This window comes from Bos javanicus, chromosome 25, assembly GCF_032452875.1.
Source record: "Bos javanicus breed banteng chromosome 25, ARS-OSU_banteng_1.0, whole genome shotgun sequence".
Taxonomy (NCBI): domain Eukaryota; kingdom Metazoa; phylum Chordata; class Mammalia; order Artiodactyla; family Bovidae; genus Bos; species Bos javanicus.
The window spans coordinates 41,842,577-41,960,378 of NC_083892.1; the positions used below are offsets into that span (position 1 = coordinate 41,842,577).

General features: G+C 56.4%; 3 protein-coding genes across 21 annotated transcripts; 1 reads left to right on the forward strand and 2 right to left on the reverse strand.

Moving 5' to 3' along the window:
• The first annotated feature begins 4,481 nt into the window (after positions 1-4,481).
• On the forward strand, positions 4,482-39,690 carry ADAP1 (ArfGAP with dual PH domains 1). 4 transcript variants are annotated; one of them, XM_061402415.1, is made up of 11 exons: positions 4,482-4,777; positions 20,900-21,030; positions 27,441-27,532; positions 29,455-29,537; positions 34,050-34,162; positions 34,661-34,807; positions 36,641-36,724; positions 36,993-37,055; positions 37,388-37,459; positions 37,639-37,867; positions 37,948-39,690. In XM_061402415.1, exons 1-11 carry the CDS (start codon positions 4,666-4,668, stop codon positions 37,974-37,976), a joined length of 1,155 nt encoding a protein of 384 aa, XP_061258399.1. In that variant the 5' UTR covers positions 4,482-4,665; the 3' UTR covers positions 37,977-39,690. The 4 variants fall into 4 exon arrangements, with proteins under 4 accessions (XP_061258399.1, XP_061258400.1, XP_061258401.1 ...); XM_061402416.1 differs by lacking the exon at positions 4,482-4,777 and adding an exon at positions 4,985-5,244; XM_061402417.1 differs by lacking the exon at positions 4,482-4,777 and adding an exon at positions 5,027-5,244 and having other exon boundaries at positions 37,391-37,459.
• Positions 39,592-53,143, reverse strand: GET4 (guided entry of tail-anchored proteins factor 4). Its single transcript, XM_061402410.1, has 9 exons — positions 52,413-53,143; positions 48,742-48,820; positions 48,452-48,533; positions 47,967-48,116; positions 46,306-46,444; positions 44,996-45,136; positions 44,738-44,813; positions 44,457-44,529; positions 39,592-40,217 (listed from the first exon to the last, which is right to left on the reverse strand). Exons 1-9 carry the CDS (start codon positions 53,141-53,143, stop codon positions 40,132-40,134), a joined length of 1,557 nt encoding a protein of 518 aa, XP_061258394.1. The 3' UTR covers positions 39,592-40,131.
• A 28-nt stretch (positions 53,144-53,171) lies between these two features.
• SUN1 (Sad1 and UNC84 domain containing 1) lies at positions 53,172-100,339 on the reverse strand. Of its 16 annotated transcripts, none has more exons than XM_061402390.1 (24): positions 100,252-100,339; positions 90,910-91,046; positions 86,670-86,766; positions 83,053-83,202; positions 81,401-81,585; positions 78,466-78,492; positions 78,184-78,360; positions 72,191-72,376; positions 71,658-71,741; positions 71,324-71,470; positions 70,140-70,238; positions 69,535-69,628; positions 68,615-68,673; positions 68,318-68,463; positions 67,396-67,572; positions 66,627-66,713; positions 65,548-65,591; positions 63,346-63,481; positions 61,400-61,654; positions 60,778-60,862; positions 58,320-58,435; positions 57,058-57,225; positions 55,278-55,370; positions 53,172-54,924 (listed from the first exon to the last, which is right to left on the reverse strand). In XM_061402390.1, exons 3-24 carry the CDS (start codon positions 86,744-86,746, stop codon positions 54,811-54,813), a joined length of 2,706 nt encoding a protein of 901 aa, XP_061258374.1. In that variant the 5' UTR covers positions 86,747-86,766; positions 90,910-91,046; positions 100,252-100,339; the 3' UTR covers positions 53,172-54,810. The 16 variants fall into 16 exon arrangements, with proteins under 16 accessions (XP_061258374.1, XP_061258375.1, XP_061258382.1 ...); XM_061402391.1 differs by lacking the exon at positions 100,252-100,339 and adding an exon at positions 97,559-99,835; XM_061402398.1 differs by lacking the exon at positions 86,670-86,766.
• Between the last annotated feature and the right edge of the window lie 17,463 nt (positions 100,340-117,802).

The window sequence follows — 117,802 nt, forward strand, 5'->3', positions numbered from 1 at the left end:
GGGGCGGGGCAAGAAGCTCCTTGGGGAGGGCGTGTGGGAGGCTGAGGGCCGGACAGGGTGGGGCACAGACGCACAGACCCTCCTGGGGAAGGCCAGGACCCCTCACACCCCGCCTGTCCCCCTGTCCGCGGCCTGACTTGTCCTGTCCCTGCATGTCAGCCCAGGACCTGGCCCTGCCATGTGCGCAGCCTGCAGGGTCCGGTGAGCTGAGGGCTGCGTGCACACGGCTGAGGACTCCCACCGCCTCGCCCTGCAGGTGGGACAGGGTCCCTCATGCTCAGTCCACTGACAGGCCTGCGGCCTGGTCCTGCAGAGAAGCCTCAGGCGGCCGGTGAGCAGGGCCTCGCAGCCTCGGCTCCCCACCCCTGAGGACTGCTGACCTGTCCATTCCGCCAGCCTGGTGGCTCAGCACGGGCTGGAAGCGACAGGTCAGAGGCCTTGGGAGCACCCTGGCACGCCGTGGGCGTCAAGACCGCCTGCTCTCACCGACCATTGCGGTTCGTCCGGGCGGTAGCGCTGTAACGCTGCTCTCGTTTCAGCGGCCGAGTCCTGCTCCCCTGTATCCACGCCTCCGCCGACGGACAGTGGTTGCCCTGCTTTGGCTCCTGTAAGGAGCGCTGCTTTGAACGTTCAGGTACACGTTTCTGAGCGTATGCGCTTTCTGTCTCAGGGGCGTACTTGGTGGAGTGGGTGATGCTCTGTTTATGGGTCCGTGCTGGTGCAGCCGTCCCGCGTCTCCCGACAGCCGTGATGCTGGGTACGTGCATGTCTGTGTGTCTTCCTGGGAGAACGTACTGCTCGGGTTCTCTTCCCACTGGCTTGTCAGAGGTCTTTGTGAGTTGAGTCACGCTAATTTGTGAACTTTAAGTCCCTGGCTGGATGTCAGTGCTCAGAGAGCCGGGGACATCACCGCAGCTGCAGCCCACTCCCCAGCCTGCACCCGGGCCTCAGCCCAGGTCCTCCAGGAGCACCGGGGGTCCTGAAGACACGTCCTCCTGCTACATGCTGGTTCCCTTCAGGATACCAGGCAGAAACTCTTTTTAAATGTCCCCACACCCACTGAACGAGCCCTGGAGCTCTACCCCCATGGAGACCCCACCCCCCCATCCCCTCTGGGGACCCCCCCCCCCGACCCCCTGGGTTTCTAGGCCAGTGCCGCTCGTAGATGGAGATGCAGTCCTGGTCCTGGGACCGTCCCCGCCGACCCTGGCTGTGGTGCGGGGAGGGGTGCACACCCTGTGCACTGAGGGTCGCCTTACTTTGGGGTGTCGCTGTGTTTCCTTTGCTGGGGTGGGGCTGGAGACTGAGGCTTAGGCTCAGGAATTACACAGGGTGAGGGCTTTAAAACAGGAACTGTGCCAGCCACACCGGAAGCCGCCACTCATAGCCAGGCGTGTCAGCCATGTCTCTGTGCGTCTCCCACATTCTGGGAGGTGCTTGCTTCCTCAGCCCCCGGAGTCCCCGTGGGGACCTTGCCCTCAGCTGCCACCCAGTCCTCAATGGAGGACTGACTCCGACCCTCCGGCTCATCCACTCCTGGGAACCCCCGTGGGGTTCCCGGCTCAGGTGTGGCTCAGAGCAGGCTGGCCGGGGATGGAGGGTACAGGGAGGAACGCCCCACGGGCCCCCCCAGGCCCAGGAGGGTTTGGGCTGAGCCAGCTGCTGGCTGGGTTCCTGCCCTGCTCCGGTCTTGCCCAACGCCAGCCCGGAACCTTGTGGTTGCTCAGCCCCAGCCACGACGTGGCCGGGAAAGGCTGGAGGGCAGTGCCTGCTTTCCCTCCCTGACGCACCCCAAACCCAGGTCTTAGGCAAGGGTGCTGGTGGGGGTGGTGGACACGGCCTGGGGCTCTCCGTTTTCTCCCCTTGGTAGACAGGTCCCCGCTGCTCAGGGCTCTGCACAGAACAGGCATGCCGAGGGTGCTGTCGAGGGCCCGGCTGCCCGGCAGGCCCCCTCTGGGTGCCCTGCCCCACCCAGGCCGGAGTGCCAACCCCTCTGCCCTGCAGAAGTCCCTCAGGAGTCTGGGCACTGCTGCCAGGAGCTGGTGGCCAGCATCCCGTGGGGCGCCCACTTCAGCCCCGGCGCCGCCTCCTGGCAGCCATGTTTCCCTGCCTGCACCCGTCGCTCTACAGCTCCTGGGGCTCGGGCCCCGCCTCTCCGGCCCACCGCCCTGCGGCCCCTGGGGCTCGGGCCCCGCCTCTCGGGCCCGACCCTCCCTGCCCTCCACCCCATCCTCGTGACTTTCCCCCCTCCTGTCCGGCCCCCCTCTGCCCAGCCCTGCTGGGGGGCCCGCCGTGGACTCCATCGACTGCCCCAGACTCTGTCTCCAGCCCTCAGGAGGACCCCTCCCTGGGTCTCCCGGGCGCTTTGGCGCCCTCCCCAATCCTCAAAGCCATCCTCAAGCTACAAGGCTCTGAGTCCCTGGCGTTTTCCTGTCTGTGTGTCCCCCAGTCACCCTCATGTGCCCCTTCCCCCAAAGCAGACTGTGGTCACTCCCCTCGCTCCCGTCCACTCAGCACAGGGGCCCCCCCAGGGCCCCACCAGGACCCTGGGCGCTGGCCTCCGGCCCCTCCGACAACCCCAGGATCCTGGGCGCTGGCCTCCGGCCCCTCCGACAACCCCAGGACCCTGGGCGCTGGCCTCCGGCCCCTCCGACAACCCCAGGACCCTGGGCGCTGGCCTCCGGCCCCTCCGACAACCCCAGGACCCTGGGCGCTGGCCTCCGGCCCCTCTGACAACCCCAGGATCCTGGGTGCTGGCCTCCAGCTCCTCTGACACCCCCCTGGAGCCTGGGCAAGGGCCTGTTGGGCATGGCCCGCCCGGGGCTGTGTGTGCCGTGCGTCCTGGGAGCCCCACACCAGCCCATTGCACCCTGTGCTTCCCTTCGGCCTGGGAGCCCAGTCAGGGGCTGCAGAACTCCGTCCTGCCTGTCTCTTTAAGGATCTCACATCCCGACCTCTGTCCTTGAATCCACCTCCCTGGACCATGTCCTCACCCCCATAGTGAGATGGGACGACAGAGAAGGTGCCCGCCTGCTCCTCTCCTGCTCTTGCTCCGAGCCCCTCTGGCTTCCTGCCCCCACCCATCCCTCCTCGACCCTCAGCAACCCTATCGCTGGAGTGGGGGGCTCGGCTTTTTTGTCCCCCAGCTGTGTGTTCATCCCAGTCTTTCCACTTAGAAGCCACGTGTGGCCTTGGGTGTGACCGAACAGCTCCATGCCCCTGTTTTCAGAATCTGTAAAATGGGGATTAAATAGGAAGGGGTTTGACCTAATGCCTGATGTAGGATGGAGAAGGCAATGGCACCCTACTCCAGCACTCTTGCCTGGAAAATCCCATGGACGGAGGAGTCTGAGGGCTACAGTCCATGGGGTCGCTAAGAGTCCGACGTGACTGAGCGACTTCCCTTTCACTTTTCACTTTCATTCATTGGAGAAGGAAATGGCAACCCACGCCAGTGTTCTTGCCTGGAGAATCCCAGGGACAGGGGAGCCTGGTGGGCTGCCGTCTGTGGGGTCGCACAGAGTCGGACACGACTGAAGCGACTTAGCAGCAGCAGCTGATGTACGGTAAGTGTCAGTGAAAGTCACTCAGTTGTGTCCGACTCTGTGACCACACCGACTGTAGCCCACCAGGCTCCTCTGTCCAAGGGATTCTCCAGGCCAGAATACTGGAGTGGGTTGCTGTTCCCTTTTCCAGGAGGTCTTCCCAACCCAGGGATTGAACTGGGGTCTCCTGCGCTGCAGGCGGACGCTTTACCATCTGAGCCCCAGTCAGTGAGGAAGTTGCTATTGTGACTGAGGCCAGTTTGTCTTCATGAAGCGCCGTCCCTCACTCTGCTCTGTGGCAGATACTGACCCTGGCATGGGGACCCCGAGATGAGGACACCAGCCGTCCCTCCTGGAAGGGCGCCATCTGATGGGGGAGACAGGGGCCAGTCCAAGCACACGGTGATGCGGGACCTGTGGTTTAGAGACTCGTGCCCAAGTGGGCTCCCGTGTCCTGCCCGGGAGACCCTCAGGGCTCTGGAAGCATTGTGCCCCAGAGGTGGCCAGAGCAGGCCTCGGTGGGCAGTGCCCACGCTGCCTCCGTGGGGGGCGAGGTGGCAGGTCCGCCCCCCGGCCAGCGGCCCTTCCCCTTGTCCTGGAGGTGCTCTCCTGGTTGTGGGACTCCAGCACAGCATCCAGCTGAGACCCTGGCAGGTGGAACGCACCCGCAGCGCCGGCCTCCCCGCGGACTGACCGGCCGAGGACCGTTCTGGGAGAATGCTGGCAGTTGTTGACAATGGTTGGCTCAGTCGCTGGGGTCGGGGGTGGTGGGGAGGCTGTGGTGTTTGCTGTTTGTTTATAACCAGCTGCATCGCTGCATTCATAATTTAAGAAGAAAACGGAAAGAATCTGAACAAACAGGGACCCGTCCCCTCCCCTCCCCCACGCTGTCCTGGCATCTGGGTGCTGGCTTCCTGACTCAGAAGGCTTTATCCAGAGCACCCTTCTCCCCCAACACCCCGCCCCGCCTGTCCCCGCTGGGTGCAGAGCGGGGCCCTTCTGTGGCCTGAGCGCCCACCGCACTGGGGCTTGTCACCGGCCGGCCTCTCCTCTGAGGACAGGGAGGTGGTCCTCAAAGCTGCGCACGCACCCCTTCCAGCAAGCATTCCCTGCTTGCCCGATGGGCCTGGCCCGCTGCCCCTGGGGGCACAGTAGGTGTCCAGGCGCTGTCAGGGCGATTAACCAGGAATGGTCCCACTCCCACCGTGGCTGCTGGCGTCTTGCCCGGGCAGGTGCGCCCGCTGCACGGGGATAGGGTGGGCGGCGGCCCGCAGACCGCCCCTGCGGGTCCCTGGGCGGGTCCCGGGAGCGCGGGCTGGGGCGTCGGGCCGGCGCGGGAGGAGGCCGTTCGCCCGCCCTTCCGCCCGCGCCGCTGGGGGCCGCCCGCGGGCCGCGCCGGCCAGAGCGCGCCGTGCGCCCCGGGCCCCGCGCCGGCACACGCTCGGCGGCCGCGGCGGCGAGGAGAGCGGCGGCGGCGGCGGGGCCGGGCGGGCGGCAGGAATGCGGAACCGGCGCGCGGGCTGAGCCGCCCAGGATGGCGCAGGGGCGGCGGCAGCGGGCGGCCTGCGTGGGGCCCTAGTGCGGCGGAGCGGGCGCTCCCCACCCGGCGTCGCGGCCATGGCCAAGGAGCGGCGGAAGGCCGTGCTCGAGCTGCTGCAGCGGCCGGGGAACGCGCGCTGCGCCGACTGCGGCGCCCCGGGTAGGTGCGGGCCGGCTGGGCGCGCCGGGGTGCTGTGGGCCCGCGTGGGTGCGGGCCGGGGCGGCTGCGGCCGGGGCCGGGTGCCGGCCTGGATGCCAGCCCCGGGCCAGGGAGGGGTGTTGCGGCGCCCGCAGGGCTGGGGGGCGCGGGCCGCGGAGCCTGGCTCCCGCTCGGGTGGGGCGCGGGCCCGGATCCCGCCAGCCCCCGGCCCCCGGCTCTGTCGCCGCCTCCCCTCCCCCAGGCTGCGTGTCTTGTCACCCGCCGGCAGCCGCCGCCTTGCGAAACCTGGGGCTCCGCAAAGAAAGAGGAAATCGCGCCGGGAGACGGGCGGCAGGGAGGGGATGGGTGAGCGGGGCCGAGGCTCCTCCGCGGGGATGGAGGGTCCGCTGGCGCCCCCACCTGCGGTGACGTCATGGCCCCTGTCTGCAGCCGCCCTCCGGCCCTGCGCTGGGAGCGGGGGAGGAAGCACCTGCCACGGCCACGTGGACCCGCTGGGAAAGGGGTCGCGGGGCCCCCTCCCCCACAAACCTCGCTGCCCTGGCAGGTGGCCAGTTCAGGTGGGGCCCTGGGCAGGTGCTGTCTCCCAGCGGGCATCTCCTGGACTTCGCTCCTGGGTGGTGCCTGCTCTGGGGTGATTTCCTCGTCGCCGGAACCCTGGGGCTAGTGTTCAGGGATTGGCAGGAAGAGAAAAGGCTTTGCTCTCAGGCCCCGGGGACCCTGCTAGTGAGCTGGTCGCCCCTGGCTGGTCGTGGCTGCAGTGGGGGTGGGGCAGGAACAGCCAGGGCGGCCCCCGGCCTGCAGGGAGACACTGGGTGCTCCCTGGGGCGCCTAGCCTGAGCCCCTCAGAGCAAACTGAACAGCGTGTAGTGGCTGAGCCCCTAGAGAGGGAAGGTGGGGACTCTGGACATCGGCCAAACAGGAACCACTGGCGTCCCTCAGAGCAAGCCCAACAGCGTGGAGTGGCTGATCCCCCAGAGAGGGAGGTGGGGACACGGACTCTGGACATCGGCCAAACAGGACCCACTGCCCGGCTCTTGGCCACTGCTCGCCCAGTGGGCTGGGAGGGGTCTCTTCCCTCCTGCCCCCTCCAGGTGCCGGGAATCTGCTGGGAGAGGCCGTGCTGGGCTGGAGCGGCCCCGAGGGGAAGCAGTGGCAGGCTTCTCTGGAGGTAGGCGGGCTGAGGGCCTTCCCCACGGCCTCCCTCCGAGCCAGCTGCCCAGGGCCTGCGGCTGTGCGCTGAGGCTGCATAGCCACTGCCTGCTGCTGCTGCCCTCCTGGCCACCCCACCTCTCTCTCCTGGGTCTGTGTTTCCACTTGTCAGGAGCGTGAGCCATGCCAGGGAGTGGTCTGGGGAGGAAGGCAGCCCGCACCGTCTCCTTCCAGGCCTGGTCTGAGGGGCCGGGCCACGGGGCCAGCCTGCCCAGAGGAGATTCTTGGGACATCGAGCCTCCCTGGCAGGAGGGAGAAGGGGCCTCCTTTGCATAGTGGTCTTACAGCCGCTGCGCCCGCCCACCCACTCTGTCAGGGGCACTCTGCCCCCGCCCCACGGGCATAGGCACTCGGGAGGGCCGGTGCCCAGCGTTGGGCCACACCTCTGCCCTCCAGACTCGATCCAGGACCTCAGATCCTCACCTCGTCTGTTCGGCAGCCTGAGGAGCAGCCAGGACGTGGGCCCCGGTTTTACAGCTGGGGACACCAGGGCCTGGAGACCTGGAGCTGACTCAGTGGCGTGGGCCTCAGGGGGCACTGCTGTCCGGGTGCCCGGCCCCCTGGCCTGTGTCACGCCTGCCGTGTCTCTGCTGCAGCCCCACGGCTCTGTCCATGGTTGGGGCCGCCCTGGGGGGCTGCTGTGGCCTCCTGTCCCCACTGCGGCCAGCTGGCCGACTGGAGCCCTTCCTGGCTTTGAAGGGGGCCCAGAGGAGGACAGCGCCCTGGAGTGGCTGGTGCTCCTGCTTGTCTCTGCCGCAGCCCACCCAGAGCGGCGCCTCGGGGCTGGGGGTCCCCAGGGCCTTGGCCCCCCAACCGCCAGGCTGTGGGGATAGATTTGGGCAGGTCGCCACGCGAGGGCTGCTGGCAGGGAGGCCGTCTGGGGGTGGTTGCAGCCCCCAGACCCTCCAGTTGTCTGCCCCAGAGTGGGCGCCGCTGCCCTTGAACACAGGGCCTGGTCTGAGGCTCCTGGAGGCGCTTCTCACTGCAGGCCTGTGTGGGGGGCCTCCGTCCCAGAGGCAGGGGGTGCTGCACTTCTTTCCTCCGGGTCACCCGCCTCGTTGGTCACCTGCCAGGTGACTGCCTGGCCTCCCATAGGCAGGAAGGGCGAGGCCTCCACGCGTTCCCTGGGCTGAGGTGTGGGTGGTCCTCCTGTGGGGCTTTGATGCCTGTCACCTGGACCACCAGGTGAAACCAGTTTTGACTGGTGAGGTCTGGGCTTGTCAAGGAGCGCTTTCTGGGAGTGCGGTGCGACGTGGAGACCCTCCTGCTAGGGGCCCGGGGCTGGGGGCCGGGCCTCACTGCTCAGCCGGGACTGGGGTGTCTGCCTGCCAGACCTCAGAACAGGAGGTCCGTGCTCCACCCCAGGGGGCTTCAAGGCAGAGGTGACTTTTCAGACGTTGCTGTGAAGCGGGGCAGGAGCGCCCAGGCTGGGAGGGGCTCTGCAATGTGGCTTAATTTGGGAGAGGGTCCCCTGAGAGCATGGCGGGCAGGGGGCTGCTGAGAAGTGGGCTGGGCAGATGGTCCCTGCTCCCTGGAGGCGCAGCCCGCTTGGGCTTTAGGTCGCTATTTTTTTCATCGTGGTGAAATACACATAAAAGCCACGCTTTCCACTCTGTGCAGTCGCCGCTCAGCGGCGTTAAGTGCATCCGCGTTGTGGGGCAGCCGTCACCACCATCCGTCTCTCAGTGCGTCTTGTGAGCTCTTTGCATCTTGCAGAACAGAGACCTGTCCAGGTAAACACTGCCTCCCTCCTCTCCCCAGCCCACAGCCTTCCCTTGCTGTCTGTGGACTCGACCCAGATGAGTAGGATCACACAGGATCCGTCCTCCTGCGTCTGGTGTATTTCACTGAACACAGCATCCTCAGCGCTCACCCTGTTGTGTCTGGAGGCACGGTTTCCCGCCTCCTTTAAACAGTTGACACGTCACTGGCTGCGACGTCACATTAGTCTCAGGTATAAGCACAGCGATGCGGTGCTCGTGCATGCCAGGAAATGGGCGCCACAGGAAGTCTAGTTAGCACCCCTCATGCAGGGTCTCTTCCTCATGACGAGGACTTTTAAGATCTGCTCTCTCAGCAGCTTGCAGGTGTCCGCAGGCCTCGTTGACTGTAACTGGAAGCTGGTGCTTTCTGACCCCTCTTCACGCAGCCCCACCTCTGACAACCTGTTCTCTCTCTCTGTGAGTGTGGGGCTTGGGGTTTTGCTTTTTAGGTTGCGCATGTTAATACAACATTTGTCTTTCTCTGTCTGGTTTACTTTACTCAGCATAATGCCCTCAGGATCCATCCACGTGGTCACGAGTGGCAAGGTCTCCTTTTTGACGGCTGAGTAGTATCCACGTGTGGCACGTCTCTATCCAGTCATCCATATCTTCGCTGTGGTAGATGGTGCTGTAGTAAACATGGGGATGCAGATATCTTTATGAATGCATTTTCATTTCCCTCAGTAAAATATCTAGAGATGAAGTTACTAGATTGTAAGGAAGCCCTATGTCTAACTTTCTGAGGAGCCTCCGCCCTGCTTTCTGCCTGCTGCTGCTGCTACTGCTGCCAAGTCACTTCAGTCGTGTCCGACTCCGTGCGACCCCACAGATGGCAGCCCACCAGGCTCCGCCATCCCTGGGATTCTCCAGGCGAGAACACTGGAGTGGGGTGCCATCGCCTTCTCCGGCTTTCTGCCTGTGGTGCCGCCCAGATGTGCCCTTACACCCACTGCCGCCTTGCATCCTCATCTTCGCAGGCTTGTTATTTCCCGTCTTTTTCTTGATGGCTCTTCTCACAGGTGTGAGCTGACACCTCGCTGTGGAGTTCACCCGCGCTTCCCTGGTGCTTAGTGCTGTGAGCGTCTCCACACACCATGGCATCTGCACGTCTTTGGAACAGCGTCTCCTCAGAGGCTTTGCCCACTTTTTAACTGAAGTGTTGAGTCTTTTGTTGTTGGCTTGCTATCACATGAGTTCTGTGTGTATTTTGGATGTATTTAGACCCACTGTTAGGTACATGATTTACCAATATCTTCTCCCACGGATTGCCTCTCGACTCTGTTGACGGTCTTGCTGTGTATTTTCTCCCACGGATTGCCTCTCGACTCTGTTGACGGTCTTGCCCTGCAGGAGCCTTTAGCCCCACTGGTTTATTTTTGCTTTCCTGCCTTTGCTTTCGGTGTCAGACCCCAGACTCATCGCCAGGACCGGCGTCAGGGAGCTCGCTGCCTGCGCTCCTCTAGGAGCCCTGTGGCTCCAGGCCTTGCACTCACGTCTTCAGTCCATTCTGAGTTGATTTCGTAAGACAGTGGTCCCCGTTCATTCTTTTGCACGTGGATGTCCAGTTTTCCGGTTTACTGAAAACACCTCTGATTTCCTTTGTACAGTCTTGGTTCCTTTGTTGTAAATTAATTGACCACATAGATGTGGGCTGATTTCTAAGCTCTCTGTTCTGTTCCATTGATGTGTATGTCTGTTTTTATGCTAATACTATCCTTTTTTGCTCCTCTCTTGATTACGATGGCTTTGTAACAGTTGAAACCAGGAACTGTGATGCCTCCAGCTTTGTTCCTCTTTCTCAAGTGTGCTTTGGCTGTTTGGACTTCGAGGTTCATAAACATGTTAGGATGGTTTGTTTTGTGGTGCCATTGGAGTTTTGACAGGGGTTTCTGTAGATACCTCCTCTGACACTGTGGATGGCTTTGGGGAGTGTGGACGTTCTAACGTCAGCCCTCCCCGTGCTGAGCGCGGCGCGGCTCCATCCGCCGGTGGCTCCATCCGCCGGTGGCTCCATCCGCCGGTGGCTCCATCCGCCGGTGGCTCCATCCGCCGGTGGCTCCATCCGCCGGTGGCTCCATCCGCCGGTGGCTCCATCCGCCGGTGGCTCCATCCGCCGGTGGCTCCATCCGCCGGTGGCTCCATCCGCCGGTGGCTCCATCCGCCGGTGGCTCCTGTCTGGCGTCAGTGTCTTGCAGCTCTCAGTGTGCATGGCTTTCGCCTCCTTGCCTAAATCTGTCCCTAGGTGTTTTACTCTCTTTGATACAGTTGTAAACGTGCTGTTATCTTACTTTCTCCCTCTGATGTTCTTACTTGCTTTGTTTTTGGCTGTGCTGGGTGCTTGTTGCCGCCTGGGCTTTTCTCTAGTTGTGGCGAGCGGGCTCTGTGTCCAGTGGCCGAGTGTGGGCTTCTCGTTGCACCGGTTTCTCTTGCTGCAGAGCAGGCTCCGGGGCACTTGGGCCTCAGCGGCGGCGGCTCCTGGGCTCTAGAGCACAGGCTCAGGGGCTGTGGCACAGGCTGGTCCCTGCGTGGCGCGCGGGGTCTTCCCGGCTCAGGGGCTGTGGCGCAGGCTGGTCCCTGCGTGGCGCGCGGGGTCTCTCGGGTCACGGCTCGCACTTGTTTCCCTGTGTTGGCAGGTGGAGTCTGTACCGCTGAGCCACCGGGGAAGCCTCTAATTGTGTGTGTGTGTTGTTGTTGTTGTTTTAGTATAAAGAAACACAACGAATTGTTGTATATCGATTTGTATCCTGCAACTTTTCTGAACTCATGTGATAGTTCTAGCAGTCTCTCCATGGAGTCTTAGTCTTCCACGTCTTATGTATTGTCATCTGCAAACAACAACAGTTTTACTTCTTCCTTTCTTGTTTGGGTACCATTTATTTATTTTTCTCGCCTGTTTGCACTGGCTAAGGGTGCCAATACTTTGTTGGAAAACAGTGGCAAGACTGGGCACCCTCGCCTCGTCCCTGGTCGTAGAGGACAAGCTCTCAGCCTTCGCTGTTGGCTATGACGTCAGCGGAGGCTCGTCACGGCCTTTGCTATGTTGGCGTGCACGCCCTCTGTACTCACTTTGTTGAGAGCTTTTATCATAAATGGATATTGAATCTTGTCAAATGCATTTTCTACACCTGTTGAGATGATCATGATTTTTATTCATTTGGTGTATCACATTGATTCTTTTGCTTCCCTGGTGGCTCAGTTGGTAAAGAATCTGCCTGCAGTGCAGGACACAGAGGAGACTCGTGTTTGATCCCTGGGTGAGGAAGATCCCCGGAGGATGAAATGGCTACCAACTCCAGTATTCTTGACTGGAAAACCCCATGGACACAGGAGCCTGGCGGGCTACAGTCCATGGGGTCTCAAAGTCAGATGAGACTCAGTGACTGACCCACCGTTGATTGGTTTGGGAGTATTGAACCGTCTTTGCATCCCTTGTGAGAGCTGGACCATAAAGAAAGCTGAGCGCTGAAGAACTGATGCTTTTGAACTGTGGTGTTGGAGAAGACTCTTGAGAGTCCCTTGGACTGCAAGGAGATCCAACCAGTCCATCCTAAAGGACATCAGTCCTGAATATTCATTGGAAGGACTGATGCTGAAGCTGAAACTTCAATGCTTTGGCCACCTGATGCGAAGAGCTGACTCACTGGAAAAGACCCTGATGCTGGGAAAGGTTGAAGGCAGGAGGAGAAGGGGATGACAGAGGATGAGATGGTTGGATGGCATCACCTATGCGATGGACATGAGTTTTAGCAAGCTCTGGGAGTTGGTGATGGACAGGGAAGCCTGGCGTGTTGCAGTCCATGAGGTCACAAAAAGTCAGACACAGCTGAGTGACTGAACTGAACTTGCATCCCTAGAATAAATCTCAACTGATGATGGTATATGATCCTTCTAATGCATTGTTTAGTTTGATAACAGTTGTTGAGGATTTTGTATCAGGGATATTGGCCTGTGATTTCCTTTTTGTGTATCTTTGTATAGAAAACCAGGTATCTTTACGTGATTTTGGTATCAGGGTAATGCTTGCCTTGTACAGTGAGTTTCAAAGTGTTCCCTCCTGTTTCTGGAGGAGTTTGAGAAGGACTGGTATTAGTTATTTTTTCAGTGTTTGGAAGAATTCACCAGTGAGGCTGTCTGTCTTGCACTTTGGGTTGTTGGGAGGTTTTTGATTATGAGCTCAGTATCCTCACTAGTTATTGGCCTGTTCAGATTTCCTGTTTCTTCATGATTCAGTCTTGGCAGGCTGCATGTTTCTAGGAAATAATCAGTTTCTTCCAAGTCGTCCAATTTCTTGATTTCTAGTCTCATGCCACTGTGGTTAGAAAAGACGCTGGACGCGATCTCAGCCTTCTCAGATTGGCCTTGTTTTCTGGCCTAACGTGCGGCTGACCCTGGGGAATGCCCGTGTGTACCGGGAGGACGTGCTCCGTGTGGCTTCTGGACGGAACTTCCTACGTGTGTCCACAGCCTCAGGTGTTGGCCAAAGCCGGAGTTTCCTGACTGGTTTTCTGTCTGGATAATCTAACCACTGGTGAACATGGGGTTTAACGTCCCCCCTCTTACTGTGTTGCTGTCTTTTTTGCCCTTTATGTCTGTTAACATTTGCTTTACATTTTTGGGTGTTGCTACGTTGGGTACCTCAGTTCAGTTCGGTTGCTCAGTCGTGTCCGACTCTGTGCGACCCCATGGACTGCAGCACGCCAGGCCTCCCTGCCCATCACCAGCTCCCAGAGCTTGCTCAGACTCATGTCCATCGAGTCGGTGATGCCATCCAGCCATCTCCTTTGGGGGCCTAAATATTTGTAAATATTTGCATCGTCTTGTCGGGTTGACCTCTTTATGTGACGCCCTTCTTTGTCTCTTACTGCAGTGTTTGTCTCAAAGTCTTTTTTTCCTGAGTATTTTTTCCTAAGCACTTTCTTTAGATTTCCATCTCCTTCCCTCTTAAGGTCAAATCATACTCCATTGTACGGATGGACATTTGCTTGTGCGTTCTTCTATCGACGGACACTTAGGCTGTTCCCGCGTTCCGGCTGTTGTGGACAAAGCTGTGGTCAACGTGGGTGAGCAGACGTCTCGGGAGTCTGCTTTCGGTTCTTCTGGATTCACTCAGAAGTGGCCTTGCTGGGTCACGTGGTTCGTTCTTCTCGCCCTCTTTTGAGTAATCTCGTGCCGCTTTCCAGAGTGGCTGTGCCGCTTTCTGTGCCCACCAGCCGCGCACGTGGGTTTGAGTGTCTCCCCGTCCCCGCCGTCTCTCGTTTTGGTTTGGGGGCAGCAGTCACCCTCCTGGGTGTGAGGTGCTGTCTCACTGTAGTCCTGATTTGCATGTTCTTAATCATGCATCACGCTGAGGATCTTTTCATGTGCTGCCTGGCCATTTATATATCTTCTTTGGAGAAATGTCTTTTTAAATCCTTTGCCCACTTAGAAATTGGATTGTTGTTTTTTCGTTGTTGTTGAGTTTGGGGAGTTCTCTATATATTCTGGACATTAATCCCTTATCAGATATATTATTTGCAAATATTTTCTGTGTTTCTGTGGTTTGGCTTTTTACTTGGTAGATAGTATATTTTGATGCACAAAATTTAAAAATATTTTTGTGAGGGAATTCCATGGCAGGCCAGTGGTTAGGACTGAGCGCTCTCACTGCTGAGGCCAGGGTCCAGGCCCCAGTCAGGGAACTAGGATTCCACAAAGCCGTATGGATGACCAGAAAAAAGCTTTTCTAATTTTCGTGAAATCCAGTTTGCTTATTTTTTTCTTTTCTTGCGTTTGTCCTTCGGTGTTATATCCAAGAAAGCATTTTCAAACCCAGTGTCATGAAGGTGGCCTCCCGTGTTTTCTTCTCAGAGCTTTGTTATTCCGGCCTCACATTTAGGTCCCTGATGGGTTTTGAGTTGATTTTCGCGTGTGGTGTGCGTCAGGGTCTGGGTCTAATCTGCACGGGATAGCCGACGTTCCAGCACTGTTTCTTGGACAGACAGTTTTTCCCATTGATCTTGGCACCTTTGTCAAAAAATGATTTGACCGTATATGTGAGGGCTTATTTCTGGGCTCTCTATTCTGTTGGTCTCTGCCTATTTTTATGCCAGTATGTTTTGATTATGATTTGATTACTGTGGCTTTGGAGGTCCCTTCAGATTGCATATGAATTTTAGGATGGGTTTTTCTATTTCTGCAAAAAAAATATTTTTGGAATTTTGGTAAATATCGCATTGACTTTTTAGATTGTTTTGGGTAATGTTGGCATTTTAACAACATGAAGTTTCCAATCCATGGACATATGATGTGTTTCCTTTTATTTATTTCTTCTTTAAATTCTTTCAGGACTGTTACGTTGTACAAGTCTTTCTCCTCCTCGGTTAAGAAAATTCTTAAGTACTCTATTCTTTTTGATGCAAATGTAAGTGGCATTACTTTTGTAGTTTCCTTTTAAAGTTGTTATATGTGTATCTATATAGCGTGTGTGTGTATATGTGCAAATGTGTGTGTACATTCAGTTGATTTCTTGCGTGTGAACTTTGAATCCTTTGCTTAACTCATTTCCTAGTCTTTGTGGCTTTTCAGTGGGGTCTGTCTATCTCCCTTTGTATAAGGCCACTCCGTTGGCGAATGAGGTGGCTCCACTTTCACTTCTTCCTTTCCAGCTTGGATGACTCTCACTTCTTTTTCTTGCCTGATGCCTCTGGCCTGAGCTCCCAGCGCTCTGCTGAGCATGCTGCTGCAGTTCCCACTCTGGTTTCTTTGTGCGTCTCGTGTGTTTTGTGGAACACCAGCCCTTTGAATCTAATAACACGGAGACTCTGGGGTGGGTAGCCACTGCTGTGCTCAGAGCTAAAGCTGAGTGGAGCCGATGCCATTGATGTGCAGACCGCCCCTTGAAGCTGTGAGGCTTCCGCAGGCTCTGGAGTGCAGGACCAGTTCTGTCGTCCGAATCTGCCAGCACCATGGTTCTCCAGGTGGAGAGACTCCGGGTACTCCCTGCCCCACCAGCTTCCTAGAATCTTGTCCAGGATGGGCCCTCCACGACGGCTGTCCAGGACAGCGTGTAGGCCTGGAGGTGGCCAGCAGGGTGCCAGCCTCGCCTGGCCCACGGCAGCCCCACCCAGAGCCAGGGGCTGGCTGCGGCTGACCTTGGATCCGCCCCACAGCTGGCGCTGCCCTGCCCATGTGTGAATGTTGGGGTGCCTTGCCCTGCGCCTCGCTTGAGCTCTGCGCTCTCATGGGGGTGGTAGGTGGGCAGGTGGCCCTGTGCAGAGGCCACATGGGCCGCGGGTGCGGCGGCCCCTCCTTCCTGGAGGTCAGGGAAGATGCCGGCCACTGGGATGTGGAGGATGAGCTTTCGGACTGTTGGAGGCCATGTCGAGGCTGCTGCCGGGAGCGGGCGGCGGCTCTGGGGACAGCGGGGGAGCTTGGGGTCACCTCAGCTAAGGGCCGGCCTGGGGTGGGTTCAGTGGGAAGCGGCCTGAGCCGTGTTGAGGGGCCCGGGGGAGGGGAGCTGGAGGACACTGTGAGCCCTGGGCATGCCTCATGGGGACCCAGCCAGCAGAGCATTCGAGGGGCCACGGGGAAGGGGGCCCCTCTGTTATGGAGGGGCAACTCGGGGTCACCAGTTGGTGGGGCCCGGGACGGTGGGAGCTGCCCTGTGGAGGGAGCAGGGCCCCCCCCGCTGTGACCAGGATCCCCAGAGGAGGCAGCGGTGGAGGCACTTCAGTCGTGGGGGGGCAGCTCTGATGGAGGGCCGGATGCCCCCGCCTGTGTGCGGCCCCAGGATAACCAGCGTGCCTTTTGGGGCTGGGCTTCCCCTGCCCGTGGGCCCCCTGGCACAGGCCTTGGTGAGAGTGGGCGGCATTGGGCAATGGGGGGCCGTGGAGCCTTGGCCAGGCGGTGGTCAGCACAGGGCCCCCAGGTGGGGGTGAGCGGCCTCAGTGACGGGAGCGTGTGGGTGCAGCTGGGCCTGGGGCGCTCACTGGGGGAGGCTGTTGCTGCGGTGTGACCTGCGGACAGGTGGTACCGTGGCTGCCAGGGTCCCCTGGTCACGGGGGCGCAGCTCCTCTGGAAGCAGGAACCCGCCGGGCCCCGCGAGCCTCGCTTGTTGCCGGGGGAAGCAGAGAGGCCGTGTGTCCAGCGCCAGCACGTGGTCTCGGAGGTGCCCGCGGTACAGGAGGGCCTCCGCGGGGCGGGGTGGCAGGCGCGGAGGGTCCCGGCCGGGGAAGCTGGTGGAGGCAGGCCACTGCGGAGTGAGTGGTGGGGAGGGGCCGTCAAAGCCTGGAGACGCTGGGAAGCCTGAGGAGCTGGGTGTGCCGGCAGCTCGGGTGTGGGCAGAAGGGCCGGGAGGGGCTGCGGGAAGAGGGGGAGCCGTCCGTGCGCTGGGGACGCGGGCGGCGAGCGGGCGCTGGGCATGCTGGCAGCAGACTGGACTGGAGACGCCCGGCACTCATGGAGGTTCTGGAGCAGAGAGGGCAGGGCGGGGCGGCAGAACGGCCGAAGCTGCTTCCCTGTTCGCTCTCCTTCACCTTTGCTGCGGCGACACTCACGTGAGGCAGAGCTGACCATGGAAAGAGAATTCACGGCCTTTAGAACGTTCCCTGGTTGCGTGACCACCGCCTGCGTTGAGCTCAGATCTTAGGGCCAAGAGGCCAGATGAGAAGCTGGAGGGCCCCTGGTGGGGTGTGCGTAGCCTGCGGGGGACTGTGGGCAGGGGACCCGCGGCGGTGCCTGGTCCAGGGAGGCCAGGGTCTCAGAGGGCACGTGGAGGTGCTTCTGGGAGGCGAGGAGGCCCTCGGGCTCGAGAGGGGCTCTGACCACTGGGTCTGGCCGCTGCTGGGAGCGATCCGAGAGAGAAGGCAGTGGGGCCCGGCGGGGAGGCCATGCCAGGCCCGGGCGCTTGCCTCTCCGGGGACTGGGCGGGAGGAGAGAACGTGTGGCCACAGACAGGCACTGAGTGCCCGCTGTGTGCAGCGCCATCTTTAGTGATGGAGCACCACCCCCCAGAGCTCGGGCTCCAGCGGGAGGTGAGGGTGGACACCCCAGTGGTGCTGGATGCGTGGGGGGCAGCTCAGCAGGGGGCGCCTGCGATGGGCGTGGGCACTGGGCCCCGAGGCCAGCGCCCATCCCCCGCCTTGGTGCCCCTTGGGCCTCTGCCCAGAGCTCAGCCCTCCCCGCTGCAGCCTGCAGCCTTGCCGGGCCCCCCAGCGGGCTCAGCAAGGGGCACACCTGCTCCTCCCGCCTCAGCCCCAGGACATGTCTCACCTGCCCTGGAAGAGCCAGGAAGCTGAGTCACGCGGAGTGTCCTAGGAGAAGGCAGGGCAGGTGGGGCAGCTGGGGGGCAGGAGAGGCGGGTGCGGAGTTGGCGGCCTGGGGCAGAGTCTGCCTGGCCCACGGGTCTGGTCACCCCCGTGCAGGAGCCCCGAGAAGTGTGGGGCAGCCCTGACCCCTCTGCCACGGGGCCCTGCGCTCCGCCAACGCTGGCTGTGCCCTTGGCCAGAGCTGCTGACCCACGGCCTCTGCTGGGGACACAGGTCCTGTCGGCTGAGTCCAGGCCGTTGGGAAGGGGGTCCCCACGTTCTGGGTGCACAGAGGGGCAGGGCCGGGGCGTGCCCCCCAGAGTAAAGCCGGGCCCAGCGTGGGGCCCTCTCCCGCCCCGCGCCCTCCGCCCTGGGGCCCTGGGCTCAGGGTGAGGCTCTCGCAGACGTGCACACCCCAGCTCCCGCGCCTCTCCTGGTGCTGGCGTGGGGACGCCTGACCGGCTCTCCTGCTCGGTGCCCTCCACCTGGGGCCCTGGGGGCACAAATGGCCCCCGGGAGCCAAAGGTCTCCCCTCCCCCAACCGCCCCTGCCCCCCGCCTGGGGCTTTTGGCCACAGGGTGGGCATCGAGCCCCCCCAGGAGACTGTGCTGAGAAGCTGCTTCCAGGAGGAGGGAAGGGCTGGGCGAGTGACTTGCTGATCTGCTGAAGCACAGACGCCCAGACGGACCGGAAGTGGTCATCAGTTATCCCCAGAGGGGCTGCAGGGTGCCGGCTCCCCTGAATAGCCTCACACCCGTCAGCCCCACTTCCTGTTCTTGTGGCTTTGGAGGGCTGGGGCAGTCACTCTTCTGACCCCTGAGGCCTTAGACTGCTGTTCAGTCACCCCCAGAATGCTCCCCCCAGGTCTGAACCCTTCTTTAAATCACTTGATTGGAGCGCCTTCCCGGGCCCTCCAGGGACGCCCTGCTGCCGCCTGGAGGATTTGAAGCCTTTTGCAGGGCAGAGGGCAGACAGGCATGCACCCGGCCAGCGGCTGACTCGAGTGCCCATGCTGCGGGCCCCGGGGCAGGGGTGGCCGGTGCCTCTTCGCCCAGAAGTGGGGGCACACGGAGGGGCACTCCCGCAGGCAGACTGTGTGCTCCACAGGCTGCAGTGTGGAGGCTGCCGGCCGAGACGCCCCTGCCTCCAACTTACTCGAAACCATCTCCCTGCCCCGGCGCTGCCCAGGCAGGAGGAGGCAGGAGCCATCTGCTCCCGAGATGAGGACAGGCTTCCTCGCAGCCTGGCCGCTGGGCAGGGGCCCCTGTGGACGCCAGCTAGTGTAGCCTCCTGGCACCCGCCCGCTCTGAACCAGGAAGGTGTTTCTGGGAGACCTGGGCCAGCTGCCCACTGCTGTGTGACCTCAGACCCTGCTTACAGCTCCCTGGGCTTTGTTCCCTCGTCCTGTGTAGCTGGTTTGACTGCGGGGCTGCAGCCTGGCAACGTGGCCAGTCGTGGCCAGTGAGGGTGAGGAGGCTGCGGACCCCAGGACCCCAGCGGCTGGCTCTGCATCCCGAGCGGGTGTGAGAGTCTGGGGGAGGCCGGAACGCGCCTGCGGGTGCTCCTCCAGGCCCGGCCACTGGATGCCCATCCGGGAGGACGCAGGAGCCGCCGGCCCTTCAGGCCCGACCTTCCTGCTTCTCTGCTGGGACGGGGCTGGGGCTGTCGACACACGGGCAGCACCTTTCTTGGGTGTGATAGAGGGTAAAGGGAGCCCTTTTGCGTGTGGAAGAAGTGGCCACCGTCACCCCGAAAGGCCGTCACCCCGAAAGGCTCTGGGGCGGGTGTGATGGAGCTGCAGGGCCGTGAGTTCTGCTGGGCCGGGTCCCAGAGGGAGGCCAGGGCGGGTGCCCAGGAGGGAGCTGTGGCCCTCGCCCTGCCCTGTGCCCAGGCCCCCACCTCGTCCCCGCCCCGGTGCACGAGGGTTCCTTCTCAGAGGACGTGGGCTCCCCACGAGGGCCCCGGTGCGCCTCGCCCGCGGGCCTGCTGGCCTCCATCCCAGCTTCCTCATTTCCTGCAGGGGCTGCGCTTTGGCACAGAGGGCGTGCTCCTGGAAGGGTGGGGGGCACGGTGGCCATGCAGGGTGGGCCGGGCGCTGGGTGCAGCCTGCTCAGGGCCCTGGGCAGGCGCTTTCCTGGGTCCTTGGCAGCAGCTGGGTGAGGCTCGCGGGGAGCGCTTCTGCAGATAGGTGTTCTCTGAGGTCCTACAAGCCTATGGAGAGCAGTCACCGGCAGGGCCCTTCTGTCCAGGAGCCTCGGCTCTGGCGGGCGTCTGGGGCTCCCTGATACGCAGTGCCCCTCCCACTGCTCCCGGGAGGCTCAGAGCCAGGACCCGGGCGTTCTGCTCCCTCCCCAAGCCCGCCGTGTCTGGTCCCAGGGTCCCCATGCACCGAGGGGCCCAGGACCTCGGAAGCCTGGTCTTGTCCGTGGGCAGGCTCTTGCCGCCAGAGCACCTTCCCAGGTCATGGTGGGGGCCGTGGGGTGGGACGTGTCCCTGACGCCCCCTCCCAGCGCCCGTTGGGGGCCAGCGGGTGGTCACAGAGGCCTGGGGGGCACAGCTGAGCGGGGCCTGGTAGCCCAGGGGCCATGCCCGGGGCGCCACCCTCTGGCTGGAGAAGCCCCTGGGGTTCCACCCAGAGAACTGACGTGATGTCTGTGGGCCCTGCAGTCAGAGGTGCAGCCGGGGGATGTGGGCAGCGGCCAGGAAGCTGGGGGTGGACAGCGGGTGTGGGGAGGATGGGGCCCTGCTCATAGCCCTTCCGAGCTGGCTGAGGCCTCGGGTCCAGGCTGCCCCCGCGCCGGCTCTGCTTGGGACCCGCCGATGTGCAGGGGAGGCCAGGGCGCGGCTCCTGGTGGCCTCAGAGAGCCAGACCCTGTCCTTGGGCCGGGCACTCCCCCCGCCAGCCTGTTGCCCCAGATGCAGCAGGAGCCTCTTCCCACAGCCACTGTCCTATCAGTGGCCAGAGGCCCTTATTAGGGGTCAGGGTTTGGCTGCGCCCCAGCCCCCCAGCCCCCAGTGGAGAGTCTGCAGAGGCCAGGTTGAGGTCCCTCGTGGAGACACGGCAGTCTTCCTCCTGAAGCTTGTCTGTTCCGTGTGCCACCTGCGCTGAGAGTCTGGGGCGGAGCCCCGGCTCCCGGCTTCCAGTCTCTCCCCTGAGGCCCTCGGGGGAGCTAGCGTGACGGGGGGTTCCTGGGACAACGGGGGGCTGTTCCTTTGTGTGGGTGGCCGGGACCCCTGCTTGGGGCCCTCAGACCCCGTGAACTTGGTGTCCCGTCCTCCTCCCATCGCTCCAGTGAGGAAATGAAGCCCAGGAAGGAGGGTGGGCGTGCAGGCCTGTGGGCCGTGGTCCAGCGCCCCAGTCTCGGGGAGACCCCCCTGACATCTGGCCTTGTCTTGCAGATCCTGACTGGGCCTCATACACCCTGGGGGTGTTCATCTGTCTGAGCTGCTCTGGGATTCACCGGAACATCCCCCATGTCAGCAAGGTCAAGTCCGTGCGCCTGGACACCTGGGAGGATGTGCAAGTGGAGGTATGGCTGGCCGGGTGCCGGGGCGGGGGGTGCCCGCTGCCACGGCGGCCTCAGACCCAGCCGGGTGCCGGGGGGGGCCTGCCCGCTGCCACGGCGGCCTCAGACCCAGCTGGGTGCCAGGGGGGCCTGCCCACTGCCATGGCGGGCCTGCCTACTGTCACGGCGGCCTCAGACCCAGCCGGCTGCCTGGGGGGCCTGCCCGCAGCCACGGCGGCCTCAGACCCAGCCCGCAGCCTGGCCCGGGCAGGCCCCTACCTGCCTGGTGCCCTGGGAACCCACATAGGCCCTTGTTGTCAGGGTTTCATGGGTAACTTACACAGAGTTGCAGAAGGTGACAGAAGTCAAGCCCTTCACCTGCTGTCCACCCACAGAGTCCCGGGCCCACCCCGGCCTCCGTGCCAACTCAGAGTCCGCAGGTACCCTAGCCAGGCCGCCCAGTGCACACGGACACACCGCATGGCTGGCAGCACCCCCACCCCAGACCGGAGGGCGAGGCCGCATTGACACAAGCCCGCAGCACGTGCACCTCGTGAGGAGGGAGGGGCAGGGAGGCCCCAGAGAGGCTGGGCCGCGCTGGGCTGGGGGTGAGGAGTGAGCGGGGTCCGGGATGAGGGGCTCCAGCCCCTTCTGCTCTCTGCTCCTCCGCTCCTGTCGCGACCTCGAGGGGCCGGCAGGGCTGGGCCTGCAGGGCGCTGGACCCCCGCCCCGAGTCCTGGGCCAGCCCGGCCCGGGAGGCCCAGGGTGTGGAGAGCCGGGCACAGGGCCCTGGTCTGTGCGTCTCGTTTCATGGTTTTCCCTGAACTTTATTTCTCTATAGCACATGCTTTAAAGAAGCTTTACTGAAACACGACTCGCACGCCGCACAGCTGCTCTTTTAAGTGCACTTCAGCCGAGCTGTCCCGTCGTCAGCTCTAGAGCTTTCCCACCACTTCAGGTGGAACCCGGCCCTCCGCTCCACCCGTCCCGGGCCTGAGCCCCCGCCCGCGTGCTTCCCCCTTGTGAGGCCGGTGACACCCACCGTGCGGCCGGGCCGGTCGTGGGGGCGTGCACAGCTCTGGGAGTGGGGAGCCCTGCCGAGGCTCGCTGCGGGGGTGTCCTTCCCAGACAACGCCTGGGCCACCGGGGCAGCGAGGCGGCCTCCGTTCCTGGAGGGGACGTCGGAAGGCTCTGACTGTAACTCCAGGATTCTGCCAGGCTTCCCCTCCTGGCCACGCCGCAGGCCCTTCCCTGCCCTTCCTCACCTTGGGGGCCGTTGCAGAACCGGGTGTGACCTCCAGGCTCTGGGCTGGCCCCCTGCTGTCACTGGCGTGGGCTGCTTCCTTTGTCGGGGTTTCACAGAGGCGGGTTCGCGGCCCTCAGAGACAGTGAAGACGTTTCTCGCAGGTTGTCCTGACTTTGCTCGTGGCGGTTTTCACGGTGGAAACTTTCCGATTTTGAAGTGATCAAGTTTATCAGCCTTGCCTTTGTGGTTTCAGGGTTTACTGCACACCGAGATAGGCCTGCGTTGCCCTCAGTTATTTTTACTCGGAGCAGCCTGATCTTTGCTGCTCACACACTGCGCCCCTCGCCCTTCTAGTCTACGGTTTGGTGGCTTTCGTGAATTCTCAGGGCTGTGTGACCACCGCCATGATCTAATTTGAGAAGGTTTTCATATCCTCAAATGAGCCCGCACCCACTGGGGCCCCTGCCGGCCCCCGTCCCGGGCCCGCCGAGAGAGGGGCCCTGCCTCCCCGCGGCGGGCCTGTCTGCTCTGGGTGCTTCGTGTCGGTGGCTTCACCGTGTGGTTCCAGGCTCCCTCCCTCTTCTCGCTGAGCATTGAATTCTAGACTCATCCCTGCTGTCGGGGTGTCAGCACTTGACTTGTCACCGCGAGGTCACGCGGTCGCGTCGGGGCCACAGCTTGTCCGCCCCTCACCAGCTGCAGGCCTGGCTCGTCTTGTTTTCCCAGGCCTCGGGGTGACCGCCTGACGTCTGAGGGTCGGCGGGCTCTGCCCACCACAGCGCCCCAGCCCGCCGGCAGCACGCGAGAACTGCAGCCCCATCGCAGCTCGGTCTGGCCTCAGCCCTCCTCGGGCGTGCGGGCGTCTCCTCTCGGTGTCGGCCCCACCTCCCCGGGGATCCGTGACACTGAGCGCTGCTCATGTGCTTCCTGGCCATCTGTGCCATCTGTGCATCTTCTTTGGAGCAATGTTCATTCAGATCCTTTGCCCACTTTAAAAACAGATTGTCTTTTGATTACCGAGTCAGGAGATGTGATCACTAAGCGCTTTAGATTCTGGACACAAAACCCTGCGAACAGATTTAGTGTTTGCAAGTAATTCTTCTCGTTCTGTGGGTTGTGTTTTAACTTTCATGTTGAAATGGTATTTTTAAAATGAAAAAGTATGGTTTATATTTTTAAGGAGCTATCTATAATTTTTTAAATCATTGAGGGGCGATGCATATAAAATCCATTTTAAAGTGAGCACGGTGGGACATATATATGCTGGAATATTACTTGGCCCTAAAATAGAATAAAAGAACGCCACTTACAGCTACATTGACGAACCTAGAGGTTATCCTACCAAGCAAAGTAAGTCAGACAAAGACGAATGCCATATGATACCGCTTACAGGCGGAATCTACAATACGACACAAATGAATCTCTATGAAACCGAGAGGAGCTCACGGGCGTGGAGGACAGGCTGTGGCTGCCAGGAGGGAGTGGGCTGGGGAAGGGGTGGGGGTCCGGGGTCGGCACGTGCACTCTAGTGCCGCAGAGTGTTAAGCACCGTCCTGCCGTGCCGCTCGGGGGCTCTGCTCAACGGCAGAGTGCAGATGCAGGCACGTCTGTGCCTTACCACTGCGTCAGAAAGCAGTGCAGTGCTGTAGATCACCTGGACTTCAATAAAGTGAATTTTTAAAAAGTGAATAATCCGGAGGCAGGAACGTGCAGTGGGGAAAGGAGAGTCTCTTCTATGAAAGGTGCTGGGAGAACTGGGCGGCCCACACCGCGGGTCACACCGTGTACAAAAAGTGAGTCAAAATGAATCAAAGACCTAAATGTTTAAGACCCCAAACCATACAGCCCAAACCGTTCACAAGCTCTTGGCCGTCAGTCTCAGCAATATCGTTCTGGGTCTGCCTCCTCAGGCAGGCTACAAGAGCAAAGATAAACAGATGGGACCGCAGCAAATGAAAACGCTTTTGCACAAAAAGAAAACTATCAACAAAGTGAAAAGCCCACCTACTGAATGGTAGCGATGTTTGTAGATGATGCGTGTGTTAAGGGCTATTGCACAAAATGTACAGGGAACTCATACAACTCAGTATCAAAAAGAAAAAACAGAAAGTGTCCAGTTAGAAACGGGCGGAGGACCTGGACAGACGCGTCTCTAAGGACACACGGCTCGTCACCAGGTGCGTGAAAAGACGCTCAGTGCCAGCGTAGAAACGCTGATCCAAAAATCAAAACAAAAAAAAGAAACGCTGATCCAGACCGTGCTGAGGCGCCCCCTCACGGTGCCAGGAGTGGCCTTTGTTAAGAGTCTGCGGATAACGGGGGCTCGCCTGGCGGCCCAGCAGTTAAGACCCCATGCTTCCAGGGCAGGGGCCGTGGGTTCCATCCCCGGTAGGGGAACTACTGAGATCCCACGTGCCACGTGGCCAAGAAAAAAAGATTCTATAAATAACAAATGTGGAGAAAAGAGCGCCTTCTGCACTGCTGGTGGGAATGTGAACTGGTGCAGCCGCTGTGGAGAACGGCGTGGAGTTTCCTCAGAAAATGAAAAAGACACCCACCTACCTTATGATCCAGCAGCCCCACCAGGATGAGGGCTCCCCTGGTGGCTCAGGCGGCAAAGAACACACCCACAGCGCTTCATTCCTGGGTCGGGAAGATTCCCTGCAGAAGGGAACGGCTGCCCACTCCACTGTGGCTGGAGAATTCCATGGACAGAGCAGCCTGGTGGGTACAATCCCACTAGAACATTTTTAATCAAAAGGATATATGTACTCACGTGTTCCCTGCAGCATGAGTTATAATAGCCAAGATGTGGGAGCGTCTACAGGTGACTTGATAAGGAAGATGTGTATTTATACCATGGAATATTCCTAAGCCAGAAGAGTGGCATTTTACAATCTGCAACAACAGGGGTGGGCCTGGAGGGTCTTATGCTAAGAGAAACCTGTCAGACACGGGAAGACGAGTCTGATCTCACTCCCCTGTGGAATCTGAAAAAGACTCCGACTGACAGGCACGGGGACAGGCAGGTGGTTGCCGGAGGGCAGGGCTGGGGGAACAGGAGACTGAGGCGCCGATTCCACCCTAGGACAGATAAGTCACGGGCTGAACGGCAGCGCACGGTCCCCAGCCCCGTAACCGGCGTCCCACGACCCGAACAAGAACACCAGGTCTCATGCCTGAAACCAGCTCTGTACGTCAGCCTCCCAGCTGCGAAAAGCAGAGAAAGCACGTCTACAATCCAGTTCAGCCGTCGCCTCCAGCTGCCAGCACATCTGTCGTCCTCAGCTCGGGGAGCCCCTTCCTGAGACCCCAGGGCGGCTCTCCTGTCTGGATTCGCCCGTCCGGGACATTCCACAGCAACGCGGCCCTCGGCTGTCTCAGGACCTGGGACGGCTGCTTCTCAGGAGCCTCGTGTTTTTAAGGCTGAATACCCCTTTTCCCTTTCCTGATGGGGTCCTTAGAAGCACAGGAGTCTTAAGTTCCGGTGAACTTCTGTTGATTTTTTTTTTTTTTGTTCCTTGTGGTTTTGCTGTCGCCTCTAAGAAACCTTGGGCTTATCTGATAGCTTTAAGAAGCCTGAGAGAAACCTAAGGGCTTCCCTGGCGGCTCAGCTGGTAAAGAATCGCCTGCGATGCAGGAGACCTGGGCTCGATCCCTGGGTTGGGACGATGCCCTGGAGAAGGGAAAGGCTACCCACTCCAGTATTTTGGCTTGGAGAATTCCACGGACTGTATGGTCCACGGGGTCGCACAGAGTTGGACGTGAGAGCGACTTGGCACACTAAGAAACCATTCCCAACCCCAAATCCTGAAGATTTCCTTCCATATTTCCCTTGAGTCATGTTTTAAATCACCCTGTGATTTTCATCCATCTTTTTTAGCTGTTCCGCGTGGTCTACAGGGTCTTAGTTCCCCAACTAGGGATCAAACTGCCCCCTCCACTGGAAGCTGGACTGCCAGGGAATTCCCTTCGTCTACTATTTTGATTGCTTAACTTTGGAAATTCAGCCTCTCATGAAGTTGGAGTTTTGTTTTGCTGAAAGGCATACCCCCTCTTCTCCAACGGTTTCCAGTTTCTCATTGGTTATCAACCCCCATCGATCTGAGACGTTACCACTTCTGTGTACCAGCTCGTCCTGCTAAACCTGTTGATACTGGACATCAGATCCCGTTGGATCTGCTTCTGGACCTGTGAGGTTTTCTTGTTGGCACGGTTTGACTCGGTAGCTTTATAATAGGCTTTAATGTCTGCTAGGAAGCATCTTCCTTCTCACAATTTTCTTCTGCTTGTTAGCTTTAAAGTGAACTTTAGAATCATTCTAGCTCTTGAAAATTCTATTCCTGGTTTTCTTTTTTGAGAATTGCTAAAAGTAGATCAACATAAGGAGACGGCGTGCTTTCTGTCTCCCTCACCCAGAGCTGGCGTGTCTGTTCAGCGTCTGCTCTGCTCCCGGGGGCGCTCGGAGGCTTCTCTGTGGAGCCTGAGGGCCCTCACCCCGCTGGCCCTCAGCGATGACGTCCGGCTGCTGTCCTCAGCCAGCCTTGGACCAGGCGGGAGCTCTGTGCGGAGAAGCCTCTGCTTTGAGGACCCCACGTTGGTCCCAGCCTTCGCTGAAGGGCCTCATCGTTTTGTGGCTCTTGCCGGTCATCCTGTGCACCCTTGGCTGGACGGTCCTCGGTGCCCTGACTGAGAGGGTGGGCTTGGAGCCCCGGGGACCTGTGCCTCCCCTGGCCCTTGAGGCCCTGCGGGAAGCCCCCCGCACCAACACCAAGGGCTTCCCCTCCGGCTCACCCAGCTCACTCCACCTCAGGGCCTTCGCTCGTGCTATTTCCGTGCCCAGACTCCCCGCACACCGGCTGCTCCAAAGACCCCCGTCGCCCCCACCCCACAGGGCACCCTGTCTGCATCCCGCAGGCTCGTTCTCTGCTTGCAGTGCCCTGCCTGGTCTCTGCAGCCTGGCCGCCTCACAGGACGTGGGCTTCCGGGCCGGTCTGGCCTCTGTGCCCCGGGACCCGTGGGATCAGATGTGGGGCGGGGGCGGGGCCTCCCACCTGAGGGGCCCTTTCTGGGGGGCCGGGGCCCCACCGCCCGCGGGGAAGGGCAGTGCCCAGCTCCCCCACCCCGTGGCCAGCCCCCCTGCCCCAGGTCAGCTGTGGCTCGGGGCCTGACACCGTCTCTCTTGCAGTTCATGGCCTCCCGTGGGAACGCCATCGCCAGAGCCACGTTCGAGTCCAGAGTGCCCCCCTTCTACTACCGGCCCTCGGCCTCCGACTGCCCGTGAGTACACAGGGGCCCATCCGCGCCGCTGCTCCGCGCCGGCCCGTGTCCGGGAGCCCTATCCAGGTGCCTCCCGCTTCATTTTGGTTCCTGGCGTGGTGGCGGTGGCGGGCAGGGTGGGGACAGCTGGCCTGGGCTCCCGGGCGGTACAGGTCCCCGCGGGAACCTCAGCCTGGGTCCAGGGGTCCTTGTGGCGCCCCCGGCCGTCTGGAGGGCTTGCTGGGCGGCCGCTCCTGCATGCGGCCCACCTGCCTCGGTGCCCAGGACATGGACACGGGGAGGGTCAGGGGCATGACCCCACACCATCCTAGTCACCAACCTCTCTGAGCCTCAGGTTCCCTGTCTGCCCACCCCGTGGGCACTCCTGGGCTCCACTGGGTTCCGAAAGGTTCCGGAGGTCAGGGGAGGTGCTTGGGGTGAGGTTGGGACCCCAGCCCCTGGGGGAGGCCCCCATGTCGGGCTCTGCACCAGCTTGGAGAGGAAGGCCCTGTGACGAGGCTCCTCCTGGGCTGTCCCTCTCTTGGGATGGACGGCAGGGCCGCAGCCTGCCCTCAGCCCAGGCCCCCGCGTCCGGCCCCACCCCTGGGCGGCACCTCCTCCTTGGTGCTCAGTGCTGTCGCCCCGACTCACTTGGTGAACCCCACACCCCAGGGACCCTGCCCGCGACACCGGGACCCGGGCTGCATGCAGGGCTCATGTGTTCCTAGCTCTGCGCGATGAGGGCTGGGAGATGAGGGGCTGCTGGCTGCCACAGCGGGCTTGGGAGCGGTGACCCACCTGAGGCGGGTGTTCAGCTCCACCAGTTCAGACCCCGCTTGACAGGTGGGGAGCCGGGGGCTGACCTCACTCTGCACACCGTGTCCAGCCCTTCAAGCCCTCGTGGGCAGGGCCCCTTGCTCTGCCCCGCCCCTCCTGGCGCCCCCGACCCGGCCGCTCTGCCCGGCTGTGAATCTGCAGGTCAGCAGCTCTCCTGCGGTCAGCCCACCTGCACGCATGGCTGCGTCCCCACTGAGCTGGCGCCACAGACAGACTCCCACGGGCCTGGTCCCTGCAAGGTGCACCGGCAGGGCCGTGTGGTCAAGGCCTCTTGGCTGACCTGGCGGCCCCAGCGGGAGGGTGCTCTGAATCCCAGTGGGCCCCACTTTCGGGAAACCTCTACTGGGTGCAGGCTCACAGGAGCCGAGCCCACTGCATTCCCCAGACTCAGGTGCTTGGGTCTGCCGGGAGGGATGGGGTCCTGGGAGAGGCCCCTCACTGGGCTGGTATCAACAAGGGAACCTGACCAGGCAGCCATGAGACCAGGAGGGTATGGGGGCTGACAGCTGAGCTCACCATGGAGGCCACGCAGCAGTGGAGGGAGTGTGGATGCCCATGTGCCCTGTGGAGTGCCGTGCAGGGGTGCACAGGGCGTGTGAATGCCCGTGTTTGGTGTGGAGTGCACCTCCAGCTATATCCACTTAGTGGAGGGGCTGCAGCAGCCTCCCACAGGCAAAGGCTCTGGGGTGCCGTTGGGATGAAATAGGTGGTGAGTCAGGAGGCCAGAGTCTGGCCCGAGTGGGGTCTCTGGACCCGGGGCCCTCCCCGCCCCCTGCCGTCTGGGGAAAGGGAGAATCAAGTCCCAGGGAGGCGGTCAGTTGTAGCAGCAGGCCCGTGACCCAGAGCGGCCGGGGACCCAGCTCCCTTCCCGTGTCCCTGGTGCCTGACCTCGGGTTTGGGGGAGGTCAGGCCAGCACCCCGTTTGGCCTCTGTTGGAAGCTGGCCCCTCCTGCTTCCCATGTGAGTGGGGCGGGCTGGGACCCCTGCTCCTGGCAGCCGTGGCCTGGGGTGCCCCCCTCAGTGGGTGAGCCTGGCCCGCCTGCTTGTCAGAAGTTCACCTGGGCAGCTCTGGCCAGTGTCGCCCAGCACGTGCCCTCTCTTCTCAGACTCCTGCGGGAGCAGTGGATCCGGGCCAAGTATGAGCGGCAGGAGTTCGCCCACCCCGAGCGGCAGGAGCCCTACTCTGCAGGTGAGGCTGCCCGCAGCTGGGCGTCCGCCCCCGCCCCCCGCCCCCACCCCCCAGAGCTGGAGCAGGGCCCCAAGGAACCTGGGCGGCCGCTTCAGTGTCTGGGCCCGTGTCCGTCCACCGGCCCTCAACACCGGCTGGCTGACCTGGCCGCAAGGGCCCTACAGCTGCTCACAGCTCCGCCCTGAACCTGCCCGAGGGTGGGGCTGCCCAGGGCCCTCTGGGGGCTGTGCCTGTGCCCCCACAGGGCGGGTGGGGCTTTCCGCAGGGGTGTGGACAGGCCTGGGGCCCAGGTGGGCCTGGAGAGGGTGGGCCAGGCCCCGGGGGCTTGGTCAGCAAGGGGCTTCTGCTGCTTTGACGGGGGCCTGGCCCCCACACAGTCTGTCGGGCGAGGGGCTCTGTGTGCGCCCCGCTCCTGCCTGGCAGGCCCTTGCAGGACTGGCTTGTGGCCTTCACTCAGCTGCCCGAGAGCCTCGAGCTCGTGGGCGCAGCTCCCTGTTCAGCCCCAGGACTCACACTCTTCCTGTCTGAGGCCCCGGGACGCTCACCCCACAGCCCGTCTCCCGTCTCCCAGGTACAAACCCCTCAGGGGTCTGGAATGTGTGGCGTGTGGCCTCGGTTCAGAGGCAGAGGCAGGGTGTCGTCTGTTCCTGCATCAGGACCTCTGGCTGTGAGGGTGCAGCCCAGCGGGCGTCAGGCAGACAGGAGGGTGGGCTCGCAGTGGCGCTGGCTCCAGGCCCAGCCTGACCCCAGAGCTCAGTCAGCGGTCAGTGCCCTGAGGACGCGGCCCGTTTCCCCTGGTTCCGCCTCGGGTGGCAGCAGCCCCCCAGAGGAGGCTTCCCTGCGGCAGCTCCAGACTTCCCGCCTGGGCTGGGAACACCCTCGCCTCCCACTTCCCCCGGCTGCCAGGAGGCGCGCTGGGCACGGTGTGGGCCTCGTAGGGGACAGCTCCCACCAGGCATCAGCTCCTCTGCGGGAGGCCACCCCCTTTTCTCCGAGCACTCGGCCCCGAGTAGGGAGGCCCTGGCCTTGGCTGCGTCTCTGCCCCCGGGCTCAGGGCAGTGAGCCCTGGCCAGGGTTTCTTCTCTTTTCTTCAAAGCCAGCACCCCCCAGAGTGTAAATGCCACCGCCTCGAGCCCTGAGAATCCAAGCCTGTGGTCCCCCAGCCCCCTCGCCCAGTGGAGCTCTGGGTGCCCTGAGATTCTCAGAAGTGTCCCGGGGGTGCAGGACCCCATGGGAGCCCTCTGCAAGCCCCCTTGGGGCAAAGCCCCCTCAGGGTACCATGGGGAGGTGCCCAGCACTGCCCTGAGTGTGGCCCTGAGTAGCCTGTCTTGTGGTCACGGTAGGGCTTCCCTTTCCCAGCCTGCCTCCCCAGGTATCCCGGGGAGAGAGTGGTGGCTAAGGACACCCAGGGCACGGCTCCCCACAGCTGCCCACCTGGCTGGCCGGAGACCCTGAGACTGGAGCCCTGCCCGCACTGTGCCGCATGGAGGGGGCTAGGCCCGAAGCCCCCAGTGTCCTGCCCCCTGGCCCCCACCCACACCTCCCCGTGCCCCTGTCTCTCCCCAGCCCTCGCCTCCCTGCAGTCCAGAGCGGTGGAGCAGCTGCCCCGGCCGGTTGTCTTCCTCAAGGTGCAGCCCCCTGCGAGGAGCGCCGGGGTTCCCAGGGGCCTCTCCCACGCACGGGGGGCCGACACACCCATGGCCGCCAGGAAGGGGGCCCGCGGCCCGGAGGGAGGGCGCACGGGCTGAGCCGGGCAACCTGAGCAGCTGCGTGGGCAGCGTGTGGGGTCTGCAGCGGGTGGATGCCGCACATTCCAGGATCCAGGGACCCGAGCGCGAGGTGGGGTGGGCATCATCCCGCCCAGAAGCCACCATGGACAAGGTGCCCGTGAGGACAGAGGCACAGGGGTGACTTCCCGGGTCACGGTTGGCATTCCCTGGGACGCTGACGTGCCCCTGTCAGGCAGGGACCCCAGCATGAGGCCGCGGCCGTGGGCAGGACCGCAGGCGCCAGCCCGGCTCGATGGCTCTGCTGTGGCGGCAGGCGAGGCAGTAGGTGCCCCCATGCTGCCCTTGGCCAAGGTCCGGGTGTGGGAGGCACTTGCCCTGAGATAATGTGGCAGAGATACGGGGTGCCTGGGCCAGGCCGTGCCTCCCGCTGCCCACAGGCCCCTCGGCCAGCTGACCCCAGGTCCCGGCTGCTCCTGGCTCTGTCCCCAGACCGTCCCCGCCTGCACCGAGCCTCAAAGGCCGCCTTTCACAGGCAACAGGGCCCCTGTTGTCCCGAGGGCCGCCTGTCACAGCATGCCCGGAGTCACAGGTCCAGCCCCTCGGAGACCGAGGCCCCAGGGCCGCGGGGACGTGTGTGTTGAGCTCGACGAGAGGCTGCACGGTGCTTGTCCCCTCGGGGGACGGTCAGCCGGGGAGCTGGCTCCCGTGTGTCATCCCTGGGGTGGGCAGCACTGGAGCCCAGAGCCCCTGCCCGCATCCTGGCTGCTCCGCGCAGGGCTTGCTGAGCAGAGGTGGCTGCTGAGCGGGGGGCAGCCCGGCTCCTCCAGTGGCCCTGCGTGGGGCACGCAGCTGGCACTCAGTAAATGCTGAGTGAACCCTGTGGCCTCTGCCCTGGCACTGGCCAGCTTTTTGGGAGCAGACGGTCATGCCGCACGCAGCCGGGGCCCTAGTGTGGGCTGGGAGTGGGTGCTGCTCGGGGCCCCTGGGCTGGGCCTACTGGTGGGCGGGTGGCCGGGGGCCCGGCTTGGAGCCCAGGGCGTGCTGGGTGGCGGTGCCCGTGGCAGGGCCTGGGCTGCTGCGTCCTGCGTCACGGGGCAGGGGTGCAGAGAGAGCGTGGCTTGGCCGCGGGCTTCAAACTGTGGCCTGAGAGCCACCCATGACCCGGGGGCATCGGAGGCTGGCGAGTGCCCACCCGGAAACACCGTGGCCACGCCACACACCCGAAACCAGGCCTCCTGGCGGCTCGCTGCTGGGCCTGGGGGCCCGTCCCGTTGGGCTGGCCGCGGCGGGTCAGCGGGGTTGGGGTGGCCGGCTGGAGCTCCAGCGGGGCCGCAGCAGGGATGCCCCAGCCCAGGCCGGCCGAGGTGCTGCTGCCCCCTGGTGGCCTGGCCAGCAGCTGCACGCTCGCTGGCCAGCGGCCTCGGACAGGACTCCTGCCGGCCTCAGCCGCATCCTCGGCAGAGGGGTGACCACAGGACGGTCCTGGGGACCCGTGTAGGGCCACGAGACCGCTGAGTGCGTGTTTGGCTGGCCGTGTCTCGTGTGGACAGGGTGCTGGCTGGGACCATCCTCGCAGAAGAGCTGTTCCTCGGGCGCTGCTCTCTGTAGCTGACTCAGGGTCGGGGAGGCCGGCAAGGGGGAGCCTCGCCCTGGCGGAGCGCTCGTTTAGTCAGCACACGTGCCAGGCTTGAGCTGGGGGCGTGGTGGTGGCCCTGTCCTCCGGCACACACGGGGCACCGGTGCTGTGTGCAGGGCACGGGGCTGGGCCTGTCCCAGGCTCCAAGGCAGCAGGGGCTCTCTGAGTCGTGGGGGGTGGGCGGGGGCCCCACCTGGCCTGTCGCACTGCAGACTGAGAGGGCCAGCGGCCCCGATGCCAGGAGGCCGCCTTTTTATAGATGTCTGGAGCGCAGAGAAACGCCCCGTGTCTGTGGTGTCCAGGGCGGGCGGCGGGCAGGGAGCTGGAGGCTCTGGGGTCAGCACCTCGCAACGGTGTCCCGACTGGGACAGCTGCAGCCTGCGGTCATGGCCAGCAGAGGGCAGCACCGGGCACGGCCGGCTCAGAGGGCCAGCTGGGGGCCGTGCCCTGTGACACTCACATGGGGGCCCAGTTCTGACCTGTGACGCTCACATGGGGGCCGTGACCTGAGACACCCACACGGGGGCCCGGCCCTGACCTGTGACACCCACACGGGGGCCCGGCCCTGACCTGTGACACCCACACGGGGGCCCGGCCCTGACCTGTGACACCCACACGGGGGCCCGGCCCTGACCTGTGACACCCACACGGGGGCCCGGCCCTGACCTGTGACACCCACACGGGGGCCCGGCCCTGACCTGTGACACCCACACGGGGGCCCAGAACAGGCAAAGGGGAAAGAAAGGGCGAGAGGGCTCGGGGCGGACGCGGCCCCAGTTGTCCGTCTCCCCCGCCGGCCGCTGTGGCCCTGACCGCAGTCTGTACCTCGGAGCCACATGACAGAGCCCGGGCCCGGAGGTCAGGGCCGGCTCCCCGGGTCTTGGCCGAGGCCGTCGTGGCGTCGTGTGTCCGAACTCGCCTCTCACCCCGCCCCGTCTCTCTGGGCCCGTGGTGCTCTCGCGTCTGGGTGTTTGGCCACCGCCAGGCCCAGGCCCGCAGAACCCGTGGGTGCCACGTGCCTCCCGCCCACCCAGCAAAAGGAAGAGGGCGGCCCGGGGTCCAGAGACACTCGGGAGCCCCCCGGACAGGAGTACGAACACCCGGTCCCCTCGTTGGGGCGGCTGTCCAACCATGCCCTCCCCCCAGGCTACCGAGAAGGCTTTCTCTGGAAACGCGGCCGGGACAACGGGCAGTTCCTAAGCCGGAAGTTCGTGCTGACGGAGCGTGAGGGGGCCCTGAAGTACTTCAACAGGAGTGATGTGAGTGGGTTCAGGGGCCAGCCCCCCACCTAGGCCTGGCACTGTGGTGCCACACCGCCAGCTGCCCCGCACTCTCCTGGGAAACACTGCCCCCGTGGGGATCCTCCGCCCGCCGCTGGTCACAGCCACTCCCTCTGGTGTGGGTGATGCTGGGGGCACTCCTAGGCCCTCGAGGGACAGGGGACTGGCACCCTGCAGGCACGTCAGGGGGACCCTGGGCAGTGTGTGGAGGGGCTGGCCGGCCCTGCCCGATGGCACCGGGGCATCTGCAGCCCCACGACAAGGAGAGGGGAGAGGTCAGGTTGGCAGGGTGGGGAGCAGGAAGGGGGCACCCGGCCTAGCGTGGGGTGGACCACAGGGCCCACCCTCGCAGCTCCTGGGAAGCCCAGCCCAGAAAGTGTAGGTAACTTGCTCAGAGCCACAGGGCACCCAAGTGTGGGGCCAGCACGCAGAGCCCGCCATGCCTGCCTAATGCTGAGGCCTGGCCCTGCTCCCCAGGCCAAGGAGCCCAAGGCCGTCATGAAGATCGAGCACCTGAACGCAACTTTCCAGCCGGCCAAGATCGGCCACCCGCACGGCCTGCAGGTCACCTACCTGAAAGACAACAGCACTCGCAACATCTTCGTCTACCACGAGGACGGGAAGGTGGGCGCACAGCTGAGCAGTGGGGCCGGACCACCCGCACTGGCCGAGGAGAGCCTGTCCGGCCGCCGGACCACCAGCGTGGCTGCCCTGGGAGCTGGCTGGGCCCCGTGGGAGAGGGGACCTAGGAGCCCCAGGGAGAGGAGGGGTGGCAGCTGGCGGAGCCCTGCCCCAGGGCGGGCATCTGCGTCCCCACCTGGCGAGGCTGGGCCTCCGAGCAGACCCCCAGGCCTGGCCTCCGTGCGTCTCTCTGGCGTGATCTCCATGCGCCCGGCCGTTGTGTGGATTGTACACAGCACACAGTCTTTTGACGCTCAGTATTTTAAAATAACCACGTTTCCCTTCAGCCGCGTGTGCCTTTGGGGTCATAGTCAGGAAGTCGCTGCCGAGTCGTGCCGTGGCCCCGTGTTCTTGTAAACTTTACTGTCGGGGACTCACGTCTCAGTCCTTGATTCGTCTGTGGTTGAGTAAGGGTCCAGCCTCATTCTCTGGCGTGTGGACATTCATTTTCCCAGCAGTTGGTTTAAAAGACTGTCTTCTCCCAACGGCCGGTCTTGATACTGTTCCAGAAACCAGTGAACACGCGAGTTCGTTCCTGGGTTCCCTGTTTTAGCCCATCCTGGGTTTCATGTTTTTGTCTTTTAATTTTACTGAACTGTAGTTGCCTTACAGTGTGGGTGTCTTCGGACTCGGTCACGCACAGCTCTTTCTCACATTCCCGTCCGCTACGGGCTGTCACCGGGTGCGGGATAGGCTCCCTGAGCTGCACAGACCTGCCCTTACCTTCCTGCAGGCTCGTCTGCCGGCTCACCCTTCCCACCCCCTCCTCGGCAACCGCGGGTCTGTTCTCTGCGAGGCTCTGTTTCCTGAAAGCTCGTTTCTGCCGTGTTTAGATCCCACGTGTTAAGTGACTTCGAACGTGTTTGTCTTTCCTTAGTTACTCTCTGGGTGCAGCCATATTGCTGAGATGGCGTTCATTTCGTTCTAAAACGGCTGATCGTGTGTGTACAAATCTTCACCCACTCATCTGCCCGTGGACACACAGGCTGCCTGTGTGTCTCCAGACGAGTCTGTCTGAGTCGGTTTCCTCTCTGCTCCCAGGAGCAGGCTCGTATGTTTTTGAGGCCCTTCCACACTGCTGTCCACATGTCCAGTTTACGCCCACATGGGTGATGGAGCCCCTGCCCCAGCCTCTGCAGCAGGTTACCTGTAACTGCCCAGCGTCGGCCGTCCTGACTGTGCGAGGCGGCGCCCCGCTCCAGTTTTGACGTGCATTTCTCTGATCGCTGGTGATGCTGACCATCTTTCCATGTGCCTCTTGGCCACCTGTATGTTTTCTTTAGAGAAATGTCTGTCTAGGTCTTCTGCCCGTTTTTTGACTGGGCTGTTTTTCTGTCACTGAGTTATATGAGTTGTCCGTAGATGTTGGGGAACTAAGCCCTCATCGGTTGCCTTGTTCGGACATTTCCTCCCCGCCTGCGGGCTGTCTCTTCATTTTGTTCAGTTTCCTTTGGAGTTTGATTAGGTCCCACTGTTTCTTTTATCTCAAGTGCCTTGGGAGACTGACCTAAGAATACTGGTGTAGCTGGTGAGAGCAGGCTGTGCGTGGGTCCATAACAGACGCGCCTCCTTGGGCCAACGTCCGGTCATAAAAACAGCCGCGTCTGAGGAAAGGCCCGGAGCAGCGGGGCTGAGGGGCAGCCCGGCCGCAGCCCACCGCCCAGGCCTGCTCCGGGGGCCGTCCACGGGCACCCACGCTGGCCCGAGGGCCGCAGGCGGGCGGGGCTGGGGGGCGTGGCGGCCCTGGCGCGGCCCTCACCCAGCCTCTGCCCCCAGGAGATGGTGGACTGGTTCAACGCGCTGCGCGCCGCCCGCTTCCACTACCTGCAGGTGGCCTTCCCGGGCGCCAGCAACGCCGACGTGAGTGGCTGTGCTCCCTGTGACCCCGGGCGGGACGTGTGCCCTCGGCCGGGATGGGTGGCTGGGGGCTGACCGAGGGCCACGCGGCCCCCAGAGACCCTGGCCGCCAAGTGGCCTGAAGTCCCTGGAGACCACGGGGTTTTGTTCCTGGGGGTCTCAGCGTCACTGTGGAGGGGGAAGGAAGGCGGGGGGGGGGGGGGTGGTGCGGGGCGGGGTGAGTGGGCAGGCGGGGAGGCCCCCAGGCCCACACCACGTGGTTCTGCCCCAGCTGGTGCCGAAGCTGTCCAGGAACTACCTTCAGGAGGGCTACATGGAGAAGACGGGGCCCAAGGTGGGTCTGACCCAGCGCCCTGGACGCCTGGGCCTCACAGCGAGGCCCCATCCTCGCCACCCGGGGCTGGGCGGAACACAGTGGGGGTTAAGTGCCGGCAACCCCACCGTGTGTTTCGTGAGCGTGGGCTCCACTGACCGCGCTCCTGGGGAGTTGGGTCCGGTCTGGTCGGCTGCGAGCCCTGCCTTACGCCCCTGTGCACCCGGGGTCCCCGCTGCGGGGCGGGGCGGGCAGGCATGGGGCCCAGACTCCAGGACCAGGTGGCACACCCGGGGAGGCGCGGCCTCGGGCCGACCTGTGCCCTCACCCCGACCTGTGCCCTCACCCCCCAGCAGACAGAAGGCTTCCGCAAGCGCTGGTTTACCATGGACGACCGCAGGCTCATGTACTTCAAGGACCCGCTGGTAAGGCTGGACGCGCCCCAGGCCCCTGAGGTGTGGCTGTGCTCTCCCACCACTGCAAGGCAGGCGGGCTCAGGTGGTCTGCTGGGTGAGCTAGGGGGCGGGCCGGGCTGGGGGCTGCACGCAGCTGAGTGACTCAGGCAGGAGCAGCCGCCCCGTGCAGCACCCCGGTGCCCCCCCAGGACGCCTTCGCCCGCGGGGAAGTCTTCATCGGCAGCAGAGAGAGCGGCTACACGGTGCTGGATGGGCTCCCACCATCCACCCAGGGCCACCACTGGCCACACGGGATCACCATTGTCACGCCAGAGCGCCGGTTTCTGCTGGCCTGCGAGACGGAGTCGGAGCAGCGGGCGTGGATGGAGGCGCTCCGGAAGGTGGTGGACAGGCCCATGCTGCCCCAGGAGTACGCAGGTGAGGCGGGTGGGCCGGCCGAGGGGGAAGCCTGGCGGCCCCACGTGGCCGTGACCCTGCGGGGCCCTGTCCTTTTGCAGTGGAAGCCCACTTCAAGCACAAGCCCTAGCACGAGAAGGTCCCGGAGGCCCGAGGACTCTGGACTGCCCAGACGTGGCTGCAGGAGGCCGCGGCTAACGGGGCCTGAGCTTCAGCCACGAGCACCCGTGTCTCTGGAACCCCTTTGTGGGCTGGCCCACCCCCCATGGGACACCCACAGCCCCCCCACTGACCTCTGCCCGCCAGACCCCCGTTCCTCTAAGGACCAGCCCCAAGCTGCCACTGCCCACCTGAGCGGGAACCCCCCCACCGCCAGGCAGCTGGGCTGTGGGGACAGAGCCGGCCTGCATGCCCCTTCCCAACACGTATTTATTGAAACCCACCGTGTCTGTCCTGGGGGCCTGGGGGCCAGAGCGGCAGCCGTGGACCCCACCCATCCTCAGTGAGCTGACCCACATGGATGCGTGGGTCTGGGGGGTTGGGCCCCCAAGGCAGGAGCCCCAGGGCCTCGGGCCTCAGGCCTGGCTGCCCCTGGGCGCCTGCCACGCCGGCTCAGGACTCCGCGCTGACCGTGACCCCCCGGTCTCTGCCTGCCCTGTCTCTGACCCCTCGGAGGATGGAGCCTGGGCCGAGCTCACATCTGCAGCCCAGCATGATGCCGGACAGTGGTAACCGCCCCAAGCCTCCCTGTGTGCCCGGGCTGGGGGGGCAGGGCCGTGGTGGAGCAGGACGTGTGTGGGGGTCACCGGCAGGTCATCTGGGTGCTGTCCTCTGTGGCCACATGCTCCCAGGGCACCTGGACCAGCTGCTGGGACCGAGAGGAGGGCACCGGGCCTTGGCCTGGCCTGTGGGCCCACAGTGGGCCCTCCTGTGAGCCGGCCTGCCCTTGCACCTGCGCGAGCACCCACAGTGCAGACTCGTCACAAACCTGGACCCTGGGTAGGGGCTGCAGGGTCCAGCAGGCAGCACAAAGCCCCCTTCACCGGGGCCACTGCCAGGGCTCGCCAAGTCAGGGGTCACCAAGATGGCTGGGCAAGGCGAGGACCGCTGTGAGGTCACCCAGGGCCAGAGCTCTGTCTCCCCAGACCTCCGGCGGCTCCTCCAGTCCTGGTCCCGGGGAGCCCAGGTCCTCAACTTCAGAGCAGGCAGGAGGGCTCGCCCAGGGTCCCCAGATCTTCCTGACCATGCAGGGCTGCCCAGGACTCAGCCTCGGGCCCTGGGTTGTGGCAGCCTGCTCTGTCGGTGTGGGCTCTGCACACCTGTGTCTGTGTGTGTGCACGCCCATGTGCTCTGCCAGAAAGCTCTAGAAAAGAACAGCTGCATGACCAGCCAGCAGGGAGACTCTCTCAGAAAAAGCAGAACCCACGAGGCGGTGCGGAGTCAGAGGCACCCAGCCCGCGTGCAGGCATCACAGCATCTCCTGCTCGGATGAGACCAGGGCTCAGGGCACCCAGCCCCACCGGCCGCTCACCTGTCCGCAGATTTAAGTACAACACTGTTTATACCTAAAACCATGACACTCTCCCAACGCTGGCCACTTGGTGCCACCCACCAAGGACACACTCCAGACAGAGCTGGAAAAACACTGGTCCCAGCGCCCGCGGGCCTCACGGGGCATCCAGGCCGCTTCTCCCCACCCACACCCGGCCCCAGGAGCTCCCTCAGAAAGGACCACTGCTGCTGAGCCCAGTATAAAGGATTTATTTAAACTCAACAATGAACACAAACCTTCCTTTAAATTCCATTTTTACAGTAAATAAAATTGTGTACTGCGTTCCTTCCCATGCATGATCAGCGGGTATTAATCTACAACTCTTATTATAATTGTGAAAAAATAAAGTGTTTCCCCTTTTGTAACCGTCCCGGGCATCTGGTGCAGCGTCGGTGAGGCACAGGCCTGCTCGTCCCGGGCCGCTCACCTGCATAAACCCGAGCCGTCAGGTCACGGCCTCCATCACCGGCGATGGTAACGCCGCCCCATGAAGGTGGGGGTCCCGCAGCCTCCTGACGAGAGCCGTTCTGGTGGCCGGGCGCCCGGCTGCCCAGCTGTCCCCGGGACACGGTGGCCGGGCCCCCCGCCCCACCGAGCCCTCCCCAAGCAAACCAGACACGAGGGCCGGGAGGAGGCGCCGCAGGGCCTGCGCTTTATTGGGGTCATCAAGGTACACGGCCTGGCCTGGGCCCCCGCGCGCCCCGGCCCCGCTGAATCTGCGGCTCCGCGGGCGTCAGTCGAGCTCGATGGGGCTGCTGTCGTCCTGGCTGTCCTCGCCCTCCTGCTCCGAGGAGCCCATGAGGCTGCTCAGGAGGTTCCCTGGAAGGGGCGCGCGCCGTCAGCCCTGGCCCTGCCCCGAGGCCCCGCCCCTCGCCCTCCTCCCGCCCGCCCGGGGGCCTGCGGGCCCCGCCCGGCCACCAGCACAGGCCCGGAGGCACCAGGGACCCAGCGGCGGCTCGCTCAGGTCGCCTCTCCAGTGCCGCAGGGGTAAAGGGGACGACGGCCCTAAAGCCACAGGCAGCGACCAACCGCTGTCAGCTGTGGGCCTTGCTGGGCCAGACGCTTCTTTTCACCTAGTTTTTACCCAAAGAACCACTCCTCCGTTGATACAGGCACAAAGTTTATCAAGTGCCCGAACCCAACCCACAAAGGGAACAAGAAAGGGCGTGTGGTGCCCCTGGGGTGCGCCCGCCCCACGGCGCACTCTCGGACCCAGGACAGGTTCTGCGGGAAAGCTGGGCTGCCGACGAGGCCGAGGCGAGGGAGGGCTGGACGCGGCCCCCGCGACAAGGGGCCATGGTGAGAGCCCAGAGAAGGGGAGCAGCCCTCACCCCGTCACTGACACGCCACACAGACTCCACCTACAGGTCAAGTCCAACCTGTATCTAAGGGGAAACAGCCTCTCAAATGATCTGGGAGACCGGAGAGCTTTCCCCGTGGCAGCCCCGTTTGACGACGCTCACCCCAGCCTCCCTGCAGAGCCCCATGGGGCAGGCTCGCCTGCGGTGGCCTATCGGGCAGGGGGCGTGCCGAGGGACTCGCTCTCCCGGGCCTGCGGCCCTGAGGCCCACAGCAGCTCCAGAGCAAAGGACAGGGGCTGTGGGCTCATGGAGAAGTAAGTGACGGCCTGTCTGTGAAGTTCCCCCAAGGAAGCTAAGACAGGCTGCCTGGCCTGCATGTCCCCCGGGGACAGTGGCGGGGCCAGCACATCTGGACTCTGTAAGACACGCTGTATCTACTTAAAAGTAAACCTAGAGCGTTAGCGATGTCAAAACCCAGGTCTGAGTGCAGGACTCTGCTGGCCCCTGCCCTGCTGGAGGGCAGGTCAACCAGGACTCGGGAGTCGAGACAGAGGCAGCAGGACGGCGGGGCAGGACAGGGAGAGGCCTGGCCCCGAGAGGCAGCGTCCGGGCCTGCACCCGCCAGCGCCAAAGACACACACTCCCTACACGCTCCAGGCTCCAGCAGAGGGAGTCCCAGAACCTCACAGCTTCACTGGTCAAACCGCTGAACTACGAGCACCCGTCCGTCAAATGCCAGAGCCAGAAAGACACTACAATGAAAGGAAACTACGAACCAACGTCCTTTATGAGCAGCGATGCAAAACCCCCACAAAACACTAGCAAACCAAGTTCAGCAGCGTGGTGAGACTCAGGCACCACGGCCAAGTGGGGTCTGCTCCTGGGACGCAAGGGTGGCTCAACATGTGACAGTCAGTCAGCGTGACACAGCACGACAGACAGAGGAAACCGACCAATGACCATCAGCTGACACAGAGAAAGCGCTTCACAAAGTCAACACTCCTGAAAACACTAAGAAAGGAAACCATCTCACACCGCGACGTGGTAACAGCCATGTATGAACCCACAGCAAACATCACAGCAGTGACACTCAGAGCTCCTGCCCCGAAACCCAAGGACTGCTCCCACCACTGCTCCCAACTCGGCATGGTGCGCCCTGAACGGCTTGCACTGCGTGTGCTCACACTGAAGCCCCACCCGACCTGCAGCAGGCGGAACCCACGCATGGTGGGCCAGCTCTAAATTACACACCAGCTTTCGACTGCTCAGGGAATCAGCGCCCCCTCTCCACACTGTTCAAGGGTCAACTGAACGTGAAGTTCTAGCCAGAGCAATTAGGCAAGAAAATAAAAGGAATTACAAATTGAAAAGAAGTAAAATTATCTGTCTGCAAGTGGTATGATTTTACATGTAAAAATTTCCAAAGAGTATAAAATAAACAAAAACAATTCTATTTACAACAGCATCAAAAAGAATAAAACAGTTAACTAGCTGAACCAAGGAGGTGAAAGATTTCACAATGAAAAGTGTGAAACGTTTCTGAAAGACACATAAGTGAAGACATGTCCCATGTTCCTAGATAAAAAGACTCAATACTGTTAAAATGTCAATACTGCCTACAACTGGCAACAGACTGAATGAAATCTCAAATCCCCAAAATATTTTTTTGTGGAAATAAAAAACCCATCCTAAATTTCACATGGACTCAAACAGCCAAAACAATCTACTTTCAAGGGACTCAAATACCCAGAACAATCTTGAACAAAACTAAAGTCTCACACTTTTTCATTTAAAAACTTGCTATAAAGCTACAGTCATCAAGACTGGGCTTCCCAGGTGGTGCTAGTGGTAAAGAACCCGCTTGCCAGTGCAGGAGACCCAGGTTTGATCCCTGGGTCAGGAAGATCCCCTGGAGAAGGAAATGGCAACCCACCCCAGTGTGCCTGCCTGGAGAATCCCATGGACAGAGGAGCCTGGTGGGCAAGAAACAGTCTACTGGTTTGCAGAGAGGCAGAAAATTTAGTAAGTAAACAAATCAGTGTGGTTCGAACATAAAGACACGCCTCAACCAGTGGAAGAGAGAACCCAGAAAGGAACCCTCAAGTACGTGCTCAAAGATTTTTGACAAGCGGTATACGCCCACTCGATGGGGAAAGGACAGTCCTTCCAGCATGTAGTGTTGGGAAAACTGAACATCCACACACCCAACAACAAAGCCGAATGGTTACATACACAGACCACCACGTAAAAGACCCCTCAAACTGGATCAAGGACCCACACGGAGGCCTCAGCTAACAGAATCCTTACACCACAGGGCAAAAGCTTAGTGACACTGAACTTGGGAGACGACACCAAAGGCACACGCAACAAGGAGAAACAGACGGCGGGATGGAGGCTTAACATCTGCATCAAACGACGCTCCAGGGCTTCACGTCGACGCGGCGGAAACCAGCACGATACTGTAAAGCAGTTATCCTCCAATTAAGAATTTAAAAAAGACGCTCCAGGGGGTAAAATGGTGACGAGGCAGGGGAGGCAAGAACAGGCGGACAGAGGGTTTTCAGGCAGCACGACAGTAACGGTGCGTCCACGTCTCCGCACGCTTGTCCGAACTCACAACAGACACCAGTGACCCTGACGTGCCCTGCTCTGGCGCGGAGGCCCCGTCAGAGCAGGCGCGTCCTGACAGGCGTGCCCGCTGGAGGGGGAGGCTGCGCCGGGGTGGCGGGGGTGCTTGTGTGGAACCCTCCTACCTCCCTCTTAATCTTGCTTGGACATAAAACTGTTTTAAAAAAAAGGTCTTAAAAAAACGCCAACCCACAGAATGGGAGAAGACAGCTGCAAATCACGCATCTCGTGAGGAATCAGTACTCAAAGCCAGGGAACGACATGAACAGACCTTCACCAACGGCCGACAAGCTCGCGGAAGAACCACAAGGTGCTCAGTCACTGAGGAGACGCAGCCGCCCGGCAGCGCAGGCCCGGTGCCCACGCACAGGGCGCCGCTGCCAGCGAACAGCAGCAGGCGCGGGGACGCGGACGCGCAGGTCCCGGCCCCTCAGCCCCGCCGGCGGCCGTGCGGGACGGAGCACCGCCGTGGGAGGAGGGTGTGCGCTCAGCGTCACACCGGCCCAGCAACTCTGCTTCTGGGGTCCCAGGAGCACCGAAAGCAAGACCTCACAGAGATGACTTGCACGCCCACATTCACAGCGGGCCAAGGGGAAGAACCCACGCTCCCACCGACTGGACAGATAAACGAGACGCGGTCCATGCGCGTGACGGGCCACACGTCACCCCAGGGAGGAAGCGAGTCACGGCACCTGCCGCAGCCGGCACCGGACACACCGCGACTGCGCGAGGGCGGCCCCGGGCGGCGTCGGCTCACAGCGCCCGGCAGGACGGGGGGGCTCGGGCTGGGGCCAGAGTCTCGGCGTGGGACGGTGGCCAGGACCAGCCGCCCACCGCAGCCTCACGGCCCCCACGGCACGGCTGCGGCGGGCGACGGCACGCAACGTGCGCTTTCCCACAAAACACACCCGGCTTTGACTCTGCGGCCGACAGGAGCCCAGGGGAGAGTATCCATCGGGGCAACAGGCCCTACAGCTCTGCTCGGGAGGTGGAGAGCTGGGGCCACCGGGCGGGGGCGGGGGGAGATGGGCCAGCAGCCCTCCTGCCAGCGTCGGACATGCTCCAGGCCCTGGACGTGCCCTGTGCTCTGAGCTGCACCCACGGGCCCCCCACCCGTGAGCCCCCTCACCTAGCAAGCCTCCGTAGGATGACGTCTGCTTGGGCGGCACGCCGAAGAAGAGCTGTCCTATCCTGTCGAGGTACTGCGGGGGGCGGGCACTGAGCCGGGGCTGTGCCCGGAAGCTTCTCCCCCCCCCCTCCCCCCAGCTTCTCCCCCCTCCTCCCCTCGCCCCCCAGCTTCTCCCCCTTCTCCCCCCGCCCCCCAGCTTCTCCCCCTCCTCCCCCCAGCTTCTCCCCCTTCTCCCCCCGCCCCCTTCTCCCCACCCCCAGCTCCCCCTCCCCGGCCCGCACCTCGTTGTACATGGGGTCCCGGCGCAGGGACGGCTGGTACTGCTCACACAGAACGGTGAACACGGTGAGCTTCCCCCTGGAACAGGAGAAGCCACCACACTGATGCTACGCGGGACCACGGGCATCGACCACGGGCATCGAAAAAGAAACCACACGCCTCCACACACACTCCCACACGTCTCTACACGTGCCTCTGCACACCTCCAGTGCCTTCACACAACTACACGCCTCCACGCACACACCTCTGCGCACACTCACCCATCTACGGCCAGCAGCAGAAACCAGATGAAGTTGAGCAGGGGCTGCACGAAAGGAGGCCCGCCCTCGATGGACGGGTGCTTCTGCGTGTACGTCGTGAACACCACCGAGGCGCTGCTCTTGTTTTTTAAACAGAGAAACCTGGAAATAAGAACATCAGTCAGTGGGTGCACCCAGCCGCAGGAGGAGCAGACGGGGGCACACGCCCCCGCCCCGCCCACCTAAGGTGCCTGCCAGGCCCAGCGCAGGGAGCTGGGGTTGACAGCGTGGGGACTGACTCCAGAGGGCACCCAGCCAAGGTCAGCAGAGGAGGGAGGGCAGCAGCTCCCTGAGCCCGAGCGCCTGCCTACCCGGCCGGTGAGCACACGGGCTGGATGCCGCCCAGCGCCGGTCTCCTCCCTGTGGAGGACGTGTCTACGGCCAGATTTCAGCGCAGCGTGGGCCCACGACACAGCCAGGTGGGCAGGGAAGGGCGGAGGCCGGAGGGGACATCGGCACCGCGCACAAAGCTGGGGCCAGGGTGCTCCGCACGGTGAACAAGCTCTGTTCTCAGAGTCGCAGGCTCAGCATCAAGTGGTGCTGGTGGGGCTCCAAGGCTCCCTGTCCCCCAGCTCCCAGCTCACGAGATACAGCCCGGCCGAGGCCTGGCCACCACATCTCAGTCCTCTCTGGGAAGGTTAACCTCATTCACAACAGTAGTGTGTCTGCTAGGGGGAGAGGCTGGGCTCCAGTCACCTCACGTGAGCTCCCCGCAGTGCTCACACCCCCAGCAAGTCTGCTATACCACAATGTTCTTAAAATAAATTGTCCAGAAAACACAAAAGAGAAGACTCAACTGGGGCAAAAGAGCAAAGATACAGAGCTGGGTGGGAAGCTGGCTGGTGACACCCCATCACTGTGTCTGGACACACGAAACGTCTGGAAGACAAGCCGCCTTTCAACAAAACCCGTGTCATACGGACACTTCACGTCCCAGGGTGGAGCTGAAAATTCAGTAAATATGTGTGCCACCAAAAGAGTAACTCCCTCCCAACCAGACGTGATGGATAAATGAGAAAACAAAATCGATGGCAACAAAAAAGCAACTTAAAGCATAAAAAGTGCTTCTACTGTCAAGAGAAACATCACAAGTTGACCTGAGAGAGGGCAGGTCTGGAGTCCCCAGAGGTCAGCGGCAAAGTCACGCTTGGGGACGTGAGCCGTGTGTGGGATGCCAAGTGACTTCAGACCTGTCCTTGCGTGAGGTTCGGCCAGAGGCCGGCCCGGGACCCGGGGAGACCACACACGAGGGGGGGACGGTGGGTACCTACTGGAGGACGGCCTGGGCCACGAACATGTCCACCTCGCTGCGGAAGCCGCGGGCCGTGGAGTACTCCACCAGCATGTTGGCGCAGCCCTCGCCGTCACTCGAGTGCAGGAAGTGGTACCGCGACTCGCAGTAGTTCTGTTCTGCGGACAGAGCGCGGGGGAGCGGCCATGAGCGCGCTGTGCGCACAGGGCCCCGTCCCGCCAGCACACTCCACCTGGGCGGTGGACCCAGTGGAGGCCAGACTGTCCCCTGCACCGTGGGGACAGCTGGGAACGAGTCAGGGAGGCAGAACCCGAGGCCCCCGGGAGCGCAGCACGCGGGATGGAGCCCAGGGGCCCTCTGCCCACGCCTGCCATCCTGACGAGGACGCAGGACCGGACGCGGGCTCTTTGGGGACCAGCCGTCCTCTGCTGCTCAGCTCTTCTGAGCCTCTGACGCTACACTGGCTACTACCCTCTGGGTGGGTAACCCCAGTCCCAACCTGCCCAGTTTCAGTAGAGGACTGGAGCTGTGAAGGGGCCCCCTGATACACAGGCCCCCCACTCCCCCAACCCATCTTCCAGCCAATGGCTCCCACCCAGAGCCACTCAGCTCCTACCCGACTCTGGGATGTCTGACGCTCCTGTCTACCGTCACAGCTGGGGGTGCTGATGGCACCCAACCCCAACCCCAGACCACCCAGCAGCTAGCGCTGGCGGGACGCCCAGGGTCAGTGGCACAGAGGCCGAGACCCAGCTACAGGGCAGGGACCCTAGGTCCTACTCACGCGCCACACTGGGCCCCCTCCTCCAGAGGAGGCTCCACGGCTTCCAGGTAAGCCTTCTCCACCTTCCAGCAATTCCCCAGCCCAGTGCAGCCCCAGGTCACAGCCAGCTCCTGGCCACCTCCAACACAGAGCTAGTTCCAGGGTCTCCTCAGTCTCCTCTCCTCCCAACCCCAAGAGGTTTCACAGCCTCCAGGTGAGAGGAGAAACCTGGCAAGTCTCCAGGGCCCTCCAGCCCCGGGCAGGCAGCTGCACAAGACCTCAGGGGGCCAGGGCTCCTACTGCCCTCGCACAGGACGTTGGCCCCGCCACACCGCCCCCCGGAGGCTGCCCATCGCAGGGGGGCCTGCAAACACCCCTGAGCACAGCCTCCCATGTGCGCAGGGTCCTGCCAACCTCACCCACCGTCTGTGCCTGAGACCCTTCAAATGCCCAGATCTTCAACTTCAAACCTTTAATACACGCGTACCAGAGCTACACAGCTCCTAACCTCAGCAAGGCCTCTGCACGGGCGCCGGCCGCACAAACCGGGCTCCGCAGACCCGGGCAGGCCGGGCACGCAGGCGGACGAGGCAGTGCAGAGGGGCCTGCGGGCCCAGCCAACCCGCGGGCACAGCCCGGCCCGCGTGTCCAGAGCAAAGTGGCCTCTAGCCGAAGTCTTCTGAACCGCCACAGGCGGGGGCGGACAAGGCCGCCCGTCGGTGCGGTGCGACAGCCCCTGCCCGCGGCCGCCACGCGTCCACCCGGCCCCGAGGACTGCCGCTGTGTTCACGGGTCAGCGACGCCCCGCCCGCGGTTGCCCGTTTAGAAGAGAGCGGTGGGTGCGGACGAGCCGGCGGGGGCGGCGGATGCAGAGCCCAAGGCCCGCGGCCTCACGGCCGCCACCCAAGCACGCCTACCTTTCCACAGGGTGAGGGCCAGCAGCTGGTGGAGCCGGGGGTGGCCCAGCTTCCCTGACCCGCCGCTGGACCACTTGAGGGCTCGGGACACGAACGCCACTCGCTCCGGGGAGTTGGGGTCCATCAGGCTGAACAGCTTGGCCAGACTTTCTGCAAACGACAGCACACAGGCCTGAGCCGCAGGCACGCGCGCCGCTTCGGCTCTGTACCGGGCGTCTCAAAGAAGTGAAAACCCGCCACTTCCGGGTGCAAAAGCGAAGCAGCGCAGGCACGGTGGTGGGGCCCTGGGGCTGCCCGCCCTCACCAGGCGCCTCCCCAGCGGGGCCCGCGAGCCGCGCCGGCAGGCGGGAAACGGGCGCCGGATACGCTGCGCCCTCCGCGGGGCCCGTGCAGGCGTGAGTTTATGAGCACTTGAACGCGCGCGTGCAGATGTGCGTGCGTGCCTGCGCGCGCGCGCGTGCGCGGTAGGGCTCGCGCCGCCTCACCCAGCAGCTCGTCGGCCACCTCGACCTCCGCCTTCTCCAGCGACTCCAGGACGAGCATGGACAGGTCAGCGGCGCTGTTTTGCTGTGAAACGTTAGGGAGGCTGGTCAGTGGGAAGGGAGGCTCCTGCCAGTTTTCAGAAGGCGGGAAGGCTGGCCGGTGGCTCTGGCTGCCAGTTAAAAACCAGTGACCGACCGCACCTAAGAAACAGTTCCGAGCACCGAGGCGGGACACGGGCACGCTAGGGCCGCCCTCCAGACCTCCCCCTGGACGCGCCGCGCTGACGGCTCACCTGGCCGTGGCTGAAGAACAGCAGGGCCCCGGAGCACATGAGTTCGCGGGCCTCGGCGTGCTTGCTCTGGGCCATGTACCTGCGGGAGAGAGGGCGGGGCCGTCAGGTCCCACCACACAGGCCCGCTAAGCTCGGCCACCCCGCACCCCCGTCTGGTGACAGCGTGCGGGCACCCTCTCCGACCACAGCAGCGCCTCCCTGGAGCAGGGCAGGGGGCTCAGCAGAGGGACCAGAGAGGGGCTGGGGGCCACTTCCGGCTTCACGCACACGTCTGACCGTGGCAAAAGGCAGGGAGAACCTGCCCAGGGCCACGCGTCGGGGCCGATGGGCTGCTAGGCCGTCCCCTCCACCCTGAGTGCTTTCCACCAGGAACGCATCTCACTGGGGACAGGAGTTGGGAAAAGCTGGCTTCCCAACTGCAGACGGACAGGAACCTGATGGGCAACGAGGTGCACACAGAACAGAAAGGACGCTTCCTCCACAACCAGCGAGACAGAGATCCGGGGCGGCAGGGTGGCCCACCCGGGGCCTGAGCCGAGCACAGGACACCAGGTCCACTGGCCACGTGTTCCTCTCAGGGACAAACAGGCAGGAAACCCGCCCAGCCGGTCAGACCTGTGTCCCAGCCCACACAAGCCGAGTCAGAGATGTGAGAGGTGTGCGGCCAGCAGGCACGCAGGAGAGGAGACACGGGAGCCCGGCTGCCCTCCGGCTCAGGCCGGGACCAACCACGGAAAAGGGCTTTTATGCACCTGGCTCGGGAGCAGCAGCCTCAGCCTCAGCGCACAGGGTGGGACCAGGAAGAGAAACCCACAGCCGGAGAAGCACCCAGGGCACCTGCGGGTGTGGGCCGGGCATGGACACGACACAGGGCTTCTGGAAAAACAGGCCCTTGCACAGCCATGGCACAGACGGTCACACAGTGGGCTCTGCTTCAGGGACACGACAGGCTCCGGATCCTCCCCCTGAAGCGCATCTAGAGATAAGCACCTAAAAAGCCAGGGAGGGACGGGAGGCCCGAGAGGCAGACAGGCAGCTCCGGTTTCCAGTGACCACAGCCACACAGTCCTGGGCTGCCCTGCCCGCGGGAGAACAGCCAGCCCCTTGGGTCTGGAGCCGCCTGCTGCTGGAAACCCCACAGCAGTGACAGGTGCCCCAAAGCCTGACGTGCTTTCTGGACGCCGCAGAGGGACGTGCCTGACCCCCTCCTGTCCCGGCAGAGAGAAGGCTGAAGAGACAAAGGAGCGCCCGTGGCACCTGGGACAGAGCTCGGCCTTCCTTGGAACCAGCAGCTCCTGCCCTCCTTGTGCAGCACACACCCTGTAAATCCAACCCAATTCCTCTCCCTCTCCTCAAGCTGCTGGGGACACAGTGTAAGTGAATTAAAATAGCACAGATTGGTGCATTTATCCAACAGGTGAATGGATAAGACGTGGCCCACCCATACAACGGAATACCGCCCAAAAATAATTAATTAGTGACACGTGTAGGGGTGAATCTTCAAATGATCATGCTAAGGAAATTTGAAAAGTCAGATAAAAAGAGTACATACTATATAATGCTACTTACATAAAATTCCAGAGAATGCAAACCCATGTTTTATAACAGAAATCAGTGGATGCCTGGGGGCAAGGGGTGAAAAATTCATTATAAAGGCAGAAGAGAAAGCTTTGGGGCATGAGGGGTATTTTCAGTACTTTGGTGATAATTTCTTGGGTGAATACATATATCAAAACCCATCAAATTGTACATGTATGTAAATGCTTAAAAGCACTTATAAAAAGACATTAGAAGAGTGAAGCTGACTTCTTTGGAAGCTGCCAGCCACGCAGAGCTCTAAGCCAGGACTGCAACTGCAGGTCTGAGCATGGATGGCACCCTGCAAGCCGACTCAGCTGGGCCCTCTGGATGCCCACTAACGCCACCCTGCTTGGGTCCACAGCTGACCATTCATTTCTCAGGAGTCCTGAACACGTGTAGGAGCCCTCAAAGACCAAAGAGGAAGCCAAGACTTGGAGAAGACGTTCAGCAAGTTGTCCTGGGTTACAGGTCACTGAGCAGAGGGGAAATGTGAATCCGAGTCAAGGCAGGGCTGGTGGTCACCACAAAGCAAACTCTAGGCACAGGGAGGCCTCTTCAAAGCTAATCAACAATCACGTTCCTGGTATAGCAGTGACTGGAGAACTGGCTCAAAACAAGGAACGCTGTATTTATTTTTGGGACGATCCAGTTTTGCTGATTAATCACTGGGGCAAATATTTATATACAAATCCCTGAGAACAGCAAGCACCTGGCAAATCTCAAGCGCTACAAAGCTCCCATCCTACAGATCTGATTGGCTGAGCTCCGGGCAGAAGGCTCCGCGTTACAGACTTTAAACCTGCTTACACCTTTGGCTCATCCCCTGAAGGACAATTAACTCCCTCCTACCTGGTCCTCTGGGCCACCGAGCCCAAACACGACCTGAGGCAGGCACACTCGCACTGCGTCCCAACCAACCTACAACCAAAACAAAAAGTACTACCAGAGTTTCCAAGACACTGATTCAACTTGCTGTTAAAAGAAAAAATTTATATCTAGGCCTAAATGGTGTAAGGCAGACCTGACTGCCCATAAACATCACAGCAAAATATTTGCCATCCTGCGACAGTTTAGGAAAAAAAAAAAAAACAAACATTCCGCAGAACAGATTAAATCCTCTAAAATTATCTTTAAATGCTAACAAATGGCCCAAATGTTTTCTGGCAAGAAACCTGAAGGCTGATTGCATTTGTGTAATATACAGGAATGCCTGACACACGCAGGAACAACTAAGAAATCACAGCGGTAGCTGTAGTGACAGCAGAAACGGTGAGACACGCTGCAGTCCAGAATAAAACCGAGCTAAGCAGCGCACGGACAGCTCCTGAGGCCACACTAAAACCGACATCGTATTTAATCCAATACATCCGAGCGGCGCTTCACCGTGCGATCAGCAGTTCCTGAAGTTACCTGACATTTTCTCTGCGCTGAGTTTTTGAAGGCCGAGTTTTTACACTCACAGCCCATCCTGAGGGACTCAGTCCAGAAGCTCAACTGCCGCACGTGGCCAGCGAGCCGCAGTGGCACAACCGGCTTTATGGAAACAGCCGGTTTAGTAACAAGGTGAGCAAGGGCGACACAGCCAGAGGAGAAATATGTTTACAGCCTCGCGGCCGGACCCGGGGGGAGCAGAATCGTGGGACTCGGGGCGAGGGTTTCAAGCTCAACGGCGCTCAGGGCGGGGGAGGGGGAGAGCGGCCGGGCCAGGGTCCGGAACCCGGGCCGTCTGCATCTCGGTCGCGGTTTCGGGTTGGGTGTGGGGTCTCGGCCGGGGCTTTGGGTGGGAGCACGGGTCGGGGGGGTCCAGTCTCGGGCGGGGCTCTGTGCCGGGCTCTGGAATCCGCGGGCCCGGGCCCGGACTGGGGCCCCGGAGGTGGGTGAGGGGCCGCGGCGTCGCTCCCAGGCTGCGGCCCGCCCCCGGCCGCCTCGCCGCCGCCCGCTCCCACCGCCCAGGCGACGGGCAGCGGCGCGGACCAATGGCTGTGCGGGGCGGCGCGGCGCGGCCAATGGGGGGCGGCCGGGGGCGGGGCGCCGGGCTCCGCGGCCGGGCGGAAAGCCCTGGAAGGCGGCGGCCGCGGCGCAGCGACTACCTGAAGAAGAGGGTCCGGTACATCTGGTGCGCCTCGTAGTAGTCGCCCTTCTCGACGCTGGCCCGCAGCTTGCCCTCCACGCGCTGGACGCCGCCGCGGTTGCGGGCACCGTTCCGGGCGCTCTCCTGCTCGGCCATCGCCGCCGCCGCCATCGGGCCGGCGCTCCGCGCAGGGCTGACGCTGTCGCAGGCGCGGTCGGCAGCGCCTCTCGGCTTCCGTCCCGGCGGCCTCCGGATGCCCTCTACGGTGGCCCGCGAGGAGCCGCGCGCTGCCGGGGAGGCGGGGCGCGGGCGGGCACGTGATCGCGGGGCGGGACGCGGGGACGGCGGGGGCCGCGGGCGACGCCGCGGGGCGGGGCGGCGCCACAATGGCGGCGGCCGAAGCGCCGCATGCGCCGTCCGTCCGCGAGTGCGCCGGGAGGGCGCGCCCCGCAGTGACTGCGGCCGCCGAGACACTGAAGCTTTCCGGGGAAGACCGTGCTCCCAGCCCTTCACCGGGGTGCCGGCGGCTCGGAGTCCGGGGACAGCGCTCGACCCCGCCGCTGACCGCTCGCAGGTGGTCCGTGGGAAACGCGGAGACACGTCTGCGCCTAGGGCGCGCGGCGAGGACGCGCACGGCCGCCGCCAGGGGGACGCGCACGGCGTAGGCGCGCACGCGCGGCTGGCTACCCGAAGACCCCGGCCCGAAAGGGTCGGAGGAGGGGGTCGCTCAACGCGCTGTGTCTCCCTCATCGCCCCGGGCAGAGACGAAGCAGGTAGAGAAAAGAAACATACTGTTTATTATTCATTTGAAATGTCACATGCACTTTTAAAAATTAAAAGTCTTTATTTAAACATTTCGGTAGCGTCTTACCAATTTGGTGGCAGCAAAGAAGCTCTACCAAAGACAAGTATGTTGAAAAGCATTTACAAAAATACATTGCACAAAGTCCTGTCTAGCATCTTTAAAAATAAATATTCAAAATATTTCCACCCCATCTCCCAAATTTAGCTTTATATAGGAAATTTTGTTTTATATATTTATCCTGTAATATATGAAACGTGTATACATTTTATCCAACTTAACTGCATAGGCATCAATTTCAATTCTAACAAGAGTGAAAAAAAGGCTAGTTTAAGTAGTTTTGTATATTTGAGGACTGTTGTGCAATATACATAAAACTCTTCAGAAAACCAGTCAGCACCATCATTTTCTTTTTCTGAAAATACATTTATGGTACACCAAAAAACTGTCTTAACCCAATAAAACTTAAATAATTTTTAAGGTAAAACATCTGTAACTTTAAGTGCCTTGCAGATACCTCATTTATAAAGTCTGCTCAGTAAAATAGTCTAAATATTAAATATTAATTATAACCAAAACAAAGAGAATGGCCAAGTCGTAATAAAAGGCAAATCCAACCACAGCCAGTACAAAGTGCTGCTGTAAGAAAAACATCACCAAATGTCCTGGTTTCATGAATTTGCCACACAGGACAATCTCCTTTAATAACCATAAGTGGAATAAAAACATAAGCCTCTGAAAGACAGAGCATGTTAGTGTTCGCTTGTCAGCAAAATTCAAGACAAAACCTGAAAATATCCAAAAGATTGGATTTCTTGGTTCCTATTCATAGTGTGAAGTGAAACTGCAAGGAGAATCCGATGGGATGAGCCCAGTGGAGACCTGAGAACTCTATTTACATGTTTGTATAGATCCAGACCATCCCCTCTCGAATCAGACACACTTCAAACCTGCAACAAAGGGAAACTCTCCAGGGTTCCTGAATGGATGATGGAAAATCCTTCTCAGAGGTGGGAGCACACTAAGCAGGAAACCCCATTTTCATCACTTTTGCACCGGGTGATATTAAAGAACCACTTATGCCAACAGAGGAGCTGCTCACCCTAAAGGCAGGGAGTTCAGCTCTCAGCTTTGGTGACACCGTTCTTCCCTGAAAGACGTGTGCTGGGTTGAACACATATCTGCTCCCAAAGGCCCTTTCAAGGGGCTGGTGAAGGCTGCTGTCAAGGCTTCAAGAACACTCCAAACTTTTAACTTCCTTTGCTTTGTTCCTGATGTCAAGCAAATAGTTTTATGTTCAAAATCAAAGCCCCCCCCCACCCCCCAAAAAACAAGTGTCTGTGTGAACCATACATTCAGATGAATCTCCAGAGGCCACCTGCAGCTGGCAGGTCTCTGAACCCGAGAGCCAGCGTGCAGTGTCTCCCGGGGACGGAGCAGCGAGCTGGGAGCGGCTGGGCAGCACGCATCATCACTCCACCCCGTGTCCTGCCGGTGGTCGGCGTGTGTATTTCAGGGGTGACTTAATGCTGTACTCTGCCTGAGTCCATGAAGGATTCCAGTGTTCCAGGCGGTCTAGTATATACAAAATGTACAAGAACAGTGAGTCATCTCTTTACTCAACAGGCTCTCCATGAACTCTGAACCGGTAAAGACATGTGTATTCAGGATGGCCCCAGTTAGAAAAAATCCGAAGTTCAACTATTTGGAAAGCTCTTTCCGGTTTTTTCTGTAATTGAGAGGAAAAGAAAAAAATCACACATTTCATATTAATACGCCCAAGCCCTACCACTTCCCCAGCTATGAGACTTGAGATTAAGTAGCCAAGTTGGAGATTAAAGCTTTTAACATGAAATACATCATCACAGGACACAAAGTTCAGGTCATCACGTATGACACACTCATGCAGAACAAGTTACACACTAAAAAGGCTCACTCAGGAACAGAGAAGCTAGGAAGCTCGGGTCCACTTGTCAGAGGCCGGCCCTCACGCCCCGTGGGCAGTTCTTTAAGTATCTGTGGGTCCCGAGGCTGGGACTGTGGCAAGGGAGCCCGGAATGTGCAGGACACACAAGGTCTTACCGGGGCCACGAACATCTGGAGTGATTCCCCTTCCTGATCGTAGGTGAACCGTCCCAGGAGCTGCCCTTCTTCCTGATACTCGTTTTCTAACCCCTGAAACAGAACCATCTAGTCACTAAATAAAGGGAAAAGACAATGTGGTAATGGGGTGGGGTGGGGGCTGGGGATGATGCTTCCATTAAAGCAGGGACAAGGCCCTCCCAGGAAGGCCTGCTGTGTGCTGGGCATTTTGTTATGAGCTTCTCACAGACCACAAAGCCTGTGAAGCAGGCAGTATTTTCCCGTTATATAGATCAGGAAAACTTAGGCTGGGAGAGGGCAAGCCGACCAGGCAGCAGACCACACTCGACACCCACATGGCCCACTGTTACCCTCCATGCTCCAAAGTGGAACCCCAGGGCACCTGATGAGCATGGGAAAGGAGAGAAGGCCAGCAGAGTGAGGTCGACTCACTGCCAGAAAGAGGACGGTGGGTGCCAGGGGCTGAGGGGCGGGAGCCGGTGTCTGTGGAGACCGTCTCCGTTTGGGAAGATGAGGGAGCTCTGGAGAGGGCGGTGGTGAAGGCTTTCCACAGGATGAATGTGCCTAATACCCTGAACTGCACACTCAGAGATGGTTAAGATGCCAAGTTTACGTTCTGTGTATTTTACCGCAATAAAAAAGTAACCAGTAGGAAACAAGTGACTATTAGATGTCTGTTTCATAAAAGAGAAAAGGACTTTCTAGGTGTAAAAATGCCATGGAAGAAATTACAGGTGATAAGCAGGTGTGACTAAATATGGAATTAAGACTGGACAGTAGGAAGTGTATCTGTAACAGAACAACTCAGGATCAATGTTTTCATATTAAAAAGCTAAAATATTCATAAGGAAACCAAGATACCCAAAGATAAATGAATAAAGACAAAACTAAACTCTACAAAAAAGGAAACATGCATGTGCAATACAGTCATGAAGATTAAAATAAGAACCACCGGGTTAGCGCAAATTTAAAAAAAAGACTTAGAAAGGGAGCCGAGACGAGGGATGCCTCACGCTGACAACACGCGCGGTCCGGTGAGTCGAAGGCCCCTTGTGCCCCCGAAACATCACGCTGCCCTAGTGTCCTTCTGGGGAGTCACTGAAGAAGGAAGACCACTGTGGGGAGGCGGGCACACGGATGGGCACTCTGGGGAAGCGGCCCAGTGCGCAGTGGCAGGAAGTGATGCTCCAGCGTGTCCAGGCGTCAGACGCTGCTAAAACGCGCACACTGACGCTAGCTCACGGACAAATTCTTAGGGTCGATTCGCCTTTTTAGGGCAGGAAGTGAAATTTTATGAATGGTGTTGCCTCGAACTGTGCATTTTTTTTTGCCAAGCTACGCAGCTTATGGGATCTTAGTTCCCAACTGGGGCCTGGGCCTGGCAGTGGAGGCACAGCCTCCCGCTGGACGGCGGGGAGTGCCCTCAGCTGTGGTGCTCAGGGGAAGCGCCAGTGTTCACGGTGGCGTCTGGGGCGCGGGGACCCGGGTGTCCTTTCCCCAGCACCCTCACCGTGTCCTCACCGCAGTCAGAACACAATGCACAGCTGAGCGACGAGAGGCGAGTCCTCCCGCAGCCTCCCTCCCTGGAAAAGTCTGGGAACGTCTCCCTCCACGTTTACTGGATACTCAGAGGTCAGCGGGCAGAGGGAAGGACCAAGGGGCGACGCCGGTAGTGTACTCGCGTCACAGCCTTCTCGGGGCTCAGTCTGGGAGATTCCCAGAGGGCTGAGACGGGGTCTCGGGGTTCGGGTGCACTCACGTAAACCGCAAAGTCCTTGGGGGCGCTGGTGATGCTGCCCGTGGGCGACAGAGTCTTTGGTATGTGCTCCAGGGTGAAGGCGGTCGGGCGGATCGTCATTGACAGCCTCACCACCAGGTACCCCTGGGAGCCTCTGAACGCCCAGCAGTTCCCTGGGTAGATGTCAGGCTGCGGAGAGGCAACACTCATACTTAATGCTGAGCAAGCTCCTGCCACTTGAAACAGGAGCGGTGAGAGAACACGGGCTAATACTGAAAAAACAAACCACGCAATGTTTGCTGGTAAGAAGTGGTCATGAGTAAGATCAGAAATAGGAAGTGAGGAAAGGCATCTGTGACTTCACCCCGAAGGGCCACGTGTGCAGCACGAGGTGAGCGCCTGGTCAGGTGAGCCCGTGGGAATGGGCGGCACACGGCACTGTGAGCGCCTCGGATGCAGGGAGAGACCCTGTTCCCAGAGCAACGAGAAAACCACAATTCAAGCGACACCTGTCACCACCTCTCACCTCGCAGACAGATTATAATCTCCACCAGACAAAACCCGCTCTATGTGCTGGGGGTGCACGCCCCGCATGCCGAGCCCAGAGCAGCAGGATGCAGCCCCTGGCATTTGCGGAGCGCGCATGCAGCCACACTCTGGCTGAACGGGGAGCCCACGTTCACGCCCTGTGTGTGGACACAGCCCCAGACAACAGAGGTGGAGCACTCCCTGCGAGAGAGGGCTTGTACTGCGGTGGAGGACCCTGCAGCCCTCGCCCGGGACCACCTCCCACCCACCCCAGCACCCCGTGTGCATCTCCGCCTCTCCAAGCGCACCAGCCGCCCACCCTGCGCCTGGGGCTCCGGGTCCCCGGCAGGGTCCTTTCTACCTGCAGAGAGGCCAGGCTCCCCAGGGGCAAGCCAGGCTGTGCCCTCTCAGACAGGCCTGGGTCTGAGCCGTAGGGGACACCCCCGAGAGACCGTAAAGCCCAGCACAGGACGGCATGGGCAGCCTCGCCTGCGGCAAGTCCAGAAACAAGCAGAGCCAGCAGAGGCATCAGAAATCGCCTCTGCGTGAGCGGGGGTGATGGGGACCGTGAGGTGTGGGACTCTGCTCCTGGGTCTGGGGCTGCTGCATGAGGCACACCCTGGACTGTGGACTCGGGACTTGCACGCTCCAGCCTGCAGCTCTGTGGCAGCAGAACACACACACCCCCAGACAGTCACAGCGGCACCACCTGCTCAAGGCCAGGACATGCACGCGTGGCCCGGACGCCTGCTCACCTGGATGGCCACGCGGGGCGACTGGGAGAAGTACCAGAGCGGCACGCCGAACAGGCTGATGAGTGCGGTCTTGGTCTCGTACGTCTCGGAGCAGCGGGTACTCAAGACGCTCCCCCCTGCAGCAGAGCACAGACGCGACTCAGCGCCTCATCCTACTGTTTCGGAAGCAGCATCACTCCCACCTCAGGGGTCTGTTTGTAATGTTCTAAAAATTCTCACGTTTCTAGTCATGTAAATAATCTTACATGAAAATCAGCTCCAATCTTACTTTTTTAATATTTACTTGACTGATGGGGTCTAGTTGCAGCACTGGGGAGGTTCACTCTCGGCTGTGCTTGGCCCTCTAGCTGTGGCGTGCAGGCTCCAGAGCACAGGCTTAGTGGCTGCAGTGCTCAGGCTTACCTGCTCTGCAGCGCGTGGGATCGTCCCAGACGAGGGATCGAACTGTGTCCCCTGCACTGCAAGGTGAATTGTTAACTACTGGACCACCAGGGAAGCCCCTCCATTCTTAATTTTACTTTTTCCAAATTCAGAGTCAACAGTTGAGAAATGTTTTAGGACACACAGTCCTACTGCCAAGAAGACACCGGGCTCCCCGCCTGCCACGATGGGGGCGGTGACTCAATGGATTTTTGTTCTCATTTTAAAATAAAGAATAATGAATCTAACCAGGCATCAGCGTTACCTGACAGGGGAGTTTTCAGATGGCCTACCTATTGCTGGGGTAATGGGAAGTGTCTGCCAACAGGACAGGATTTCTATTTGGAAATAAACAAAAATGCTCTGGAAGCAGATAGTGGTAACTGTTAAAACATGGGAAGTGTGCTAAAAGCCACCCAACTGTACACTTGAAAATGGTGAAGTCTGTTATACGAATTATATCTCAATAATTATAATAAAAAGTGTTAAAAAAAAAAAAAGTCCAATTTTCCTCTCAGTAGGACATGGGATAGGATGTTGGTGCCAAAGCAGGTCAAAACAAGTTGGTGTGGGAAGAAACATCAACTAAAATAAACTAAAAAGAACACAAGTACGTGATTAATAAATCCAAGCAGTCCCGAGCTGTCTGTCCGCTAGGAGCCAGTGGCGCCTCCGCCGGATGCACACCACCACCCCGGGGACACCAGCAGACATAGCCCCGGCCCCTCTCGGGGCTCCTCACCTAATGGGAGAAGCGTGCATGGGACAGAATTTTAAACAAGAAAATAACGTGATTTTGATCTAGCTGATCAGCCGGTCCAAACTTCTGAATTCTTTTTAAAATATCTTATTCTCCGTCTAAAAAAGTGTCTCCTTAAATACAGTGACTCAGTTTTTTCACTTAGGAAGAGCCAATAAATGCTTTGTTCAGTACCAGAACGTTCAGTTCAGCCTTCTCGGGATGAGGAGAATTCTGAATCGATGGCATACCAACCTGTGAGGACTTACACCTCTGAGAAAACATGGCAACTACTGGTCCCATCGAACTGGTAAAAATCATGTGATGTCTCTGAGTTGTCAAAGTTTCCTCAGAAACCACTGAATTTCAGAACACAAAACTACAATCACTTAAAATATTCTAAAACAGTCATTCTAAACACCAGCCGCACAGCAAGCAGCTTTTGGACGCCTCCAGCAGGAGCAACAGCCCACGAGGGTGAGTGAGGGGAGGCCCCCGGCCCCACCAGCGCCCTGCCAGCTGCCCTCAGCCCTCCCGCAGGTGCTCACACGGTTACTGGCGCGTGCCAAGAACCTCTCTTCCTCCGAGAGACCCTAAACGTTCAGAAAACCAAGATTTTCTCCAACGCGTCTGCTGCCAAACGCTCCCTGAACTGACGTGACGCCACTCCCGTTTTCACACGCATCCCCTGTGACCCCGGGTGCTGTCCTGGAGGTCACCGAGGGCTGGCGACAAAGGTCCATGGGCTCGCCGCCTCGCTGAACCACAGGCTGGCCCTTCCAGTGCACCTGGCCCGGGGCCACGTCCACGCAGCACCTCCGACAGGCCTTCCTGAGAAGCCGGAACGGTGCCCGTCCTTTCTACCCACCAGCTGTGGCTTCTGGCATGGTAATGGCCATTCTTCCGTCATCTGTCTCCCCCTGGAGAGGAGGTTCCGGGGGGCAAGGACTGTCCGATTCACTGCTGTGTCCCTGACGCCCCCAACGGGCCTGCACGTGGCTGACAGGGAGCACTACTGTCCCGGGACAGTTTGAAAGATACTCTACAGTCAGTGGACTTCTATACTTTAAAAAACCCACACACTTTACAACACACAAGACTGTAAGTGAATAACCAGTAGTTCTGGGGTTCTGCTGCCGCGTGTCATCTGGCCGCGCACCCCCACAGCCCGCGCTCCGGGGGAGCTGGCCCATCTCCAGCAGACCCCAGGGGTGCGCCTGGAGTGCCACCCCCCCTCAGGCCGTCGCGCACTCTCTCATGCCCCCATCCCTGCTCTTGACGGAGGAATTGGGCACTCACCCCCGGACTCCAGGGCGAAGTCCACCATGCCCGTCTTGTCCTGGGAGTACAGCTTCAGGGCGTTGTTCACGATGACCCGTGCTTGCTGGGCAGAGGCGGCGCCCACAGGAGCAGAGACAAGACTCGCACGTTAGTGAGAGACAGACTTTCAGTGAGCTCTATGTGGGCGCCTCAGCAACGCCAGACTTGAGTCCTGCTTGTGACCGCGGGGACCTTGGCGAGAGGGCCAAAGCCAGACACCCAGGCTCAGACCCGGCACAAAAGGCTCAGAGCCAGAACCCCTGGTGCCATAAAAAGTGGACAAGCAAGGGACAGCATCAGAGACGGCAACTGGGACGGCACTGTGGGGATTTCCGTGTAATTCTAGAAGGGGTGTGGCCACCCAGGTAGACAAAGTCTTTGGGACAACAAGGTTAATAAAGTGTAAAGCGTAATCCTTCCAAGAAGTAGTCTGACAACAGGAAACCTGCCCCCCACACCCGCTTAGAGTTGAGCACTTTCCACACCATCGTCACACCCTTCAGGGACCATGCCCAGGCAACAAGACATCAGCATCTGCTAGCTCAATACCTACATGGGCAGCTTCATCACCATGTGACTTAAACATTCCTCGTCTACTCACCGCTTCTGTTATTCCCGAAATGCCTGCTCCGCTCACAGCAGACACTATAGTTTCGGAGGTCGGCATCTGTCTTGTCACAGAAATGTGGTGCGTGATGTTCCTCAGGATTTGCAGCTCTAAATCTCGTAGCAAAACCTGCACATCATCCTTGCTCACAAACTGAGCAGACAGCTTCTGGAGCAGCCAGTCGACAGAAGAATCGTGCTCATCCCCAGAGAATATGAGTCTGAGAGTCTCTCTGATCTGGACATCCACCTAGAAACATCATTGGTGAGTATCATGTGAATCTATTGTTTTAGATCAATCTTTTCAACTCTTCAATAACCTTAGATACCCAGGAAAGACCACACAGCTGACCAAAACCCATGACAGAAACGCGACACAGTTCTTCCCTTTCATACAAGATTTAAGAACCCTCCAAAGATGCTGGGATACATTCAAGGAGCAGGGACAGAGGTAAGCAAGTCTGGGTGCCCTGGGTGCCCAAAAAGGGGGCTGGAGGGGGCCCCGCCCCAGGTGAGGTGCAGAGACAACAGGGCCCCGTCTTCAAATTCAGCCTGAGAAGCTAACAGTCCCATACACAACTGCAGACGTGACTTTACGCAGGGAGGAAGCATCTGGTGCAGTGTTCCTACAGACACCATGGTGTGCACATGCTCCTCTTCAGGCTCCAGAGAACGAGCTCGGGGCAGAAGCACATGGGAAAGCGCAGCTCCTGTGATGCCGCCAGCCAGCGACCTCCCCATCTGCGCACTCTGGAATGTTCTACCACACGTGTGAGCCGCCACCCCGCCTCAGGGCACTTTAGCACTAACGTCACAACGCTGCTCGTGTGTCCGTGGCCCCTGCGTGGGCTCTTTCACCTCTGCACCCGGGTCCCAAGAGCGGGGCTGCTTGTCTTCAAGACAAGGTCTCTGCGACCCATGACCGTCTCAGGGCCTTCCCCCAGGAGGCTGCAGGCCCCTGTCCCCCAGGCCCCTGCAGGGACGCTCACAACCCCACCGACCTGAGGACCGAGGAGCAGGTGTTCATGCGACTTGCGAGCCCACTCAGGGAGACAGGTCGCCTGCTAGGGTGGGCTGGGTCTATGCTACACTACGCTAAGTCACTTCAGTCGTGTCCGACTCTGTGCGACCCCACAGACGGCAGCCCAACAGGCTCCCCCGTCCCTGGGATTCTCCAGGCAAGAACACTGGAGTGGGTTTCCATTTCCTTCTCCAATGCATGAAAGTGAAAAGGGAAAGTGAAGTCGCTCAGTCGTGTCCGACTCTTAGCGACCCCATGGACTGCAGCCGACCAGGCTCCTCCGTCCATGGGATTTTCCAGGCAAGAGTACTGGAGTGGGGTGCCACTGCCTTCTCCAGGGCTGAGTCTAGTGACTGACTAAACCAAAAACACACTGCTTCAGGGCTCTAACAGTCGTGTTTTACCGCAGCCGCCGTGTGCTCTGCAACAGTACACCGTTACAGTTGTTCACGTATTTATCGGTGTTCATCAGCCTCGGGGCTCCTGGCACCACAGACCGACCTGTCCCCTGCCCGCCCGCCCAGCTCAGCAGAGCCTGTGCCTCTGCAGCATCTGCTCTCACCGCCCGCAGCTCTGCGCGTGGGGCTTCTGCTTCTGTGTGAGCATGGGCGGCCCCAACGCGATGTCCTGACGCACGGATGTGAGGCACGAGCGTCTGCTCTGGGGACAGACAGACAAACTGCCCCCTCCACACAGGCGCGGCCTTGGAGGGAAGGCAGGCCTGGCAACCCACACTTCGTGTCACTGGAGTGGAGGGAACTCGAGGGGAGCTCAGTATTTTAATTATTTCATTTAACATGTTCAGAAAACTTCAAACATAGTAAAATAAAATTTTTAAAGAAAGTTGAAATTAAAAAGACTTAAGGCACCAACTCAGTGTCTCTATTTTCCACAACAAACGTAAAAGCTGAGGCACTTGCCTTCTCACGGATGGCCTCAGCCTTCTCACAGCCGGCCTGCCCACGCTGCCAGCTGGACAAGTCCGCTTTCAGGTGCCCCAGCTCCTGCTCCAGACGCCCAACCAGGGCAGGCAGGCGCTGCTCCTCGCCAGCCCCACTGCAGGGGAAGGAAGGCAGACAGAACCGTCAGGGAGAAGCCCCGTCACAGGGAGGGAGGCTGCCAACTCCCCCTGCCCCCAGCACACGGCAGGTTCAAGTCAAGGGCCCAGGGACTGTTCCCACCTCAGCGTCGGCGCACACGCACGCACACACACACCCCCCACATACACACACCCCCCACAAACACCCCCCCCACACAATCACACACCACACACACACACACCCCCCACACACACAATCACACCCCACACACACACACACACCCACACACAATCACACCCCACACACACACACCCCCACACACACAATCACACCACACACACCCCACACACACACCCCACACACACACACACACACACACCCCACACACACCCCCCCTCACACACACACAATCACACCCCACACACACACCCCACACACAAACAAACACCCCACACACACACACCCCACACACAATCACACCACACACCCCAAACACACACCCCACACACACAATCACACCACACACACACACCCCCCACATACACACACACCACACACATACACACACCACACACAAACACACCACAAACACACCACACCCCCCACACACACACACAATCACACACCACACACACCCCCCCCCACACACACACACCCCACACACACAATCACACCACACACACCACACACACACACACCCCACACACACAATCACACCCCACACACACACACCCCACACACAATCACACCACACACACCCCAAACACACACCCCACACAATCACACCACACACACACACCCCCCACATACACACACACCACACACATACACACACCACACACAAACACACCACACACACACCCCACACACACAATCACACCCCACACACCACACGCACACCACACAAATACACACACCCCACACACACAATCACACCACACACACACACACCCCACACACACTGCCCGGGCAGGGGCGGGACCCACTGGGGGCTGGGCACCTCCTACACACCATTTAATATGTAAACCCTACCCCTATCTCCTTAAAATTCTGAAAGACTTCATAAACTCATAAACGAGGCTATGTTTATTGGTAATCATCATAAAGTCAAGAATGAATTTTTCATGCTACTAGGAGAGAAAACTTAAACTAAAAGCATGGTTTCGGGGTTTTAACAATCCTATTTTAATGCAGCCATTTTATGTTAGGAAATGGTAGTGTTCCATTTATCTTGTTTATAGGCAGGTCCCATTGCATGGAGAATCTCACAAGAGTGCCCTCGGGGGTGAACACTGCAGGGTCTGCACGGTCTGTCAGAGGGGCTTTGACACATAAAGGCCCTGAAGGAGAGTTAAAAGGTCTGCCACTCACACCGTCCTGAGGCCTAAAATCACGACACAGGACCCACAGACACACTGGGGCCAGAGACAGGAAGACTGGAGGTCAGAGCTCCCCACCTGTTCGCTTCCAAGTGAGTTACTGGAGTAACAGAAGGGTAGCAGCAGCGGGGAGAGCCAGGGTGACAAAACCAAGCGTGTGAAAAAGACAGGCAGCTGTGAGGCTCGCAGGCAAGGGAAGCCCCGCACGGCTGAGGGCGTAAACGTGCGCGGGAGAGGCAGCAGGGCGTGAGGACCAAACGCGGTGCCCTCGGAACTGCCGAAAGCCCAGGGCTCAGAGGAGGCCCAGCCGCGCCGCAGCCACAGTGGCTCGGAAGGCAGGTCTCCTCAAGGGGCTGCCGAGCAGGGCCCAGGGCTGTACTGCGGTGCCCCGGGGTGAGCAGAGGCCCCGGCAGGAGGCCCACCACCCCCACGGCCCACGGCCGCTCCTTACCCTGCCTGGGGTGGCCCTCCAAGGCGCGTCCAGGGACGGAGGCTCCCCAGAGCACACAGGGCCCCGCGTCTTTGGTGCTGCGCGGAGGTGGATGGCAACAAGCCTCCCCCAGCCTCCTCCATCCTCAGGTGCCCTGAGAACCTCCCAGGAAGACAGCGGCTGCAGCTGACACAGCCCCCGTGCTGAGACGGTGCGGCCCACGGGACACCGAGGAGCCCAAAGGCGGGAGAGGAATTACGTGAAACGTCCTACCTGGCTGTTCTTAGCTTGGCCTGCTCTAGCTCCTTCTGGATGGCCTAAAACGATCGAGAAACTGTTTAAATACACAAGTTATGCGCCAACTTTCCAGGAAGTCACATACATGACTACATACATGTAAATAGGAACAGACACACATTTATCTGGGATTCTCCCCCTTAATTTAAAGCCCATCCCTGGCTGCTGGCAGGCAGGTGAGGGATGTTTACTTTACTTTTCACAGCAGACTTTAAAAGACACACACTGTCCATTCAGAGGGGCACACAGTTCACCTGGGAGCGGCTTGACAGATTTTCAAACTAAGCAGCTCCCGTAACCAGTACCCAGGCCATGAAGCCAGACTCCGCCAGCCCCAGCGAGTGCCTTAAATGTGGCAGGGCGCGGAGAAGCAGGTGGCAGATTCACACACGAAGCCGTGCCTCATTAACACGGTTTGTTCACAGCCATTCACAGGTCATAACTGGACCGAGGCCCCGCTCCATGGCAGCAGCAACACACGCGTGGGACAGCCACGGGCTCTCCTGCGGGGGCCACGGAAACTTCCAACTGATGAACAAAGTAAACCACCTGCCTCGGACACTGTCTGCGGTGAGCCCCACCCCGAGAACTATGGTCTCCCCTGAAGCAGCAGGGCCACCCCTCTTTCAGCCACCCCCAGGCCTCCCCTCTCTGCCTCCTCGACACCTGAAGAGACCGGACTTCCCCTGGAAAATCCCTCTGCACAGGGTCAGGGTGCTGCTCCTCTCCCTGTCCACACACACCACCCTGCAGAGAGGGGGGACGGCGAGGAGAGCCTGCCCAGCCCACAACTGGCTCAGACCCTTCCCCTCAAAAGACAGCTGGGAGCCCGTGAGCTGGACACACGTGGGAGTCACTAGAGCAAGACCGCAAGCACCCAGGGCTCAGGGCGCAGGCAGAAATACTGCTGTTTAGCCTCAGAGAGGATGGCAGCAGACGCCCTAAGGCAGCACCTCCAAGAGAGGCTGGGGACGTGAACACAGCGACGACGGGTGACTTCTGTCAAGGAAACCGCGCTGCTGGGGCTAAAAGTGAAAGATCAAGTGCATGAATACCTCAGATCTTTCTGTCAGTTCTCCAAGTACATCTTCCAGGCTGGAGATGCGCAATTCATGCTCTTGGTGAAGCGTCACATAGTCAGTCTTGAAAGGGAAAATGAATGAAAAATGGCAGAGAAAATTAAGCACCAAATAAGCCCAAACCTGTCAGCCAGGCCACGCCGTTCCTCCACAGCACAGCCCGCCACAGCACCCCGCAGGGAGGACGTCCTCTCTGGGTCTAAGTTCAGACATCTGAAACCTGCCCTACGGTGGTTTTGAGGAAAACGGACTGACAATTCTTTCTTTGAGAACCAAACAGATGAGACATGAAACATATATATATATAAAAGCTCATGGTTCCATAAGGACTAGTAGCTGCTCTTAACTATCTCATGATCTTGAGATATTTTAAGTAACAGCTTTGAGCAAATTTTCAGTTCAGTGATAGTAAAGTTTCGTGCAACTGTGTTCAATCCACTCATGAAATAAAATGCAGGCCAGGGACAGCCATGTGTCCAGCTGCAGCCTGCGCCCCATCCTGGGCGACACCCACAGGCCTCTCTGCCTGCCCCACCCTGTCCTCAGATGGGGCTTCTCCTCGGGAGTGGCAGGAGCACCACAGCACCGGCCACGGCAGGCCAAGGACCCACTGCCCTCCCTGCAGCGCCCCACCGCAGGGTCCACCTTCTCCCTGTGCCTGAGAACCCCCTGGTGTCACTGTGGAGCCCAGGAGCCCACCAGCACCAGCCCCCTTGAGACGCTGCCCCCGCCCCACACTCCTCACCGGGGGTGACCCCCCTTCACTGCTGCTGTCCGCCCGGTCCACCCGAGCCTGTAGCTTCTGGAGCAAAGCCACCAGCTGTCCCAGCTTTTCATCGTGCCTGTGACACTGTCCCGACAATGTGGCCACCTGCCTCTCCACCTCACTCATCCGATGCCAGTGGAAGGCTTCATCGCCAACCTGGAGAGTAAGAGGTTCCAAAGGAGACAAAAAGACAGGACAAGTCCAGACAGCAAGCAGAGCGCTACAGGAGAACGCCAACTACAACTCACACAGCCCGAAGGAAAAGACAGAAAGACGTTCCTCTTCAGTGAGTTCCTTTACATGGCAGCCTATGGGCGGTTTTTATTTTCTGCTTTATGCTTTCTACATTTTCCAAAGTAATGAAAACTTTTTAAGTGAAAATGAACTAAATGATGAGATGAATTGAAATACACAACTCCAATGAACGTCACAGGCACTGCATTTTCACAAGCGAAGGTTCTGTCCACGCACCTTCCTAACTACACAGAGGAGCCCGTGCTCCCCTGTGTCTGTATCACACTTGGGTAATTCTCAAAGTATTTCAAACTCTCCACCAGCAAAAACATTATATGATTCATTAAGGGCTTAGACGATGGTTAACATTTGTTAACAGTGAAGTATTTTCAGTTAAGGTCTGTACGCTGTTTTTTCAAACGTAATGCTGTCGTACATGTCAAGCACCATAAGGTGAACACGGCTTTCACGTGCACCAGGAAACCAGAAAATCCGCGTGATACTGGAGCTAACACAGTACTTGAGGTGTGCCTGTATGCATTAGTTGAACTGTTTCGGGAACAGGGAAGGAGCCCAGCTGAACTGCCCTGTCGTTTACAAGGAAAGCAGAACTCGCTTGGGAGGACAGACTGGCACTGCCAGGGAAGCGGGTCTCCTGACTGATTACCTGCAGAGGCTGGTTGGGGTGGGAGGCAGCAGGTGTGAGCGTGGTCCCGTGGTCATCCACTCTCTGCACTCTGTGGCTGTGGGTCCAGTTTAACAGAGGCAGGAGTGAAAAGATGTCACCCTGGCCCCACAACAAAACACCTGCAGCTGAAAGCAGAGAAAAAGCACCCGTACACACCTGTGCACACGCTGGTCTTCAAATGGCAGACATTTAAATGCTCTGTTTTTTCACTAATTCACATACATGTGCATGTGTACATACTAGTCATGTAAGATAACAAAGTTAAATTGTACTTACCTAGTAAAAGTAACAGTGGAATGAGCAAGATTAAAAACTTGCAAATATTTCGAAGGCACCTAGGAATGAAAAGATATAACTTGGGAAAAGCGAAAAGCAGGGCTCACCATACTGTCTGCCCTCGCTAGGTAATTTTATACAAAACATACCCCCTGCTCTCATTTTGGAGAAGGCAATGGCACCCCACTCCAGTACTCTTGCCTGGAAAATCCCATGGATGGAGGAGCCTGGTAGGCTGCAGTCCATGGGGTCGCCAGAGTCGCACACGACTGAGCGACTTCACTTTCACTTTTCACTTTCACGCATTGGAGAAGGAAATGGCAACCCAGTCCAGTGTTCTTGCCTGGAGAATCCCAGGGATGGGGAAGCCTGGTGGGCTGCTGTCTATGGGGTCGCACAGAGTCGGACACGACTGAAGTGACTTAGCAGCAGCAGCTCTCATTTTAAATGGGAAGTGCACAGGCCAAGAAGTGCAGCCAGCTTTGTGCACAAGGTCAGTAGGTGCTACAAGAGAGCCTGCCCACGTGGGGCTGTCCTCAGGGCCCACCGGAACAAGCCAACAGGTCATTAACTGCCAACACGCTGGGCTGGGTGCACAGGAGGGCGCTCAGGGGCCGTGGGCACTGGCCCACGGGGGCACCCTGGTGCCAGGGTGAGTGCACCAGAGAGGGAGCCAGGGGCCCGGGCCTAGCCCTGAGCACCCTCCCAGCCGTGTGCTCCAGGACGCGCTGCTCAACCTCCGCACACTGGTCTCCTTGACAACACCTGCCTTTTCCCTTGCACAGGAGTGGCTTGAGCAATCATTTAAGAATATGAAAGCACTTTACAAAATATAAAATGGTTAAGTCAAATGAGATCATGAAATCAGCACAAAATCAGCTCTTTAAAACACCCAGCTGACATGGCATCGGCTTCCTTACCTTGTAAGAAGAAACACATTCAACCAAGAGATCAAAGTCACAAACTGGTACCATCCAATCCCGAGCCACCAGAACACCTCAGACGCTGCCTTCCCTAGAAGAGAAAACACCAAAGGTCCTGTGGAGAGTTTTTACGAAGAGCAAATCCCTAAAGGACCAGTTTTGTGAAGATAGGCCAGAACCACAGGAAATGTGTTAACAGACACTCGAAAGTCTATCAAGATGAAGTCAGGGATGAAGTATATAGGATGATGCTTAGTCACCACAGCAGGAATACCCATAACTCAAACAGGAACATAAATAAGCCACAAAGCAACATGTTGTACACAAGACACAAAAGGGAACACGAAGTCCATGCGCTCGCAAGTACAGCAGAAGCAAGCAGCTGGACTCACACAGAACCCCGAACTCCGAGAAACAAAGACTGCCCATGCAGCTAAAACCACAGGACTGGGGGCATCTCTAACAGAGGGCAGAGCATGCACACGAAGGACAGAAGCACGGGAAGCGCACACGAGACGCCCACTTGGTTAGGTGAGCAGTTCACTGCAGGTGCTCAGCCGCCAAAAGCCCAGAAGCGCTAACACCGAAGGCAAAGTAAGCACCTGGGGCGGCCGTGGCCAAGCAGAGCACCGACAGCAGCGTCCGGGACACACGCCATCCTGCGGCTCCGGCCCTGTGCAGCGCCTGCCCCGAGAGCTGACCTGTGCCGGAGAGGACGAGGCAGGAGAGGCGCCTTCAGACACCAGCCCTGGTCCCGGGGCAGCAGCGGACAGCGCCCGTCTGCACCACACCCGCACCCGCACGTCGGAGCCCACAGCCTCCCCTCAGAACAGCCACTGGCTGGTTAGGCCCAAGCAGGACGCTGACACTGACTCATGAGGCCCCTGCCCCGGGTCGCGACAGTTTTCCCTCCTGCCCACGGACACGCAGGACACAAAACGCAGAGGCTTCTCATCAGCCTGCGGGGCTGGCTGGCAGCTGCCCCGCACACGTGTGCAGTGGCTGCGGGCAGAACGTGTACCAGAAAGGCACTGCAGTCACGTAAAGGAAGTAAACGCCATGCGTGCCAGCAGCTAATAGGCTCTGGGTGAGACAATGGCTACTCAGACACCGGAATGAAAATCTTCCCACACTGGTGAAGAATATCTTGGAATCAAACCAGCAGCCCCACTGGGTGACAGAACAAAACACAACAAACTTTATGCCCAACGTCACACCGTATCTAAGGCAGGAAGCTGCTTGTGAAATCAACTGTTCCCGTTTTTTAAGGTTAACCGTGGAAGTTAAACACTCACACAGCATTTGTGTGTTGACTCCCGAAAATGTTAAGTGATTCCAACTCAGCTGATGTGTAAAGACACATGGTGTTAGAGGCTTATCTTTCTTTTTTAATCTACAGCTTTATGTTTTTTAATTAACAATGAGAGACAAAAATTTTTGAAGTTCAGCTTTTTAAAAAGACTAGCGCCCCTCTGCCAAGAGGCTGGCAGGCACGAGCTGGAAGCACGGCCGTCTCTGCCGCGTGGGCCGCACAGGCTCCGGCCCGGCCCCGAGTCCCGGGTGACAGCGCGCACCCAGGGCCCGGCCTCTTCTCAGTCGCTCAGTTCACCTCGAATGTGCTCCTCTCCACACGCTTCATTTACACTAGATACACTTGCAGAGAAGCTTTTCAAGAATGATAGTCTCCATATTTTAAACCAAAGTTACCACTCTCCCGTCAGTTTCACTGAGCCCTTGCATTTCAAGCACAAAGAAACAGTAAACAAGGAGCACTCGTGACACTAACTCACGACAGAGACGTCAGAGCTACAAGGCAAAAGCGCCAGACAACCTGCGCGGGACAGGGCGAGCCCCAGGGTCCCTGCCAGCCCTCCTGGCCTCGAGCGGGTGCTGACGTGCGTTTCCAGGTGCTTCCTCCCCTTACACTCGTCGCCTGCAGGGGTGGGACAAGCAGTTAATCGGACAGATGGACATACACACCCTGTTGATCTCAATGGTGCGCAGCAACGGCCATTTGAAACGAGCAGGAAACTCAATTCACGCAAAGTCCCAGCCAGTGCCGCCGGTGCTGCCGGCTCCCGGCCTGAGGGCCGCGGGCCCCCACGGCCTGCCATACTTACACAGCGACGCCCCGTTTGCACGGAGGTGGCCATCCTCAGCCAGGCGCACGCTCGCGTCCATCCTCCCACAGTGACTGGAATGAGCTGCAACACAGGCGAGAGGGGCTGAGCCGGACGGGCTCTGCAGGGCGCCAAGGGGCTGAGCCCGACGCGGCGCTGCAGGGCACCGAGGGGCGGGGGGCCGCCTGCCCAGACATGCCCGCCAGCACACACGGTGGGCCTGCTTCGGTCACTCTTGAAACATCATTCTAAATGCTATTCAAGTAATTTTTTTTACTTTAAAAAGGTCATAAGAATAAAAAAATGAGCGTATTAACTTTTTATTTACTGTTTAAATGCTGATCGACATCCAGGAAACACCCAGAACTGCAGAGACAGAGAGGTGCAGAGCAAGGCTGAAAGCAACAGAGAGAGAGAAAGGCCGCACAGGTCAAGGAGAGGGCGTGAGGGAAGCGTCGCGTGGGGAGGAGTGTTTTTTCCACCTTGAAAGTGCTCGATTTGGTGGAAAAAGGAGGAAAAAATTATTTAAATACCTTTTGATTCATGGCTTTCTGACTCATAGCTTTTTGATTCACAACTTTTCAATTTGTAATTTTCTGATGCATAATTGAGCTTCATTAAAACCACTTGGAAAAGTTGCACCAAGAAGGAGGCACAGGACGCCGAGGTGCGCACGGCCAACGACCAGATGCCATCCCCGCAGCCGGCGGCGCGGCCTGCTGAGAGACCATGAGCAGTCACTCTTCCGGCAAGGCAGGGCGACACGCTTCAGCTAAGGAGGGACCCACCTTTTTTTGGCCATGCCATGCAGCTTGTGGGATCTTGGTTCCCCAACCAGGAACTCTCAACCTGGGCAGTGAAGACTCACGGTCTTAACCACTGGACAGCCAGGGCATTCCCTGGAACCCGCTTTTAAGTGGGGCCCTGCTCGGCAGAGCCGCAAACCAGCCGTCCCCGAGGGCACTGGCAGCACCACGCGTGTCTGTCCGGCTGCGGTGAACACGGGCTCTGAGAACACCGCCGCCTTCAGGAGCCAGCAAAGGGCGTCTGCCCCGCCCTCTGGCCCAGCAAGCCCACTGCACTAGCAGCCGCAAGAAGCCCCTCGGAGAGGAGCAGCCCCTCACAGGCGCTCCGACAGCTCATGCAGCAGGGGACGAGACCCTGCCGCGGACACTGAGGCTCCGTGAACCACGGGCGCCTGGTGGAGGGCGCCTGCCCGGCCGTGGCTTCCTTTCCGCAGCACCTAGCACGTCAGGACAGACACTGCAGCCTCCGGAACCTACATCATGCAGGGCGGCGTCTACAAGTCACAGTGGCTAGAAATTTCTATCACTAAAAAAGTTTCTTCACTGAGTGGCACCTGAAGAATGAGGCTCGTTCCTGCTCCGTGACAACCACAGGGCGGCCTGGAGATGGGCCCGCCGGGAGCAGGGAGAAGCAGCCCCATCCATGCACCCCCACTCAGCTCTGTGAGGCCAGGGCACACGCATGAAGCCACGGGGACTGGAGGGATCTGAGCGCGAGTGATTTAGGAGAAATAAGGTCAGAGCTCCAATCCTCTCCCCACATGGCCTGAGTAAAGCAGTAGGCTACTTGTGAAATGGAGGTATGAACCAAAAAAAAAAAAAAACCTGGGACCAGAAACCCCCGTCAGGTCAGCTTTGTGCTCCTCCACTCACATGCCTCTGTGTTTGACACCACAGTGTAAACTTTATACAGAGATTGGTAAAAATAGAAAAAAAATCAATGAGCAGGTTAATCCATGGCCTGTTTCACTGATTATCAAAAATACCAAAATCCATTTTTCATTCATCAATTGGCAACATTTAAAAGAACAAAAATAAGAGACTCCTACTTAGCGAGAGAACATGAATGGGGCCCTCAGCTGGCCACGCGGGAGAGCGGTCCTGGGCAGTCTGCTGGGAGGCCAGTGGGAACAGTCTATGTAGACTGACGCTATACACAACCTGTCTTCAGCGGCGATGAGGGTGATTCAGAAGCTGCCAGCTGCAACAGTTTTTAAGTATATTTAACTGCTGACTTTGTTTCTGCAGAGGACAGGCTCAGTCAGAGCTGCTCCTTCTCAAAGCCGGCCAGCAGCATCTCAGCTGCTCTGCAGAGGCCGAGCCACGCCATCCACTTCAACCTCAGCTGCTCAGGGCCACAGCCCTCCGATCCTGAAGTCACCTGCCCCTCTCCCAGAAGCATAGCCATTCTGTCCTTCCTTCTCTAAAGACTAGGCCTGGTTCAAGAAACAAAGTTCTGCTCAAAGCAATTGAGACAACCGATAAATTTTCAAAGGAATGACTTTCCATCCATTCATCCATCCTTCTTTCCTAGGTTTACACCTGCTACTGGAGAACAGACGCATCGCCTTAGGCAAGAGAAAGAACACAGAAGCCTCAGTTTTCAGTTCCCTGAGTCCTCCTGTGGGGTCAGCCCGGGGGCCAGGCAGGCCTGAGGGGCCAGCGGGCACACAGGAGCAAGTCCTGGCAGAGCGATCTCCACATCTCCAACACCACAGGCTTCTCGCGCAGACACCGATCCTCAGGGCAGAACTGAATCTGCTCATGTGCGCGAGTCTTAGCATCCTGCTCTGTTGAACACTGCTCAATGTCCAAGGAAAGCATGTGCAAGGCTTTTAAGGCCTTTTCGATGGAGCCCAGAAAATCATAGTTTTTCTACAACGCACTCAACCTAAATCAGGTTTCAGACTCAGAAACTGCACGGCTCAGGCAAGACGCACGGCGTGTAACACAGCTGTGCTGCTTCGGGCCTGCCTACCCTGAAGGCTTGTGCACGAACTCACACACACCCAAAGAAAACACAGTTTGTAGAAGTGTACAAACAGCAAAGCCTGAATGTCCACCTCCATGCCAACTAAACAAATTCCGATACAACCATAAATGCAACATTAGGCATCAAAAGAATCTAAGTTCATGGCAGCTACCGTTTAAAATGGAACAGCCTCTAAAACCACCTACTGGAAGCAAAGACAAAACCACTCCATGTCTCCGCAGGAACATGAAAGCGAAACTTAGGCAGTTACACACGCTGAAATGATACTCCAAAATGGTAGACAGTTATGTTCATGTTATGTGACTTTCTTGCTTTTTCCATGATCCAGCGGATGTTGGCAATTTGATCTCTGGTTCCTCTGCCTTTTCTAAAACCAGCTTGAACATCAGGAAGTTCATGGTTCACATATTGCTGAAGCCTGGCTTGGAGAATTTTGAGCATTACTTTACTAGCGTGTGAGATGACTGCAATTGTGGGGTAGTTTGAGCATTCTTTGGCATTGCCTTTCTTTGGGATTGGAATGAAAACTGACCTTTTCCAGTCCTGTGGCCACTGCTGAGTTTTCCAAATTTGCTGGCATATTGAGTGCAGCACTTTCACAGCATCATCTTTCAGGATTTGGAATAGCTCAACTGGAATTCCATCACCTCCACTAGCTTTGTTTGTAGTGATGCTTTCTAAGGCCCACTTGACTTCACATTCCAGGATGTCTGGCTCTAGGTGAGTGATCACACCATTGTGATTATCTTGGTCATGAAGATCTTTTTTGTACAGTTCTTCTGTGCCTTCTTGCCACCTCTTCTTAATATCTTCTGCTTCTGTTAGGTCCATACCATTTCTGTCCTTTATCGACCCCATCTTTGCATGAAATGTTCCCTTGGTATCTCTAATTTTCTTGAAGAGATCTCTAGTCTTTCCCATTCTGTTGTTTTCCTCTATTTCTTTGCATTGATCGCTGAGGAAGGCTTTCTTAACTCTTCTTGCTATTCTTTGGAACTCTGCATTCAGATGCTTATATCTTTCCTTTTCTCCTTTGCTTTTCGCTTCTCTTCCTTTCACAGCTATTTGTAAGGCCTCCCCAGACAGCCATTTTGCTTTTTTGCATTTCTTTTCCATGGGGATGGTCTTGAACCCTGTCTCCTGTACAATGTCACGAACCTCATTCCATAGCTCATCAGGCACTCTATCTATCAGATCTAGGCCCTTAAATCTATTTCTCACTTCCACTGTATAATCATAAGGGATTTGTGAAGAAGCCTGAGCACCGAAGAATTGATGCTTTTGAACTGTGGTGTTGAAGAAGACTCTTGAGAGTCCCTTGGACTGCAAGGAGATCCAACTAGTCCATTCTGAAGGAGATCAGCCCTGGGATTTCTTTGGAAGGAATGATGCTAAAGCTGAAACTCCAGTACTTTGGCCACCTCATGCGAAGAGTTGACACATTGGAAAAAACTCTGATGCTGGAGGGATTGGGGGGCAAGAGGAGAAGGGGACGACAGAGGATGAGATGGCTGGATGCCATCACTGACTCAATTGGACGTGAGTCTGAGTGAACTCCGGGAGCTGGTGATGGACAGGGAGGCCTGGCATGCTGCATTCATGGGGTCACGAAGAGTCGGACACGACTGAGTGACTGATCTGATCTGATCTATGTGACTTTCACCTCCTTAAAACAGCAGGAGATTCAGGGTGAGGGTGAAGGTCCCTCCAGAAGGGATACCAGGCAGGGACCGAGGAGGAACAGGGAGGGGACTGAACTTATCTGCGCTACTTAAAGATTTCCCAATAAGAATGTAAGAAAAAAAAAGAAACTCTTGGGGTGGGGTTAACTTATGATTATTACGCGTATTTTGAGTAAATATGCTCATATGACAGATTCCACACAGTGTGACCTAAACCACACAACAGAGAGAAGGGCCTCCGGGTACAAGTTACAAGTTATGCTAGTTTTCTTCCTTGCACACCTCTCAAGTTTTCAAAAGTTCTTTGATACATGTTTCACTCAAATAATTAGGAACAAATTTTTTTCAAAGGTAGTAAGTTGGCACTGGCTCTACAGAGCACTGTATGATCTAAAACAAGGAGCACAGTAAGAACAGAAGCCCCAAGTATCCGTAACTGGTTTTCTCCCCAAAATACTCAAGACCAACTTAAGCAGGAAGTGGGGTGAGTATCCAGAAGCTCCCTCTGAAGACCCCACCTGTGGCGCAGGGGGCTCAGGCCACCATCCCCAGCTGTCAGGACAAGTGGCTGGCTGCCAGCGACAGAGACGCAGCCAAGGGCGAGCGTCAGACACGACCACAGACAGGCGATGCCGAGGGCAGCATGTGGGGTGACTTTCACCCTAAGGAGGGCGGTGCACTCCACACAGCAACGGCGACCTTCAAATGCAGCCTCAATGCCCGACATGCAGCACATCAAGTGTGAGGCCCGGGCCCCAGCCCCAAGGGACTCCCAAAGGACCAGTGGCTCGGGGGCCAGGCCCAGGCTCTGTCACTCGCCAGCAGGTGTCTGAAGCTGGGTGAACCTGTTTCCTGGTCTGTACGACGGGGGTGATGGTGCTAACATTGACCACGACAAGGGGCACAGCCGTCCCGGGGGGCTGCTCTGAGGGCTGGGGAGGTCACGGTGCAGAGCCCTGGGCAGTGTGAGAGCGCGGGACGCGGGTCTCTGAGGCACCCACACATGACCCCGGGACCAATTCCCTGCCCTTCCCCTCACAGCGTCCCCACTGTTTGGCAGCCCTGACGAGGGCAGGAACACAGCAAATGGCAAAACAGAGCGCCCAGCCACAGGATAAGGTGCGGAAATGGAACTGAGAGTCAGCCTGGGGCCTTTCTCCTTCATGGCGAGACGAGCACAGGGGCGCCGCCCGCCCCCCAGCACTGTCCCCTCCCAACCCTGTCCGCCTGCACGGCGTGTCCCCCAGCCCTGACAAGCAGACCAGCACTCAGATCACACAGACACTGGACCAAGGGGTTGGGAACATGGCAACGCATGTTTCAAGTCAAGGGCTCCCAGCCTCCCACACCTGAAGGCGAAGAGCGATCACAGCGGCTGTGAAGCTGCTGGAGGGGCCCCTCGACCAGGCGGCTCCCAGAGGAGCCTCTGTAGCTGTGTTCTCCGTGGGGACCTGGAAGACGCCGACTCTCTCTGGCCAGGTACTGATCAGAATCGATAAAGCAGGCACACGGGGGCCCAAGGGCCTCCCTTTGCCAGTCAGCAGTGGCCCCGTAAGACCCTCTGCTGTACCTGCTGCCCTCCCAAAAAGGCTGGTGTGCCATGTGCCACCTAGCACTCCCGTGCTCTAGTGGGCTGTCCCCGTGGTCAGGACGGTGACCCACAGAGACCAGAGATGGCCTGCGGCCCGCCGCCTCCTGAGGCACCTGGAGCCTGTGGCCCTTAGGAAGGAAGAGTGCGTCTGCACGGATCGCACAGCCCTGCAGGTCCACTCGGAACAGGGTTTCTCCTGCTTACGCTGAAGTTCAAACGGACCGACTCTCAAAACACTCCTAGGTACGAGACCCACCACATCAAACGCAGGCTGGGAGAGGAGGAGGAGGAACAGAGCTCACTGGTGCATCTCTTAAAGGATAACTTTGAGCTCCAGTCTATGGTAAAACAGTGCAGACCATGAGACCTTAAGACAAGGCTGGTAAGAAGAAAATGAAATAGCTAGTATTTGGACGTGAACTCTTCCCCTCACTTTTAAAAGAGCAAGACTTACGTTTCTGATGCCTGTCCCTGGAGTAGATCCTAGAGACCGGGCCACGGGCTGCAGAGCAGGCGGTGAGCGCGCCCTTGCGCTCCGCGAGGAGGCTGCACTCGCTGCACGTGTAGCCGTTGCTCCCGGCCGCCTCTGCGGCCACCTCGCCGTTTCCCTGAATGGCGGCTTTATTCCCACCTGGAGTTTGCAAAAGAGATGGAACCTGCTTGTTACAATCTGAAGACACCTAACTAAAACCTCCACCCTGAGAAATGTGGGGAAGAAAAAGAGGAAAATAATTACCTTTAAGATCTCCGTCATCGTCAAGACCTAAAAAACACATTTTTTTGCTGTTGAGCCAAAATGATCAAAACAGGACAAGATGCACACAAGCAAAAGTAAAGGTCACCATGGTTCATGAGCGAGCCTCACGGCCTGGTCACGGCCTGGCCAAGACCGACTCCCCACAAGCCCGCACTTAACGCAGCTTCCTGAGGCGCCTGCAGACGGCTGCTCTCCACTCCAGGAGAAAGTGCACCTCTGGGGAAAATGCCTACGCACACTCTGTCTCACACGCTTACACACCCCTCCCTCCTCTTACACACACTCACACCCCCCATCTCACACACACTGACACACGCCCTCACACGCATTTCACACACACCCCCATCTCTCACACACTCACACATCATCTCACACATACCACCCTCCCATCTCACACACATGCGAACACACCCCTCCCTCCTCTCACACACAATCACACACCCATCTCATATGCTCACACACCCTCCATGTTACACTCACACACACCCCATCTCACACAGTCACACACCCCTCATCTCACATGCTCAAAACACCCATCTCACAGTCACACACCCCCGTCTCAGACACATACCCCTGTCTCACATGCTCACACACCGTCTCACAGTCACACCCCCCGTCTCATAATCACATATTCCTGTCTCACAGTCACATATCCCCGTCTCACAGTCACATCCCCTCGTCTCACATGCTCACACCCCCGTCTCACAGTCACGCCCCCCGTCTCACATGCTCACACACACACCCATCTCAGTCACACATCCTCATCTCACATGCTCACACCCCCGTCTCACATGCTCACACACCCCCGTCTCACAGTCACACCCATCTCACATGCTTACACCCCCCATCTCACAGTCACATCTCACAGTCTCACATGCTCACCCCGCCTCACAGTCACACACCCCATCTCACACTTACCCCCATCTCACAGTCACACACCCCCGTCTCACAGTTACACTACCCCGTCTCACATGCTTACACATCTCACAGTCACATATCCCCGTCTCATGCTCACACACCCCGTCTCACAGTTACACTCCTCTCACATGCTCACACCCCCGTCTCAGTCACAAACCCCATCTCACATGCTCACACCCCCGTCTCACAGTCACAAACCCCATCTCACAGTCACACCCCCCGTCTCACAGTCACACCCGTCTCACAGTCACAAACCCCCGTCTCACACATGCTCACACCCCCGTCTCACATGCTCACACACCCCCGTCTCACAGTCACACCTGTCTCACATGCTTACACCCCCCATCTCACAGTCACACTACCCCGTCTCACATGCTCACACCCCCGTCTCACAGTCACAAACCCCATCTCACAGTCACACCCCCCGTCTCACAGTCACACACCCCCGTCTCACAGTCACACCCCCTCGTCTCACATGCTTACAGCCCCCATCTCACAGTCACATATCCCCGTCTCATGCTCACACACACCCCCGTCTCACAGTTACACTCCCCCGTCTCACATGCTCACATCCCCGTCTCAGTCACAAACCCCGTCTCACATGCTCACACGCCCCCGTCTCACAGTCACAACCCCCGTCTCACAGTCACGCCCCCCTCATCTCACATGCTCACACCCCTCGTCTCACAGTCACAACCCCCGTCTCACATGCTCACACACACCCGTCTCACAGTCACACACCCCCCATCTCACAGTCACGTATCCCCGTCTCATGCTCACACACACCCCCGTCTCACAGTCACACACCCTCGTCTCACAGTTACACCCCCCCTTCTCACATGCTCACACCCCCGTCTCACAGTCATGCCCCCCCCGTCTCACAGTCACACCCCCCGTCTCACAGTCATGCCCCGTCTCACATGCTCCCACCGTCCATATCCCCTCTCAGTCAGTCGCCGCCCCCGTCTCACATGCTCACACCCCCCACCCCCGTCTCACATGCTCACACACACCCCCCATCTCACAGTCACACATCCCCATCTCACATGCTCACACCCCCGTCTCACAGTCATGCCCCCCCCGTCTCACAGTCACACCCCCTGTCTCACAGTCATGCCCCCCCCGTCTCACATGCTCACACCCCCCGTCTCACATGCTCACACACACCCCCCATCTCACAGTCACACATCCCCATCTCACATGCTCACACCCCCGTCTCACATGTTCACACACACGACTCACAGTCACACATCCCCATCTCACATGCTCACACACCGACGTCTCACGGTCACGCCCCCCCCCCCACATGCTCACACCGCCCCCACCCCCGTCTCACATGCTCACACGCCCCTGTCTCACATGCTCACACACCCCTGTGAGTGGAGGAGCAGGCACTCGCCTCTCTGCTGCCCAAGTGCTACTCCGCTGGTGAGCAAAACAAAACCAACATGCGCGCGAGGCCTCCCCAGACCAGCACAGGCTATTTTTAGAGCCGATCTGATCTCCACATCTCCTCAAAGGGGCAGCCTGAACGTCAAGGAGACACTGCAGCTCTCGGCCCCCCAAAGCCACGGGCCCTGCGGCCGTTGCATCCTCTGCAGTGAGAACGGGGCGCGCTGCTACCACTCAGGGGATCAGGTCACAGCCACATCGTCTCTGGAGTCGGTCTGTCTTCACCAGGTGCTTTCCGAGGAGTCAGAAACTGCGGCCCAGAACCTGAAACCACGCTGCTGAGTTTACCAGTGACTGCGCGTCAACACCGCACAGAAGTCCCGCATCAGATGGTCATGAGCCTGGCCCGAGCCCTCCATGCCACCTTCTGCAGCAGGACACGCGCTTGGCCAAGGGAGCTGGTTTCCTGGCATTTCCAATCTGATTCAGAGGAAGGCCTCAAACGTTCCCTGGGCTGCCCCCACCAGGAAGGGGCAAAGCGACAAACTGGCCACAACACCCCTTCTTCTCAGGACAACTGGAGACATCACCAGAGACAACTCACCCCAGAAGTGGTCCACTTTGGTCTGCTCACGGATCAGAGACTCATCCAGCACAGGAGGCCGCAGACAGGCCGAGGCCTGCACGGTGCCCGAGCCGCCATGGCTGACAGCCGAGGACAGGACCTTCCTTGAGCTGTGGTGGATGCTAAATGCCGACCTGTGTGCGCTGCTGCGCTGTTTGGTTAGTCTAAGAAAGAAACAGTGAGGAACAAGTCTACAAACTCTGTCTGGCAAATACAAATGATTGCGTTTTACCAACACAAAATCTTTGCCTGACAATGAAGTGTTGTTAAAGTAACATTCTCTTACATCCTTCCTGCTATATAGTAAGACACCTATTCATCTAAAATAGGAACTAAGCTGGGCTCCAATAACTCCTTTGCAAATTGTAAGCACAGGTAGTTTTCAGATTACTTAGGAGCCCATGACCCCTGATAGCTCAGTTGGTAAAGAATCTTCCTGCAATGCAGGAGACCCCAGTTTGATTCTTGGGTCTGGAAGATCCCCTGGAGGAGGGAAAGGCTACCCACTCCAGTATTCTTGGGCTTCCCTTGTGGTTTTGCTGGTAAAGAATCCGTCTGTATGTAATGTGGGAGACCTGGGTTCGATCCCAGGGTTGGGAAGATCCCCTGGAGAAGGGAAGGCTACCCATTCCAGTGTTCTGGCCTGGAGCATTCCATGAACTCTATAGTCCATGGGCTCTCAAAGAGTCGGACACCACTGGGCGACTTTTACTTCGTGACCCAAAAGGGGTTCAAACTTAAAAAACAAGTCACGGCACCACAGGCACATCCTGCAGTTTCTCAGTCACAGTAAAGATGGAGTCGCGTCCAGCGCACCGAGGAGAGGCTGTCACCACATCCTTTCTGCACTGGACTCACTGCGACGATGGACAGGAAGCCCATGAAGACAAGCTCCTTCCCCTGCACTCCAGGGACGGAGCAGAGACAGGAAGGCCCCCCGAACACACACCCCAGGAAACCTGGTCCTGGAGTCCCGGGCACAGAGCAGCAGATTGTCAGAACCAGGGTGCCCAGAGGCACACCAGTGTGAGCCCCGCGTGGCTGCAGGGGGCAGAGTGTGCGAGTGTGTCCTGTGGACGGGGAGGCAGTGCCACAGACGCCCATGCCCAGCCCTGCTGTCAGCCCAGAGGCCCGTCCTCTCTCAGTCAGCAGTCCCACCCCTTGCTCTAACACGAACAACGCCACAGCAGAGCTGCTGCTTTCCTTCATCTCTAAACGGCACAGGGATCGCACACTCCTTGTGCACAAGTAAGCGACAAGCGTCTGGAGCGATCCGAAATCAAGTCAACAAGGTAAAGATCCAAACTCAGGCGTGTGCCTGTCGGTCCACACAGTTTACAGACAGGCTGAAAGCACTGACGACACAGATGCCGCAGGGCCGCGTGACGGGCGGCAGGCCTCCCTCCCCACTGGGAGCCCGCACGCGGACGAGGGGGAACACTGCCCGCAAGCAGGGGTGTCCTCGCCATCTAGACCAACGCCAGACAACCCGCACAGCCCAGCCCTGGTGTCAGCCTGGTCCCCAGCAGAGCTGCAGCCACGTGAGCACCTGTGTGCACGCGCAGTGGTAAACCGCCAGCAGCGAGGGTCTGCAGGCCAGAGCGCGGAGCGCCGGTCCCCATCTCACTCACCTGGCCGCGCCGTCCCCAGCGGGGCCGTCCCCCGCCGCGCGGGCTGTGGTGACCAGGCGCAGGCTGCGGCGGGACATTCTCGGAGAATCAAATACAGGATCCAACTTGTGTTCAGTCTCGAAATCCAGAGCATCAGAAGAATAACTTGAACTAGAAGGAAAAGACCTCGTCAGAGATAAACACCGATTACAGCCCCACTTTGAAAACAAACTAGCAGAACGTGCAAGCTGGTGTGAATTTTTAAAAACAGCCATTAGGACGTGAAGCTTTTCCTACAAAGCAAAAGCAAGCTGGGACCAACTCGGCCCACAGCTGACACGCCCTCCACGGGCTCTGACCGCAGCCCCTGCCTGGGGTTCAGGTCTAGGGCCGGTTCTGCGAAGTGCGAGAGATGCGCTGGTCATTGCACCTCACCATGGCCACGAAGTCAACCCTGTCAGAAGACTACAACCTTTACTGTTAACAGCAGACCCTGCCTGATAATGCAGATATTGAGACAGGGAGCCCAGGAAGCTGCTGAATAATCAAACAGGAGGAGAGGAAAAGCCAGTAAGGAGCCACCAGCGCCACTTTGCTTCTAACTCACCGTTAGGTCCAGAGACGAACGGTACAAAGAAAACCCACTTCCATGTAATTACCTTAAACCAAAGCACAGGTCTTTCTGCGCTGTCAGCAAGCTTCCCAGATCCGGAAACAGGAGTGGAGAACCTGCTCAGTGCCCCGTGGGGGCGGGGGCCCTACAGACAGTCCAGCCACTGGGCAGGACAGTGAGGACTCCACACCTCCAGGAGGTGAGCTCACACCCTGGCAGGAAGGAGGAAGGTGAGGGAGAGGCCACAGCTGCTACTGGGAGCAAAGCCGGGGAAAAGTCAATCGCAGCACAAGGCACAGGGTGGGGCTGCATGAACTTGGGCCCGGGTGCAAACAAAGGCCTCCTGGAAGCTAGAGGGGGACCTGCTCCCCGGAGGCCCTGGGCAGGCCCAGTGGTTAATCTGCAGGAGGTGGAGACTCTGGGGACACCTGGGGGCATGTCCAGAAGGCAGCAGAACAGGCCCAGTCAAGACAGCAGACCCCAGGACCAAGGGTGTGGACATCCGGGAGCATCTGAGTAAAGTAAATGGACTTTACATTTCTGCAATTTACTTTATATTATAAAAATATTTCCAGAAGCGCCCCTGGTGGCTCAGTGGTAAAGAATTTGCCTGCCAATGCAGGAAACATGTTTGGATCCCTGATCCGAAAGATCCCATGTGCCACGGAGCAACTAAGCCCCTGCACCAAACTACTGAGCCTGTGCTCTAGAGCCTGGGAGTCACAACCAGCTGCAACTCCTAAAGCCGTATGCCTTAGAGCCCGTGTTTCACAAGAGAAGCCAGCACAGTGAGAAACTTGCACATCACGACTACAGAGCAGCCCCACCCTCCACAGCTAGAGAAAAGCCCGTGCAGCCACAGAGACCCAGCACAGCCAGGAATAAAGAAATACAATCACAAAAAAATTTTCAGAATCAAGCTCAGCGTAAACTTAGATCTGACACTGTGCTTAGTCGCTCAGTCGTGTCCAACTCTTTGCGACCCCATGGACTGATGCCCACCAGGTTCCTCTGTCCATGGGATTTCCCAGGCAAGAATACTGGATGGAGTAGGTTGCCATTTCCTTCTCCAGGGGATCTTCCCAAACCAGGGATCGAACCCAGGACTCACGCAATGCAGGCAAATTTTTTACCATTTGAGCCACCAGGGAAGCCCACTGGTGAGCTTTAGGTCTGACACTGAAAAATGTTAAACCAACAGAAAATCAGTACAAATAGCTTCAAGTTGCTGTATCTATTTGAGACATCACCTATAACTTAAGGAAAAGGTTCTTAACTTTAGAGGCTGGAGTGGAGGCTACACTAACCCACACTGAATAGAGAGGATGCTAAGCTCAACGTAATCTTAATACAAAATATAGTTATTACTTTTCTTCCAAAATTATTTTACATAATTTTCTTAAATGAAAACTGTGATTATTTCAAGTCAGAATTCACCATGTAGATGTGGACCTACACCCCTCCACCAACTTCCTCTTCCGAGATGTGGGCCTTGACCCCCAGGGCACTGGGGTTTCCATCTGGGCTGGCTGAGGGCCAGATGGCGCCTGCCGCCCATAGAGCTCTTGAGCCTGAGTCTCACACACCCTCCCATGAACGGGTCCTCTCTCAGGCGCTCCTCCTTTGCCGTCCCAGGCTGCGAAGTCACCCTTGCCCCTCCCTCGTCCCCTTCCCCCTGTCAACCACAAGGCCTCCAGTGTCCCTCCCAAACCTCACCCCCTGCCCAGCACTGCCCGAGCCCTGCTCCCATGAACTCTCAGCTGAATGTCTGCCAGGCTCTGCAGAGCACCGTCCCCATTCTCAAGACCCGCACAAACCTGGTCCCACCCCTCCGGGTGGAAAACCCTTTGCTGATACCGCCCCACCAAGAGCCCCACCTCCCAACACACCTCAGCTCACCTGCCTTTCCCACTCCAGTCCTCACCCAGCCCACGGCCCTGCTACAGTGCCCTGACTGAAACAGAGTGCTGCTCTCCCGAGGGGGAGCTCCAGGGAAAGGGATGCTTAAAAACGGACCATGAAAACAGATAAAAGACTATAAAAACAAAATTAAATGAGTTATAAAAATTAAAAATAAATTACCAAGAATTATTTTTATGCTCCACAAATACAGAATAAGGAAGAGCTTTACTTGAGTTGGCCTACTCATTTCGTTCTAAAATACTATGGACTTTCCATAAAAACAGTGCGTTACTATGGAAAAGCATGACACGATCTAAACTTGTGACTAGAAACTCAAGTCATTAACTACCAGGCTTGACTAATGCTGCTACGAAGTATGCTTCTTAAAGTATCTTCCAATTTTAAGTTTCGATCACATTTTTAATTCTTAGAAGACAAGCCATGGTGAAACTGACAGCATCCTCCTTGTGTGCTCTGAGCACCTTGCCGGGATACAAAGGGTTTTCTGTCTGCTAATCAAATCCTCACCAACCTAGGAACATCTGCCCTTTGTCACTGGCCCATAACTTTACCATACTTAAGTTTCATCTCAACCGTCCTTTCTACCTGGTAAACTAGAAAAGCAAAGAGCAAGTCAACACCTCTTAAGACTCAGACTTCCAGTCGCAGCACGAAATCACAATACAAATAAAACCAGGAGACTCAGCACTGCATCTGCCAGAAGCCGTGCTCCAGAAACCGAGGCTTCACCAAGACTCTGCTCAGGGTGCCTCCTCTCAAAGGTAAATCACTTTCCAGGTTACTTCTGTTAACTTTAAACTGCTCAGCCATCAACATAAATCACAAACCCCAACATAACCACACAGATGTGCTCTTGAGACCACAGCCACCTGGGTGGAGGCTAAAACAGTCATTTGCAGTGACGAATCACTGAGTCATCAGAAACGTTTGGTTTTCAAAAAAAACCCTCATAGTTTCCATGTCAGTTTAGCAGTTTTGTAAAACCAGAGCATAACATAAAGTTCACAGACATTTTCACTTTCAATACAAAGCAGCTGGGTCCAAGTATGTAAGAGCCACAGCAGCCCCACGGCATTCAAGACCACGCACGCGTGCAGCTCACCTGAGTGCATACGTGTAGCCAGTGTTCTCAGGCACACACTGGGGAGGAGTGTACATGTGGAGCCGAGAAAAGTCCATGTTCACGGTCTCAAAGCATACTGCAGAGAGTGGGAAAAGCAACACAGGCTGTTAAAGGCTGGGACACACAGAGGAGCCCTGTAGCAACGGACTAAAGCGCTGCCACCAGCACTTTGATCAAACAGGCCAGTGAGAAGTGAAAGCAGGATTGGTTTTTTCCTTTTAAGCAAAGGAGACAAGTTTTCTCATGGCTCCAAGTCCAGGGTGTAGTTCGCTGTCAGACTGAGTTCCCTAAAATGATAAATCTACAAAAGCAAAGGGGAACCCTAGACCGACCGACTGAAAATGAAGAGAATAGAGAGAGTAGCTCAGACCCTCTTCAGAGCGTATTTTTAAAATTCGTGAAGGTGTCAAAACGTTCTCACGCCTTGGGAATAAATTTTTGTTGTTATTAAGTAGAACAGCACTGACTCTTGCTCCATGGTCAAGATCACCCCCATGCATTCCTCGAAAGTGAAGTTTTTAATTATACAAGTGCCTCAGAATCAGAAGACTGCAGGCTGAATAAGAGAGAAGCTACAAGCTCTGGTTACCCTTTTATTTTTCCGCAAAGAAAAACAAAGATTATTTTTAAATTAAAAAGTTTTGAACATATTGTTTTCAAGGCTGTCATCTAGATTTCTTTGAAATGACTCAAATTTTCCTCTGTCTAAAAATACACACTTCAAAAAAAAAAACAAAAAACACTACCACACCCTCACAGGAGTAACATGAATCTTAATCTGCTGCTCAAAAACCAAGGGAAATAAACCTGGACAAAAAAACAATCACGCATAAACAACTGATTTCTATAAACTAAGCCAAAAGTACTTAAATTCACCCCATATTCTTTTAAACAATCCCGGTAGACTTTTAAAAACTACGTTCCCATAGAAACAAACACCACTGTTTACATGTTAAGACTGTCACCGTGACTACTAATTTCGACACTGCCCCGCTCCTACTGGGGACCTGGCTCATCCGCCCAGGCAGCACACGTGCCAGACAAGGACAATTCACTCTATTAATAGACACCTGGAGCTCCCGCTGCAAAGAGCAGTAACTGACGCTGAGCCCACATATGTGTTCAGTACCTGCCGGGCCTCCCTGCGTCCCACCGGCAGCGGAGCTCAGGTTCGGTGCGGGTTCCGCAGGCGGGGCCACACCCAGCGGAGGCTAACAATGGCTCTGCCGGAGATCTGCAAGCAGCAGCTTACCCGGCAACCAGAGGAGCACCAGCAGGGCAGCTGCTCCCAGCCCCAGCTTCCCTCCCCAGGCGGCCTTTCACGTCGCTGTCTACCACCCCCTCAGTACCACCCCATGTTAAAGCTGTTCTCGCTGCTGCTTTTGTTTTAATGACAGTTTTATTTCATCATTTCCAATCCTGTACCTTTATAAAAATTATTTTATTTATTTATGGCTGTGCTGGTCTTCGCTGCTGCAAGGCTTTCCTCCAGTTGCAGTGAGCAGGGGCTACTCTCGCTGCAGTTGGCACAGGCTTCTCACCGCAGCGGCTTCTCTCGCTGTGCGTAGAGCAGGGTCTCGGGCGCCCAGGCCCAGAGCTGAGGCGCGTGGGCATGGTTGCTCCTCGGTGCCGGGATAAGGGCTTGGACCTGTGTTTCCTGCTTTGGCAGGTGGAGTCTCCACCACAGAGCCACCAAGGAAGCCCTGCTGCAGCTGATTTTGACCAACGTCTCTACAACCCGTATTCAACGCATCCTAGAGGACTGAGTATTTGGATCCGTTCACACAAAGTCGTATGCAAAGTTATAAATGACCAAGTGGCAGGTGGCCGAAAGCCAAGTGGCACTGAAGTATCATGACGATGACGTGCAGACATCCGAGCGCCCGGCTGAGACCAGGGCTGGACTCCGACGGGTCTGGGCTTTGACCTGAGCTCTGCCACGAGCTGACTGGCCGCCTGCAACGGCTCCTCATATTCAGGAAGCTGCGAGAGCGGCGGCAGTGCTCCAGGCAAGGCCACTGAAGGGCTGCAAGGAGGGCCAGCCCGTGACTCAGCACAGAAGAGCCTGGGGAGGAGGCCACTCGGAGAACTGATAGCCTTTTTACTTTATGCTATTTGCAATTTATCTATAATACTTTCTAATTTCATTTAATTGAAGTATACTTGATTTACAAGATTTCAGGTACATAGCAAAGTAATTCAGTTATACATACGTACAAACATATATATACTTAAAACACATACACACAAAGTATTTTTCATCCTTTTCCACGATAGGTTATTACACGATATTGAATACAGTCCCCTTTGCTATACAATAGGTCCCTGGTGTCTGCCTAGTACAGCCTTTTTATTTTAAAAAAGTTACATCAACACGTTCTCACATTTTCACCTATCTAAAAGAGAGCTTACTTTCTAATGATAACAGTGTTTCCAAAGCTGCCAGAGGCAAGGACCAGCTGCAAGCTCACCACTCAGCCTGGTTCTTCCGATCGCTGAGACAGAGGAAGCTGAGTGATGCCACCCTTGTCAGCCTTAACAGAGGTCTTCTGCCACAGCTCAGAAAGAAAGGGGACTTCTTGTCTCTGAAATAAAACTCTATCCAAGAACCAAGTGCAGCTACTGGCCATCAGACGAGTTTCCTACCACGAGCAGGATAGGGTTACAGCAGAGTGACCGAGCAAACGTCCTACGGGCGAGAGCACAGACACAGGCTGGGTGCCAGGCCCGGGGAAGGCTTCTGGCTAAACGTTTCATGAGGGGAGCTTCAGACGTAATGGAACGCCCGAGGGTAACACCGTGAGAGCGCTGGTGTGGACACCCACAGCTCTAGGGAGACCAGCCGTGGCCTGGAGGAGAGGCAGGCGGGGGACGGAGGAGAGAGGTCTTGGCCCGAGCCGGTCGGACCTCACGGCCACAAGGGTGGAAGGAACGGGAACCTGTGGTCAGGGCTCTTACTTTTCCCTACTCATTCCGACTTCACTCCTGTAGGCACACAGACTTTGTGTTTAGTACACACACGTAACATCATCTGCAGAACCCAGCCCTGACTAATCAGACCTGCGGCCCAGGGAAATGCCGCCCTGGCTTGACTGCCTCCAGCGCCCAGAAAACCCCTCTCCACGCAGATCCTTCCAAAGCGACAGGTGGGTACAGAAGCCGCACCAAGCTCGACTCAGAAACGCGCTGCAAGGGGTGAGGCGTGCTCCCCTGAGCTCAGTGCGGACGCGTCACGGGGCACAGAGGCTGCTGCTCCTCTGCACACCCAGCTTCTCCTCTGCCACCCCTGCTGCCTCACTCTGCCTCCCTGGACACATCATGATGTGGGTTCACAACACGCTAAAATTAATCTCTAGTTCTTTTCATAAAACACGAACATTAGATAAAATTACAGAATAAAGTAAAGCAAAAGAGAATTAAACGATACATGTAAGGCGATGCCTGACACATGGCAAATACTCAACAAGTAAGCTTTAATTATTTTGTGGAATACAGTTACAAAGTCTGTTTTGTTTTTTAAAGAAGGATTTTTCCCTTTGTCTTCTGAGTTAACAATCCCCGAGATGGAAGAGTCACTCACCCCGGCCTCAGTGAAAGAGAAAGCCCGATGGCAGCTCAGATGGCCACACGGGAGCCAGCAGGCAGGAAGGCCAGCCCAGCCTCAGCTCAGCAGGACCCCCAGCAGCGATCTCCCTGCTGCAAGGCTTGGCGTGTCCCCAGAGCCGCTCAAGGCTCCTCTTACACCATCGCTACTTCAAGCCTGAGTGTAACCTTAGAGTCTTCCCACTTGCAGCAGGGCCTGAAGGTGGCCTCAGCCTGTGACTTGAGGGAGATCAGATTTGCATTTATAATCTGAGCAGTACAGAAAGAGCAAGTGAAATAATGAATTGAAAATGTTTTCATCAGCATCAGAAAATGCTGAAAAGAATTCCAAGTCAACATTTTGCAAATGTGTGTGTTCATGAGGAACAGGCTGCACTGTCCCCACTTCTCTAGTCTCTCAGGCCACACCCTTCTCCCAAAGCTGTCACCACCGGGCTGACCTCTGCACGGCCACGTGTCCTCTGAGCCCCAATTGTGGACACGGGGGGCGCACAGTGGAGCCGGCTCACGCCAGGGCACCTGCAGGCCCAGCAGGCTAGCGTGGGGGGAGGGAGGGGGTGTTCCCTTGAGCTGCCGTCTGAATGGAGGCGGCGGGGGAGGGGGGTGCAGCGCTCACCTCGGCAGATACAGCCCGGAATGGAGAAGGGAGCTCAGGTGTCGCCCTCTGCTCCTGTCCCAACGGCCACACACGTAGGCCAGCCCGCACGGGCAAAAGGAGGTCCTCTGTCTAGACTGCAGACGCTGGTCTCAAACCTAGGAAATCAAACAAGCGTCTTTACCAACATGTAGATCCTAGCGGGGCTTTCAAGTATGAGTTAAGATGCCTCATCGGTGACACTTGGCTTCCCCTGTAATGCTCTCCCCTGGCCCAGGGCACACTGCAATATTTACACCATATGGGAGACATGAAATACAAAGTTCAGTTTTTGTTCTTGAATGTTTTGGTCAAAAGTGAATTTTAGTTCTACCAGGACATATAATTTGAATCTCTACTATTTAGAATATTTGTACTCATCTAATAACAATTTAGAAAACATGCCCGAAAAATATTAAAAATTACAAGTCACATGGTTGAAAATAGACTGAAGCAAATGGCAATACCAAAGAAAGAAAATAAAACTGTTAATAGCCCTGAAATAAATTAGCACAAAATATTTTCTTAAGAAATGCTATCGGTTCTAAAATAAAACTAGAAAAAAATCAAACTGTGAAACTGGTCGGAGCATTTCTTCTCATTATTACAAACTGCAAGCACCATCATCTAGTAGATACTTTTTACTAAACCATGCCTAAGACCATCAGAATGTGCTCCAAAGGCACTGTGTTTATCAAGGTTTCTAAGAACTGATGGGGTTGCTGACCAAGTGGGCTCAGCCCAGAAGTGAGCCCGACGGACACAGGCTGACATGGCTTCCCTGCACAAATCCTCGGGAACAACACAGCTGCCCTGTCAGCCCCCACCGGAGTCCCCTGTGAGCACCGCACCTCGCCCTCAGGAAGCGCGGCCGTCCAAGGGGACGCCGGACGCGCTGGACTGCACCCTCCCCTCTTTGGGCGCAGGCCGTGTCCGAGGCCCTGAGCTGAGCTGAGGCGGAGGCTGCACTGCCCGCCCTGGCCCTCACACCCGCACACGAGGCCCAGCCTCACTCCCAACCCTTCACCACCCAGGGCTTGGCTGTCAGCGTGCACCTGGGCAATCCGGTGCTTCTTTATCACATGCCTTGTACAGAAGAATTTTAAAACTAAAATTCAGAGGTACCCTTTAAAAATTAGTACTATAGTGATTAAAAAAAAAATCAGTACTGTATCTTATTGGTGATTTTGGCCTCACCGCAGGGCATGTGGGATCTTGGTTCCCTGACCAGGGACTGAACTCGCGCCCCCTGCAGTGGGCTTAACCACTGACTGCCTGGGAAGCCCTGAGTACTCTGCTGCTAAGTCGCTTCAGTCGTGTCCGACCCTGTGCGACCCCACAGACGGCAGCCCACCAGGCTCCCCCATCTCTGGGATTCTCCAAGCAAGAACACTGGAGTGGGTTGCCATTTCCTTCTCCAATGCATGAAAGTGAAAAGTGAAAGGGAAGTTGCTCAGTCATGTCCAACTCTTCGAGACTCCAAGGACTGCAGCCCACCAGGCTCCTCCGTCCATGGGATTCTCCAGGCAAGAGTACTAGAGTGGGGTGCCATTGCCTTCTTCCCAAGAGTACTCTACTTGAACATAATCACTTTGCTCAGATTTAATCCTGTTAAAACTCCTAACACAGAGACTAAAAATATTAGTTATATTTCCCTACAGATTAGAAATAAACATAAACTGGCTTAGACATTATTGTTTTCCAAATATCATGTTCAATGTAATTACTTCCATAACATAATAAACAGGAATTGGCATTACCTACCTGTTTTCATTTTAAGGAGGCAAAACACTGCTAGTTTATGGAAAACTATGGTTTATACTAGAATACTTAAAAAATGATCTCGCTATTTAAAACAGCGAATCAGAAACAAATGAGTATAACCTAAAAATATGTGAAAGACCTTCACAGAACATTGTATGTTTTATATATATACTTGAATGTATTTTTAAAACTTCAAGAAAAATACTACACTAAATTTAATTGTAAATTACAGAGAATGAGACTACCCTGCCTGGGACTGTTCACGTTTTCTTTTAAAAGAATAGGTAGATAATATACGTATAACAGAATCACTTTGCTGTACACCTGAAACACAACACTGTTAATCAACTAAATTCCAGTACAAAATAAAAAGGTTTTAAAAAATAAATAAGGAGTAGGTTTTGGTCTTACAACTTAAACAATTAACCCAGTAACTATTATTTTCAAAAAGAAAAAGAAGGCTGGTCTCCATCTGTGAAGCGGTGTGAGGCGGCCAGACCTGGGGTTCTCGCTCAGTGGTGGGAGCCTGGCCCCCGCCCTGCAGCAGGCCTCGGCCCGTCACCACCCCACCTGCCCAGCGCCATCTGGCTGGAGGGTGGGAGCACCCAACAGGAGTCGGGTATTACCAGCAGCAACTCTGTACTGACAGCTTCCAGCCAAGATCTGAGGTTTCTTTTTTCAGAAATGATGAAATAGGAAAAGAGGCAGGCTAGATAGCTTTGTTTACATAATAGCGGAGTTTTCGGGGAAATGACTCCTCCTATGTGAAGATGCATTATCACCTGCTTCCATCTCCCAGTGATATGCACTCGATGGTTTTAATAAAGCCTGTGCTTCCTCTCACAGGGAGATCTGCCTCAGTGTTTCAGCAAAGGCAGCTCACTTTCTGCCCGTTACTGTAAAGGGTTTTTCTTCTTAGAAGACAGAAAACATGACCCCACAGTTCTCAGACCCAGACTGCACTGACTTTCCTTCCAGCGGTGCGGTCAGAAGAGATGTGCCCGGCACCTCCCCCGGAAAGAGTTCGGTGACAGCGAGTGACGGAGGGCCTTCCGGGACAATGCCGGGTGGTGATCCGGGGCCCCCACACCCCATGGGGCTCCTCGGGACACCAGAGGCCACTCTGGCAGGCGAAAGCCCTCTGTCTCATCCTGCAGGCGGCTTGTCTCTTTCTCCCCGTTGCACAGGAGTTAGGTGGCATGCCTGGGCTGGCCCCGTCTGTTGCTGAACAGACGTGTGTGATCGGCCCAGGCTCAGCCCTCCCCTGGAAGGCCTTCCTAACCCAGAGCCCGGGACAGGCTGTCATGGGTTCTGCTGCCCACGCAGATCTGACCTCCGCACTTTCCGCCATTTTTAACTCATCTAGTCCATCTGTTGCTTCTTTGTATACCTGAGGGAGGCATCTGATTCTACTTCTGCACGTCACCCACTGAATTCAAGGGGAGCAACCACCGCCCGCCTGGAACAGCGGTACCCTCCCTTGGGCCAGTCCTCCACCCCCCGACCATCTCTCGCTGGCTTCCTGGGAGCGAGCACCCCTAATTTCCCCCTAAGCAGTCTTGCCTTCTCAAGCCAGAAAACTGCCAGAATGGTCCCAAAAGAGATTCAACCATCTCCCTCCCTTCAGATCCCATGGCTTCCCAGCACCTACAAACGAGACCCCTGTCCAGGGCTCCATCTCCCACCACCCACATCACAGCTTCACTGAGAGCCTGGTCCCAGGTAGCCCTCTCCCTCTGCTCCGTTTACATACAGCTCCAGTGCCCTTCTCTTGTCTGGGATGCCCTCCTGATCCTGATTCCCACTCCCTTGGTCTCCTGCCACCCCAACTGCTCCCGGCTAACTTCTATGCACCCTCAGGCTATAGCGGAAAGACCACCTCCAGGAAGCATCCAAATTATGTGCCAATTTTAGAGCTCCCTGGTGTTTAACCATATAGGAGAAATATGCTGTTGATTAATGAGTCTTTTTCTCCAACTAGACCGTGAACTCTCTGAGGGTAGGAGCTAACCCTGACTCGTAGAACCAAGAATATCACACAGGTGCCTAGAGACACGGGAGAAGTCGTTGCTACCACACTGCTTTGCCTTTAACCTGAAAACACTCCTTGTTCCCCTCATCCCTCTCTCGGCTCCCTCCTACCCCGTGTTGGATGAACTCCTAAAGAGCAGTGCGGCTCCACACATCTGGTCCCCACACTCCTTCTCCTCATTAACCTGAAGCACTTCGTGTGTTTCCTCATTTAATCAGAACTGAGGCGTCTGCTGCTTCATTTCCAACTATAACTGGGAACAGCCAGAAACAATAATCACAGGATTTTACTGCTACTATAAAGGTAAACACTCGATCCACACCATTTCGAGATCACCCTTTTTAATGCTCTGTCCTCCTGCATGTGAAGTACCGGGCTAAAAGTGAGCATTCACCAGTACTAAAAGGGTTTGTAGCATAAACAGCAAGTAAAGAAACCTTTAAATAGATGTTTTTCATATTTTAGATAAGGCTCCCATCTTCCAATAATATTAAAGATCAAACAAAGAAAATAGAATGACTAAGAGCAAAGCAACTGGGCAAAGCACTCTTTTGTTTTGAAGCCGTGTGCGCCCTGGGGAACCCCTCACGCCACCGGGGAGCCACTGATCTGCGCTTAATTACTCTCACACGACTCAAGTCTCGCCCCTGCAGCTTTACTCTGCACAAATATCTAAAACCATCTGTCACATGGTTCTTAGTCCCTAAACTAAAATTCAGTCAATAACGGTTCATGGAGTGCCCCTCTACCAGTAAATGAAAAGCAAAGCACTCAACTAACAACTAGGACTACAGATACAATTCAAACTGCAAAACTGACCGATGAATCACACAGGCCACTTAACAGAGCAGTAAATTACAGCACTGATTATAACAAACAGCAGGTTATAAACAGCAACACTGTGGTCTATACTTTGTCTATCCTAAATTTATTTTGGCCCAAAGGAAGTAAAGTTTCAAATGGAGCCAGTCTAGTCTCTTCTATCTGGACATCGAGTGGGCTAAGCTGTCCAAAATAGCAACGAGTTCCAAACTTAGGAAAAAAGGGAGGAAGCAAACACAGGTGTTTTCAGTCAAGAAGATAATACTGCAGCCCTCCTGCAGGAACCACAGAGCACAACTACTCTCCGCAATATTCACAGGAACATCACATGTGCTCGACTGGAATTACTGTTTCGTTCCCACTGCCCTGCAAACCCCAATGTGGGTGCTCAAATTTCGGGTGTGTTCAGGACCTCTTAGCTTGAGTCAACAGTGGGCCCCATGAAACACCCTGCAGTTGTCCGGGTTCTCACCTCCCCTTGAAATATAGAGGTACGGACAGGTGTTGCAGTGCTGAAGCTGGCTTCATCCTGTCACTACTGCTACCAAAAGTGCCTGGCATTTACTGAACAGGAGGAAAAACAATAGCAAGAAACTTGGAAACTAGAAAACAGATGGATGAATGAAAACTCATGCAGGCCAGAAACAGCGAAACCATAAGCTTCAATGAGGAACACTGAGAAATAGCCCAGTTTTCATCATGGAACCCTAAAAGTCTGAAGATGGTGACACCTGTAAACACTTGGAAGTAAGGACGTAGAGCGGAATCAAATTCAGGACGAACCAAACAATGAAAGTCCGCTTAAGAAGCAATTAGGCAAAACCACGTGATCATCTCAACTGGAGCAGGAAAAGCATCTGTCAAAATCCAACAGTTCTTCGTGACAAAAACATTGAACAAACTAGGAAAAGAGAACTTCCTCTATCTGACAAAGGGATTTGGCAATGGCACCCCACTCCAGTACTCTTGCCTGGAAAATCCCATGGATGGAGGAGCCTGGTGGGCTGCAGTCCATGGGGTCGCTAAGAGTTGGACACGACTAAGCGACTTCACTTTCACTTTTCACTTCCACACATTGGAGAAGGAAATGGCAACCCACTCCAGTGTTCTTGCCTGGAGAATCCCAGGGACGGGGAGCCTGGTGGGCTGCCGTGTATGGGGTCACGACAGAGTCGGACACGACTGAAGCGACTTAGCAGCAGCAGCACAGCTAACACCACACTCTACGGTGAAAGGCTGAAAACTTCCCCCTAAAATCAGAAACAAAACAAGGACACCATTTTTGCACTGCTATTCAAGATTGTACTGGATCTAGCCAGAGCAATTAGGCAAGAAAAAGAATAGATGGCATCCAAATTAGAAAGCAAAAGTAAAACTGCCTCTATTCACAGGTGGCATTATAAAAAATTTTAAAGAATTCACAAGTCTATTAAAACTAGTAAACTGAGAGAAGTTAAAGTTGCACAATACAAGATCAAGACACAAAAATAAGTTATATTTCTATTTACTAGAAATATACAATATTAACAATCTAAAAATGAATAAACAATGAATAAAAATGAACAAATAATCTAAAAATGAAATTAAGAAAACAACTGCTCTTAAAGTAGCAACAAAAAGAGTAACAAATTTAGTCAGAGGTTGTGAGTTTGTTCCTCACCTGGAGCACCAAAAAAAAACGAACAACAAACAGTAACAAACTTAGTTGAGTAAGTTTAAAAAAGTATAAGACCGGCACACTGAAAATGATAAAACACTGCTGAAAGAAATGAAAGACACAAATGAACAGAAAGAGAGCCCCACTCAGGCGCCAGAAGACAATGGTGTTAGCCAGACAATACCCCCCTGAGCAAGAACAGACTCAGTGTGCTCCCAAAATCGCAAAGGCTTTTTTTGTAAATGGTAAAGCTTATATTTAAATTCATATGAATTGCAATGAATCCCAAACAGCCAAAAGCAATGCTGAAAAAGAACAAATTTGGAGGACTCACATTTTCCAATTCCAAAACTTACCTCAAAGCGTGTGTTCCCGTCACGACGACAGAACGTAAACTAACAGGACGGAAGTAACAGCCCAGAGACAAAGCCCACATTTATGTCAACTGATGTGCCACGGGGCTGCCAGCTAGTCAACAGGGAAAGGGCAGTCTCTTCAACAGGTGGTGTTGGGACATCTGGACATCTGCAAGCAAAGCTGGACCCTTACCTCACCCCATATACAAAAACTGACTCAGAATGCATTAAAGGCCTACATTTCAGAGCTAAAACTAGACACGCTTAGATTAAAAACATAGAGGTTTGCCTCCACGACCTTGGATTTGTCAAGTCTCTCAGATAAGACACCAAAAGCGTGAGCAACAGAAGAGAAAATCAATGCGGCTTCATCACAAGTAAAATCCTTGTGCATCAAAGGACACCGTCAACAGAGTGGAGAGGCAACCCAAAGGATGCAAGAGAGTATACGCAAATCATGTATCTGAAAGGGTCTAGCATTCAGGAGATGTAAAGAACTCTTACAACTCAAAAAGGCAAATAAGCCAACTACAAAATGGACAAAGGACTACAATGGACACTTCCCGAAAGAAGACATATAAATGGCCAACAAATACATAAAAAGATGATCATCATCAGTTACTATGGAAACGCAAATCAAAATCAAACTGACACACCACCTCACAAGTACTAGGATGGCCATAATAAAACAATGCAAAATGGAAAAAAAGTGTTGCAGAGGATGTAGAGAAATTGGAACCCTTGCACAATGTTGGTGGGAATGTAAAATGGTGCAGCTACTGTGGAAAATAGTTTGGTGGTTCCTCTACAAATTAAATACAGTTACCATGTGACCCAGCAATTCCACTCCCAGTTACTGATATACACCCCAAAAATGAAAACAGGTGCTCAAACAAAAATTTGTAGACAAATGTTCATACCAACATTATTCATAATGGACAAAAAGTGGAAACAACTCAAATGCCCACTAACAGATGAATGGATAAGCAAATTGATATATTTGTACAATGGAATATTATTCAGTTGCAAAGAGGAATCCAAGTTCTGACGCACTCTACAACGTGGATAAACCTCAGAAACATTCTGCTAAGTGAAAGAAGTCAACACACAAGGTCGCATACTGTAATAATCCATTTGTATTAAAAAAAAAAAAAAAAAGTCCAGAGCAGACACATTCACAGAAACAGAAAAAAACCTTAGCTGCTGCCAGAGGCCACCTAGTGGGTACCGGGCTTCCATCTGGGATGATAAAAAAGGTCTACAACCAGACAGGGGTGATGGCTGCACAACACTGCGAACCAACAACGCGAGGTGTTGTACAGGTTAAAGCGGAAATTTTATGACGTGTATTTTTTACAACTTAAAAAAAAAAAAAAGCAGTTAGCTACTCGGCATGGATCGCCTTCCTGCCTCCCCCCAGAAAAGACTGGAGCATAAAACCAAGGGCTCGCTAGACCAGCAAGTAAAGGGCAGTCGAGTTCTAGAATGCCTTCCTGAAACGGGGGATAAGAGAGCATTTCCTCTCTAATTTGTAAAGCCCACAGCCATGGTCTTCCACTCTTAAAATGAGGCAGGAGATTGGGAAGCCCTTCTCTGGACCTCTAGAAAGTCCAATCAAAGGGCCCAAGGGCAGCGACATTGGGTATGGCTCAAGGAAACCCAACCCGCCCTCTCAGCCAGCAGTGACAGGACCAGAGCAGGTGCACGGGGCTCCCCGAGGGCTGGGCAGGGTCCCACTCTCAGATGCCCTCATGTTGCAGGACAGGAGGACGCAAGCAAGCCAACACTTAGGCCATGGACGGAGAATGAGACGCCAGGGCATTCAGAAACACGACACAAAATTTTAGAGGAAAAAACAGTTAACGACCAAACCTCCGGGAAATGTAAAATCTGATGACCAAAACAAAACGCTCAACAAATAAGTCAGGACATTAACGAAATCTAGAAAGTCAAACAAGACATCGGTGGAAAATAGGAGAGATAAAGATGACCAATCAAGAGGTCCAATGCCCCAACACAGTAGCATTTCCAAACAAACACACAGGGGGAAAAAAAGAAAAGAAAAAAAAGAGGGAAGAAAACTATCAAAGCAAATAAATCGAGCAAATTAAATTCTCCAGAACTTCCCAGTCACCCCGCGTTTTAGACTTAAAGGCACTCTGAAGGGTCCGAAGAAAAGGACGAAAACAGCAGGAGCGCTCACGTTTCGGAGCCGCGAGGGCGGGGCGAGGGGACGCGCCGGGCACGGAGGACCCGGCGCGGCGCCGGGCACCAGGCCCGGCCCGCCCGACGTCGGCCCCCGCCTGCAGCGGCGGGCACGCGCGACCCCGGGCCGGAGCGGCGAGCCGGGCGTGCGAGCCGGAGGCGGGCGGGGGGCGGGCGCCGAGCGGGCGCGGGGCGCTGAAGAGGCGCCGGGTGAGGCGCGGGGCGCCCGGGGCGGCAGAGGGGACGCGGCCAGAGGGCGAGCGGCCTGGGGGCGGCCCCGAAGAGGGTCCGGCGGCGCCGCGCACGGCCCGCGCGCGGGGACCGCCGCCTGAGGAGGGGGCGCGGGGTCCGCGGGGCTGACGGGAGGCCGCGGCCGTTGGCGACCCCGCCGGGGCCCGCGGCCGCTCCTGCCCCCGCCGCCCGGAGGGGCGCCTGGGCCCCGGCCCCACCGCGCCGGCCCTCCCGCCCCGAGCCCCGCCACAGCTCACCTGACTCGCGCCGCGCTCGCCGTCGCCGCCGCCGCCGCCGCCGCCGCCTGAGGCCTTGTCTGCACCGCCCAGGCCCGGGAGACCGTACCCTGCCAGCCAATCGCTCGCCGCGCCGGGGAGAAACGCAGAAGCCCACCAATCGCGGGCGCGCCTCTGGAAGCTCCTCGGCCAATGCAGAGGCGGCCTCCCTAGGGGCCCACCCAATCGACACCGGAGGCCGAGCCGCGGGCGGGGAGGTGGGCGGGCCCCCAGGGCGGCGCGCGCGGGGACGGGGCGGGGCGAGAGGGCTCCGAGGTGGCGCGCAGGTCTTCGTGCCGAGCGGGACCTCGGGCGCGGGAGTCGTCCGTGTGGGCTCCGAGCAGCCGGGCCGCCCTCCCTGCGACCCGCACCCCCGCGCCGCGTGGCTGTCTCCGCGCCCCCGGCCCCGACACCCCGTACCCGTGCGGCCTCCGAGCTCCGCCCGCGTCCCTAGGCGTCGCAGGTGCGCTCCTCCGAGGCGGGCGGTGGCGGAACCGGGCTCTCAGGCCGCTGCCCCTGGGCCTGCGGAGCACACGTGCGCCTTCCTAGCCTGCAGGCTTCTCCACCCACGGATAACAACAGGCCACTCTCCGGTGGAGTTTTTCGGTGTCTGAACCCGACCTTTTATTATCTCTTTGCGTTTCAGAACCGATTTGCCAGGTAGATAAAGAAGCTGTTACTATCCTACTTTACAAAAGAGGAAACGCGGCTCCAGCAGGTTAGCGGGTGAGGGTGAGAAGACTTTGCCAAATTGCCCTCTCACGAAAAGACTTCCAGCGCGGCAAAGAAAAAACCAGTTGCGAGGGCTATTTAATGAGAACGTATTTATTACAGTGATAGCAGTGGACTAATGCAGTGTTCGCTGGCCGTCCGTGTGGGGTTTACTAACAGAAAAGATGGCCTTTTGCTTCTCTTGTTTTACTAACTCAGCACAGGGGCTGTGACTTTAGGTGAGGTCGCAGGAAGTCACATCCCCGGTATAAATTTTACAGATGCCTTTTTATAAGCAGGTTAGGTGGTCAGTAGGAGCAGTGCTGAGAGAGGAGAGAAGGTTGTGTTTTTTGTGTTTTGTTTTGAGTGTCGCCTGGGAGGGCCGAGCCGGAGTGGGGTGTAAAGCAGGGGGAGGAGTGGATTGAGGAGAATTAAGTATCTGGATTAAGTCTAGGCCTGCCAGTTGTCCACAGTAGCTACCAGCCACATGTAATTACTATCACTGGAGATGTGGCTAGTTGAAATTGAGGTGAGCTGTGCATTGTATAAAACACACAGAATTTTGAAGACTGAAGTATGAAAAAGAAGGTAAAATATCTCATTTAAAAATATTGCTGATTTGTCAAGTTGTGATATTTTGGATTTTGCTGTTTAGTCGCTTAGTCGAGTCTGACTCTTTGTGACCCCACAGACTGTAGGCTACCAGGCTCCTCTGTCCATGAGATTCTCCAGGCAAGAGTACTGGAGTGGATTGCTATTTCCTTCTCCAGGGAATCTTCCTGACACAGGGATTAAACCCTTGTCTCCAGCTTGGCAGGTGGATTCTTTACCACTGAGCCACCAGGGAAACCCAATATTCTGGATATGTTGGTTAAATAAAACATCTGTTGTTCAGTCACTCGGTCGTGTCCAACTCTTTGGGACCCCAGGGACTGTAGCGCACCAGGCTTCCCTGTCCTTCATTATCTCCTGGAGTTTTCTCAAACTCATGTCCATTGAGTCAATGATACTATCCAGCCGTCTCATTCTCTGTCATAATATCAAATTAATTCCATCTGTTGCTCTTGAGTTTTCAGCGCAGCTTCTAGAAGATGCGAGGTTTCACAGGTGGCACGCGTGGTGTCCCTGGCGGACACCGGTGCAGACGGCGGGGCACTACTGGATAAGGATTCCACGTGGAAGGCAGGCCACAGCGTCCGTCTTTTTCCTCCCGATAATTACAAAACCACCGAGGCCAATTTACAAGAAGAAAAAATATTTCACCAGCAACAACAGACAGGGAAGGATGCAAACCCACATGCCATAAGGCCAAAGGAGGGGAAGAGGTGCTGGTGGGGCTCTGTGGAACCCCCAGTACCTAATGAAAGGGAGCTCGCAAAATCCTGAGGGTCCTGACAGGTAAGCCACCACCCGCCAGGTCAGAGGGAGAGAGTAGAAGGCCCTGCTTCCCATCCTGGGCCCCGCCCCTACCGCCCTCAGCCTCATGCTCACCAGGCAGACCTCCAGGCTGGGGAGCGGGGAGCGCAGCATAGGGGTGGGGGACAGGAAAATGTTCCCAGCTGAAAACAACGGAAACACTCCACAGTGAAAGAGAAAACAGGCGGCCCCTGAGGGCAGAAGCAGCGCTGACAGCCCCCACCTCAGGCCCCAGCGATGGGGGAACGCAGGACTCCGCTCCTTTCTCCTCCACCTGGTGGAGGTGGGCTGTGGAACCAGGGACAGATCCCTGGTGGAAGGAGGTCGAAACCGGGGACAGAGCCCCTGGTGCCAACTCAGGCACACGCCTCGAGGTCTTCCCTGGAGGGACTGTGTCCCCCCGGCGGCTTCTCTAGTTTGTTTTGGCTGGTGGCTATCAGCCTGTGGGTGTGAGGGAGTCCACCTTGCACCGCAGCTGCCCTGCGCCCTTCAGCGCAGCTGCAGAGGCCTGTAGAGCACCCAGCCCTGCTCCTCGGAGCCGAGGCCCACGCTGGAGCAGGCTTCTCCGCGGGCACTGTCGGGGGCCGTGGGAGTCCTCCGCTCTCGCTGTGCTGGCCTTGTCCCCCCGCTTTCCACTTTCCTCTGCAGGCCTCTTCCTCCAAGAAGTCTTCCCTGCTCACCCCACCCACCTGTGTCTCCAGTGTGTCCACCTAAACAGCTTCTGGAGTGCTTCCTCCCAGTCTCCCTTCTCCTTGGGATTGCATTAATTTAACGTGTTTTCTGCATGCCTACTGTGTGTCCCATACTTAGTAGGGGCTGGGATCCACCACTGAAAATCAAATTTGCTGCCCACCTGACCCCTATATTCCAGGAGGAAGAGCCATGTGTAACACGTGTGTTTGAGCATGTGTCTTATGCTCACAGAGCAAGAATTCACAATTCAGAAAAGCAGAGGAACCAGAGATCAAATTGCCAACATCCACTAGATTATCAAAAAAGCAAGAAATTTCCAGAAAAACAACTATTTCTGCTTTATTGATTATGCCAAAGCCTTTGACTGTGTGGATCATAACAAAATGTGGAAAATTCTTCAATAGACGGGAATACCAGACTACCTTACCTGCCTCCTGAGAAATCTGTCTGCAGGTCAGGACACAACAGTTAGAACTGGACATGGAGCAACAGACGGGTTCCAAATCGGGAAAGGAGTACGTCAAGGCTGTGTATTGTCACCCTGCTTATTTAACTTATATGCAGAGTACATCATGTGAAATGCCGGGCTGGATGAAGCACAAGCTGGAATCAAGATTGCCGCGGGAAATATCAATAACCTCAGATATGCAGATGACACCACCCTTATGGCAGAAAGTGAAGAAGAACTAAAGAGCCTCTTGATGAAAGAGGAGAGTGAAAAAGTTGGCTTAAAGCTCAACATTCAGAAAACTAAGATCATGGCATCTGGTCCCATCACTTCATGGCAAATAGATGAGGAATCAGTGGAAACAGTGTCAGACTTTATTTTTTGGGGCTCCAAAATCATTGAAGATAGTAACTGTAGCCATGACATTAAAAGACGCTTGCTCCTTGGAAGAAAAGCTATGACCAACCTAGACAGCATATTAAAAAGCAGAGACATTACTTTGCCTACAAAGGTCCATCTAGTCCTGGAAAAGCTATGGTTTTTCCAGTGGTCATGTATGGATGTGAGAGTTGGACTGTGAAGAAAGCTGAGCACCAAAGAATTGATGCTTTTGAACTGTGGTGTTGGAGAAGACTCTTGAGAGTCCCTTGGACTCCAAGGAGATCCAACCAGTCCATCCTAAAGGAAATCGGTTCTGAATATTGACTGGAAGGACTGATGCTGAAGCTGAAACTCCAATACTTTGGCCACCTGATGCGAAGAAGTGACTCCTTTGATGCTGCAAAAGATTGAAGGAAGGAGGAGAAGGGGATGACAGAGGATGAGATGGTTGAGTGGCATCACTGACTCAAGGGACATGAGCTTGAGCACGCTCCGGGAGTTGGTGATGGACAGGGAGGCCTGGCGTGCTGCAGTCCATGGGGTCGCAGATTTGGACACGACTGAGTGACTGAACTGAACTGAAAAAAGCAAAACGGGTGGAAACACTGGTTTCTAGATGGGGAGCGGGGATGCTTCAGTCAGTGTGAGAGGATCACAGTGAGGGAAGCTGACCTGGAACCTTTATTCATTTTCATTTTTGGCCGTGTTGGGTCTTCGTTTCTCTGAGGGCTTCTCATTGTGGTGGCTCCCCTTGCTGCAGAGTGCAGGCTCTGAGGAGCATGGACTTCAGGGGTTGCAGCGTCTGGCTCCAGAGCAGAGGCTCCGTGGTTGTGGCGCTCGGGCTCGGTTGCTTGGGGGAGCTTCCTGGATCAGGGGTTGAACTCGTGTCTCCTGCATTCTTTAGCACTAAGCCACCAGGGAAGGTCCTGATGTCTTATAGTCAGATTAAGGGAGGGAAGAAACAGCTCCAAAAACAAAGCCAGTTCAGAAAACAGTGCTCACAGTGTCATATCTGTGCAGAGACCAGGGTGTGAAAGGTGCTCAGGAAATGATACACTGTAACTGAAAAAGGCAGCTTCTCTGATTTCATGTGTGTGTAGACACACACAGGGCACAGAAAACTGTTGCCAGTGATTCTATCCAAGTAGGGGCATCGTAGATTGTTTTCCTTTTCTTGCTTGAGTTTACCTGTATTTTGCACAAAATACTGGGAAATTTTTAGAAATTTTAAAACTTTCTAAATGTTAACATTTCTAAATGTTAAACCATGGAAAAAGTACAGACTTGTACTTTTCCAGTTGAGCTCTTCCAAATCCTGAAAGGTGATGCTGTGAAAGTGCTGCACTCAGTATGCCAGCAAATTTGGAAAACTCAGCAGTGGCCACAGGACTGGAAAAGGTCAGTTTTCATTCCAATCCCAAAGAAAGGCAATGCCAAAGAATGCTCAAACTACCCCACAATTGCACTCATCTCACACGCTAGTAAAGTAATGCTCAAAATTCTCCAAGCCAGGCTTCAGCAATATGTGAACTGTGAACTTCCTGATGTTCAAGCTGGTTTTAGAAAAGGCAGAGGAACCAGAGATCAAATTGCCAACATCCGCTGGATCATGGAAAAAGCAAGAGAGTTCCAGAAGAACATCTATTTCTGCTTTATGGACTGTGTCAAAGCCTTTGACTGTGTGCATCACAATAAACTATGGAAAATTCTGAAAGAGATGGGAATACCAGACCACCTGATCTGCCTCTTGAGAAATCTGTATGCAGGTCAGGAAGCAAGTTAGAACTGGACATGGAACAACAGACTGGTTCCAAATAGGAAAAGGAGTTCGTCAAGGCTGTATATTGTCACCCTGTTTATTTAACTTACATGCAGAGTACATCATGAGAAACTCTGGACTGGAAGAAACACAAGCTGGAATCAAGATTGCCAGGAGAAATATCAATCACCTCAGATATGCAGATGACACCACCCTTATGGCAGAAAGTGAAGAGGAACTAAAAAGCCTCTTGATGAAAGTGAAAGTGGAGAGTGGAAAAGTTGGCTTAAAGCTCAACATTCAGAAAACGAAGATCATGGCATCTGGTCCCACCACTTCATGGCAAATAGATGGGGAAACAGTGGAAACAGTGTCAGACTTTTATTTTTTGGGGCTCCAAGATCACTGCAGATGGTGACTGCAGCCATGAAATTAAAAGATGCTTACTCCTTGGAAGGAAAGTTATGACCAACCTAGATAGCATATTCAAAAGCGGAGACATCACTTTGCCAACAAAGGTCCGTCTAGTCAAGGCTATGGTTTTTCCTGTGGTCATGTATGGATGTGAGAGTTGGACTGTGAAGAAGGCTGAGCGCCAAAAGAATTGATGTTTTTGAACTGTGGTGTTGGAGAAGACTCTTTGAGAGTCCCTTGGACTGCAAGGAGATCCAACCAGTCCATTCTGAAGATCAGCCCTGGGATTTCTTTGGAAGGAATGATGCTAAAGCTGAAACTCCAGTACTTTGGCCACCTCATGCAGAGAGTTGACTCATTCGAAAAGACTCTGATGCTGGGAGGGATTGGGGGCAGGAGGAGAAGGGGACGACAGAGGATGAGATGGTTGGATGGTATCACCGACTCGATGGATGTGAGTCTGGGTGAACTCCGAGAGTTGGTGATGGACAGGGAGGCCTGGTGTGCTGCGATTCATGGGGTTGCAAAGATCTGATCTGATCTGATCTGTACTGTAGGATAATGACTCCATCCTAAATTAACAACTATGAATATCTTTCTATCCTTCCTCATTGAAATTTTATTTTTAAAGAAAAAATTTTAAAAGAAATAAAACTAGATTCCAGATGAGTGACAACCCAAATGAGAAGGAGCACTAAGACATTGAAAGAAGAGACTGAAGGAAGCTGTTTTCCCAGGGTGGGGCAGCGTTTCTCAAACCTCCAAAGCACAGACCTTATGGCGAAACATTGATGGGTCTGACTCCATCAAAGTGAAAGACGTCTGTTCAGCAAAAGATACCGCGAACAAGTCAGCGGACAGATAACAGGTCAGAAGATATCTCCTGTCTTTAAAACAGACCAGGAGTTGTGACTGATTAGAATATTCAAGAACCTCCTGCAACTCAGCAAAGGAAAGAGAAAGGCAAGAGGGAAATGGCCGAGAGTGGGAGCAGGCAATCCACAGAGACAGGAGCGTCAGCGCATGACAGGGACACCGAGAGCTGCTGCGGCCCATTAGTAGCCAGCGAAAGGCAAACGCAGGCAACTCCACACCACGCTACCCTCACCACACTGGCAGCAGTCAGACTGGACAGCAGCGAGCACGTGCGGGCCTGTGGAGGGTCCCTGGAGCAGTCAGGGTCCCAGAGACAGGAAGGAGGAGGTTGGGCACCGGGGACTGACGGAGGGGGTGGGGTTAGTATTTAATGGAGACAGGGTCTCTGGGAAGGCGAGAAAGTTCTGGAGACAGACGGTGGTGATGGTTTACACAACAGTGTGAATATTCTAGACACCTCTGAACTGGACACGGAGAAGCGGTTGAGATGGCAAATGTTACGTGAACTTTAGTATAATTTTGTGGCATCTGGAAAGCTACTTCCCATGGAAGAAATCCTCCCATTGATTATAGAATTCACCTGCTTGGGGGCTTCAACCTGTCTCGAGGGGGAAGGGCAGCTTGAAAATAGGGCCCCGGGAAGCCGAGGGGCAAGAATGTAGGCCACTCCAAGTGTGGGCACAGGCATCAGGTGTCCAGGCATCCAGGCTTGGGTGACCAGGCATGAAGGTCCTGGGAGATTTCAGCTTCCCGGGGGTCTCTCCTGCGCCCTCTGCAGCCCCCAGCCCCCTTTCTACCCCTGTACCTGGCCTCGAAACCACTAGCCTGCCCTCTTTTTCTAAAATTTCGTCATTTCAAAAATGTATAAATGGTATCCTACGGTGAGTCGTTGGCTTTTTAAGCCCAGCAAAATTCCCTGGAGATTGACCCCCGATCATGTGTTTATCAGTATCTGTATCCTTTTTAATGTAGAAGAGGCTGCAAACGCAGCAGGGCTAATTGATGGGCGAAAACGTGAGTCCTGTCCTGGTAAGCAGGAGGGCTTCCCTCCACCTGTCCTTCCCTAACAACATTTCTCTGGACTCGACTCTGCGGACGCCCTTCGTTCTTGTGGCAGGAAAACACACAGACGAACATACACCGCACGCTGAGCAGCAGCGCTGTTCTGAAGCCATGACACCCCGACTCCAGCCTCACTCGCGTGATGCCGCCGCCCCTGTAGCACCAGGGTCAGGACTTGTGGAGGGCTGTTCCCAGTCTCAGAAAGCGCCCACCTGCCTGGTAGCTGCAGGCATGTGCTGGTGACTGGCTGTTTAGCGTCAGGCCCTTTGCATCTGTGCATTTATCACACATGCTCCTGTGTCTACATGTCCATTCTTGAACGCCCGAAGCGCACTGGAAGCCATGGCAGGTGAGCCTCTCCTCCTCGGGGACTGAGATGGGGAGTCACAGCAGGAGTCTTGAGTTCTGTTGTCATACAGTGTCTGTTCCTGGGTCACTGTCACGAGCTGCAAGGAGCGTCGCGCAGCCAGCTGCAGCCAGTCCATCCGCTTGTGGCCTCTTCAGAGGCCCTTCAAAGGCTGGAGAGAAGCACATAAAGCTCTGTCTTCGGGCAGGCTGTCTCTCCGGTCTCATCCCTGATGAATTTCCAGACCAGAGGCAGGCACTCCTCCGTCAGCTCTGAGGGAGAAGCTTTGACAGCAGACCAGCATGTGAATGTCTTTTCTCTGAATGCAACAAGGACAGGTTTCTTGTGGGGACTTTCTTAAGAGGCTTCTGCTTCCATTTCTGTAAAGTCAGAAATCTTGTTACTGCACGTTCTGAGGAAAGTGAAAGGTGACCCAACCTTCCTTGTGAAAAGCCCAGTATCAGGTAAGCAGGGCTCACCTTTATTTGCAGGGTTGTGTACACGGGCTCAGAGGACATTTAGCAGCTAAGTTCTGTTCATTTCCTTGGTAAGATCACTGACTGATGGAGTTTGCCAGAATCCACCTTTGCACTAGCAACAAACACGCAGACGGAAAGCACAGTTGGGTTCGTCTGTGGACCAGATCTCAACGGTCTCGTTAAACTCTTCCCAGACATCAAGAGGACGATCTGGGGCTTCCCTGGTGGTCCAGTGGTTAAGAATCTGCCTTCCGATGCAGGGGATGCCGGGGATGCCGGTTTGACCCCTGGTCAGGGAACTAGGACCCCATGTGCCACGGGGCAGCTAGAGAGATGCCCGAGCACCACAATGGAGAGCCTGCCCAGCGCTCCTAAGACCCGATGCAGACAAAAAGAAAGGAGTAAATAAAAATTCAGAATTAGAAAATAAAAAATAATTAAAATAGGGCTTCCCTGGTGACCTAGTGGTTAAGAACCTGCCTTACAATGCAAGGGACACTGGTTCGATCCCTGGCCTGGAAAGATCCACATGCCACAGAGCAATTAAGCCCGTGTAGCCCAGGGATGGAGCCCATGTGGCTAGAGCCCGTCTCCACCACAAGAGAAGCCTCTGCAATGAGAAATTCACGCACTACAACAGCTCCACTTGACAGAACCAGAGAGCCTGTGCAGCAATGCAGACCTACCACAGCCAAAAATAATAAATCTTAAAAAAAAAAAAAAAAGATTTGAAACTCCTTACTTCCAATCAAAGTAGCTAAGAGCTGAAAGAACAGTCTTTTTGGTCCCAAATTGTGCGGGTCTTAGGCAGCCCGTGGAAAGTCTCCTTGGGGTGAGAGGTGAACGGTCAGCTCTCCTCTGTCAGGGCAGGAGGCACATTTCTTAGCATAGTCTTACTTCTGATCTCAGAATGTGGAAATGTCACTTTACTCAGCTCCATAGGGCATGAAGGGACGTGTCCCCGATCTCACACAGCGGCCCCAGACTGTCTGTGGTCTTGGGGAGACAATGAAGTTGTGGCTGGTTTACAAGAACTTTCCTGTCACACCCGGGATTTGAGGTCAGTCCCCACCTGTGCCTTCCGCCCTGTCCATCTGAAAATCCAGATCAGATCCATGTGACCCTCCCCTTCAGACACTGTACAAGCAGCCACACTCACGACCACAGTTTAGAAAACGTGTTTAAAAAATTTTACAAGCCCATAGGCCACGTTAACCCCATCACCCAGAGAGAGCTCTCACAAACGCTCTCCTGTCTATCCTGTCGCGCTCTGTGCACATGTGTGTGTTTTTATTAACATAAAGCGTGCGCCCCGTATATGCCCTTCGGCGGTCTGCTCCTGCACCTCACACGCATGCCCCTGGACATTCGTCTCTGCCCACAGAGGTCTCAGTGCAGAGAAGAACTGAGCACAGGCAGCTTCTCTTCTCACCAAAGGCTTTATCGAAAGGGTTAGCGGAGAAGCACAGAAAGGCGGTGGGTGGTGACGGGAGATGAGAGCATTCAACAAATTTGGGGAAGTGTGGGCACAGGGAGCAGCATCCCAGAATAGGAGCACTGCGCAAAGGCGGGGGCTCGTCTGTTCTGGTCTCAGAGGCTCAGGGCAGGTGGGGCTGGCACTGGGGATTACCCGAGGTCCAGGGATGAACAACTGTTCCCTCACAAACCCAGGCCACAGAACAGCTGGCAACTGGCCTGGCGCCCCAGTCCCAAGGCCAGGCTTCTCTTAGAGAAACCAAGCAGACTGCTTTTAGAGGGGGTGGGGCTCCTCCTGATAACACTGACCCTCAGACAGGACACTCCCTCAACCTTTCCATTTAGGGGAGAGGCCTGTCAAGGAAACTAAGTTACCTGGAGTAACTAAGTAAGTTCTGACCCCACTGAGTGATGAGAAAGATTCAGAGGCAATGGAACTCTTCGTGCATTTCTGGTGGGACCGTCAAGTGGTACAACTACTTTGGGAGAGAGATCAGCAGTTTATTATAGAGTTAAACATACACTTAACAGGCCATCCAGTGATTCCGCCCTTCGGTATTTACTCAGGCAATATACAGATGTATGTTCACACAGAGACTTGTAAATGAATGTCTTTAGCCATTATTCCAGAGAAGGCAATGGCAACCTACTCCGGTCCTCATGCCTGGAAAATCCCATGGACGGAGGAGCCTGGTAGGCTGCAGTTCATGAGGTCGCTAAGAGTCGGACATGACTGAGCGACTTCACTTTCACTTTTCACTTCCATGCATTGGAGAAGGAAATGGCAACCCACTCCAGTGTTCTAGCCTGGAGAATCCCAGGGACGGTGGAGACTGGTGGGCTGCCATCTATGGGGTCACGACAGAGTCGGACACGACTGAAGCGACTTAGCAGCAGCAGCAGTCATTATTCAAAACTGAACTGGATAAACCCAAATGTCCCTCAGCTGATGAACAGATAAAAGACTATGATACAATGGGATATGACTCAGCAAGAAAAATGGAATGAACAACTGATATACGCAAAAACATGGGTAAGTCTCAAAAACACACGCTGAGCATGACAATAAATGATACTGTAATCTGTAATGACAGAAATCTGATCAGGGACTTCCCAGGACCTGTGTGTGGAGTGGGGTTTGACTGGGAAGGGGACCAATAAAACTTTGGGGAAATGTTCTATACATTGACTGTGATGTGATTACACAGTTGTATATATTTGTCAAAACTCATCAAAATATACACTTAAAAATGGGACCATTTCATTGTATATAAATTAAACCTCAGTAAAGTTCATTTATGGAAAAAGAGACTTAAAAGGTAAATGGTAAAAAATAAAAAGATCAATAAGATACTTAGAAAATAAAGTAAAAAAATTGTCTTAGGACACAGAAGAAATGACCCAAAAAGAAGAGAAAGAGGAGAAAAAAATAGGTAAGAAATGATGGAATCGTGGGGGATGTGTCCAGGATGTTTAACTTCACATACACAGAAGTTCCAGAAGGAGAGAATAGAGAAAACGGAAAGAAAGCTCTTAAATACAAACAAAAAACTATAAAATAGAAGGTCCCCTTGAGCACAGAAAAGGGTGAATGAATAAAAAGATCCCCATTTAGACCTGTTCTTGTGAAATGTCTGAGTATTAGGGATAGAGGTTTCAGAAGCATCTGAAGATAAAACTCGTGACTCCGCCAAAGGAATGACTATCAAACTGTCAACTGTGAGATAATGACAGAGCTGGGCCCTCAAAATGCTGAGGAAAAATTTGGGATCTAGAAGCTGATGCCAAGTTATGAGGGCAAATTAAAAGCCTTTTTAGATACAGAAAGACATCCCCTTCTGAGGACATGCTTAAAATGTACTTCAGCATATGAAGCTGGAACCAAGTACAAGGAAAGTTTGGGACTGGTGGGCCATGCGTGATGTCTGCAGAGACAGCCAGGCAGCAGGTCGGGACAGAGACTGGGGCTCGGAGACAGACAACTCCAGGGGAAAAGACAGGCTTTGGGAGCTTCTACAATCTACAAGCAAAGCATGAAAAAGCATTTTCAACCCATTCAAACTGTAAAGACCAATCCTGACAATACTCAAGCAAAAGTTTGGGTGATGGAAGGTGATGGAGGTGGGAGAGGCAGAGGAAAGGACAGGACCCGTCTTCCGTTGGGGGGAAAGAATACCCTGCCATCCAAAGCTCTTGGGACAAAATACAGAGGTTTAAGGATTGTGTATTAATGCCACACAGGTACTCAAGGAAAACGTACAAGAATAACAGAATTATAATAAAAAGGTCGTGGGAGGAGACATGAAGGGTAGGGGAGAGTATGTTCTCTACCCTCACCTGCTGTGGTCCTGACGGTCTGACTCACGCTGTGCGTCTGATCTCACCTCTTCCCATCCTCCTCTCGCTCATCTGTAAGCTCCTGTCCTGCCTCCCTGCTGTTCCTCCCAATTGCCAAGTTTGTCCCTGCTCACGGCACTCGTACCTGCCAAGCCAGTAGAGACAGGTTGGGCAGCAGAGATTCCACAGCAGCCCATCCACCCCAGCCACTCTGAGACGCCAGGGTCAGCCCCAGTTCTGAAGGCCCCTTGCTCACCTGGCCCACGAGAGCAGTGAGTTCATCTTCACTCCCTGTGTTTTGTATGGTCTGGGGTTCCCATGTACTCTGTCTCATTTCTCAACGTCAACAGTGTTCTATCTTATGCCGACATCACTTGTTTAAGGTATTTTGGTCAAGTTTCTCCACCATGAAGTTACTACTAATCCCTTTGTAATTAAAAAATATCTTGGGGGAGATATTTGAGTAATAAGCTGTCTCAAAACTTTTGGCTGTTAATCTGAGGAATCATCGGTAGCTCTTGTTTGGGACAAGTATTACCGTGGTGTTTGCCTAATGTCGATTTTCTATTTCTCTCATTCCTACTACATCTATTGGAACATTTTTGTCTCCTTCCTCCCTCACTTATTCTTTTTTCTTTTTGGCTGCACCACATGGCTTGTGGGATCTTAGTTCCCCAACCAGGGATTGAACCCAGGCCCTCTGTAGTGAGAGTGCGGAGTTCTAGCCACTGGCCCACCAGAGAATTCTTTTTTTTTTTTTTTAATGTCACTAGGGAGTCGTGGATATTTACATTATTCTGTAACTCACAACCCAACAGTTTTGTTATTAATTATGCCAGTCACATAGTTCCAGCTTTGGCCACTAGGAGCTCCTTCAGGTTGCCTCCTGAGTCCCCATCCTTTTTGGAGCCATTCCTTACTTTCTGGCAATGCTTGGACTTTGCCTGACCTAGCCCTGGGATCAGTCACTTCTTCAAGAAGCCCAGGTATGTGTGTGGGTGGAGCCCTCTCTACCCCAGGCCCGAAGGAAGGAAAGAGGGTGTGGTGAGAAGGGCGGGCACTCCTGCCTCGCCCACTTCTCCCGCCCTATTTTTCCCTTCAGGAAGGATGTTGCTAACAGGTGCGGCGGGCTCTTCACGGACTGCGCCCCGCTGGAGCCTTGTCAGGACCCCCACTTGTGTTTGGGTACCGAGTTTGTACTCAGAGGGGCATGGCTGGGTCTCAGAGCGTCACCAGAAGGGGATACTTGCCAACTGACAAAGGTATCTGTGAGCAGCACCCCCGCCCCTGTCCCCTCCCAAATCTCTGGGTGCTGGAGGACGGTGGGAGGGGAGCCCAGTCGGAGGACTGGGAGTACAGTCCCTGTCGGCTCGAAGACGTTCTTACTGAGTCAAAACCCTAGGACATGAAGAATGAATTTTCCCCCAGGTCATTCTGGTAGTACTTGTTTCAGTTCTGACGTTTTATCGGGCAAGAATTAAAACGTGCAGCTCAAACTGGCTTAAGCTAAACACGTTTCAGCGACTCAACCGAAAAGACGTGGCTGGACCCCAGGTGCAGTTTGACGAGGCTTCTGGCTCCATTTCTCCTCAGAAAGCAACAGCAACATCATCCCTCCCTAACTGGAAGACCAGCCACTCAACATTGTAGACGTCAGCGCAGTGCGCCGCTCATCTGCAGTGTCCGGGCGGGGCCGCACCCAGGCGGGAGGGGGAGCGGCGGGGGGTCACGTGATCCAGATACGGCCAATCAGGGTTCCAGCTGCCGCCGGAGCGCAATGACGCAAACGCCTCTGCGCCGCCGGCGCCCCCAATTGGCCGAGTACGGGTCACGTGGCCGCGCCCTCGCCGCAAAGGCCGCTGGGAGGACCGCTGGCTGGGACCTGGGTGTCTGAGTCGCGGGGTCGGTGGGGCCTTCGGTGCGGCGGGGCCGGGCGCACATGTGGAGGTCACGCGAGTGCGGGCCGGGGGCGCGGCGGCTGGCCGCCGGCGCGGATGCAGCGCCCGTCAGCGGTCGCCGTGTTGGTCGCACTTCTTTTTCGGGCGGCGGCGACGGCGCGCACCTGCCTGACGCGGAGCCGCGAGCGGGGGTTGGGGTGGCCGCGCACCCATCGTGAGGGCCGGGACCGCGAGTCCGAAACCCGTCAGCTCCCGCAGCTGCTCCGCAGCGAGCGTCACAGCGTCGCGTGCCCCGGGGCCGGAGGCCGGCCGTCGGGACCTCTGGGCTAAGGCGGAGCCGGCTGGAGAAACCTTGTCGCTGAGTTGTTGGGCGATACGGCTGTCCTGGAGGGATTTTATATGCCAAAGCGAAATTCCTAACTTTGGTTTCGTCATTAATTGTCATCAAGGATTTCAAGCCATGTGAAATGTTCACAGTTGTTTCTGAAAGGTTAATTCTACCTCTTTAATCACGGGAAGAGGTACAGGCTAAAGCACTTCCATGAGAGGCCATGAGAGGCGTTAGTTGCTAAAGGTGTCATCACACACGAAGACCAAGGTCACCAGGAGGGTCGTTTCCATTGGGTTTGCTCGCCACAGCCTTGGCAACTGGAGCCGGGCGAGCAGCGAGACCCATGTGTGTGCGCTTGTGAAACCCCAGGTACGCAAGGCCTCAGACAATTGATCCGGAGGATGAAGATCCCAACTCAAAACGCCTGTCACTGGGAGGCTGGAAAAGGGCCAGCGTTCTGCCCCAAACCCAGTCCCCCTACAGCAGTTTAAAAGGCCACTGTTGTCCCATTTTACATTTGCCAGTCTCACTGCCTTTCTTCACTCTCAGTCTTAGCCAAAACTGTCAACTCAGTTTGTAAATAGAAATATGAAGGAATTAATGTAACCCTAGAGGGTAGAAGCGCCATCAGTTAGGCAGGAGGAAGGCACCTAGGCTTCTGGATGGGCTCTTCTGTCTGGCTGCCATTTGTTGTCAGCCAGCCAGGGCACTGGTTGCCTCTTCAAATTATACTAAGACATTGAGAAAACTCCTAAGAACAACAGGACAGGTGCTTTTGCATTTGGGTTCCAGACCTGTGTCCCAGCCAGCTCCTGAAGCCATCATTTGGTTATAGGAAGAGTCACAGAAAAGCAGCTTAGACCACTGCAGGTTCAGGGCCAAAGGAGCGGGGCTGAGAGGGTAATGCTTGAATGGAGGCTACAGCTCCCTTGCTGAGATACCAATTGTCATGTACTACAGCCCTGCCATTAACATTATAAATGACTCAAGTCTGGGAAACAAGAGGGGAAAAAGTGTATCCAAAGCCCATCACCCTGAGTACCACCCGGTAATTGCTCCTTTTGTCTGCATCACCCTTCTGGACATCACCGACGGTTTAGAGTTCTGGAAAAATCAGGAAGAAAGATTTATCTTTAGAGAGGATTTAATTTTCCAGGCTGGTTGTAAGGTAACTGGTAGTGGAGAGGCAAGCCTTTGGTAACACAGCACCATACTTCCTGTTCCTGCCTGGAGGCAGCCTCTGAGAGCACTTAGTCTTAAGCTTTTGACTTCCAAACTCAACCAATGATTGTTTCTAAAGTTTTGATACTTTCAGTTATGAAAAAGTTCACACAAGATACACACATGTACACACACCAGTAGCGCAGAGAGGAACAGGTACCTAAACATTGGTCACTGATTCGGTGGTTAAGAGAGGACTGTGGAAGGACTTTGCCATTCTAGAAGTCCAGCAGAAGATGCACTCCTCACACCTGGCTGGCTGCCAACTAAGGTCTGAGTGCGCCACCCGCCTCGCAGTGCTTGGCGCCTTTTGACTGCTGCCTTCTGTTGTGTGGACATACCACAGTTTATCCATTCATAACGTCAATGGACATTGGGTGATTTCCAGTTTGGGGCTGGAATAAAGCAGCTATGAACACTTGGGCACAAGTCTTTGCATTTTCATTTCTCAACGAGACAAGTTTTTGGTAAACGTTTTGCTTCATCCTGAACGTCCTTCCCCGGAATTCGGCTCCTTTTACACAGAATAAATGTGCTGACAAAAGCCAAGATAATCACCCACAGTCAATTTGAATTTCTGATTTGGCAGTTAAGTCTCAGCTGAGATATGCTTTTGACTAGTGAACACGTGCATAACAAAAGTAAATTCAAAGGTATCAAAAGGCACAGACCCAATTTCCACTCCAGTCCCTCAGCCCTACGGGTGTCCTCCTCAGATGACACCACCCTTACCAATTTCTTTTGTAACCTTCTAGAAATGTCTTCTGCACATAAAGCATATATAGGCAGCTCCTTCTCTCCTTTCACATATGGTGCATTCGTTTTTTAAAAAAATACTTATCTGGCTGGCCCGGATCTCAGCTGTGGCTCATCTCTGCTGTCTGTTGCAGCACGTGGGATCTCTTGGTTGCAGCATGTGGGATGTCGTTCCCTGACTGGAGACTGAACGCAGGCTCTCTGCACTGGGAGTGCGGAGTCTCGGCCCCTGGCCCACCAGGGAAGTCCTTACACACACTGCGTTCTATACACAGTGGTGTTCCTTGCCTGTTACAATTCATTTCAGAAGTTAACCCCATACTGGCACATACTGGGCTGTCTCTGGCTGCTAAAAGTAAGTGTTTCATCTTCAGCCAACCAACTCACCCCTAGAAGGATGTCGTATTTTCATGTAGGTCATGGAGAGGAGATTTTAAAAGGAAGTAAAACTTGGTTTTGAACCACAGCATGGGTTGAGGCAAATAGAAAAATTACCTTTAAGAAAATAACCTTTTGAGCTTCTTAAATTCAGGAAATGAAACCTTGGTTGAGCAAAAATTTCCTAGATACAGCATCACCAGCACATCCATAAAGGAACAAATCTAAAAATTAGACTTCTGGGAATTTCCTGGTGCTCTAGTAGTTAAGACGGCATTGTCACTGCAGAGGGCCCAGGTTCAATCCCTGGTTGGGGAACTAAAGGCCCCACAAGCCATGGGGTGTGTTAAAAAAGACTACTACCCCTTTATAGGCTAAGATTGTGTCGGGTGTCCTGATTTGCTGCACTGCTGCCTCTGCATGGTTCCCCGAATGATGCATGGAAGCAGAGGCGCAGCGCGGACACCGCCATGGCAGCCGGGCTGGACAGCAGTGGGGGGCGCCCAGCCCTGGCCGGCCTCGTGAGAGGCGAGGGGTCGAGCATGCGGTGT

What these genes read in the sequence shown, in the direction of transcription:
- GET4 (XM_061402410.1), bottom strand. Translation starts at nt 53,143, where the DNA reads ATGAGGGAGACACAGCGCGTTGAGCGACCCCCTCCTCCGACCCTTTCG. An exon ending in GGTGGCCGACGAGCTGCTGG is followed by an intron (nt 48,117 to 48,451) that starts GTGAGGCGGCGC and finishes TGTCGTTTGCAG; the next exon opens with AAAGTCTGGCCAAGCTGTTC. An exon ending in GGCCCTCACCCTGTGGAAAG is followed by an intron (nt 46,445 to 47,966) that starts GTAGGCGTGCTT and finishes CTCTGTCCGCAG; the next exon opens with AACAGAACTACTGCGAGTCG.
- SUN1 (XM_061402387.1), bottom strand. Translation starts at nt 87,806, where the DNA reads ATGTGGGCTCAGCGTCAGTTACTGCTCTTTGCAGCGGGAGCTCCAG. An exon ending in AGAAAGCCATGAATCAAAAG is followed by an intron (nt 71,742 to 72,190) that starts GTATTTAAATAA and finishes CCTGTGTTGCAG; the next exon opens with CTCATTCCAGTCACTGTGGG. An exon ending in ACCCCAACCAGCCTCTGCAG is followed by an intron (nt 67,573 to 68,317) that starts GTAATCAGTCAG and finishes CTTACTCTCCAG; the next exon opens with GTTGGCGATGAAGCCTTCCA.
- ADAP1 (XM_061402415.1), top strand. Translation starts at nt 4,666, where the DNA reads ATGGGCCTGGCCCGCTGCCCCTGGGGGCACAGTAGGTGTCCAGGCGCT. An exon ending in TCTACCACGAGGACGGGAAG is followed by an intron (nt 34,808 to 36,640) that starts GTGGGCGCACAG and finishes CTCTGCCCCCAG; the next exon opens with GAGATGGTGGACTGGTTCAA. An exon ending in GCTGCCCCAGGAGTACGCAG is followed by an intron (nt 37,868 to 37,947) that starts GTGAGGCGGGTG and finishes GTCCTTTTGCAG; the next exon opens with TGGAAGCCCACTTCAAGCAC.